The 141,424-nt window shown below is 46.7% G+C and overlaps 7 protein-coding genes and 1 long non-coding RNA gene across 10 annotated transcripts in view; 2 read left to right on the forward strand and 6 right to left on the reverse strand.

Annotated features, from left to right (window-relative positions):
• Positions 1–7,397, reverse strand: part of ZYX (zyxin) — a 9,022-nt gene extending 1,625 nt beyond the window's left edge. Inside the window, exons 1-8 of the mRNA XM_031455534.2 lie at positions 7,286–7,397; positions 6,942–7,155; positions 6,282–6,481; positions 6,040–6,132; positions 5,371–5,925; positions 1,129–1,249; positions 815–984; positions 502–680 (exon numbers count right to left, since the gene is read on the reverse strand). Coding sequence (XP_031311394.2) covers positions 502–680; positions 815–984; positions 1,129–1,249; positions 5,371–5,925; positions 6,040–6,132; positions 6,282–6,481; positions 6,942–7,143 — 1,520 coding nt within the window. The 5' untranslated portion in view covers positions 7,144–7,155; positions 7,286–7,397. The remainder of the gene's footprint in view (positions 1–501; positions 681–814; positions 985–1,128; positions 1,250–5,370; positions 5,926–6,039; positions 6,133–6,281; positions 6,482–6,941; positions 7,156–7,285) is intronic.
• A 17,666-nt stretch (positions 7,398–25,063) lies between these two features.
• FAM131B (family with sequence similarity 131 member B) lies at positions 25,064–31,370 on the forward strand. The gene is made up of 7 exons (XM_031455531.2): positions 25,064–25,230; positions 28,005–28,114; positions 28,426–28,461; positions 28,775–28,868; positions 29,147–29,344; positions 30,441–30,584; positions 30,797–31,370. Exons 1-7 carry the CDS (start codon positions 25,203–25,205, stop codon positions 31,267–31,269), a joined length of 1,083 nt encoding a protein of 360 aa, XP_031311391.2. The 5' UTR covers positions 25,064–25,202; the 3' UTR covers positions 31,270–31,370.
• Positions 31,371–35,491: 4,121 nt separating this feature from the next.
• CLCN1 (chloride voltage-gated channel 1) lies at positions 35,492–64,041 on the reverse strand. The gene is made up of 23 exons (XM_010999339.3): positions 63,784–64,041; positions 60,989–61,109; positions 60,461–60,592; positions 59,874–60,002; positions 59,485–59,618; positions 58,288–58,365; positions 57,172–57,250; positions 52,086–52,211; positions 51,689–51,773; positions 51,368–51,469; positions 50,983–51,067; positions 50,564–50,713; positions 45,760–45,829; positions 45,457–45,567; positions 43,661–43,874; positions 43,283–43,416; positions 41,083–41,327; positions 40,679–40,790; positions 40,260–40,339; positions 39,984–40,022; positions 36,769–36,873; positions 36,589–36,675; positions 35,492–35,984 (listed from the first exon to the last, which is right to left on the reverse strand). Exons 1-23 carry the CDS (start codon positions 63,961–63,963, stop codon positions 35,613–35,615), a joined length of 2,970 nt encoding a protein of 989 aa, XP_010997641.2. The 5' UTR covers positions 63,964–64,041; the 3' UTR covers positions 35,492–35,612.
• A 4,437-nt stretch (positions 64,042–68,478) lies between these two features.
• CASP2 (caspase 2) lies at positions 68,479–84,063 on the reverse strand. The gene is made up of 11 exons (XM_010999360.3): positions 83,896–84,063; positions 81,199–81,349; positions 80,726–80,893; positions 80,496–80,577; positions 79,821–79,915; positions 79,374–79,550; positions 74,437–74,565; positions 74,200–74,290; positions 71,133–71,282; positions 70,847–70,956; positions 68,479–70,707 (listed from the first exon to the last, which is right to left on the reverse strand). The coding sequence occupies exons 1-11, from the start codon at positions 83,967–83,969 to the stop codon at positions 70,576–70,578; spliced, it is 1,359 nt and encodes a 452-aa protein (XP_010997662.3). The 5' UTR covers positions 83,970–84,063; the 3' UTR covers positions 68,479–70,575.
• A 220-nt stretch (positions 84,064–84,283) lies between these two features.
• On the forward strand, positions 84,284–87,771 carry LOC116154099 (uncharacterized). Its single transcript, XR_004137960.2, has 3 exons — positions 84,284–84,379; positions 85,338–85,397; positions 86,307–87,771. It is a non-coding gene; the product is annotated as an uncharacterized LOC116154099 (long non-coding RNA).
• TMEM139 (transmembrane protein 139) lies at positions 84,329–87,513 on the reverse strand. 2 transcript variants are annotated; one of them, XM_031455528.2, is made up of 2 exons: positions 86,241–86,473; positions 84,329–86,020 (listed from the first exon to the last, which is right to left on the reverse strand). In XM_031455528.2, the coding sequence occupies exons 1-2, from the start codon at positions 86,471–86,473 to the stop codon at positions 85,627–85,629; spliced, it is 627 nt and encodes a 208-aa protein (XP_031311388.2). In that variant the 3' UTR covers positions 84,329–85,626. The 2 variants fall into 2 exon arrangements, 1 of the variants encoding a protein (XP_031311388.2); XR_010381554.1 differs by lacking the exon at positions 86,241–86,473 and adding an exon at positions 87,462–87,513 and having other exon boundaries at positions 85,956–86,020.
• Positions 87,772–105,249: 17,478 nt separating the features above from the next.
• On the reverse strand, positions 105,250–109,640 carry GSTK1 (glutathione S-transferase kappa 1). 2 transcript variants are annotated; one of them, NM_001319877.1, is given in 8 exon segments: positions 105,473–105,522; positions 105,803–105,896; positions 106,248–106,364; positions 107,953–107,988; positions 108,161–108,261; positions 108,553–108,681; positions 108,882–108,963; positions 109,489–109,560. In NM_001319877.1, coding segments are annotated over 8 exon segments (681 nt in total).
• Positions 109,641–129,359: 19,719 nt separating this feature from the next.
• On the reverse strand, positions 129,360–130,336 carry TAS2R40 (taste 2 receptor member 40). Its single transcript, XM_010998218.3, is given in 2 exon segments — positions 129,360–129,632; positions 129,635–130,336. Coding segments are annotated over 2 exon segments (975 nt in total).
• Between the last annotated feature and the right edge of the window lie 11,088 nt (positions 130,337–141,424).

Below are 141,424 nucleotides of genomic sequence, written 5' to 3' on the forward strand. Positions count from 1 at the left end.
GATATGACCTGAAAACACACCTCACACACACTCATGTGAGAGTCAGAGTCTGCAGCTTCCCTGCTGCCACCCTTTAGCTACATTATGGGGTTTTGCCGCTGGCCTGAGAAAGTAGCCACCTTATAAGCACTGTTTCTAAGGGGAAACCAGAGTTCCAAACAGCTGATCGCCAAAGGAGCTTTCAGAATCCAGCTGTGTGTGAAATGAAGTCACTCCAGAACACACTGCTGAATGCAAGACCACACCCAAAAGAAACCTTGGAGAGCCAAGGGCCAGGGGAGGGGGACAAGCCAGCAGCAAGACTGCTACCCAGGCCTAAGGCTGCTGGACAGCTAAGTCCAGAGGGACTGGTCTCTGCTGTCTATAGACAGGATGTGGGGACCAAGTCCAGGGATTTGCAGCTGTCTTGGGACCGGGGGGCAGGGGGACAGCCTGGCTCCCAGACAAACCATAGTAGGCACCCAGAGAAGAGCCCAGAAGGTGGGTGGGCAGGGTCCTCACTTGTGGTAGTCGGGGACGCAGTGGGGCCGGTTGGCCTGGTCCACGATGAAGGAGGTGCCCTCCAGGGGGCAGGCGCAGACCACACAGGTGAAGCACTGTGGGTGGTAGGCTTTGCCTGTGGCCCTTAGCATGCGGTCAGTGATGGGCTGCCCGCAGGTGTTGCATTTCTCCAGGGTGTCCTGAGGATGGAGCAGCAGGAGTTTGGCAGGGAACTGGCACCCGAGGGCCAGCTGCCAGGGCACATCTGTCTGCCCCATGCCGCCCCCTCCCCGTGGCTGAGCGCCAAGTGCCCCCAGCCCCAATCCCGACTCACAGTATAGCAGCCCTCACAGTACGGCGCCCCCTCCAGGCTGTAGAACTGCTGTCCTTGCAGCTGCTGCTCACACTGGTGGCAGGTAAAGCAGGTGATGTGGAACAGCTGCCCCAGAGCGCGAACTGCCGGCTGTGCACGTGCCAGGGGCTGGTGACACCGGCCACAGAACTCTGAGAAGGCCGGAGAAGACAGAAATGAATAGGAGGAAGGGGGTAAAGCTTGCAAGGGATCAGCGGGCTAGGACAGGGAGCGGAGCCACAGGCACCAGGCTGCACATTAACAGAGATGTCCCAATAGGTGGGCAGTGGGCTCACCATTGACAGCCACATTCTGCCTCTGAGGATGTTCCATGTCCTGCATCAGCTGTTGGGTCAGCTGCTCCAGCTCCTCCACCTCCTTCAGAGTCAGAGGTCCTGGGGCCCCAGAGGAGCGCACCTGAAACCCCAACACTTGCTTCATGCTCTCTCCAGGATGACCCCCTCCGAGAACCCTCCCCAGCTGGCTTATTGACTTTCTTCCAAAAAGGACTAACCCTGCTCCCGTTTCCCAGACACTCAGGCTGGACTCAAAAAGCGCCTCATTCTCCCTCCCGGATCCCTAGCACAACACAGATAAGGGTAGGGGGGAATGACCTTTCCTCCCGCTTTGCCCAGCCCCGCCCCGGGCAGTCACAGACAGGCCAGACTGACTAAGCGGACGGAGGCCACGCACACAGCAGCTCAGGTCACTGAAGCACTGAACACACTAGGCCACGCATCAACTCCACAGCGCATGCTGGGACACGGCCCCACGGAGAGGCTGGCACGCAATGGCGTGTGCACCCACACGCACACACACCTACCCGTCCCGCCGGCTGCCGAGCAGCCCCTGACAGCGTGAGGATACAACACAGGTGGGAGTCAGGTTAAATAAACCCCAGCGCCGTCTGCAGGAGGCCAGCCCGCAGCTTCCACGCAGCGGTCCCGGGGCCCCTCCTTAGATGGGGTCCTGGACGACCTGACCCCATTCCCTCTCCAGAAGGCTCCAGAGAAGGGCCACTCTCTAGGTCAGTCGACCCCTCCTGTTTAGGGGATCCTGAGGCTGGGGGTGGGGATAAGGTTAGGGGGACAGTGCCAGTAACCCAGAGAAACCCTGGGAGGAGGTCCCACAGGGACTATCTGACCTGCAACAGCATTTCCATGAGACAGTCCAACAGGAATGCAGAGTTGGTCACCCTGGACTGTGGCTCCCATCACTGAACGCCCTACTTGCCAATGCCTCCACTCTCTTAACATCTGGAACCTCAAGACCTCCCAGCTACCTCCTCCCAAGGCCACCTTCTCCTCAGCCCTGGCTCCACCCGCCCCCCAGTAGCCCTGTCTGCATCCAAAGCTGCATCCGCCTAGGGAAGCACAGATCCACAGATGCTCCAGCTCAGCCATTTTCCCCCCAGACCCCTGCTGCCCTTCACTGACTGACTGTGTGAGTCCCCTGTTCAGCCCCCTCTTCTATGTAAGCTTCACCTTTTCCTCTCTCAGGCATCTTGGGGATAGAGGAAGAGGATACAGCCAGCCCTTGCTCTCTGGTACTACTTAAACGTCTCTTCCATTCTTTGGAAGTATGAACTATTTGGACATCAGCTCCCCGTGGGTATCCAGGCTCCTTCAGGACACACTCAATCCAGCCACTGTTTTCCCTCTCAGCCTGCCAGCACCGATGTCCCCACTTCAAAATGCACGGCACTCAGACCTCTTCAACTCCAACTGTCCAAACATCCCTCCATCTCAGGCACCTTCCAACCAAGGAACACCTTGGACCTAAGGTTTTCTGGCCTCTACCTCCAAGACCCTGGGCTTCACCTCCCAACCATCACCTCCTCCGCCTTTCCCCAATCACACCTACTGAATGAACTTGCTCAGAAAGGCTTTAGTTCCTGACTCCCAACCCTCTCCATATGCCTTCTGCATCCAGCCCATCTGGCTTGCCTCCCCCTCAAGCCAGGCCCCTTGACCATCGATTTCTACAAGGCTCTCATGGCCACGCTTGCCACCTTCAGCCACCATCATTTATCTGGTCCAATCTCAACCCTGGGTCAAGCCGCCACCCGCTTCCTGTTTCTGCCTCCAAGCTGCAGAAAGTAGGTGGGGAGATCACTGAACACTGCAGAGAGAGTTCACAAAACACTGCAGCGCCCTCCATACCCTCCCGCCTCAGCTCGGCTGTCTGGTATCTGGCTCCCGTGGGTTCTCAGTCGCCTTCCCCACAGCAGCTGTTCCAAACCTTTCCATCTCAAGCCCCCAAATGCTTCACCCCCTCGCTCTCACAGATGACCTCACCTCCTCCGTGACCGAGGCGCTGGAAGCCAGCCAGCTCCAGCTCCCTCATGGCTCCTCTTCTCTACCGAGCCTGCGGCCACACCACCCAGTTCTCCGGGAATGCCTTGGGGGCAGGGTGGCCGCCAGCCCTCCTCCAGGACTGTCCCAGCAGTACCCCTAACCCCTCTTCCTTGGGCTTCTCTCTCTCTCTCTCTCTCTCTCTCTCTCTCTCTCTCTCACACACACACACACATACACACACAGAGTTCTTCCCTCAGTCTTTCCTCTCCCTGCCAAGCTGAGAACAGGCAACTCTTGGCAACTCCATTTTCTCACCACCTACTCACGGCTCAACTCACCACTCTGTCCCCACCACAGGACACAGCCATTTACAACTTCCAAATCGTCTGGTCCCTGGCGTTCTTTAGTCCTCAGACACCCACTGAAGAGCCCCATGGCCATCACTCTCTTCTCTGGGATCCCACCCTGACCTGTGACTCTCCTCCTCCTTCCTCCATTCTTGCCCCTCCCCCCTGCTCCACAGGAGCATCACCCAAGGGTCTTCCCAGGCCCTCGGCTCCCTGCCTGGGCTTCAGTATCACTGCACACCATCACCACGCAAATGCACACCCCGAGCCCAGGCTCTCTCCTGCCGCCTGTCCCCCACTTCTAACTGAACAACAGTTCCAGCTGAGAGAAGGTCCTCCTAGAACCTGTTGCTCAACATGCAGACAGCTGGACCCTCCTCTTCCCGTCCACACCATTTCCCCTTTTGGACTTCTCTATTTTGTCAGCAATACTGTCATTCCAATACACCCAGGCATTTTTTTGTTAGTTTGTTTGTTTTTTACTCCCCCTCCTCTTCCAAGCACTTTATTGGTTACCGAGACTGGAGGCTCTTCCTTTGTAAGAGCTCCCATATCTGGGCCGTATTTTTTCATTTCCACTAATGTTCCGCTAATATGAGGAAACCTCCACACGTGACTGACCTCCCACGTCTGCTGGAAAAACTTTCCCGAAAGCTTCCAAAAGCAATGCTGTCACTGGCCTCCAGACCCAGCCACACACCTACTCAAAATCCTTTATCGCCTCTCCAGGGCCCGCAAGCTTCCCGAGTGGTCTGTTTCATTTCCTCCTCCCCTGAGCCCCCACCTACCTCTCTAAGTATCGCTCTATAATTTCCCCACAGGTACCTTCCACTTGCTGTTCTCCAGAGACCCCTGGGTACATTCGTGCCCTTGAGTTTTGTTCATGCTATTCCCACTCGAGTGCCCTTCCCTCTCCTCTCTGGATTCTTAAGTCGCACCATCCTTCGAGGAACGCCAGCACCATTGATGACTTTTCCTAACTTGCCAGCCCCTACATTGGCTCCCAGTTCAGAGTTCCTGTGACGCAGGATTCTGCAAAACTCAGTGGCACTTGGCAACTCTTCCTACCCAGGGCCTGCACAGAAACCCAGCTGCCAGTTAACTCTATGGCTGGTTGGACTAGATGACTGGCAGGGTCCCTTAAACACAGATCTGTCTCCAGAACTGGAGGACAGGAACGGTCAGGCAGGAATGATAACTTTTCTACTTTGAGCATTCATGTGCTATATACAGATCCCAGCACTTTTGACGCATCAGCTCACTTAATCTTCACAACCATTGTAAGGGTATTTAGTGAATTGAGGCTCAAGGTTCACCTAACTTGCCTGGGGTCTTGTAAGCCAGGAATTCTACTCCAGGTCCACTGATTCCCTCAGGCTTAACCTCTTTGAGATCTCTTCCCACCCAAGCACAGAGCACAGTGCCTGGCACTGGGCAGATGTTGGCTGGCTCAGCCAGTATTTACAATGACTCTTATCACCAGATGGGCCCTCGGGTGGAGAAGGCAATCAGAGGAGCAGAGATTAACTCAAGAATCCAAGAAGGGGAAAGATCTGAAGTTGGACGGGTGATGATCTCATCCCTTCCCTTTAACATTCTGGGGCAGGGCGCAAGGGAGAGTCCACCAAATCCTCCTCCTAATTCAGAGCCTGTGCAGCTCCCCCAGCTCCCAGCCAGGCCCCTCCCAACCCCAGACCCTGCCTGGCTCTCTTCCAAAAGAGCCTTCTCTTACCGTGGTCGCACCAGTCCAACCCCAGAGACTGAAACTCCTATCCCACCGCCCCTACCCGACTCTCTGAGACCACCTTCCCCCTTATCCTCTGGCTCCTGACTTAGCCCTGCCCCCAGCCCCCTGGTCTCAACTTGGTCCTCCCACCCTCCCACCCTCCCTCACCTGGTTTTGGTTTTGAGCCGGTGGGGGCACTGGGTGCTGCTTCTCCTGCACCTGGGGCTTCTCCCTCTGCTGAGCATAGGTGAAGCTGGGGGGCTGAGGGGAGCTTGCACCAGTGGAAGAGGGAGCTTCAGGGGGCCCCAACTTCTGATTCGGCTGTGACCCGGGTCCACCTGGGGCTCCAGGGCTAAACTTGGAAGCCACAGGAGTAAATTTGGGAGTCACTGGAGAAAACTTAGGGGCTGGAGCTGGGGCTGGGGGACCTCGAGGCTGGGTGTTAGCCAAAGGCACAGGCTGGGGATGGGCCTGGGGCTGGGGCTGTGGCTGTGGCTGCGGCTGGACATGGAGCTGGACCTGAGGCTTGGCCTGGGCCTGGGGCTGGGCCTGGGACTGCACGTGGAAATGTGTCTGGCTCTGAGGCTGAGCCTGGGACAGAGGCTGGGAGCTAGAAGGGGACTTCCAGGGAGGCAAGGGTGCTGTGCCCCCAGCTGCAGGCTTAGTACTGGATTTAGAAATGAATGGAGTGGCGACCGGTGGGGGTACATATCCAGATGACACCTGCAAGGGGAGGCAGAGGGGAGAGAAGTGTGTCAGAGGAGGGTGCTGCCCTCCATAATTCTAACCCTACGCCCTTCCTCCCTGCCCTGCCTTTCCTACTCTCCTGTCCCTTACCCGGGCCTTGAAGGGATCATTCTTGGTCATGTCATCCAGCAGCGAGGACAGAGAGTCGATCTCCAGATCAATACTGCTCACCTTCTCCCTGGGCTAGAGGGTCAGGGGTCAGAGCACCCATCCCAGTTTTCCACTGCCGCCTCACCCCCATCAGGGCAGAGATGCAGGGAGGTCAGAGGAAAGGACCCGCCTCTCCTTCCCTTGGGGTGTCCAGCGTAGCTGCCCCTCCCAGGCCTCCATACCTGTGGTGGGAGCTGTATGGGGGTCTCAGGCCCTCCCTCATCCACTACTGGAGGCGGCGGGGAAGGGAAGATCTCCTCCTCCAAAGGCGCAGGGGGAAACGGTTCCTCGATCGGAGGAGGAGGAGGTGGGAAGGCACCTCCCAGAGCGCCTTCCGCGTCGTCTCCCTCCCCAAGCACGGGAGGGGGCGGTAAGGGAAAGTCTGGGGTTGGAAGGAGAGAGGGCAGTCAGCAAGGACCCCTCTACCCTTCCCCAAGTTCCCCCCCTTCTACAGTTCTAATCCCCTAAACGAAGAACTCTCTCGGGGGTCTGTATGGGAAGTAAAAGGGGGCGCAGGGCGTCCTGGGAGCACTGGGTCAGGAAAGGCCGGGGCTCAGCCAAGGAGTGGTACATCTCTCATTACACTTCGGAAAACGGACCCAGAGGGGAAGATTCGTGCCCCACATTCCCGCCTCCCACCCCCAGGCGGGGGCCTTGGAACAGTCCCAGGAGCCCTGGCTCCCAGCCATGAGCTCCACGATGAGGTAAGAACATCTGCTCGGGACTGGGTGGCTGCGCCCAGCCCCCTCCGCTGCAACCTTTCCAGACATCCCCAAATTTCCGAAACCACTGCCCCCAGCCCGGCGCCCGCCGAGGTCCAGCCCCCAAGCTCGGCCACATACCTTCTGGGGGCGGCGGTGGGATCTCGCCCACCCGGCCCATCTGTGCGCGTTGGGCCCCGGCGGCCGGGGGAGGCTCGCTGTCCCCGGGCCGAAAAGGATTTACTTTGGGCTTTGGGGCCACCACCGGGCCGAACTTCTTCTGCGGGGCGTAAAAGACCGGCGCCGAGACGGAGATCGCGCGAGGCGGGCGGGGGGCCGCCATGGCCGGGCCGGGCTGCGGGGGGTGGGTGGCCGGGTTACGCAGCGCCAAGCCCGGCGGAGGACCCGCTCTCGGGCCCGGCTCCCCTCAGCGCCCCCGCTCCCCCACCCCGTGGGCGCCCGCCGGGCGGCTCCCCGCGCCTCACCGCGGGCCGGAACGCGTGCGCTGCGTCTCGAGTGGCCGCCTCGCAGCTGAGTCCGCGGACTCTGCGTCCCGGTCCCGAGCTGCCTCCAGCCAGGCGGGGAGGGACGCAGGGAAGAGGGAGGGAGGGAGGGGGCGGGGAGAGAGCGGCGCCCAGACCATACAAGGAGCGGCCCGGAGAGGGGGCGGGGAGAGGCGGGGAGAGGCGGGGAGGGCGGACGCGCCAGGAAACTCCCCCAGGAAGAGGCCCTGATCTTGCCCGGGGCTGCAGGCTTCACCGAGGTCCTCCCAACCCCACTCCCGGCCGGCCCCGCCGCCCCCGCTGCCCCCGCCGCCCCGGCTGGGCATAGACCACCCCTCCCCAAACACAGGCCTCTGATGTCATTTCCTGACTTGCCCCCCTTCCCCGCCCGACCCGCGGGTGCCCGAGATCTGACTCACCGTCCCTACTCCGGGCTAAGCCGGCGGAGGTTGGGCTGGTGTCCCCGAGGTGGCCAGGCAGCCCAGTGGCGCCTCCGCCCTGGCCCAGCCCCGTCCTCTCCCGGCCTGCCGTTACCTGTCCCCGCCACCTCCAGCTGCTCCTTCGCCTCCCTACCCAGCCGCCAGCCCCGCGCCCCAAATCCCCTCCAAATCAGCCAGGACTGGCAGGACTGGGATGGAACTGGGCTCCTAGGTGGACTGGGATGGTGAGTGGGGCGTCCCCGCTGCCCACGGCTTCCTGGGCCCTTCTGTGACCTGAGGTAGGGGTGGGCGTGTGTGCATGAACCTCAAGGGTCCTTTAGGGGATTCTAACTTCAAATCCTGGGCAGCTGCTTAAGGCTTCTAGGAATTCGCATCACACGCGCCCCCGCCTGCGGATCAGTTAAACATTGCAGGAGCGAGAGTGGGGCGGACCCGGCTGGGCAATGGAGGTGAGAGGGCGGGGCGGAGGCGAGGGCGCACTTGGGGCCAGGAGGACGGATGTGGACGCGGGCGACACGTCTTCGCCAGTTCTTCGGCGCCCACCGTGATCTACCCCTCTGCGAGCCAGCGCGCGGCGGGGCGGCCCTCGAGGGATTCGGAGACTGCGCTCGGTGGAGCCCCCCATTGGTCCGACCGGATTCCTCAGCCTTCTTGTGCCCCAGGCTACAGGGAAGGGACAGACCTGGGTTCTTTCTTTTTTCTTGCTGTTTAGTTGAACGTGGAAACTTACCGAATTGCCTCCTGGATTCTTCCACACTCACTACCTACAAACTATGGATTCACAAGGCCTTTTGGCTTTTGAGTCTCATTCCCTCAGGCCCTTCCTTTTCGCGCTCTCTGTGCTGCCAGCCTTCACTGCCATCTAAGGCAGTCCCCTGGTGCACACTCTACTCGGTATTTCCAGCCCCTGGCCCTCCAGATCGGCTACACCCGACTGTCAACCAGCATCGTGGCTATGCTCCAGAGATTGTTCAGACTCACCCCTTACATTTACCATGAGAAAACAGGCTGGGAGCTTAAAAGGTAGGCCCAGGGTCATGCCTAGTAAGCGGCAGGGTCTAGACTAGAACTGGGTGTCTTTGAAGGCTCCGATGGCAGAGCTCTTTCCTCTCCACCCTGCTGTCAGGTGAAGCAACGCTGGGTCCAGGAGAGCGGAGTGAGGTCAGGGGGCAGAGACCCAGCGGGAGTGCCCAAACTCAGGGATAAGTCTTTTCATTCTCTCCACTTCAGTTTCTCCGTGTATAAAAGAGTGATGTTCTTTAATCCATGTACCTTATTGTATTATATAGAGAGATAAGTGAAATACAATATCTGAAACTGGTATATAATACTCAGTATTATTATTCAAGTCCCAGTTCTGACAGGTTAACCTAAGGCCATTTTCCCCTTGTGTCCCCTTCTGGGTTGCCAGGCAGATCTCTCCTGAGCCTTGGTATATGCCCTCTCCTTCCTTCAACTTTATCAAATATTTAATTATACCTAAGATCACATCCTCAGTCACCTTCTCAGACCGCACTCATCTTTCTTGTCTCTGGTGTCTTATTGTCTTTGTCACTGGTATCTCTCACAGCCACAAGCCTGTGTGGCCATGTATAATATAAAGCATGCAGTCCAGACCTTTGACACATATAAGCCAGTCCTGGGCCTGTCCCTGTGAAGATCTGCTAGAAATCTGATACTAGATTTCCTGTGAGACCGAAAGTCTCATCGCCAATCCTTCGAAATAGATCCACTTAGGAAAGTTAGGAAGATGGTTTCCAGATAGCATCACAAGAGTAAAAGCCATCTGCCCTCTGAATGTCTCCTTAAGGAATGTGCATGTGCAAAATATAGTATATTTAATTGTTAGGCAGCTGAGCCTATTTATAAATCAGAATAGAAGAGTGCGTAGGCAGGCTTAGTTTTACTGCATTTCGGAATGCAGAATATTAAAGCTAAGAATTTTAAGCCAGCCATTCTCAATACAGCTAGAAACACACAGGGTATCCCAGAAGGACAGACACTAGGCCAGGATGTCTCAAGTGGAGCTGCAGGGTCAATGCTTTTGAAATGCATAGGAGTGGCCCTAAGGATTTTTAGGTATTTTTCTAAAGTAAGCAATTGGAATTGATCTCAGGTAGTGTGAGTAAAGTGTAGCAAGTAGTTAGATGTTCGCACCTATTCACTTCCAGCAGCTTGTGTCCAGGCAAGAGAGAGGAAGCAAGAAAATGGACCAGGAGTTTTGCTACCTAAAACATCTCTACACATCTCTGAGGATTTATATCCACCAGGTGCCAGAAAGTTTTCCTCAAGGGCACACAACATAAAGTAAGAAGCTAGAAGCAGCGAAGAAAAAAAGGAAGGGAGGAACGAGAGCAGTGGCAAAAAAATAAATTCCAAAAGGAGAAGAGGGATGCCATCACGAGGGTCATCCCCTACGCTGGCTGCGGATGGCAGAGGGCCAATTGCGTGCCAGGTGCTGAGCTCGGCACACACACATCAGCAAGAACAGCAACCGTCATGACAATGACAATGACAGTAGCACACGCTTCAGCAATGCTCAGTACCTGGCGCCAGGCACAATACCAAGCACTCAAAGCCTATTCCCCCCACTTAATCTTCACAATAAACCTCTGAGGAGTGTATATTATCATCCTATTCTTCAGCTAAGGAAACTGAGGCCAACCGGATGTTGGATTTGGCACCTCCTAAATGGCAAGTATATTTTTGCCATGCAAACATTTTATTGTTTGAAGACACTTCTGCCCCCCACTTCTATCCTTGCAGTGTGTCACTTTCTCCCCTCGGGAGCCCCAGCCCGGTGCATCAACAGCCTCTTCAGGTCAGCCTCCAACTCCATTCCCCACTTTAAGTCCCTGGGTCACCGTTTTGTTTTTCCATCATGTGGCACCATCAAACTGTGTCTGTCTGTCTCTCTGTCCATCTGCATGTGTGTATACACATACGTTTTATGTATGAGATATATATGCATATAAAATATTTATTTGTATAATAGGACACTTCCAGAGCCTTCTCAAAGAGTTGTTAACAGTAGTTAGTGTTAGGGGACAGAATTGGGGGAAGACAGAAAGAAGGCTTTTATAACTGTCTTTTTCTCCACGAATGTGAATTACTTTTATAATTTATAAAAAGGAAAAGAAAGGAGAGAAATGACAGAGCATCACCTCTTTTCCCTTATGTCAGAGTTTTCTTGCACTGAATGCTGGGCGCACATGGTCTGCAGCTTTCCCACTTCCATCCAAATTTACCCCTCTCTTAGTCTTACAATGGAATCACTGGTGGGACTGCATGCACAATGGAGGCTTGGGTGAAAATGGGGGTGGGAGAGGGTGAAGCACCCAGGAACACCCGGGGATCTTCGTGGCAAAGCCAAGGAAGAGCAGCTTCCTGCTGGGGGTGGGGAAGGCAATCCTCTACGCCTGCAACAGAAGTGACGGACTTACAACCACAAATGCTCCCACTTCCCCCCTTCCTTCCTGACAGCAGAATATCATCCTCTGTGCATCTTTCTCTTCCATTCGCCAAACTCACTTCAAACAACGTTTACCAGTAACATCTATATTCTAGGCACCCCAGATATAAAGATACATAAACCCGGTACTTTCCTTCAGGGTACTCTTCATCTACAGGAAGAACACTTAAGTAAACATTTTAGTATCATAACGTAAGTGTTAAGATTAGATAAAAAGTTCTCACCCACCAGTAGTGCTTGCTTGGTGTGGCTGTGCTAATTACAGTAGCTGGTGGCCTTCTGACCAGCTAGCCCGCCATTTAGGAGGTGCAAAATCCAACATCCAGTTGGCCTCAGTTTCCTTGAAAAGTGGGATGATACTATACATTCCTCAGAGGTTTATTGTGAAGATTAAATATTGTTATTATTATCCCACCAGATCCGAAGCAGCAGTGAGGATTCCAGGACAGGGGAGCAAAGCCTGCATAGGGCATTTAGGGAACAGAGGTCAGAGGAGCCACAGAAGGCTCCATGCATCCCAAGGTCTGAGCCAGATGGGCACCCAGAGACACTGCGAGCATCAGCGAGGCAGAAATGCGTGGTGGTTGTGGGGGGCAGAGCAAGCCAGATGGTCAGATGGCGAAGAGTCAGCAGCCAAGGGAGCTGGGAAGGGCAGACAGGAAAAGAGACCCAGGGCACCAACAGCAGCACAGGCAGGTTGCTGGCACCAAGGCCGCCGCTAGTGGAGCATCTGCTGCCCTCCTTCCCCCAAAACCCAGGGGGAGCCAAAATCAGAGAAGCCAGGGCTAGAAGCTAGATTGTTTGTCACTGAAAATAGCCGCCTAAGTCCTTACAGAAAGTAAACATGTCAGGGAGTGGGGGGGTTAAACACAGAGAGATAACCTCAATGCTTGAGATGAGACGTACTTCCCTTCCTCTAGTTGCTCCTGCGCCCCACTCGCTTTAGTAAGGTGGGCCTATGTAAAGAAACCCACCATGGACACAGGAAGTGAGTGCTCCGGAGCAACCCTCAGAGCTTGCCCAGGTGCCTTCCTGCCACCCGCTTAGTTGTTAGTTACCTCACCACCACCCAGATATGCGGTGAATGTGGCAAATGAACACTCAGTCTCAGAAAGAGGAAAGGGGAGCCACCCAGAGCAGCAGGTGGCTTCCTACTTAGGCTTCTCAACATGCTTGAGAAAGCCAGGAGGCAGGCCCTTGTCCCCAAGGGTGAGATGCTACAGTGATGCCACAGAGCAGCCTACGTGGTCCCAGCAAAGTTATCATGCTGTGCTCAGTGGCAGCGCAGCAGAGGAGGCCTAGCACAGTGCCTGACACCAAGCCAGGGCCTTATATACATTTACTGACTGAAATAGAGTTCCAGAGCCATTGAAATCCCATACTAGATCAAGGGAGGTCCTGCATTTGGTAAAACTTATAACATCTTGGATCATTCATTCGTTTACTCAACAAGTTTTTATTGAGCACCTATTCTGGGCGGGACACTTTGTTAGGTGCTGGGATATAATATTGAGCAAAACCAGATGTGATCCCAAGCCCTCGTGAAGGTCCACGCCCTTGAGGAGCTGACCAGGGGAGACATTAATCAAGTAGTCACAAACGAAATGTAACCCTGCAACTCTTACAAGAATCTCAACAGAAAGAGAGCTGATGCAAGGCATAGAGCACATAATGGGAAGATGTGACCTGGCTGGAGAGCGCAAGGAGGGGAGGTCCAAGCTGAGATCTGAAAGGTAAGTAGGAGCTAAGCAGGCAAAGTCAGAGGGGAATGCATCCATGCAGAGGGAGCAGCATTTGCAAAGCCCTGTGACGGCTGTGAGCACAGCCTGCCCTGCGGGAGCACCAAGCACCTAGGGAGGGAGGCAGGCGTGGCCAGGGTGTGTGGGAGTGAGGTGCAGGCATGGACTGCGGAAAAGCTGGAGACGTGGCCATGCAGAGATGTGAATCATGTTAAAGGAGTTTGACTTTGTCCGGAGAACAGTGGGGAGCGGCTGCAGAGTTTCAGGTTGAAAAGAATGGCAGGAAAAGGCTTAAGAACTTAAGAAATCTCCCAAGATTTCCAACCGTGGGACAATGCGGAGCATAACAGGAGGGTCCAGTACAGACACAGACAGACTAGTTAAGAGGTTATGGTAGAGCTTTCAGTGCAAAGGGGAGGTTTGTGGTGATGGACAAAGTGGGTGGATTAGAGGGCTATTTAGGACATGACGTCATCAACAGAACCTTGTGACGGATGGAATTTGGGGCAGGGCGTTGGTGGAAGGGAGAAAGAGAAATCATGGACCTAGCGCAGCTTCTGGCTAGTACCTGCTCAGAATGCGATGCCTTGTGCTGAGGGGTGCAGGTCTGGTAGTAAGACTGCGTGTTTTGTTCTGGACGTGCTGAGAAAGAGGATGTGTGGGAGGCAGTGGGATATCCAGGTCTAGAGCAGAGAAAAGAGGACTGTGCGGAGGCTTCACATTTATGAGACATCTACCTCCAAGGAGCAATCTGAATCTATTATTGGATGAAAAAGTCACCTAGTGTGTATTACGTGGGAAGTTGAGAAAGCCTAGGATGCTTTGATGCATGATAGTATTTGGTGGACAGGTGGAAAAGAGAGTCCTGATCCTTAGAGTAAGATTCCATAGACTTCACTTTTCCAACCTCCATGTCTCTTCCAGCGGGAGTGAAGGAAGGACCCGTCTTCCCCCTAATCCATTTACACTCACCTCCTCACCTTCATTTGCCCTGCCTGGAGAACCAGAACGAATTTCACTAAGCCACTTAACCCCAATATGTCAGTCACCAGAAGAAGCCCCAAATTCCCAGCTCACCCCACATCTTGCTGCCTGCCCGACTCCTGAAAACCATTGAAGGTGCCCTCTGGAGCTCATAGACCTACTGCCCATCCTGGAAGAGCATCTATTGCCTGGATCATTCATCCTCACTCCTCACACATGGTTATGTCCTAGCTCAGTGACACTCTCTCCAAAATGCCTTTACTATTGATTCTTGGTGGTTTCAATACCATAGAGGTGATCGTCCCTATCCCCTGCCTCTCTGCCCTCTCTCCTCCCACAATACAGCTCTACCTCAACCACTATATTCATGGTTAACACCTCAACCAATGCTGACTGATTGAAATATGATGTGAGCCCCGTGTGTAATTTTAAAAGAAGTGAAAAAAGAAACTGGTGATTGTAATTTTAATAATACACTTTAACCCAAGATACCCCAAGTCTTATCATTTAATATGTAACCAAAAACATTGGTGAAATACATTACCTTTTTTGATGCTGTCTTGAGAATTCTGTATGAATTTTACCCCTTATAGCACATCTCAGTTCAGACTAGTCCCATTTCAGGTGTTCAGTGGTCACACATCGCTGGTGGTTACTGCACTGGACTACCCAGTCCTAGAAAGACCTTGTACCACCCCTTCACAATCTCCATTTTAAGTGACTTTCTCTCCAGCCAGCTCCTGCTAGCTTTCCAGCTCACTCCCTTCTTTTACTTTAACCCTAACAATCCCTGGACCCAATGGGACCTACACTTCACATCGCCCTCTCTCTCTCTCCCTTCCCCATCATGCTCTCCTTACCAGTTTAAATTCCTTGAGCAATCATGAGAGTCACTCCCATGAACCTGCTCTTGGGTCCCTTGTGCCTTGCTCACTCTGTGGTACTCACTGGGCAAAACCCAAACCTGAGTTCAACTTGACTCTACCAAGCTCACCCCTGTAGCCAGGCAGCTCAGTGGGGCTGGCGAAAAACACACAGCCCTTCTGACCAGTCTAATTTTAAATTCATGATGAGCTTCAGGTGCCACCCAGCAATTCGACTTCCGGTCAACATACCGATTTCTCTTGTCCAGTCACTTTCCACTCTTTTGAAAGACTTCTCTCTCTTCAACTTCTTCTTCCTCATCCTCACCCACAGCTGATGATCTCGCCTCCTGTTGCACTGGGAAAATTGAAGAACTGAAAAGACTGCCTGGGCTCTCCTATGTCCACCCTCCCACCTGAGCGTGCATCCCTGCCCTCTGCCTTCCTTCCTCTCACTACAGTAAAAGGAAGTACCCACAGTCCTGCTTAACGCCTGCTCCACCACTCGTGCAGTACATTCTGTTCCCTCTCACATGCTCCAGGATGTTGCCCCAGCAGTTAATGCACTCTCTTGAATTTCAGTCTTTCCCTCTCTACTAGATCATTCTCACCAGTATACTGATATGCTATAGTTTGCACCAACTTTAAAAAAAAAACAATAACCCCATTTTCCTCTCCAACTACTACTCCATTTTTCTGCTCCTTTTTGCAGCAAAACTTCTTGAGTATTCTATACTTACTTTCTCTGATTTCTCTTCTCCCATTTTATTTTCTCTTAATCTGCTGCAGTCATCCTTTATGCCCCCAGTGCTTCACCAAAATTAGTCTTCTCAAGGTTAGCAATGACCTCCATCTTGCTAAATTCAATGGACCGTCTCAGTTCCCACTCTTCTTGACACATCAACTATATTTGATTCAGCTTTGTGAAGCAGTTGTTGCTTCATTTTCTGCATATCACATTGTCCTATTTTTCCTTCAACTTCACTGGTCCATATTTCTCTGTCTCCTTGTTTGGCTCCTGCCCATCTGCTCAGCCTCTAAATGTTGGGGTACCCCAGGGATGAGTCCTTGAACCTCTTCTTCTCTGACTTTACCCACTTTTTGTTGATCATACCCAGTTGTAAGCCTCTGAATGCCATCTGTATGCTAGTAATTCCCAAGTTTATAGCTCTATCTTGGACCTTTCCTATGACCTAACACATATATCCAAACTCTTACACTTCCCACTTGATTATCTAATAGACATTTCAAATGAAAAGTGTCTGATATTTAATGCCTACACATAATCTTCCTCATGTCAGTTACTAGAAATTCTATTCTTTGGCTCAGACCAAAAACTTCAGAGTCATTAACATCTCTCTTTCTTTGGCACTCCAAATCCATCACACCCTGCTGACTCTCTTCCAAACAGTTCCAGAATCTGCCCACTTCTCACTGTCTCCAGCACTGTCTCTCTGGTCAAAGACTCCATCTTCTCTCCGGATTTCCTCCCTCCTGGTTTACTGCAATATCTCACCTCCCTACAATCTACTCTCAATACAGCAGCCAATGTTATCTTTTCATCTTATTTCAGATTGTTATATTCTGATCAAAACTCTCCTTCCCTATTTCAATCAGAATGGAAGCTAAAGGTCTTCTTTTTTTATAATGTGATATTTTATTTTCATTATTGTAGAAACAAATAATCGATGTTCATCAATGTTTTTATATATATTTTCTATAATATACCTATGTCATATACATTAGCATATATGTAGATATATATATGTGTATGTGTATATATATATATATGTATATAAAGTGAATATTTTGAATATGATTAAAATTTTCAATGTCTGCCTTAAATCAACTGCAATATTTTTCTTTACCTTTAACCTCCTTCACCCATTTCTCCCACACCCCACCCACTGCCTCTGGCAACCACTAATCAGTTCTCTGTATCTATGAGCTTGTTTTTTGTTTTTGTTTTTGTTTTTTTTAAAGATTCCACTTATAAGAGAGTTCACGTGGTATTTGTCTTTGTCTGACTTACTTCACTTTACATAATGCCCTCAAGATCTATCCGTGTTGTCACAAATGGCAAGATTTCATTCCTTTTTTTGGCTAAACAATATTCCATTATATATATATATATATATATATGTATAATATTACTTTATATATATAAATATATATAAATAAACTTTATATATATATAGAATCTCACAATGCTTTATCCATTTATCCACTGATGGGCACTTAGGTTGTTTCCATATCTTAGCTATCGCAAATAATGCTGCAGTGAACATAGGGGTGCAGATATCTTTCTGAGTTAATATTTTCATTGTCTTTGGGTAAATACCCAAAAGTGTAATTGCTGGATCATATGGTAGTTCTATTTTTAATTTTCTGAGGAACATCCATCTGTCTTCTACAGTGGTTGAGCCAATTTACACTCCCATGATCAGTGCTCAGGGGTTCCCTTTTCTTCACATCCTCACCAACACTTGTTATTTCTTCTCTTTTTGATAATAGCCATTCTAACAGGTGGGAGGTGATATTTCATTGTGGGCTTGACTTGCATTTCCCTGATAATTAGTACTGTTGAGCATCTTTTCATGTACCTGTCAGTCATCTGTATGTCTCCTTTCAAAAAAATCTCTATTCAGATCTTCTGCCCAGTTTTTAATCCAATTTTTCTTTGCTATTGAGTTGTATGAGTTCTTTGTATGTTCTGGATATTAGACCTTGTCAGCTATATGATTTTTAAATATTTTCTTCGATTCCGTAGGTTGCCTTTCATTTTGTTGCTTGTTTCCTTTGCTATGCAGAAGCTTTTTAGTTTAGTTTTTTTATTTTGATGTTGTCTCGCTTATTGTTTGCTTTTGTTGCTTTTGCTTTTGGTGTCAGATTAAAAAAAATCAACACCAGTATTTTTAAAGTTTTTCTAAAATGAGTACATATGACACGAGAAACATGTACACACCACCCGGAGTTCAAAATTTCCAGTCTCTTTTGAGCTTTCCCTTCTGGGCAGGTCCGCTGCCCAGTAGCGGGACAATCATGACTGACTCAGTGAATGAACAGCTTTCAAGTAGACTTTTACCCTCCCCACCACCCAAAACAGTAAAGCCTGGTTCCCCATCAGCTCATCATCATGAAAAAACCTTAACCAGTAATGACCAGAACATACCAGGGTCAGACATTCATTCTTCGACACAAAGAACAAGAGACCAGTTCGCTTTGGAACTCCCAACTTAGAACAATGTTTTTTTCTTTTCATTTTAAATTTGTTGTGATAAGAACATTTAACATGAAATCTACCCTCTTAGAACAATGTTCTTTCTCCCTCATTTTATCTGAAAGGAGTTGATCCATTTATGTGAGTGAAAAGAGTATGAGGAGTGAGTATATTTCAACAGTATTTAGGGTTATAATAAAAATCAGAAAAATAGTTTAACAGATTTAAGGAGGCATCATAGGATAGGAAAAGGAATGCATGTTCCTTGTCTGTGAAAGTGCAGCAACGAGTTTGATTTCTAAGATCTCGTCCAGTTCTAACACTCAAGGATCTGTACCCAATGCCCTGTACGTCCACTGCTCCTTCATCGTCAGGAAAATGCCTCTGCTGTCCTCTCTGGACTTGTCGGTTTGCTTAAAGGTGGCAGACTGGAAGGGCTGAGATCTGGAGCTACCCAGACAAATAATGTATTAAACATACCATGTGAATCAGGACCAGCTGCAGGAGAGGAGAAAAGGTTCCAGGCAGTTAGACTTTGCAGCAAAAATAGGTCCTTGTCCAAGAAAATATTTGGAGAAATTCAAGTGGAAGCTGCAGGATATTCCAAAAGCTCAGTTGGGAAACCGAGAATAGTTCTATCCAGGAATCCCAGAGGTGGGCTATCAGCTGTCACCTGGTGACAGAGAAGTCTGACAGGTAGTAACAGAGCATCACTTACCAGGCTGTGAGTCAGAGGCAGGACCAAGAGAGGAAGCATTATAAGCACAAGGTAGGCTGTCTCTCCTGGAGGAGCTGGGCATAAAGGTGGGGTCTGAGGGGTGCCAGCAGGGGAGGCAAGAGGGCTTCAGAGACATGATGTGACGTCAGCTGCTCCTCTTTCCTGAGTTCATAAACATGAGCCAGGCAGTTATCTGTGATGCTGAGAGCAAGCCTTCTGATTCCGGGTTCTCACTGGTCTTCTTGGAAGAAGGAGTATAAAGCTGGCAGGTGGGGTCACTAGGGCTGGAAGAAGCAACTGCCTGCTGCTAGGTATTTGACGCTTCTCTTTCTCTGTCGGTGGCTCTGGGATTTACAAGTGCTGAGAACTCATTTGGGCCCTGAAGATCCCATCTGCTCTGGCGCTCTGGAGTTAATTTTTATCTTTTGGGGGGGAGATGGGGAGGTAATTTGGTTTATTTTATTTATTTATTTATTTTAATGGAGGTATTGGGGATTGAACCCAGGACCTCATGCATGCTAAGCATGTGCGTTACCAATGAGCTCCACCCTCCCTCTCTGGGATTGATGAACTCCATTTTTGATTGTTCACTTGGCCTCTGACTCATAGTTGCCCAAACTCTAGGCCTGCTTCCATGGTCCTGGCATCCCGCCTGGTCTACTGCAGCCTGTAACCTGGACATGATGATGGTACCCCGAGCCCCTATGTATGCTTTGGGTCAGGAAGCAGGAATAAAGCACTGACACTGTCTTAGGACCTCTGGATCAAACCCTCCCTTTCTTTGAGAGAGTCACAGGAGCCCACCTGCCCAGAACTCCTGGCCTGGCCTTTCTAACAAGAATGTTTGGCTAGTACCCTCAAAATCTGAGCTGATTCTGTTCCAGACTTTCTCACTGTCCTGTTTTACAAAGAAAGGAAAGGGCAAATGCATTCCCTTGATAATCTAAAGAATAAATTATTAGAATCGTCAGGGAAACATTTGCTTGAGCATTCTTCTCTGCTGAATGGGAACCACAGGATCCTTCCTGTGAAATGTGGATTCAGTGATGCTGACCTGCCAGAGGCAGAAGCTTTGGCTCATGCACGGAGGGTTGTGTCTGGGGACTGCACCACGGTGGGCAGGGGTCCGGGGGGAGGTCACCACCATTGCCCCTGCTGCTAAGCTTCCTTATTCCACTACACATGGGAGTGAGTTCACATAGATCTCTAATATTTAGCAAAGGTTTCAAACCTCACCTAGAAGTAAAATGTGCAGTGACTTATGCTAGTGTAACAGGTTTTATCTTCCTCAGAGCCCAACAGAGCAGAAATTGGTCAAATGAGGCATTTAGGCTCATTTAAAGCCAGAGAACTGCTATGGCACGTGTCATTCTATATAACTCGCTGCCCTGAGAAGCCCTTCCTTCCTCAGCAAACTTGCTCTGCCCAGGAAACCTCCTGCCGCAGCACAGTGGCCAGGAATTCCATCTCCTGATTACTTTGGGGACCCAGCTGATGGCGGACATGGGGAAGAGAGCTCCACAGACCACTGGCACAGACCCTGTGGCCACCTCCTATGCTGTGGACATACAACTTACTACCTATGTCTCCCCATGGACCCATCCGTGACTTAGCTCTGAGTCTGTCTCAGTGTGTCAGCAACCCAACCCCCAAGCCCTGTCCTTTGTCTTCTGGTTCACTGGGTATGGAGGAAACAACTCCCTTTTAAAAGAATACAGACCTCCATCACCTTTCTCAGACTCTTCTGATGTCCACCCAGCCCCCATGCTATTCCAGGTAAGCCACTGCTGATCTACCTGCCAATCTACCTTTCCCTGAGGGTCTCCAGCTCAGCACGTCCGCTTCTGGTGCCTTAAGCAAAGAGGGCCTCCTGTGAGCCACTAAGGCCTTTCCCCAAGCTGACTCAGTTTGGAGATGCCTGAATCACCTGCTTGTCACCTGGAGATACAGACTCAGATATGATGCACAGACACTTGTAAGCAGGAACAGAGACACTCCTGTCGTCAGTACTTTGTGACAGCACCAAAGATCTGTAGCAGGACTGCAAGTTGCCCTGGGGACAAATCATTGCTTTTAAAGCTTTGGGAATGTAGGTGGATGTATCCCTTCCTTCAGCTAATGGTCCCACCTTAATAGAAGAAAGACAGGAGTGAGAGAATGTGTATCAAATAAAATTTCCCGAACCAAGTCACTCTACTGATTTGTTTTGTAAATGAGCAAACACATAAATCAAGTTTTTCTCTGCAGCATCCAGGATGAATTTTCCATCTGAGGGGCTACGTTTAAGCTCTTGCTCCTTCTCTTTCCAGCTGGGTGATCCTGGGGGAAAGAGTGAATCAGCCTCTAGCCCCAGTGTTCTCAACTGCCATGTAAAGGCAGTGGCTTCCTTATTGGGTTGTTGTAAGAGGAGACTGAAAACTCTGTCAACTATAAAGTGATATTTATATGTTAGGGATTATTATTTATCCTCTGTCTCCCCCATCCCTAGACTCTTAGTAGATGATCTCTCTTCCTGCTTCTCAAAGAAAATAGACTCCATCAGACAGGAAGCCCTGGTTTGCCAACATCAAACGTGCAACCCACCAGCATCTGCTCCAACCTTCCTTCCACTGGAACAGGAGTCGGACCCCTCCATTCGAGCCTAGTCCTCCTCCCTGAACTCTGCCCCCAGCCCTGTGGCTGCCTTAGGAATTCGCACTCAGTATCGATTCATCTTCCCCTCTTATACTTTGAACGTCCCCCTCCTCAGTCACATCTTTTCATAATCCCCTAACTGATCTAGTGTCTCCCATTATGACAAAAGAAGCACTTTCTTAGGCTGTTGTATTTTAGAACTGTCTCTCCATTTGTTGGGGGCAGGCATGCCTTTGGTGTGTCTCCTTCAGTCCTGCAGATAAAAGGGACGTATCTCTGTTCTTGGGGACCCAGGCTTCAAAATGGGATGTTAAGTGTCTTGCTTGGTCATTTAAGTTGGTACTATTAACAGGACTGCTAAGCTCCTGCAGAATTAGAGGTCCCACCACCGTCACCACCATCAAATATGTATTTAAAGGCCAGGGGTTCTTAAACTGTTTTGTGCCCTGGACCCCTTGGCAATCTGGAAAATCCATGGTTTCCCCCTCAGAATAATACTAAATGTGGAAACAAAAGACATAGAATTACAAAGGGAATCAATTATATAAAAATACAGTTATTATAAAATTATAACATAGTAATATATCTGCTTCTTTATAAAAGCATTAAATAAGAAAATGTTGAGGCAGCTTCAGTACTACCATAATTTCAAAATAGTGATGAACATAAGATATGTAAAAAATCTACAACTGTTATGTAATGGAAACATCTGCAATTTTTATGGATGATAAAGACACAGCACAATACCTCTAATACAGCTGTGGTTTGCTGCCTACGTGCATAGCTGAAGTGCGTGGGGAATTTCAGTTACAAGTTAGTGACCATGAAGATTTTTTTTTCCAATCCAAGGTTATGGACTCTGGATTCTGTCCATGGATCCTGGGACAAGAGTCCCTGTTTAAGACAGTACTATCTCTAAACTGGGTTTATTCCTTCTATCCAAGACCCATCCACAGGAGATTCGGAGCACGAAGCAGCAACCACAGAGAGGATGGAAGCATAATTTCACCTTGGGGCTGTGTTTCAAGGGACCAGTTAAGAACGTGCCAGTGTTATACTGGGGCATTCTGCCAAAGTCCTATATTTTTAGACCTTCAAAATGGACTTATTAATATTGTAATTTCATTGAGAGTCAAACTAACTAATAAGCAGAATTGGACATTTGTAAAACATAGGCTTTCCTCAAGGATTTCCATAAATTATTTGGGATGGAAGGCCTGACAAAAGGCAGGAGAAGAATCTACCTGTGTGTGTGATTTTTAAACAAAAGTTGATCTAATTCTCATAGCCTGTTTCTTTCTAAAGTCACAATACATCACGAATAATTTTCTGTCAACAAATACAGTTATAAGATAGTATTAATGGCTGTACAGTATTCTATTATAGGCCTGTAGCACAATTGATTTAATTAAATAAAGGTTTGAGCATGTGGGTTGTGTACAATCTTTCATTATTATATAAACTGTGCTCTGATGGGTGCTATGGATTTAATCTTTGTCCACATTCTATTTTTATTTTCTTAGAATATTTCTATAAATGGAATTGCTGTGTCACAATTTAGTTAACAATAGCAATGCATATTTTAAAGATTTTTTGATCAGTACTGTCAAATTGTCCTCCAGAGAGGTTGTTCCGGTTCATACCAGAACTGGCATCTTTGACCTTGGCTCAGAAGATGACAAAGAGATTGGGAGAATGTCTCTAAATGGTGAGAAGCAGGTCAGTGTTGTGCCTCTGGGATTCTACTTTTCACTGATGTTGGAAATACTTTTAAGACAGAACATGGGATGGAACTGAGTCTTAGACCTGGGATCCCTTGTATTGACTTGATTTAAATCATTTGGATAAATCCAGCCTTGTACAGCTGTGTTAAGGAGACAGGGGAAGGTTTGTATTCATGTTTGGACCAGAGTCATGGTGAGAATGGTGGAATCAGAGAGCACCCCAAGGGGAGAGCTGTTTCAGGTGAGAAGGTGTGAGCAGAACTGGCCACCGGAGTCAGTGCTTTCTCTCATCAAACAATAGGGATTTGGGAGCATTGCTATAGCAATGAAGGCTGTTGCTTCTTTTATCTCTTTTTTTTAAAAATCATCTTTCCATTTTCTTTCCCTTGCAGCTAGACAATATATTCCAGGAGGGCAGAAGCGACTTGATACTTCTTTTGTATAACCAACAAAAGCTGACATGGGGGAAAAATGCTTTCTAATCCTCTCCACTGTCAAAGTAAGACATCAGATCCTGCCACAAAGTAAACTGGACAAATAAAATCTCAGTACAACTGACCCTTCCCTCTTCTCTCTCGTGGTTTTGTAAATGTAGATTTCATTTATTTCTTCATGCACAGAAGCCAAAGATCAGTTCTCTCTCCATCATCCCATCTCCCAAATCTGCAGTTAAATTATTAGTATCTTCTCCCATATCTCTCATCTGGGATTCCACAGAATATAGTGGTGATCACCCTAAAGTTTAGCTTCCTATTCATAATCTAAAAATTTTTTAATTGCATCCATAGGACTTGGTCTCTTTCCCTGTTCCATGACCACACCAGGGTCCCCGGCCCCTGCCCTATTCCCTGTCCAACCTCAAGAGGACATAAAAGCAGGTGGGCACCAAATAGACCCTGAATTATTTTGGTACTCCCTCGGTGGGCTCTCTTACACTTGGGGGTACTGCTTAGATAGAAGGGTCTCGTTCTTTTCTCATGTGACTTTTATGGACTCCACTTCTTGCCTGCCTTAACTAAAGTGCCCACCTGACCCTTTCCACTTAGATCTCAGTCTCTCACAGAGGAGACCGTTGGTACCCACCCGACCCGATCCCACAGGCCAGAGGGCAATCCTCCTGTCTTTTGCCTGGTGTCCTGATGTCCAACCTCTCATCTGTCAGAGAAGACCGAGGCTCAGAAAAGTTACATTGGATATAAAACTGTCTTCTATCCAGCCTTGGGTCCTGACATTTTTATTTCTCCCGAGATATAATTGAATTGTCTTTTATTCTCCCTCCCCGATCAGGCCTGGAGTTAGATTATCCGCACCATCCCCACATCCATGCCCGATTTTTCCGCGAGCGCCGAGCACCAGGGAAGTCTAATACACTATCCACTTGCAAAGACTTCTCGTTCTGTTTGGGTGGACAAGACAGCGCATGGGAAACGCAGAGCAATCGGAGCTGTATCCAGTCACGCTCCCATTTGTGTCCCAGATGCAGCCCCAGGAAGAAAAGAAGTGTTTGCGGGATTTGGCGGCCAAGGACCTTCATCTAGGCTTTATTCTCACTCCCGCCCCACTTTTTCCCTAGGCATCCCCAACCATGATTCTCAGAATCAATCCCCTAGATCCGAAGGGTGGGCCCGGGGTTCTTCACCCAGTTCCTGAGACCCAAGGCGGGCATCCTCCAGCAGCCCCCGGGCGCGAGTCCAGCGGGGACCCCGCGAGAGGCTCCCGCGCGGGACTGGGGAAGGGCGAGGGAGGGAAGGGCGGCGAGGCTCCGCCGGCAGCCCGGCTCCCCGAGGGAGCGCCGCGGGGAGCGCGGGGAGCGGGGCGGCGGGGTCGGGGGCAGGGCGGGGAGGCGCCGGCACAGCCAATCCCCGGGCCGCCCCCTCCCCGCCGCCACGAGCCGAGCCGGGGCGGGGGAGCCAGGCGGCGGCGGCGGCGGCGGCGGCGGCGACGGAGGCTGCCGTGGGGAGGGATGGAGAGGGGAGGGGGGAGCGGAGCCGAGCGGAGACAGCCGCGGCGCTGCAGAGCGGCTGGGGCGGCGGCGGCGCGGCTCCCGGTGCTCCCCCCGGCGCCCGCCCCGCGTCGGTGAGGGCCCGGCCTGGAGGCCCGGAGCCATGGGCTGCATCGGCTCCCGGACCGTGGGTGGGTACCGCGGTGGCGCGGGCGCGGGCGGAGGCAGGGCTCCGCCGGGTCCGGTCCTCTGGCCCCCTCCCCCACCGCCCCCCGCGCCCCTCGGGGTCCCTCTCTCCGCACCCGCCCGGCCCGGCCTTGCTCCCTCACTTTCCCTGAGAGCTCTCGCGGTCCCTGCATTCTTCCCTCCTCCTTGCTCTCCTCTTGCGCCTCCGGGATTTGCATCCCTCTGGGCTCTTTCCGTTCTCTCCATCTCCCTCCTGCTTCCTTCCATTGCCCTCCCCCAGGCGCGGTCCCTCTCCATCATCTCTCCACCAACCTCCTCTCTTTCCTCCGTCGCTCTTCCCTACTCTCCCGTCCCCTCACCCTCTACCTCCAGGCCATCGGCCTCGACTCTGCCTTCCCCAGCGCCTCCTATCCTCCTCATCCATTTCTGGAGCAGCCCCCCTTCTAAGAACCCCCAGACTCAGTTCTCAGCCCCGAGTCCCCTTCGCATTCTTCACCCATCCGCCTCCATCTGGCTTTGATGTTTTGCCCCCATCTCTTTCCCTCTCTGTTGCCTTTTTCTGTCGTTTCTGCCTCCCCCGATTTGCTTTGTTCACGTGCATTTTCCCTCCGGGGCGGAGGCGGGATGAGCCTGATGCCTTGGGGAGGGGAATGGGTTCCACGCCCGAAGGGAATGGGGCTGGGCTGGGCTGGGGTGAGGGGAAGAGCCGAGGACGCCCGGAGAAGGCAGGGGTTCAGAGCGCGGGAGAGGGGTCGGGAGCCCGCTCCCAGGAGGGTGGGGCCGGCCGGCGAGAGATCCCGGGGACCTGACTGCACCTGTCAGCGGGGGCTGGCGGGGCGGGGCCGGCTCTTTATTTACCTTTGACTGAGCGAGGGAAGAGAGGCTCCTCCTAATTCTCCCCTCACCTCTGCCTTGCTACCACCCCCTTCTCCCCAACCCCATGCACCCACTCCGCTCTCACAGCTCAACAGATTGATTCAACCTTCTCCCAAACCCCTCAATTTTTCCCATTCCAACTCCAATTTCTCCCGCCTACATGCCCCAGTGACCTCAGGCTGAGAGAATAATTCGTATTATTATTACAAACAAACTCACTCTCCGGCAGCCTGATTTCTCTGAGCCCCGATTTATTTCCATGGATACCCCCCTTCTCCTCTGCTTTCACCTCTTCTCTGGGTTCTTTCCCTCCCCCTCCCTGCCCCCCATGGCTCTGACTCAGCTCTCCCTCTCCTACAAAGGCCACCCCCCCAGCCCTCTCCCACTCTGCCCTCCCCATCTCCCTTCTCCTCACAGACTGTTCCCCGCCTGCCCCGTTCCTACTCTGTACGGCCAGATATCCATCTTTTCTCTTCCCTCCCAGCCACAGCCTCTGGTCTGACCCAGGTCACCACTCCCCGTAGCCCCAGGGGAGAGCGTTCCCACTTTGGACGGGTCTTAGCTCTCTCAGACCTGGTAACCGCCATCCCTTCCTCTTGCACTAGCTATGTTACTGCATGCTGAATGCCTCCTGGTGCCCCAAGCCCCTTCAATTCACCCCTTCTCAAGAGTGGACCCCTAATCCTAAATTCACATTCATACAACTTAATGTGCAGAAAGGATCTAAAAGGTCAGATGGTTCTGGCAGCCATCTGGTGCTTGAATCCCGAGCATCCACCACCAAGTGCCTCTTCCCCAAGCCTTCCAGTAGGCACACCCTGCCCTCACACCAGCAGGCTCCCTTCACAAGGACCTCTGGCCTGGGCTGAACAATTACCGGCCTCCAGTTTCCCAGTAAGCCCTCAAGCCCTGTCCACCCTCTCCCACTGTCTTTTGTCTTCTCTTTGACTTGAGCTCCTATTCTTTTAGTTCCTGTATCAAAGAGTCCCCTGCTGCCCTCCTGCTGTCCCCCTTCACTCCCCTTTAATCCATCACTCATCTCCCCACAGTCAGGGAAAATGATTCCATCTCACTCGCTGCTTCCTCTGCTCCCACTGCTTCTAGGTGAACACACCCAGGTCTTACCTCTGTCCCCACCAAAACTCCCTCCTGTCACACAAATTCATCAACTCCTATGGAGGGTCCTCCAGGGAAGATACAGTTCTTCCACCTCACAAATAACAAAGCCAACACTTAGGGAAGCTTGTTCCTAGAAGAGTTCTGCCCTTACTTGTAGAAACATAACAGAGGACAAGTGTCATTCCCACATACTCCCCTACAGAAGCTCTCAGAGGTTCCCCTGGACAGAGTGGAACACTATTTTCCCGCTAAAACCTAGCCACTGCCTCTTCCATTTAAACAACAAATAAGGCCATAGAACACTTTTTCTGGGTGGGCTATGCCTTTTATTTTTTTAATTGAAGTGTAGTTGATTTACAATGATGTATTAGTTTCAGGTGTACAGCAAAGTGATTCAGATATATATATATATATATATATATATATATATATATATATATATATATATATATATATATATATTCTTTTCCAGATCCTTTTCCATTGTAAGTTATTACAAGATCTTGAGTATAGTTCCCTCTGCTATACAGTAGGTCCTTATTATGAATGTGCTGTTTTTGGTTGAGCTCAGCATCATCTCTCCTACCAAAACTCTGAGGAGAGCAGGGATGTGAAAGGAAATGGTCAATCAGAAGAGGAAGCAGTAGCTGGAGGGAAGGGAGGGGTTGGCAGGGGCTGGCCCCCATTTGTGGCCTCTGCATTCTGAAGGAAAAGAACGGAGAGGGGCTTTTGGGGTGGGCATAGGGAGATGAAAGGGGAGGAACTAACCATCTGTCCACCTTAGGAAATGAGGTGATCGCAGTCGACTGGAAGGGCCTGAAGGATGTGGACCAAATCAACATGGACAGCACCAGCTCGCTGCATGGGAGCAGCCTCCACCGGCCATCGACCGAGGTGAGGCCCTCCAAGCTCAGCTTTCCTCCCAAAGAACCTCTAAAAGTCCCCGGAACCACCATGCACAAAGCCTCATCCTTCCGTCATCGTCCTAAATTCCAGGACAACATCCCAAACATGCCTTCAGACTGAACCTTTCACAGAACATTTCTCCTTTCCTCCAACACAAGCCAAATGCTCCACCCTGAGACCCTAATTCCCTGCATTAATCTCAGGAAAGCCCTCCCTACTCCACACTCTTCTGGAAGGCGAGGTTACTTGCATTCCTGGAAGTGCCCGAGATACCCACTCCCTTTCCTCTCTCCTCACAGCAAACCCGGACGGATTTCTCCTGGGATGGCATCAATGTGAGTGCAGCTTCCCCCAGACCTCCCCAGTCCACCCTAACTCCTCTTCCTTGTGCTCTCCCTTAGACCTGCCCTAGGACATAGTGCTCCCTGGCTCCAGCAGGTACTGCGAGCCTTCACAGTCTTTACCTACCCCCAAAATTTCAAGGGTGCTTGGGGGATAGGCCTCCTTGGGACTCCTGGGTATAATGGTTTCCTTGTCACCTGCCCTAGCTCACATCCTTCCTCCTGGAAGCCATGGACTGTCCTCCACATATAAAGCACCCCACACCCTCTTATTCTTCTGCCCCTCCTCCCACATCCCCTACCCCAGCTCTCCATGGAGGACACCACTTCCATTCTTCCGAAGCTTAAGCGAAACTCTAACGCCTATGGCATTGGGGCCCTGGCCAAGTCATCGTTCTCAGGTGAGACTCCCGACCTGGGGATGCATCAGACAGGAGACTACCTGTAGGCTCCTGGTCTCAGTCTCCCTGTTCCTCCAGGCCTGAAGAAGACCTTCATCCCCATACCCCTGACCTATTTGCCCTTTCTATCAAGCCTCCCATCCTCCAGCCACCCCTCGGGTATGGAGCTTTGGGGCATCCCTGCCCCTTTTATGGGACTAGGGAGGGGATAATCAAAGGGGTCTGGTATGGGTATTGTGTGATGTTCTGGAGGATGTGGGGAATGTCTGGCCCCTCAGGGATTTCTCGAAGCATGAAGGACCATGTGACAAAGCCCACAGCCATGGGGCAGGGCCGGGTGGCCCACATGATTGAGTGGCAGGGCTGGGGGAAGGCACCAGCCATTCAGCCGCAACACAGCCACGAGGCCGTGCGCAGGGATACAGATGCCTACTCCGACCTCAGCGATGGTGAGAAGGAGGCACGTTTCCTAGCAGGTACTTATTCCCCAACTCCTTAATAGACACATTTTCAGTATGGCTGGAGACCGACCCTCCAACCCGCTCCCCTGTGGCAGGACTGGCTCTGTCCATGTGATGACCATCAGACAATTTCCCAGCTAGCTCTAATTTCAAGGACTCAGACTTGTTAATTCTGCTAAGAGCCCTCAACTTATTTACATTATTATCTCAGAAATTGAGGGGAATTAACATGGGATTATGGGTCCACTTGATGCCTTCTCTCCTATATGGTGGGACTACCCAACCCCCAAATTCCCTCAGACAGGAAAAAAAAGCTGGGGCTTTAGACTTCAGAAAGCTCTGCTTCTTCTTATGTTTCTTGATGAGAAGGAAAGAAAAGCCTTGAGGTTCTCTTCTAGCCTTTGCCCATCTGCATATTGCAGTCATGAATTCATGTACAGGGCTCATTATCGTGACAACCACCAGAAGATTGAGGGACCTGGGTGAGGAGAGGGGGCGTCCAGAAGAGCTTTGATTCAGTGCAGGTGTGAGGCAAGCGTATAGTCTACCTACAACTCTGGCCTAAAAACTTTCAAAGATAAAACTTCTGGAAATCCCCAATTTCAATCCCTTAGAATATCTCACCAGAAGGCCCCCAAATCTTGCCCCTAAGAATCTTAAATCTGACATTCTGGAGAGTCCCCCATGATTTTGCCTTGTTTTGGGACATATACAAAGGCTGCAGTGTCCAATACAGTAGCCACCGGCCACATACTGAGACCTTGAAACGTGGCTAGTCTGAGTGGAGATGTGTTATAAGGGTAAAATGTCGACTGGCTTTCGAAGACTTCATATGAATCAAAGAGTATAAAATATCTCAGTAATTTTTATATGGATTACATATCGAAATGATAATCTTTTATATATTTTAAATTAAATAAGATGTATTATTGAGATTAATTTCACCTGTTTCTTTTTAATTGTCTTTAATATCGTTACTAGAAAATTTTAAATTGCATAAGTGGCTTGCATTGTATTTCTACTGAAAAGAGCTACACTGATGTCCCCCGACCCCATGCACGTGTCTAGGCTTCCCAGAGGTAGCTTGTGCTAACTATATTTCTTCTTGCAGGTGTCATGGAACAGTTTGCTATCTCTGAGGCCACTCTCATGGCCTGGTCTTCTATGGACGGTGAGGACATGAGTGTTAACTCCACCCAGGAACCACTGGGCTGCAACTACAGTGACAACTACCAGGAGCTGATGGAGAGTCAGGGTGAGGGATGATGGTTCCAGAACCTGACCCCTGAGGCCTCAGAGGCCTCTTCAACCATCTAGACTACCTCCATTCACCTTTGTTCTAAGAATTCCTGTTCATATCAGCTTCCCTACTCCCCTCCCTCCTCCACGCCTCACCCTCAGTTCTCTGTGCTGTTGTTACTGCCTTTGAGAGTCTGACCCCACCGACATCCGTGATTCTCTTTACAGATGCCCTCGCTCAAGCCCCAATGGATGGATGGCCTCACTCCTATGTGTCCCAGGGCATGTACTGTCTGGGGTCATCAGATGCCTGGGAAGCAAGCGACCAGTCCCTCATTGCCTCTCCAGCCACAGGATCCTATCTTGGCCCTGCATTCGATGACTCACAGCCTAGCTTACATGAAATGGGGCCTTCCCAACCTGCTTCAGGTTACTCTGCTCAGGAGCCTCCACCTTTGCTGGGGGGAGACACTGACTGGGCTCCAGGGGTGGGCGGTGTGGACCTAGCAAGGGGCCCTGCTGAGGAGGAGAAGAGGCCGTTGGCCCCCGAGGAGGAAGAGGATGCGGGATGCCGGGACCTGGAGTCACTTTCCCCACGAGAAGACCCCGAGATGTCCACTGCTCTCAGCCGGAAGGTGTCTGATGTCACATCCTCAGGGGTGCAGTCCTTTGATGAGGAGGAGGGCGAGGCGAACAACTAGCTTCCTCCCACGCCACGCCCTGCCTTCCACTCCCACTCGAGGGGCATGGCTGCAGCAACATCCTCCCTCCCCCAGCAGTATAGCTGCAACTGGAGCAGAAGACCTAGAGGAGCCCAGGAGCTGCCAATCCTCGCCAGCAAAACGGAGGGCCAGGCTGGGATTTTATCCAGGCTTACGCTGCAGAACCCACAGGTCCAGGAACTAGATGGCTGTGAACTTCACTTGGCTGCCGGCTTCTGGGTCTGTGATTGTGTTCTGGGCACAGGTGCGCAGAACGGCTCATGGCCGTCCCCAGGATCTCAGTTCACTCCCTGCTCTCGTCTCCCTGTAGCCCTGACTGTGGCTGTCTGAAGGCCTCCTTTCTCCATGCCACTCTTGCTTTTCCCGACTCTTTTCTCTGGCTGTGGCCCAAGCTCATCTCTCATACGAGGAACAGACCTCAGGGGCTGTGAGACGTGGCTCAGTGGGCACAGGAGAAGCAACTTAAAGACCACGTCTCCTCAGAGGGTGGCGATCTGCCCTCAGAGGAAACTTGGCTTCTGGGACCAGGAGTCACGGAGGAGGTGGACGTGGCAGCCGGGGCACAAACATGGTTCCTTCTCTCAAGGGCTGCCCAAAGACCAGGCCATCACTGGTGAGACCGATAACAAACGTGGCCACTGGTTCTGGGATCTTGAATATCCTGTAGCCAAAAGAAGGACCCTAAGGATCTGGGAAGGGACCCCACCAGGGCTGGCTGCTCCAGCTCCTGCTTCCCTCTTCTGCCTTCTTCCATTCCCCCGCCTGGGAGCCCCGGGCTGAGCAGGTGACAGAATGCAGGTGTGCTGGCCAGACAGGGAAGCATGAAGCTGTGTCTCCCTCCATCCACCCCCTAATTCTCTGGAGCTGTTTACACTTTTCTCTTTGCCTTTTCTACATTTTTATAACTTCTTGGGGACTCAGGGTGGAGTAGGGTGGAGGGAGGAGTCCGGTGCTGTCAGATCCGGGCGGGACAGGGTGTTTGCCGAGGAGCGGCCCGCGTGGGCTCTCCGTGCTCCTCTTCGCCTCCTCCCAGGACTCCCAGGAGGGCCGCGCAGGTCCCCCTCCCTCCCTAGGCCTCCTGAGGAGGAAGAGAGGAGAATCAGGGTATTCTTCTTTCCAGGACGGGTTACACTGAGACATACACCCCTGAAACTGCTCGCCCTCCCGCACCCACTTTCCATTCTGGTGGGGACTTCCGCGCAGCACGTGAAGCCCCGGCGCTTCTGCAAGATGTCGGGACGCAGGGGCCAGGGTGGACGGGTTGACGGGAGAGGCAGCAGCAGCGCACTGCCCCTCCCCTCTGCAGTGGTGCCCCAGAACCTGGGCAGGAGAGACACACTGAGAGGATCCTTGTCCCACCTCCCTCCTTTCTCACGCCCAACTAAGGCTCCGGCTCCGAGGCCTCGTGTCCCACCCGAACTTTGTCAGGGGTCCTGCTACTTGTCTCCCCTGCCCGGAAGGGAGCACTGCGGCCCTCTCTCGGAACCTGGGCACACACCATCCTCACCCCCAGGCTCCAGACTTCTATTTCCACGGAATGAGGAAGCTGAAAGTTGGGGTGTTTCTGTCCATCTACGACCCCGCCCCTGCGCATCGCGTCCACACTCTCATGCACACGCGCACGCACCTGAAATGCAACCAAGGCCGGGTCCCACGTCATCGGGGGAGGGGAGGGTGACTGCCTGAGGTTGGTTCTTGGAGGAAACAGGAGCAGGCAAGGTGAGCACAGGTAGGTGAAGTCACCTCGTCTAAAGCTGTGGGTTGTGTGATCACGTGACCCGGCGTGGGCGGCCCTCGCCGCCGGCCCCGCCCCGCACGCCTGCCGCAGGTCCCTGGGGCTTTGCATGTCACAGTTCCCTCCTCTCACGGGGTCAACCCGCCCCCTCAGTGCATCATCCTTTCCTCTTAGTCTCACTCCCTTCGTGCCCCACATTCCGCCCCCAAACCGCAGTGGACATCCAGTCTGAGCGGGTTCATTCATCACAGTTCCTTTTTTGCTCAGGGCCCTGTGGGGTTAGGAAAGGTCACCTAAAGGAGCATTCTTTCCTCCCTCCTTCCCCGAGGAAGCCAAACGGTTCCCGCCGATCCCTGCCAAAACATGATTACAACTCTGAAGGGCTCTAGCAGAGTTGGGACGTTAGTGGGGCGGCATCCCCAGGGTGCTGGCATCGCTGCGGACCAGAGGTTGGGTGGAGGGGTCTGCATTTTGCAAGAAGCTCCCCCTCCACTCTGAAGAGGGAGAAGACCCGAGGAGCTGGCCTGGGACCCTCTTAGGACTCTTCTGGAGGGAGGAACTGCCTCTCTGGTGCTGGGGGCAGGGTGCATGGGGTTTGCTTATAGCCTATTTTCTGGGGAGGGGAGGGGCATGTGCAGGAAGAGGCTGTTGGGGGGTGGGGGAGGGCTGCTTTTCCTTTGGGGTTAAAGGCTGTGCAGCACGTTTTACAACAGCCCCAGAACAGGGCTGTTTTTATATCATTGTGAATGAAACTTCTCTTGCTAAGTGCTTTTCTTTTGGTGGGGGGTGCACTTTTATTTTCAATTCATTTTATTAAAGGAAAATCCAAATCTTCCATTGCTCCCCTCCCACTGTCCCCCACTCCCCCACATACATGTTCCTTCTTATCCTTGTGGTAAGGAGGCAACCTTGGTGAATGAGTTTATCACCTCTCCTCACCCCCACCTCTCATCCCACTCTCCGTCTTCCAGGTCTGGGGAATCCCCATTTTTATGGCCAGTCTTAGCATGTTTTCTTAATGTGACATTTCCTCCCCAGGCCCAAGAGAGATTCTATGACATATATTACAGAGAGAATTATATATAAATAGATATATTATAGATTATATATACACACGGGCATGGGCTCCAATGCCCACAGCCAGCCCCCTCCCCAGGCTGCAGCCTCTCTCTCTCTTGGCCTGGGGAGGGGGGAGGGATGTATTGTTGTTGGAGAGGGCTCCTGGCTGTGTTCAATGGCACTAAACAGAATGTGGTGGCACCTTTGACTATGAGTGTCTTATTTGGGGGGGTGATGGAAGCCGGGCATGGGGTGGGGAAGGAGGAGAATGCAGGGGATGGGGCACAACAGCAGAACTAAGGAAGGCATAAAAGGAGGGGAGGACAAAAGAGTTGGATGTGGGAGCAGGAGTTTCTGGCTGCTCAGAGCACCTGGGACCACTTGGAGAAAAGGCAGGGTGATGGCAGGCTCCCTGTTGCTGATTTGGGGTGACAGGGATATGACGTCCCAAGTGCGGGAAGCATCAGAGAAGTCTGCCATCTTGACATTGAACCCCTAGAAGAGGAACACAAATAACCAGTCCCTAAGAGGGGCTAGTATCTGGGTGAACCAGTGGCCCAGCTGCCCTGAGCCTTGGATCTTGGCAGGAGAAGCCCCAGCTAGAACAGCTGGAGGGCAGAGCTGACTCACAAGCAGAACAGAGCAACAACTACAGTGGGAGAGGGAGTGACCTGGAAACTGGAGGAAGCTGTGGTGTGAGATGGGGGAACTTCTGCCAGAGGGAGTTAAACAAATCCACTGGGGCCGCAGGACCATTTAGCCACAAGGCACCGCCCCTTCCCCACAGAGCCTTCCTGCGACCTTGCTCCTCGCAGGCTGTTCCCCCGATAGTCTCTTTATCCACATTTCACTGCTTAAATGGAGGACAAAGGAGGGCGAAACGGGATTGGCCTTCCACCACCCTGGTAATGACCCTGCCTGGGGGCAGACAGTGGGAGCCACATGGAGTCTGGAGGCCGACTTCAGGAAGTGGCTGTGGGCAAGTGAAGGACAGGGTGGGGGGCTCTGAGAGAAGGGGCTGTGGACAGTTTGTGAGTATATTCTGGGGCCATCAGTCCATAAGGCCATGAGGTGGTCCCATCTCCTCCTCCAAAATGGCACTGGCAGGCCACAGTCCCTCCACCCCTGCCTGGGGAAACTGATGGGCAGATGGGCAAGGCCAGAAAGATATCAGGACAAGAACACTGGGGAATTGTTGGGGAGTGAGGGGAGCCAGAGAGAGGCAGGTACTCCCCACACATGCACAGACAAACTCAGGGAGAACATGGAACATCAAGGGCCCTTCACAGGGGTCAGAACCACCTGCCTGTCTGGGGATGGGGGAACATGGCCCAAATCATTGACCAAGGCTACGCCCTGCCCAAATTCTGGCCCCTCCTCCAAAACTATCACTATCACAATTTAAAATTCCCAGCAGGGACCAGATATTGGTTCGATCTCTCCAACTTCAAGACATATCCTCTCCCACACAGAGCCACCCTCTGGCCCAGGTCTCTGGACAGTCTTTATGAGGAGGTCCAGGAAGTGGTCAAAGGATCAGTTCATCCTCATCCTCCTCATCGGTGGATCGCAGACTGGGGCCCTGCAAGATATCAGCCAGCTCCTCTTCCGGCCCCGGACTCTCCACCAGCTCCAACTCCTCAAGGTCACCCTCTGCCTTGGCTGGGGCCCGGGAGAGAGGGGGCTCTGGGGAGGGGGATGGCACCGGGGTCTCTGGGGAGGCAGGAGCCACATCCCCTGCCCCAGTGGCCCCAGTTTCATCCTCAGGCAGGCTCCAGGCATCTGCAGGAGGGAGCGGGCCCCCAGGATTCTTTCGAGTCGAAGTTGTACTCCGGAAGCTGGCGAGGGGAGGGCGGAGCTGCACCCCAGACTTGGTGTGCCCCTCAATGGCCTTCTGCAGCTGGGGAGCAGAAGGGAGGGGAGAGCACAAAATTGGGAAGAAAAGAGGATGGGAGTAGTGAGAGATACAGACACCAGACACAAGAGACGAACAGAGAACAGAAACAATAAAAGGAAAAGGAATGGGAAAGAAATTGAGTAGCAAGAAAGATGGACAGCAGGGAGGAATCAAAGGGAGAAGACAGAAAAGGGAAAAGAGGGCGTGATGGCTGAAGAGCCCCACCTGCAAAGCAGTGAATCTCAAGACCCCTGACCCAGGTCCTCCTTCGGCCCCTTCTTAGTGACCCTCAGGCCTCCTTCAGTCACTTCCTAGCTCTTCCCTCTATCCCCACCCCACATAGTGCACCCTTATGAAGCCACGACTCAGGCCCTGAACCTCCATCCTCAAACCCATGAGGTCCATGGAAGATCACAGGACCACACAGCCTTTGCCATCCTCTCTCCCTCCGGCTGGCTGCACCCCATCCCCCTCCAGTCTCTGCATGAGAAATAGGAGGAGAATCTGGGGGACCTCCCGGATGTTAAAACCATCCTCCCCACCTCACCTCCTTATCTGGCGCCCACCCCTTCCTCCTGCTGCTCCAATGGGACACATCCGCTCTTACCTCCTCCAAGGCCAGCACACCCCTGAGCTTCCCCATGCTGGTCACGTAAGCAAGGTGGAGGCCAAGAAGGGAGAACAGCGTGTGAGTCTGCGAGGAAAGAGCAGCAGGTCAGAGCGCAGGGCCGCATATCTCCCCGCCCCCTCAGCAGCCAGTGCGCGGTGGGCGTGGGCGAGGACTTGCCTTGTGCAGAGACGTCTGCTCCACCAGCTGGAAGGGAGACTGGTCAATACAGCAGCAGTCAAAACAGACAGGCTGGCTCAGCTGCTCCTGCTCCCAGGCCTCAATCTGCCGGCAGAGGAGGGCCGTCACCCAGTAGCAGAGCCCCGTTCAACCTCAGATCCACAGTCTTAATCCCAAACAGCCCTCCTAGCCCTGGCCCATGAGCCTGAAATCTGCAATGAACTATCACAGCTCCTCCAGATCAGGAGCCCTCCTCCCTTCCCCCCAGGGGACAGCACCCTCCTTCCGCCCCCATCAGGCCCCAAATCGACCTTCACCCTCAGGCACTCAGAACATGGTTCCTTCTTCCACCCTCTGGTGCTCCAAAGGCTTCTTCTTTCCTACCCATCTTTCCAGTCTTATTTCCCACTGCTCCAGTCAGACCAGACATGCTTCTGCTTCTGCAGCTGCTGGCCTGGGCTTCCCTAAGGGCCCCACCCTGACCCCACACCCCACTCCCGACACTCCCAGTCAGATGTGCCATGTTTCAGGTCCCCTAGCGCTCTGCGGGGCTGCTCTCCTTTTCAGTAATGGCACTGGCCTTGGCTCTGCCTACCAGACGGAGCTGCTGCGGAGTCTTGTGTGGCATCACTCGCTGTGTGTTGTGGAGAAAGCAGCACACCGGCCTTTTACACAGCGGATCACAGTGAAGATTTGTTGGATTTGAAGAGCTGGACTGGGTCGCATGGCACCTAGTTGGCTTGAACAAGCCGTTCTGTGTGTATGTGTGTTTGGTTTAAATTAGGTGTTTGGTTTTGTCTCTGATCAAAGCGTGAAGGCACAAAGTCCAACTCTCCTCTGGATTTTAGATTTGCAAGCCAAAATCCCCAAGATTCCAAACAAGCCAGTATCACTCTGGCTCTTGTAAGTGAATTTAACATTTTCTCTAATCTCTTTTCGGGCTGTCCCCTCTGAAGGACGGACTGCTTTCCTTTGCTTTTCCGTTTGTCCACATTTACATGTCCCAAGCTTCAGAGGACACCACCGAAGGCCATCCCCTAGTCCTCATGCCCAGTGTTTGCTCCACAGTGCTGACTCTCCATCTGGTCGGTCCTGATTTTCCTGGACTGCAATCACACCTCCTCTGAACTCTCACTTTCCCTGACTAAAGGTTCACACACAGCTGGGCACCTCTCACAGCACAGGATGGATGACCACTTAGCAGGTACATTGCAGAGAGAATTTACTTATAAGACAGGGAGGCAGGCCTTTGCCCACCCTGGATTGGTTGATCCTGTCCTCCTGGACCTTTCGGTGATCATCTCTGGCCTCCGTGGTTCCATTTATGCCTGCCTTTAAGGAACAACAGCAGCAGAACCACTTCCAGTGCACGTGTACCAAACACCTTCACTGAATGAAGCAGTATTCTAATCTCTTTACCTGTCTCCACTCACTTAATCCTCTTCAACAACTCTATCATTACTTCCATTTTACACATGGGAAAATAGAAGCACAGAGTGCTTAAGTGTTTGCCCAAGATGACACAGAGGTGGCCTTCTGACCTTGACTGCCATTCGATCATGTTCCAGGACCCCCAGCTTTTGTCTACTCCGGGTGTGGTGTCTTCCACGTGAAAAAGCTCAGCATCAGGTACAAACCGGGGCACTAGCCATGTGTGTTCCTAACAGAGCAGCAGAATTAAACAAGTCATAGCAAGGACTTCTGGTGACCTAGAATTGAATTATTTCACTGTTCCCAGAGGTACCATCTTGATATTGCCAAGGGTGTCATCTTGATCTAGTCTGAAAACCGTGTTCAAAACATCCTGAAGTTTGACTCCTGCTGAATCTTATTTCTCCAAAATGGCTCAGTGGGTCCCCTGGGAGTTGAGAGCTGCCTAACGTCTTCCTTGAGAAAGACATCAGCTAAAAACATGTGAGCTCTCTTCTTTTTATCCCCGATTGCCCTTTATTTCCAGCGGTCATTAAATAACCTCACTGATCAATGAGTCGGCTTTTTCTCTTTGATATATCCAAAAAAGTATTGTTGGTTTCAGTGTCTAGTGAGGTGCTCTTTAATTGTAGCCACGACCCATCTGATTCCTGTTTGTAGGCAGAAGGAAGAGTTGGATTTTTTTCCCCTCTGTGATCATCCATTTGATTTTTCAGGTCATTTATCGGAAATGTGTGTGTTTTGAGGGGTGTTATGGGGAGAAGGGGAAAACATCCTTTCCCTCTTGTCACGCACCACCCCTTCCTCCAGCCCTGAGTACTTTAAATTTTTAGCACGTATTTATGCTGGATATCCAAATAGATGTTTATTTAAAGATAATACGCATTGTGGTATTTCATCAGCTACATACTTTTAAAGTTCTACCTTTCAGCCTCTGCAGCAAGCGCGTATTCTTTTTTCACTAAACGGAATGGTTGCTAATGGATTTTTTTTCTTTTCTTTCTTTTTCTTCAAATTGAGGCATAGTCAATGGATTTTGTTGGTGTCTCTCCACACCCAAGAGCAGTTTTAGTCAGCACAGCTCAGCTGCCTGCTTCCAATCGCTGGGCCACATTCTGTTCACTGCTCACAACCAAACCCACTCAACGCTGGATTTTCTCTCTCATGGACTCCATAACTACTTCCTTTAGAAAGTAGGCATTTGTCCCCACAAGGCACCACTGTCAATATTTGCTCTCAGTTTGTGGTCCTTCCCAGTCTCGCTTCTTGAAATTTTCCAGTTGTCCACTATCTCCGGGCCCTGATCAATCCAGCGTTGAAACCTTACCAAGCACTGATTTCCCCATTTTAGTTTCCATGCTGTTCTTCCACATCAGTTTCAGCAAGTGCTGGCCGCCCAGTGAATGCTACAGCAGGTAAATCTCGTCCTTCCCTCATAGTCTCTGCCAGGTCCAGAATATCCCTAAGGTCTAAAAGGTCTAAGGCTCATTCTAGCACCATGGGGCCATCTACACATGGAAGCTCAAAATCTCCCTCCTCTGAAATGACATTGGTCCCCCTGAGAACACCACCAGCATGTGCCCCAACCTCCGAGCAGTGTGCCCAGAACCCTCTTCATAGTCATTTACAACCTCTCAAAATGCTCTCCTGAAAAAAAAAAAAACAAGACTCTCCTGCCTAGACTTGCATCTTACTCTTACAACAACACAATGAAGGTCAAAACAATGAGCAACGTCTTCATTTGACAAAGCAGTCCACCCCACATTGCTGTTCCCCTTACTTACCTCTTCAGGTGACATGTTATCCACTAAATCCGTTGAGTCCTAGAGAAAAAAGCATAGGTCCAAGTTCCTTCCCCTTTCCTTCCTATTGGAAACTTAGCCATCTCTCCGTGACCAGGACACGGATGTCTCTTTCCAACCCCTCGTCCCTTCCATACGAGGAAGGGTCTCCTCCTTGCTGGGACCTCTTCCCTCCCGACTTACGGATCACAGGTTTCTCACTCGTCAAAGACAAGTCCCCTTTCCCTCATCCCCCGACGTGGACACAGCTCCTCTCACCTGGGTCACTTTCTTCTTTGTGGGGCGAGCTCTGCCCAGCAAGCAGCTCAGCAGGGACCGAAAGATGGAGGGTCTCTGACCTGAGAGGAGTGGTGAGTGGACGGAAATGGAAACAAAGCAATATCCATCCTGGGAGGAAACGGTCAGGGGCCCCAAGGAGTCCCTGACATTTTGCTGCAAAAGGTCCTTCTCCCACACACCTCACCCCCACAGACACTCTTTCTTCGACCCTCCTCGTCCAGCCCTTGCCCCCATGCCTTGGGACAGTAACATGGAGACTCAATGAAAAGAATCCCCCCACCGCCACCATCCCCTGGCCTCACCCCCCCTCACAGTAGTAACCTGTAGGTTGAGGAGTGCCCAGAGATAACCCACAAGGCATGAGGCAAGGGTGAGGGGCATGATGGGAGAATCTTCACCTGCAGGCTCCGGTGCTTCCAGCTGCTGTTTGTGGCTGGGCAGGGGCCCATTAGGCTCTTCAGAAGGCAGTGGGGCAGTAGGAAAGGGGTGAGGAGAAGGAAGAGGAGGCAGCTGTAAAGAATAGTAAAAATTCTCAGTCCCAGAGAAGAAGCTGCCTAGTACTTTCCTGCCTTTACCAGCTGGTGTCCTGGGAAATCTATCTAATGCTATTCTTCCCCTGTCAGAAGTCCCCTATCCCTCTGAATTCTGCTACCATCATCTGCAACCTTATCTCCTTCAGTCCCTGGAACCAGGGGCACTAGTCTCTTTGACTTTGTCGGTGATCAGCATCTAACCCTCCCCTTTTCTACTTCCCATTTGTCTTGATCTGTCCTGTTCCCCTAGCCCTTCCCAGCCTGGTCACCTCCGGCTTCCCATAGAGGTCCTCATCTTCATCCTCATCCACAAAGGCGAAGGACTCAGGTCGACCCTGGGGCCCGATGCCACGGCGCCCCTGCCCAGCCAGCCGCACCTTCCCGTCGAAAGGCAGCTCAGACAACTTCCTCGCCATGTCCTGGGCTGCCCGCAGCCTCCGCTCAGGACACAGGTGACGCTGCAGGAGGGACTGCAGTTCTGACCGCTCCACAGAGCCCAGCAGGATCATTGACTCTGGGGGAGATCTGAGATCAGCCTGAGGGCCAGCTCAGCTCCCCCTCTCACCCTGCTCAGCAAGATGAACTCAGGGACAGAAGCCCAGCACCCCCGTCTTCAGATCCTACTCTCTCTTCCTAAAAATTCATTTCAAAAGTCTTTCAGGATTGACCTCACTCGATCCCTTTTATGTCACCCGTTTAGAACTTGTAGACCCAACTGACAGTACACTAATTGGTGCTAATTTGTATTTATTTTGATGCAGCCTTCACACAGACTGTTTGCAAATAGGCGAAATTGTTATTAAAATAGGCAAATCAACACTGTCTCCAAAAAAAGAAATATCAAAATCCATTCATAGACAGAGATGTGAATATACTTAGAAAGACGTCTACAAGGATAACTGATACTTCATCACTTAAAGATTCTGGCTCCTACTAGATGTCAATAAAATGCCCACATTTCCTGGGAAGGTCTTTTATATCTTTATCAGCATTCTGCTACTATAATTACCATTTTCATTAAGTTTTAAGGCCACAAGACTGTGGCAGTGTTACTGAGACAAACCTTACTATTAGGTCTTAGTCATTGTTATAAAAGCCCTCACCTCCTGGGCTGCACCTCTGTTCCAATGAGAAGCCACTGCTTTAGAGACCACTGAAAAGGTGTTTGGGGTTTGGGAAATTATTTGGAAAAATATTAAAACTAATCTAACTAATACACTGATGATCTGAAATCAGAACTAACCATTTAAATGGCTCCAAATGGTCCTACATGATTGTCTCTATTACATTCATTCAAACATTACACAAGTGTTTATCTGATATCTACTAACTACTGATAAGGAGGCGGTCTGAGGGAGACAGGCGTTATAGTGTCTGCCCTCAAGAACAACCAGCCTAGTGAGGGAGATAACACACAGTTATACAGACCACAGTAAGAAATAATACAAAGCAGGACCAAGTGCCAAAGGTGGGGAGAAAGGATCGTGAAAGAGGTGAAACCACTGCTCTTTAAAACTGTCCCCTCCTTCATATGGAACAATTTCATCTGTTCCTCAAATTGTAACGAACAGCTATCACTTAGTTAAGCAGCAAAGAGGACCACGTAAGAGGCTGTAAGACTGACAGCTGAGCCTCATTTGCAGATTCCCTATTTACAAATTCACCTACTGCCTAAGATATATTTGTATCCCAAAATAAGTCCTCGCGACGCTCACCCCCTCATTCACAGCATATGCAGAGTAGAAAAAAAATCTGAGCCACCCCCCTCCAAACAGATTTCCAGCTGAGTCTGAACAAAGTAATGCTGTGCCTTTTTTTTTTTTTTCCCAGCTTTCATATTATAAGCAAGTGTTCCTTTCCTGGTCTCATTGAATGCCAAGCTTTTTGCATTTTTGTGTTTTGTGTTGGTGATTTTGCTGTTTAAAATTGCCCCCTAGCAAGAAGGCTGCGATGTGACTTAAGGAGAAAATACTTGTGTCAGATAAATTTTGTTCAGCCATGAGCCATCGTGCTGTTGGTCGTGGCGAATTCAATGTTACTGAATTAACAACAGATAGTAAATAAGATGTCTTAAAGGAGAAACACACACATAAGACAAGTGTATGCTTTGATTACTTGAAAAAAATGTGGTGACCAGAAGTTTGCAGGAACCTAACCCTGTATTTCCCCTAGGAGCAATGGTTCAGTATAGTATCCCTAATTCAGTGTTAATGGTGACTTTATAGAACATAACTACAAGGAATAATGAGACTCAACTGTATTTCTTTAATTGGATCTTTGTCTTCTTGTGCTTGTGTTGTGGCCATGCTTTTCCTTCCTTGAAGATGACATGTTCCCTAAGGAGCACAAGCTGGGTGCTCCCTGTAGCAGACTGGGTGGCCCCTACAGACAGGGCCATACCATAGTGCCTCCTCCACTTCTGTGGAGCCTTAGCTCAGGTCATTAACTGCTTCCTTCCTTCCCACTGACCTTTTGAATCGACCAGTGGTAAAGTCTTGACCGTGGTGGTCTGGAGCAGGGTTTGCAACTCCCCATACGTGCAGGAAGCTGAAACAAACTTCACATCACGTACCATGATGTCCTCAACAAAGATTGTAAATTTGCTATGGAAGGAGAAAGCACGGGGGGTTAGCCCCACCATATGCCTGTCCCTTTGCTGTCCCTTCCATTCCTCCTGTGATGTTTGCCATGCATTTGATCACGTATAACATTTATTAAGTACATGGGAATATAAAAATAATTTTAAAAGTAGTGCTTCCAGATGTTGACCCTAACCTCACTCTCAGTCTTGGAACCTCCCACCCCAACCCCATCAAATCTGAACTAATTCCAGCTGGTGCCCCTGACCTGAGCTGGTTCCAGCCAAGGTCAGGCAAGTAGGGTAGCTTCTTGACCTGGATGATGCTGTCATAAAGGGAGGGCTGCAGGCTCTGAGCCACCATGTTGGCCAAGATAACAGCCACCATCATGGGTAGGATGTGAGCAATCTGACCCGTTAATTCGAAGCAAATCACGGCTGTGGAGACTGTGTGGGACACTGCGCCAGTCAGCGCTGCTGCTCCTAAAATGAGACACAGGACTGTGGGTTAGGGGGGCTGTTCTTGGCATGGAGGCTAAGTGGGGATGTAACGGGAGGGAGCTAGAATCGGGAGACATGACCCTGGTCAGTGCCAACAGTCACTGAGATAACCAGTTGTCAAGAGTGGGGGCCAGAATGCTGAACTGTTAGAAAATCATCATTTTGATCTCACTCTACGACCTTTGGCAATTTACAAAAATGTATGAGTGCCCAGTTTTTCATCTGTAAAATAAAGATAGTGATGCGCTATCTACTCCTTGCTTTTAAAAGTTTGGATCACTCTTAACTGAGCATTTAAAAACCCATTTACAGCATTTTGCTTTGGACCTCAGGTTTTGATGCCAACAATTTATGAGCAATGGAACCCTGATTCTACTGTTTCTCAACTGTACGAGTAGAACTTGATTCTTCTGGAACCCCACGCTCTCATCTCTAAGGTGAAAGGGGTCATTAAATCAGTTCTAAGGCCCTTGCAGATCTAAAACATGATTCCATAAGCTCTTTGAAGATAGACTCTGCCTTACTTGTTTTTGGTTATGTTTTCCCACCAACCCAAACAGGCCCTAGTGCATTAACTGTATTTCTTATTTAAATATTGGGGCGGGGATAGTCTATGAGAAAAGATGCTGGGGAAGCCATACATGAAAATGGACAAGAAAAAGTCACAAAAGGAAAATATCGGGGGTATGAGTCTACTGGATGGTGCACACAATATACTCCAGAACATGAACTGACACAGGAGATACGCATACTGGGAAATGTCCACCAGCAAGCTTGCGGGGATACCTGACAGGCATGAGGATGGGGAGTAAGAGCAGGGGACTCTTCCTGGGGAAAGAGGCTTTGGCAAAGAACTATGGTGGGCAAGTAAGGCTGCCTATAAAGCTGATATGCTCGTCTATATTAAAGGGAGGCACGGCTTTAGAGTCTATGAGATTTCAGTGAAGACAGGAGGGAGGCAGCAGGCATAATGATTCTGGGGAATATACTGGTCCCTCTTAGACATGGTTTTGGTTGGCTAGGACTATAGATTTCATGGAAAAGATCTCAGACTCTCAGAATATTAAGGCTGTAAGCTATCTCAGAAGTCATTTTAGAATAAAGAAACTAAGGTGCAGAAAGGCAGCTAACTTGCCCCATGGTCACCCAGGTGACAAGAGGCAAGGGTGGGTCCAGGGCCCATGTTTCCTAGCTCTGAGTCATGTGCTCTTAAGTCCCTGCAGATTAGGAGTGTTCAAGCCAGTCACCTGCACTGTTGCTTCCATGATTCTTTGGGAGAAAAAAAAAAAAAAAAAGCCTTTACCAAACATCCAGAGGCAATAGTAGGCGCCCTCATCCTTATCATCTTAGTTAATCCCCATAATCCCTTTTCTACGTGAAGAAACTAAGGCTCTAAGATGTTAAATAAGAGCTAATGAGAGTCAGAGCCAAGGCTTGATTATTTGAATAAAAGTTGAATTAAATAGCATTACATTAAAACATATTGTGTAGCCTGGGATGAAGATGTCATGGGAGAGTTCGAGTGTGGGTACGTGGGGTTACAGGAGGGTGGAGTGTGTCTCACCAATTACTGCGTAGCCCCCAGGCAGGATCTTGTAGATGATGCCGTCAAATAAGATACCATCAGGGAATAGTATGGCCATGATCTCTCCCACCAGCCTTCCAAACGCAGCTCCTGGGGAGAGACAAAGGAAGAAGGAAGGTGTTGAGAGATCCAAAGTCCTTATCCTCTGTTTTTTTCAGAGCCAATCCCTCCTCAGGCACTAAAACCGAATACAAGCCCCCAGCATTCCCGGTCTTTCCTTACTTTCCCAGGGCACTAGATTGCAGCCATCAGTAAGATCCCAGACTTCCCATCAGAACTTACCGAGCACAAACACAGGCATGAAGCCTCCGCAGGGTATGGGCATAGTGGTGGACATGATGGACATCCAGAACTGGGGTGAAAAGAGACATCAAGACACCCTCTCAACTCTGCCCAGAACACACATACACACTCAACCCCCTTCCCACTATCCTCCTCCTTCCTTCTTCAAGAGTTATAGAAATCCTGGGATAGCTTATCCTTCTGGTAGCCGTCTTGTCTGTCTCCCTCCCTTCCTCCAGAAAAACATGGGACGCTCAGGCTAAGAGATCACCAAAGACAGCACCGTAAGAACGTTCCTCCAGATGGTTAATCCCAATTGTTCCTACTTGCAGTAATAATATTTCCCTTTAGGCAGTCAAAACAAGGACTGGAGCCCTAGAGGACTCCTTTGTCACTGACCCAACAGGCCCTAGCCCACTGTATCCTCTTAGCCCAAAAAGGTCCTCTCAGCAGACCAGCCTGAAACTCTTGAACCTGGAGGATATCTTTTCCTGGCCAGATTATGTTTCTGAAAAAAGACCCCCTAGTTCTAAGTGGCAGACACCTTAAAGTCATCGTGACTTACTAGGTGACTGACTTAGCTTCAAGATGGTCATTTACGAGGCCATATATATGGCAAACCTCAAGAGGGAACCTGGAGTGAAGACTGTCCTGCCCGAGCCATTTCCTTTAACATCAAATCACCTTAGACAAAGGATCAGAAAACAGATCTGTCCTGACCCTACTGGAAGAGTACACTGAGAAAGCTGACAAAATCGGCCAGTATAATAGAAAAAAAAGCTCTCCAAGGCCAATGTTGCCAGGTAGTGGTCCTACAAAAATTGAGATGATTTCAGAAAAAGCAGTATGTACATTCTACGGCAAAGAACACACAAGAACTGAGAAATAGTGGGAAAAGGAGTAGTGGTTGAACTTTCGAAATTACTGTCAAAGAAATTAAAATATGAAACATGATACATAAATTAAGCAACAGGTTTACATATCACTTCCAAAATAAGTAAGCCAATCTTAGAAAAAGATCTCAAACTGATTTGGTGAAAGATGACGGCAGCTAAATTCAAAACAAATTGCCAGGATCAAAATGTTTACAATTTAAAAACTGCACCAACTTTAATGTAAACAAATGAGAAATAAATGTCTTAATTTTATGAAACTTACAAAGATTCCCTGGAGCCAGGGCTGACCTCAAGAGACAATGATAAAGGCTCTGAGAAGCTTCATCCCAGACAGTCTGAGATGAGGAAGATACATATGTCATCATGTCAGACTATGACTGTTGAAAACAGTTAAGAACTGCAAAGTCACACGTACAAATGAAGAGGATAAGGATGGAGAATTCCTCGAGTGTGTAGCTTGTCTCTGCCTTGTCTGAGCATCGGCACAATGCTCAGTAAATGCTCAGGTAGTATGTAGAAGGAAGGAAAGAAGGAAGAAAGGAAGGAAGGAAGTGAGGAAGGAGAGGGAGGGAGGGAAGGAGAGAGAAAGAAAGAGAGAAAGAAAGAATGAAAGGGAGAGAGATTGGTCAACAGTATTCATGCAAGGCAAAAAAGCTTCTCAGAGCTAATGTTTGCTTAAAATCTCCAACAGTCATGCTTGCGGGAGAACTTGTTTAAACTTGGATGACCAGACAGCACGGGGGGCTGCCCCATCAGACCGGACATGGAGTTCCAGGCACTTGTAGTTTAAGCTTCTTAAGAGATTCTGACATATAACATTTTGAGACCCCTTGAACTCTTCTCTCCTGTCTCTTTGGAATAAGTACATGAAAGCCACAGGGGATTTTGTAGGCTCAGTTTAATCTGAGAGCTCCAGTAATACAGATAATACGTGGCTGATCGATCTGCTTTAGAGGATGAACTTTAGATTATCCTCCAAGATATGTGTAAGAGCAGAATCAGGATCAGAGGACATTGAAGTCACCAGCTCCTAAAGCACAGAAAACGCCACTTGAGATTTGCAAACGTTTTAAGCTACTAGCACATGAAAGGGAAGATCCAGAAGCAGTATAAGTAGGTGATCTGGAACACAAATAGCCCCCAAGATTTTAAACACACAGTTCTAGAGAACTGGGAAACTAGAGACCCGTCCTCACAGATTTTCCTCTGTTTAGACCCTTCACAAGAAGGAACCACAGGAAGATCAGGCAAGAAGAATTCTACAGAGCCTCAGGCTGGGTGGAGAACTCGTGATACTAGGTAGAAACGGTAGACTTAGTAAAAGGGAAACTGAGAAGCTGTAATTATATTCATGCTTCCTGTAAAAGCGCCAGACTTACAACAAGATGGCACTTTCCATGTCTTAAGATTGAAGAAGATGGAAGCTCCCTTCATCAATGCTACCAAGGAGCTGGACTGAGACCCTGATCTGTGAGCACGGATAGTGCCAGAAGACCACGCAGGCTAAATTTCATATCAGACTGGAAAAACAGTTCTGGTCACTTTCAAAATTTTAGCTTGGCTTGCCCACGCTTTGGAAATAATAAGGGTACGCTTATATGTCTAATGATAGGACAGTGAAAATGCTGGAAGCAGTGATAACTAGGTAATATCATGGATTTAGAGCAATGAATGGTTTTATATTTAAAATATTATAGAATATTATAGGCCTACTGCAAACAGTTGGGCTTGAAATACAGCCCCAAAGGTGTGAGTTTCTTTTCTTGATTCACTTATGACGTAAACATGATCAAGGATATAATTCAGTGAGAAATTAATAATAGTGCCATATAGCTGAGTCCTTCTCTATAATCCTTGGTTTCTCAGAATAAACTTGAATCCGTGAAGTGGAATCCAGATATATACTCGGGAATCTGGGGAAGTGAGGTGAGGTGTGAAGGAAATGTTGAAAATATATACCGAATTCTGTTTCTCCAAAAATTTTCAAATGCCTAACATTTCAAAAGTATATATCATCCCAAAGTTACCATATAGCTTAGTCTATGATTCCATTTGTTTTTAATTTTGGGGGAGATGATCATATTTATTTGCTTAGTTATTTTTGATGGAGGTAGTGGGACTTGAACCCAAGACCTCATGCATGCTAAGCATGTGCTCTACCACTGAGCTATACTCTCCCCCCATATAGCTCAGTCTAGACAAGTATCAGAAACACAATTATTATCATTGAACAATAAATTCTGAGGTGCCATCAAAAAATTTGGATGTGGTTACCAGATGGGTCTGTGTACTCAAAACTCAATTATAGAATTTTAAAAAAATGCCTATAATGAAAAAGAATATGAAAAGGAATATGTACGTATGTGTAACTAAATCACCATGTTGCACACCAGAAATTAACATAATGTTGTGAACCAACTATACTTCAATAAAAAATTTTTTAAATTAAAAAATAAAAACCAATGAATTGCAGGACGTTGGGGTTTATAAATTAGAGAAGATTACTATCATGAAATTCCAAAAATCAAATTCCTAACAAGACACTGAGAACTTCTTTATGACAGAAATATCAAATCTTTTGAAGGGAGAAATCAAAATGATCTAATTAATAAAGTAGATGTTCCAAATTTTTGAGCTGTAGACTCAATTAACCCACCTGGAATGGGATGGGAAAGAGCAAACATAAATATAGCTTCCAGAGACCCACAGCAAATCCTGAGAATGTACGTGACAGAGTTGGAACCTGGTGTGTCAAGCACCTGGTAGCTCTAATCATAAGGTCATTGACAAGCACACTAAATGAACAGCAAAACACAAAGAAGGAAAATTTTAAATAATCAACCATAAGCATAAAATTTGCCAAAGCTCAACAATCAAGTATTATATATTTGGCACATACTAGGTACATAATAATATTTATTGAATAAATGAATAAATGACCCACTACAGCTCTTAAAATATGAGTATAACTTAGTGACTTATATCCTGGGGAAACACAGACTCACAATAAGTGTCAAGAATAAGTTAATGGCAAGGTATTAAAAAACATGAAAGTTCAATGTGGACAGACTTTCAAATGAGAGCCCTAATACGCAGAGGAAAATGCTGGATTATTCAGGCAAGACATACTTTAATAATAAGGTAATCATCCAAAAAGGGGAGCAGGGGAAGCAATCAGCATCTGAAACAGATGTCACAACCAAGGATGGAAATAAAAATATATTTGCAAAAGGCAGTAATGGAGAAGTTTGCAAACACCTGACAGGCAGGTAAGGGATAGAACGCATGCACGTGAGATAAGCTTTTGTTTCCTAGTTGAAGTTAGAAGAAACTGGTTTAAGAATAGCAAAATCTTCCCAGCCTCACTACCTAGATAGAGAATAATAACATTTATAAAAATTATTTATAGTCACTCATAAAATTGATTTAAATATTTTATCCCTTTTGTAATTCTAGAAAAGAGATTACCCACTAGACTGGGGGAAAAATGGATATGTAAATCATCTAAAAAATTGATAATCAGACACATGGGGAATGAAGCTCCTAATTATCTAATAGGCGGAGGGGTTTGGTTAATTTATTTGAGGTTTTTACAGTTATGTGTATTGCTAAACTCTATCTTGCCCTTATTTACTTGGCTGCCGTGACGTATCAACAATTTAGCAAGTGGAACCTTTAGAAGGGTTATAATAATTATGGCACCATCCCTAAGTTGACATGAATGGAACAATGAACCCAGAAATGGTTCACTTCTACAGATGAGCAACTTACTTATGCTCCGGTTTCCAAGCTATTTCTTTTCAGGTTGGACAAAGACCAAATGAAGTTTTAGCCTCCCCTCCCCTCCCCTGTGCAAACCCTGGTTCCTAGATTGGAAACAGAAGCTCGGGAGTCAGGAGTGTAGGTACCTTCATGATAAAGAAGAGGAGGATGATGACAACAACATTGACTTTGGGGTGGATCCACACAGCAGACCGGCCCAGGCTTTCCGGGTCCCCTACGTGTTTTACCCACGTATTGTTGTCAAACAGGGAACTGATGGCTTCACGAGGCATCAACTGTGAGAGGAGGAAGCAAAAGGGGGCAGTTCTCAGGGGTGTTCAGTACTTCCATTTTTGCAAGAGAACCGATTCCCCAACTCATTTTTCGTAGGATCCTTTTGCTTTTTTCTCAGGGAGAGACTCTATCCTCAGGCACAAGTACCCAAGTTCAGAAGCCTGAGGGACATCTGTGCTGTTTCCTCTTGTCTGTGTGGCCCAGCCCCAGCTTAGTCCCAGTCATGTGTTCAGTGACCTGACCCCCTGCCCCTGGCTCCCTTGGAGCTGACCTCTCCGGCCATGAATTGACCCATTCCTGGTGGAAAGGTGAAGGAGGCGATGACAAAGGTAACAATTCCAGGATACAGCAGGCGGCTGAAAAAGAAACAGAATGAAGCCTCATCCTGGTTTAGCATCACACTGGACTCTGGTCTAGGCCCAAGTTTCCTGTTGTCCACTGTAGTCTCAGGTCATTGCACACGGACCTTCTCTCCACCAACAAGCAGCCTTTAAAGGGGAAACCACGCCACTCTTCCCGAGTAGACTGTCAGGGCTTCCATATTTTATCACAAGCCACCTAGAGGCATTTAACGTCTTCCACAAAGATTAAAAGGGAGGAACTCTTGGAGAAACCAGAAAGTAAATGGGTAGGGCAGAAGAAGGGTGGTGACTCACTGCTTAGCAAGAAACTGGCTCAGTGCCTTGTTTTTTCGGACGCCGAGCATGACTTGGCGATGCAGATACACAAACACAGCTCCCAGGAACCCACAGCAAATCCTGAGGATGGAAGTTACACACAAACGAAGCCCTCGTCCCTCGGACTTAGCCACCGCAGGGAAACAGATACCAGGCACCCACCCTCCCCTTCTACCCACCTCCCCTCAACAGTTTACACTTTGTGCAAGCCTGCCCCCACTTCCCATCTTGGATCCCTTCCAATCCAAAGCCACACCCCACCCCTGGCTCACCAGTCCCAGGGCAGACAAACCCACTGACCCGATGACCGCAAAGGCTGGGAGTTCCTGCAGGTCGAAGGGGAAATCCATTCGGAAATTGGTTCTGAAGAGAGCGGTGATGGTGACTATAGGAGGGAAAGGCCAAGGATCATGGTGGGAGCATCACGAAACCCGCCAAAGGGGAACCAAGGTCATCAGGTTTCAGGATTAAAGCTTCCTCCAAGGCCAATGTCTCCTCTTCTGTTTAGATTCCTTTTTCTAATGCTACCAGCATAAACGCTGCTCCCCTATCCTCTTCCTATGCCCTTAGGCTTTGTTCCCACTTCCCAAATAATGCCATCCATTCCTTTTCTGCAACGGCCCTTAGAGCTCCCCTCCAAGCCCAGTTACCAGCCTCCACGTTTCACACTGTCCCCACCCTAGGGCTCCCCTGTTACCAGCATCCTTGTTCCACACGGCAAGCACTCGGAAAACAAAGGCACTGAATGTGGCTGCAAAGAACCCCCGCCAGTAGTTCCTCACAGCGAAGTAGGTAGAGGTGACCTCGATGCTAAACAGCACGCCTACAGGGACAAGGAAGTAGGGAAGGTCAGGTGCAGACAGAAGTATAAGGCTCTCTCCCAGCCTCCCACCCCGGGAGCTGAGGAGCTTTTGCTGAAACTTGAATCATGAGAAGCAGTGGCAGGAAGCGATGATCTCTCGGAGTGTCCCACACTCTTAACCATATACCTGCTCATGCTAGCAGGTTTTTGCAGGTCAGGGATGCGGTTCAGCAAGGTACAGAGATGATGGGAAATGAGGGGTTTTAACACACAGCACGTGAGGGTCAGGTGGTGATGCCCTCTCCATCCCTTAGAAAGCAGGGTAGGGTGGGATTCACAGTTGTCTGATATCCACGGGGATTTAAATGTTGCTGAAAACTTCCTGCAGAAAAGTTACGAGAGAGAAAGCTTCCAGAGCTGGAGCTCACCAGAGGGCCAAGCAGAGCTCAGGACTCACAGGGACTCTCCTTAACACCCACTTCAATCTCTCCTCCCTCCCCCTGGGCACCACGCACCCCATCGCAACTTCTTAAGGAAAAACAAGAAAAATGAATAGGAAAGGGTTTTGTAAGAGCTGACAATACTGAATATTGCAAGAAAAGAAAGAGGATTTGTCTTACTTAAAAAAAAAATATTAAAAACCCAGCCGAAAAGAAACAAAGCCAGGGGGAAAACCAACAGGCAAAAGAAGTTAAAAACAGTTATGTTTAAGAAAGGTGGGCGAGGCAGAAGGAAAGCTAAGTTGTACTGTTTCTGACAGTAGATCCTGGAGCAGAAAATGAGGAAGCAGACATATAAAGAGCACGAGTTGGTGGAGACAGAGCAAGGACGCTAATAAGGACATAAAAGACAGACTCAAGAGTTGCGAAGAAAATAATCCTTAAATATATTAAGAATAAGGGAGGGGATAAAATGATTATAAATCAATAAAAAATGTAAAAAAAAAAGTTAAAAAAAAAGAATAAGGGAGGGGACTGTGATTAGATGCCAAGTCAAAAATGAAGACAGAATCACCTATCACCTGGTTAAGCCTCATCTTTATCAAAAATGATGAAGGAAAACCAAGGAAATGCAGCCCATAGTTAGATGAACGGAGAAGCAGCCCAGCCCCAAGAGAGCCCGTGAACTTGGTAAGGTCCCTCTCCCCTTGTTCTCCCTGGGGCTCGGGCTGGCTGGCCCTACACCGCCACCTCCTTCCCTCTGCTGGTGACATCTCACATCTCTCTCTCCTCCCTGTTCTATATTACAAAGTCACATCCCTTGAGTCCCTCAGGAACCCACCCTCTCTTCCATAGGTGACAGTCACTGGTTATAGGAAGTCATTTATGCCTCGGGGAGGGTGGCCTCACGGTTACTCCCTCGTGGATAGCTGCTGCCTTTGGGGCAGAGGATTCCTGATGGTTAGCCCAGTGTCACTACCAGAGCGCTTGCCGCTTTCGGATACAGTTATTTATTTACATCGCTGAGTTCCCCCAGGACTGAAAGTTCCTTGGAACCCAACACCTAACACAGAGCCTGGTACAGGGCTCAACGCTTGTTCTACGTATGAACAGAGAGGAGGGGAGGGGAGGGGAAGGAAGAAAGCCAGCCGGAGAGAATAGATGGGACACAGAGCTTCGCCAATCAGCCCTCGGCCCTGTGCCTCCAGTCTCATCAGGTAAGGCCGCTGCCTCCTGGGCCTAAAAGGAGGATTTGACACAGCGGGGAGTCCGGTGGAGCAAGCCTCTCTTTCCCTTTAGCAGGAATAAAACCCAGGTTGGCTTTGGTTAAACTATGAAACGCATGAATATTTTACTACCCATTTTTGAAATCCGAGGCTAGATTTTCTTTTCCCACGGTGTGGTTCTGGGACACTCTCCCCAACAGTCTGTCACTGTGTACTTTGGAATGAGAGCTAATTTTAGTACCTGCCTGAGCCAAACAGAAAATGTGCTGCTCAGAGGAAACAAAGCACTAAAAACACAAACAGCATTTGGAAACTCTCAGAACTCTTTGGTTCCGTCATTTTGCTCTCTCCTCCCACCCCCCAGGTTCCTCTGTCTACTCCTCTGGCGCCTTTGTCTCTGCCCAGAGCCTTGTCCTTGTTCTCTGACTCCTGCTGCTCATAGGCCCCTTAGCTCAATTGCATCCACGCCCATGGCTTCAACTACCACCTCCGTGCTAACCTACTGGTTAACAACGTCCCGTATTCCGCTCATCTCCTGAACTGCAGACTCACTGACCCAGCAGCCTATTTGACATCACTTGGATCCACCACAGGAACTTCAAACTCAACATATTCAAAGCGAAATTTATCAACTCCCCCAGGCCTGTTTCACTTCCTGTATTCCCCTATCTTGCTCGCAGCACTGCTATCCACCCCATTTTCCTTGTTATAAAATTGGAAGTTAGTATAAATTGCCCCTCCTTTCTTATCTTTCATATCCTCACATAAATCAGCCACCAAGTGCCATCAACTTTATTTTCTGTCACCCACATATATCATGCTGTTCTCTGTCTCTTCTGCCTCTGCCCCGTTCCATCTCCCACCATCCAGCAACAGGACTATAACCATAACAAGAAGACTCTTGTTAATCTTGGATAAATCCTGTTAATCCACAGGCCAGTTCTATCTCGCACATATCTGCCAAAGCTGGCCACATCATTTCCTTGTTTGAAATTCTTCCATGGCTCCCCTTCACCCATCACAGCATTTCCCTAAGTCAAGCCCATGAGATAATGAATCCCGTAAGAAGATCCTTGCAAAAGATTCTGTGGGACATGCTGTATGCGAGCCATATTTGGGATATTCACAGTGCAGATCAGCACATCAAACGTTCTGATAACTTCTCCAGTTAAAAACACTGTCTGTTTAACACAGTATTTTCCAACGTATCTGGCCTTGGAACACTGTTTACATGTTAAATCTATTAACACCATGAAGAACTGTGTTTTGTAAAACACATTTGGGTAAATTCTAGCCTAAAGAATGAAATCTACATTCTTGTGCATTTCCTATGAGGATCAGCAGAATTCAGCCCCCAGATACCTGTTCAGACTCATGTCCTGTCAGTCCTTCCTCTGAATCTTCTAGCAATACTCATCTGTGGTAATGACAGTCCCTTACATCTTTGTAATGCTGTTTCTTCTGTCCAGAAGACGCTGCTCTCACGGTCTTCCTTGCACTTTGCCCACACTGCCATTGGGACGCTTCTCTGAGTAGGTTGTGAGGGTCTGTTTGCCTGCCTGTCTACTCTTTCAGCCATGGGTGCCTGAGAGCACAGGACTCAGCACAGTGTCCAGAGGGCTCACGGCAGAGGGCACATATAGAAGCAAAAAGATGTCTGTCATTTTAGCCAAATGTTGACATAGATTCCTTTCACTGGTATAAGGAATTAAGAGTTGACTACATAGTGAATAAATTATTTTAATACTAATTTTTGCTTTCAGAATTGGTCTATGTTCATAAAATAAAACCAATCAAGTAATGTTACCTGCAAGTCCATTTAATATTTGCCACTTAATACAGATATCCTGAAAATGGCATTTTAAATTTTCAATGCTTGATAATTTTCTTATGTCAAGAGCCATGTTTTGTCTGCAACTTTCCTATTTGCCTTTCCTATTTCCTTCACAGGATCATGACAAACCTTCCTCGTTCATCCCAGAAATTCCAGTTTTATGCAAAAAATTTATATGCTTATCACTTTAAAAAGAATCTGATTAAAAAGAAAAACAACAAAATTCTGCCTGTCTAAAAATGTTCTTCAGACTTTCTGGATTTGTAAGGCAAAAGACCAAATAAAGGCGAAAGTGGGTATAAACGTACGTGTGAACATTTAACGTGTGCAGAAATTCAAACACGCTACCCTTCACTGCTGGGGACTAAAGACTTTAATGACAAGAGCTGACGACGGAAGTGCAAACAGGACGCTAGCCGACACGTTCGCTGACCTGCTCTCCCTCCGCTGCGGGCACTGGTGTGGGGTCAGTACAAGTCAGCAGAGACATTTTCATTCACTTTAAATGTTTATCCATGTATCATTCCTGAGCCAAGTCATCTGAGCTTCATGAAGACTCTTCTACAGAAAGACTGATTACATTTTCATAATGTAATCAAAAGTGTCCTCTAACAGCTGGTGCGTTTAGAAGCACATGCCTTTCCTGCAATTTTGCCTCTCCAAATGTCAACATGGCGTGTCCTTTTTGTCACCCATGAATCAAATGAATGATCTATATCATCCCTGTTCTCTTAATCTGGTTACAACTGATATCTCTGAGTAAATAAACAGATACAGCTTTCTCTGACCAGGCCCACTGGTTAGTCATCCAGGGCAAGGAAAATAATCCGAAAGGTCACCCTTCGTCTAACACTTGTAGAAAGAGCTCAATGTAGTTTCAAGTTGCTGTCAAGGAATAATGACCCTTTAACTCCCATCTGTAGCCCTCATTTAAAGCTAACCATTAATCTAAATAAGATCCACCTAAACTCCTGTTCCTTAACAACATACAACCAAAGGTAAGTTTCCCTTGGAGAAGGAAGCACATAGAGATGTTTATTATACTTCAGTTAAAAACAACAACCACAAAAATGAATGACTAAAGAGAAAAAAAAAAGAGGAACATACATAGGAGTCCCCTATTAGAAGATGTAAGGAGTGAAAGGCAAAAATATCCAACAATACAGAAAGATTTTAGTAGAGATAGAGGAACCAGAGAGGCTGCCAGACTTTTCCTTCCTGGCTCCACCACTTACTAACAGGATGACCTTGCTCAAGTCACTCTCTTCTCTCTCTTCTTTAATATTGATCTCGTACAGCTTTGGGCAGAAATGGATGTGAAGTCCTTAGAACATTGGCTGCACATAGTAACTGCTCACTAAAAGCTCTTCTTGTTATAGTCTGGTCTTAACGGATAATACTCGTCCTTGGGGATGCTGACAAAAACTGTGTGGGGAGCAGACAGCCAAGAGGACTGCTGTAGGTGGGGGTAAATCACTTGCCTCCAAGTGGTGTCCCAAAACAACAGCCGACTCCTACCGCACAGCCCACCGTCAGCATGTCAGTGTAATAGTATGGCTGCTACTAGGGGAGAGACAGACACAGAGGCAGATGGGAGGGGTGGGGTGGGGGCAGAGAGGAAAGGAGAACAGGCAAGGGTGGGGAATAAGGCAGAAGGAGAGGCTTAAGTCACAGGGAATCCCAGTGGCCCCATCTCCCCTCAACCATCCCAGGCCAAGAGAAACTCAGTTCCTATGGCAAACAGGAAGTGACCTCATAGCGCAAGGCCAAAAATAGAAAATGAAATAAATGTTAGGCAAATATATGCAAGGAAGGTAAGCCAATAAATGGTCACCAGAGAGGGGCTAGAGATGTGGGCAATCAGGGCAAAAAGTGTCAATAGCCAGGGAGACAGGAAAGGACTGCAAACAGCACCAATAAAGTTGGCAAGAAACAGCCACCAGCCTCAAAGGAACACACAGCCAGCCCTCTGGTAATAAAAGCCTGGGTGGCTGGAGACCAGGGGCTGTGATCCAGCTCACTCCCTGAAGGCCCACCCACCAGTCCCTTAGCGAGCACCCCTCTCCGCCCCGAAGCTTGTGGCAGCCACCCCACCCCCCTTCCAAGGCGCGCTCAGGCCACCGGGGTAGGGAGGAAGTGGGACTTGCCTCCGACGGGCGCTGCAAAGCAGCACCCCACGCCCACCGCGCAGGCCGGCACCAGGAGATCAAGCCGCCCAGGCACTGTCTGCAACAGAGAAGCGCGCGGACCAGGCGGGTGGGGGACCGGGAACGACAAAGGGACAGGGGCGGCACGGGAGGGAAACGCGGAGGGGAATGGAAGCCGGGGCGGCAGAGGAGCGGGCCACGTGCAGACCCCGAGGCAGGGGCAAGGATGGGGAAGGGAGGGGCGTCCAGGGACCGGCACAGGCTGAACAGCGGCCTCGTGTGGCTGGAGTAGGCGGGTGGGGCGCGTGTGGGGCGCGTGTGTGGAGGGCGAGGGAGCGGCGGTTAGCGCAATGCCCGGCTCAGCGTCGCCCCCGCCAGCCCGGAGCCAAGGCAGCCGGTCCTCACACCCCGAGCGCGCAGCCCCGCCTCATTTTACCTTCTCAGCCTTACCTCGTACACCCCGCAGAACACCGACATGAATTTGCTGAGGACAGCAGCACAGATGCTGGCAATGTGGACAAAAGGGCCCTGGCAGAGAGGAGGCAGAAAGGGGGTCAGGGGCAAGGGGCCAGGAGGGGGCTTGGTGGCATTCATGGACTGACATCGGGCGCTCCAGGCACCTACTAGGGGCTGGAAATACAGATGTGGGTAGGAAAGAGGTTCTGCCTTCCCAGAGCTTCATCCCAGAGAGGAAGGGAGGGGACACCCCAGCAGATCATCATTTCAGAAAATGCCAAGGGCTACGAAGAAGCTGAGAGAGGGGAAGAAGACAGAGAGAGACAAGACAGAGGGTGGGGTGGGGTGGGGAGGGCACAAGTGAGTAGGGCCTTGATGGAAATGAGAGCGTGAGCTACTTGGGTGTCAGGAGGAAGAATGTTCCAGGCTGGAGGAACCGCAGATGCAGGAGCCCCCATACGGGGGCAAGCTTGCGTGGTGGCAGAACAGAAGTGCCTTGTCACCCAAGCACAAGGAAGGAGGGGCAGCCTGGGAGGACAGAAGGCTGGCAGAGAGGAGCCCCATCACTGCAGGCCCCCTAGGCCCTGGGAAGAAGCATGGACTTCCTTTTAAGAGGAATGGAGAGCCATTCACAGTTCCTGACCAGAGGTCAGACTTTCCTGATTCCATTTTGAAAAGATGACTCTGGCTGCAATGGGGCAAGAACTCCCACAAGCATGACCCTAAAAAAAGCACAGCCTCTTTTTGGTCTCAGTTTCCGCAGAATTTGTCTGGATTATCTCTAAGGCAGTGGTTGTCAACTGGGGGAAGATTCTGCCCCCAGGGGACACTTGGCAATGTCTGGAGAGATCCTGGTTGTCACAGGGTGGGCTGCTACTCGCATGGAGGGGGTAGAGGCCAGAGAGGCTGCTAATCGTCCTACAATGCACAGGAAGACCTCCCGGAACCAAGAATACCTCAGCCCCAAATGCCAACAGCGCCCAGGGTGCGAGATTCTGCTCAAAGGCCCTCCCAGCTCTGACGTTTTTGTCATTCTGCCCCCAGGACAAGGACCTTCCCATGTACCTCCCCTCTGGAATGTCACTTGGCCCTGGCTCATCCCTGTGCATGGTCCACGTCTACCCCCAGCGCTCCCTCCAGACTCAGGGCTGCCCTCTGCCTGAGCGCACACCTCAGTCACTGCTATCTTACCTCCTTCCCCACAGGAATGCCGCTGCCCAGCCCCGCAGTCAGGGCCACAACCTTGGCCACGAAGGCCTTGAGCGTGAGATATTCCTTCAGAACAACCCCTCGAAGTATTGTCTTCATTTCAGGGATTCCAGAGCCTAAAAGGGTTTTAAAAAATCGTTATATGCAGGTTCAAGCTGGAGGTTAAAGAGAGATGGACAGCCAGACAGTGGACACGGGGGTGGGGCAAGGGGGCTGTGGCAGGGAGGAGGGGCAGTGGCAAAGCAGTGAAAGGGCTGGGGGCTGGGAGGAGGCTGGGGGAGGAAAGAAGGGGAGTGGGAGTTCTCCAGGCCAATAGGATTCTGCTGGATTATGTTGATTGCTTGATGGGGTAGGATCCCAGAAGTTCTCACCAACAGCCTGGGGAGAGATGAGGTGGCAGAAGAGGGCGCTGAAGAGGATGAGGATGAGAGGGAAGGTGACCCAGACCAGGAACTGCAGAGGCAGGCTGGGCTGCACGTGGTAGTAGGTCCACTTGTAGGCTGCAGAGACAGGCGTCTGGGCTCAGTGACTCATGTCACTGCCACCCCCCCGCCCGCAGCATAGGACAGCGTGCTAGGAACGTGCTCCCGCCTGGCTCTCCTGTTTAACCTCAGAGATGCACACTCTGGGTGCATCGTTAGAGGCTGCGGGGTGCCCAGCCACCCTGGTTTACCTTGTACTGAGGGGTTCCTGGGACTCCAGATGTTTTCCAGTTGCCCAAAGTGGGAAGTCTTAGGAAAATTGGGACAAGTTGGTCACCTTATTAGAGGGGCCCCCACAGCTTGGCTGGTAGCAGGTGGAAGGGGCAGGAAAAATGGATCTGGGTCTCGGTCTGGTCTTGTCCTGGGTCAGAGTCACACCTCATCTCCTCTGTGTACCATCTCCCTCCCAAGCTTCCCCAGGTGAAACTCTAGAACAGTCGCAGTATGGGGAGGGCAAAGGACCAGGTTCAACTTACCCTGAAGGATTTTAGCACTGACATAATCCATGCACCAGCTAACCAGGGCCATAAGGAGCCCCAGAAGCACTAGAAAGATCCAGTCTTCCCCTAATTTTTTTCTTACCATGTGTCCCAGGCGGTGGATACAATCTAGGAAGGGAAAGTAGAGAGGGGCAGGTAACCAGTCACTTCTCGCGGTATGACTGAGGACGGGGGAGGTGTGGGGCCCTCAGTCTTGTCTGTATGTCTCATTCCCCGAGTTTCTCCTCACCTCCCTGCCCTTTGGAGGCCACCAAAGTCCAACTCCCCATTGGCTACTTGATTCTTTTCTAAACTCTGGTTTCTTGGGGCTGCATGGGAGGGACAGTAGGAAGGCAGAGGGAGAAGGAGGTGGGAGCCATGTCCTGTCCTTAACACTTGGAGGAGGGCTTGGTGTGCACGTGGGGGCAGTGGAGGCAGGAAGTATGCAGTGGGACTTCCAAGTTAGTGTCCTAAGCCCTGTACCTCCTTCCATTCCAGATTCCTTTATTCCTCAGTCCCCATCACCTTGACATTTAGAATAGTGATCCTCATCCTTGCTGTCCATGGAAGCACTGGGGCCCGTCTTCTTGGGCATCCCCATGTCCTCCTCCTTGTCTGAGAACTGCTCTTTGTGAAGGCCGTAGATCTGGACAGAGGGAGATGGGAAAGGTCTGTCTCGTTGAAGAGTCAAAAGAAATAGAAGGAAGCACATAGATCCGCAGGAAAAACGACCAAGCAGCCACTAAAAACCCTGGGAGTTGAGGGCCTCATCCAGGGTCACTTTGTGGTCCTTCCTGCCCTCCACTCCCCATTTTCCATCCCCACACTCCCCTCCTCACCCTTGTCTCTCCGGCCACAACCTCGCCCATCTGTACTCATCTTGGTTGATAGCAGTCTTCATCGAGGGGACCGATGCTACCAGAACGATGCTAACACTGGCGTTGGGGTCTTAGATGTTATGTGTCACTGCTTCCTGTGTCTCAGCCCCTCTCTCTCTCATTTCCCCAGACGCCCCACACTGAAGTGGGCAGGGTGAGGATGGACTAGAGGCGACTCTTGGTTGCACCTGGCCTTGGTGTGTCTAGCCTTACTTGAGGCCCCTCAGTTACGCTCAGGCTCAGAGAAACTCACCCACCTCCCCTCCTATGCACACACAGGACCCAGCCCAGAAAGGCAAGTCAGTCCACTTCTTCCTGGAGAAGGGTAATGAGGTGTTCACCAAAATGTGAAGAGGGCAGAGCAGTGCCCCTCAGATCTGGGAGCCTCCACTCGCATCCCAGAGTAGACCATGTGTGTTTGGGGGGGGGGTTGCGCACATGCGCGTGCATACGCATGTGTGTCTGTGTAAGGTCTCCAAAGGCTTTTAGCCTGCCCCACCCCCACTGCACTAACTCTGTCCTCAGGCCAGGGTCAGGCCAGGCCACATTGCTGGTTCTGGGAGAGCCTGGGTAGAAGGGATCTGATTTCACAATACGAGCGGTAGAGTTTGTGGCTGAGTCCTGGTTAGGCACGAACACCCTGCTCACGGCTCTTCCGTCTTCTGGGGTGAGGTTAGTGACCAAGGGAAGCCGGTTTTCCCTCCTGCCCTACCTGGGACCTAAGAGGACACACTACCCACAGGGGTCAGCTCACATCCCTCTACTGTCGCCTCAGCCCCCTTGGGTCCCAGGCTGGCGGAGATGAGAAGCGGGTGCTCTCTACCAAACATGGGATGGGAAACACTGAAACAGCCTAATCTGTGCCAGCTGGACCAGGGCTCACCAGCCGGCAGAGCTAGGAGGGGAGGGACAAGTCAAGCCTGAAAGGGGTGTGGTGTCTGGATTTGTTAACAAAAATGCCAGTGTGTGTAGGGGTGAGGCTGGGGATGGGAGGATGGATGAAACGATGCTGACAAAATATTGGTAACTGATCATTGGGCCAGGGTACCTGGGGACTCATTACATGGCTCCCTCTATTTGTGTGTATGTTTGACATTTCCATAATAAAATTTCAATAGAGAAAAACTTATGTCCAGGGCCCTGTGGACACCTGCCCAACCCGACTTCCCAAATTACTGTAGCATTCTTTTCTAGTAGGAAGCTTCCTCTAATTAGGTCCCTGGTTTTCTTGCTGTCACCAGACGGCACCATCATGGCACTTGTACCCACACTGTCGTCCCACCCATGTGTGACTGCACACATGGGTGACAGTGAGTTCAGGGCCACAAGGAGAGGTGTCTCTGTCCAATCCCACAGGGTTCCAAGGCCCCTCTTCTCCAGGGAGCCAGCTCTGACTCACCATTCAAGTCTTCCCGACTTCTGTGTCCCTGCCCCCACCTGATTCTCCAAGGCTGTCCTCAGCCACCAACCTCAGGATGATCAGGAGTGAGACCTGGACCCTCATGGCCCCCGATGCTGAGACCACCAGTCCAGGCCAGCCATCAGTTTCCCGGCTGTATCTAGACCCTCCCCCTAAACTAAAGGAACCAGTCTGCACCCTTGTTGGCTCAAACACTTTTAAATCCTGACTTCCTGGTCCTCCTGACGGGTTCCATCCTGTCGCTCTCTGAACGCACATTGCTCGCTAATCATAACCTGTGTACTTCTCTGTGACCGTCTCCCAACCTGTCCCTCAGTGGTGCCCATCCCATGGTCCTTTCCTAGATGCCCATTACCCACCAATCCCCGCTCCTGGGATGTTTATCCCTGGTCACCTCTAATGGGTTCACAAGCCCCTCCCGCTGGAATCATGCAATCGCAGTACCTCTCCAGGTGCCTACACTTCAGACGTTCTTACTGATTAATCTTCCCACCTGGACATTTGGTTACATTTCTTCTGCTCATTTGACACTGGACTATCTTTGATGACATGCAATTCAGTCTGTTCTCTCCACTCATCCTGACTCTTTTCTTCTGCCTTCTACAGAGTGTTTATTTGGGTGTGTTCTGCCGAGGGTGGGGGAGGGAGGAATCTGGGGGCGTCTGCAGGCGAGGGTGGGTGGAAGCGACAGCTCACACACGCGGAGGTGCGGGCTCCCCTGCCAAGCACCTCGCGTGGGTTATGTAAGCACGGGCTTGTCGGGCGTGTGTGGCTCTGCTCTTTCCCCGCAGGATTCGGGGGCTCTGTTAGTAACGCGTGTATTAAAGCCCAGTGCAGCTACAAGTGCACACTTCACTAAACCCAGACCTTTGAAGAGTGTTCATATTTTGAACACATTACCATGTTCTGTTCTAAACAAAAGAAGATCACACTGCTACCTCTTTTTAGCTAATTCCTCATTTCCCTCCATCGCTGGCACCACTGCACCCTCAAATCCACCGCCCCCCTCCCTAGGGCTTTACCTGCGTGGGGTGGACGTTGGGACGGGGGCCCGCATCCCTCCGGAGCCTGTGCTGCAGGACCCCATTCTCGGAGGGCAGTCCGTAGCTGGTGCAGTGTTCAAAGGGCATGTACTGGTACTGGGGAGCAGTACCCCACCAGCTCTGTTCGCCCCCATGCCGATGGGACTCAGGTGGCTCCATGCTCCCTGCCCCGGCCGGGCCCGAGCCTGCCTGCCCCTGCCCTCCCTCCAGAACAGCTCCTTAAGCCTGTCCTCCTGCCTGTCCCCAAGGCGTCTGGGGCAGCATGCCCACCCCCAGCTATTTATAGCCTTCTCTCCGTCACATGACCCCCCCACTGCCACATCTGATCTGCTTGGGGTCGAAGCAGGTGTGAGAGCCGTGCGGGGGAGGGGTTGGGACGAGAACCTACGGGGCATGGCCCGGCAGGGAATTCCCTGAGCAGGGCCAGCAGCTCTGTCCCCCTCCTTACTCACTAGAAGGCTTCCAGCCCCAAGCCATTGGTCCCTCTATAAATATCATCCCGACCAGGATGGAAAACTGGTTTGCCTGCTCTCAAACCTGCGTGCTCCCCTCTAAGCATCTCACCTCTTTTCTTCAGTACGTGAGGAGGTGAGGGCTGGGGAGCCGGATGCAGTGACTGCAGGGTCTGGAAAGCCTGGGGAGCGTCTTACCTGGGAGAGCAGCCGGTGCCCCTCAGTCATCCCTCCCTGCAGGGTTGCTCCCAGCTCCACATCTTCCTGAGGGTCAGTCCTCATCCGTCAGACCAGCTCTCCCAACCCAACCAATCTGCAGTTTTCTCCTCCAGCTCTGCCTTTTCTGTCTGCCAGAGGCTGCCAGTGATGCTTTGAGGCCATCTCCTTGACCCCACCTTTATCACTCACTGGGTGTGGGGCTCTGCTGGGAAGCAAGGGTAATAGTCTTGGGTTCTGGCCTTTATTCTGCTTCCCAGACTGATCTGTCAGCCACGTCAGCGGCCTGGATGTACAGGGAGGGACCGAGTGTCCATCTAGACTGTGGAGAACCCCCCAAGGTCTATCAAGGCAGGTGAGTCAACGGGAGAAGGGGAAGTGGGCCAGGGACACAGGGAGGCCAAGGGGGGAAGGGAGTGGGCACTTGTCGTGATGAGCCTGACAGTCATAAAAGATGACAGGGAAGTACTCTGAGATTCTTCCCTTTTCAGGCCAATAAATAATTTTTGGCCAAGGCCAAACTACTCTATCTGGCATCGCATTTTTAAAACCAATTTTCCTATGACAGTCCTTCCTCTCTGAACTCTTCATGATAGAAGAAAAGTTATAAACAGGAGCCAATGTGCGGTTTAGGACCCACCCCCAAGTGTGCTCTGTCCCAGGACAGTTCAAGTTCAGGGACCACAGGGTAGGGACACCAAACGCCTGGTACAATTAAATTTTGTTCTAAACAAGACAGTCCAAAGCAGGTGAGAAGACGAATACCATTAAAAGCCTTTTCTGACATAAATCCTACAAGCCTGAAGGCCTATAATCCAATAGCCAAGATTACAAATGTGTGATGGTTTGAGGGACTGAAGGTCTGTGATCTCTCCCTTCTCTGTAGGCAAAAGATAAGGAAAGAGATCTAAGGGGTTGGTGTGAGATGGAAGAAATACTTTCTCAGTAAAGAAAACGGAACCCCAAAGTGAAATTATGTTCTCTGGGGGCTTCAGAAACACAAAAGGTTTCACCTGTTTGTGAAGTATGGCTCCCCCGGAAGGTGGCCAGTTTCTGTAGGGGCTTGCTAACCCCAAGGAACAAATGTTGAACAATTACTATTTCTTTACTGTTCCTGAGAAAGTCAGGTCCTGGTTATGGATTCCAAAATTTGAAGGCAGAGGTCACTGGCACTGAGAAAACCCTCCCACTCTACCAAACTATCTAAGAACCAGACTGCAAAATTAGGAGGGTCAAGGAAGTCTACAGCTGTTAGGTCTGCAGTGTGAGGATTTGAGAGTAATGATCTCGAGTTGGAGATTAGAACTGGTTAAAATCTCGTGGGTTACCATTCTGCAAGAGAACAAGAAAATAAAATGTAAGATGTGCCGACGCCGCACCCAACACCCCATGGGCACAGTCCCTAGGTTCTTTATTTGGAAGGCCAAAGATGGGTTTCTGGGGAGTTTTGTTTTGTTTTTTTTTTTGAAAAACCCCTTGATTTGGAAACAAATTCATAAGCAAGCATTTATGCATGAGATTGTATGCTGTATGAAATATGTATTCTTTTGGGGTTTTAAATAGATTGTCTTGAGGTCCATGATACTAAAAGCTTAAATAGGCTTATGGAATTGCTATTTGAAGGAAGGCTGTCAAAAACGACCACACAGGACACAGGTGTAGGGGAAGCGCTTTGGGGTACAGGTGGTTGCGAACAAGCCAGCCTCTTGGCACCCCGTTATCAGTTTAAGCAGGAACGTTCTCCCTGGTTACACCTTGTTTTCAGACTCTCACCTCTTCAAGTCTGGCCTCTGTAACCACTGGACAATACACCATTATACTCTCTTTAAGGGGGCTTTTGGTTATGGCTTTCCCTCTGCACATCCAACCTAGCACAGAACCCATGACCACCTACTTTCCTGAAATTTCACCTAGGCAACCGCAACTTCCTCTGAACACACTTTCTCCTTGTAGTTGTCCTCACTGGTAGTCGTTCCTCCTGTTGCTTATTGGGCCTTGCCTTCCCATCCTTCAAAAATCCTTGGTCCCCTCCCATGCCCTGCACACGAGGCCTTCCCGACATCACTGGACGGGGCTCTTTCTCCCTCTTCTGGATTTTTGAACACGATGCACTTTTCCCCCATTCTCTGCCCAGCAGGGGCTAAGATGGGATAAAGTTTTTGGGTCTCAGGCTCCTCCTCACTTACCGGGAAAAAAAATCTATATAGGCCCAAACGAGTAGGGGGGTGGTTTCACACTAGAATTCACAGAAGCAGTATCGTTAGCTAAGGGCGTGCAGTCGAGCTGACAGATTGCCTCCCATCCGGCCTTCATCTCCTCAGAAAGGCAGTAACTTAGAGGGTTATGGAGGGAAAAGAATGCTCACAGAAGTTCCAGTGTCTGCCCCAAAGCAAGCTCTGAGTGTTAACTTGTGTCATTAAACTGAAGCTCATTCTGGGAGGCAGTTAAACAGCACCTGTAGTGCGTTAACCCCATGTGACCCACCACACGGCAGCTGGCTTCATCCTCAGAGGGACCTTTTAAGGCAGCAACAATCTCCCCATTTTTAGGTAAGGGAGACTGACGTTCAGTGAGGTTAGGTGCCTTAGCCAAGGTCTCCCTCTGCTATCTTAAAAGGCCAAGCCAGCATTTGCAATCTATTTAGTTCTAGAGTCTGGATCCTTCAAGCTGCCTCTCTTCCTTTTTCGTACAATTGAAGTCTCTGAGCCTCATTTTCTTCTTCTGAAAAGAAAATGGGGGAAATGATGACCTCCTGGCCTGTGGGAGGGTGGTGGAATGTCCAAGCACAGCGCCGGGGAGCTGCCCGAGCATCAGGCGGGTGTAGCTGTCGTCAGTGTCTTTGCCGCAGATACCTCCCCCCTTTGCTCAGATATCCCATTTGTTTCATTTCTTCCTGTTTCCCTCTTCCCCACTGCAGGAAACAGGAGGGGGAGGGCAGCAAAGAGCCGCCCCCAGCTCAGGGAGGGGGATAATTTTAGAAGAGAATCCCCTGGCAGAGGGGAGAAGGGGGAGGGAACAGGGCTGTGAAATTCAACCTGATCCCCTTACTCAAGGGCGGGGGTGGAAGGACATGGAACCCGCTGGCAGAGGCTGCCCTCTAATCCCCAAGCAGACCGCACCTCCAGAACGCCTTCCTTCCCTGAAACTGGGCCCTTACCGCCCTCCCCATCCCAGGACACCTCCCCTAGACTCCGTCCCTCCGCCCCTCCCCTGAGGACATCCCGGTTTTTCTTTCTGGTGTCACCACCCCGGTCCAGTCCATTTCTAGGGCCCCTCTGCCCCCAGTGTTCTGCAGCCAGTTCCCCTCCCCCGCCTGGTGATGCTTCAGCGCAGCTCCATCCCTTTTTGCTCTTCCTCTTGTGGATTCCTCAACCACCTTCTTTCCCCCAGGGTCTGAGACTGCTTCCTACCACAGTGCTCCCACAGAACTTCCCATCTCTTGCGAAACCCTCATAGCCCACCTGAGCGTGCACACATGCCTCCCCAGGCCTATACTTCATCCACACTGTACCCCGAGAGTCCCCCAGCTTACACACAGCCCGCTGCTTAGATCTCTTCCACGCCACCCCAGAATTCTCTTACAACCGGTGTCTACCCTAGAGAAACTTAAATCCAAATTGGACGACGTGAGACATGGAATTCCACGTTTCTCATCACCTTCCTAGTCCAGCTCAGTCTGCTTCTCCAGCCTCCATCCTATAATCTCAATAATCCAGACCAACACTGGCTGCCAATGACTCTTCCATCTCTCCTGACCATGAGGAATCCCAGAGCTGGTAGCCGTATTCCAGGCAGTTGCCTGCGGCCATGACGATGGACTTGGGCTCATCCCAGGTATGGACCGGGGTGTATAAAAAAGATCAGGCAGCAAAACCCGAAGGGGCGTTCAGCTCTGGGCAGGCCCTGTGAGGCGGTGAGGAACGCTGCAGGAAGCTAAGGGAGTGAAAATAAGTGGGCTTCATAACACCGATCGTCTACAGACACAGAGACACTAAGCACACAGTGGTAATAAATATGGGCATTTATTTGGCACCAATGGCAATACAAAATCCTGGCAGTGGGAAGTGGAAAGGTTCTGTCACCCAAATACTTCCATATGATACTGAGCCAAGGGCAGGACTCGGCAGCAAGTCTCCGACCCACGTGGCTCCCAGAGCAAGAGTTCACCAAGCACCTGGACCCCTGGGGGCCGAGCGCTGCGCCCGGCACCACGGGGGACGTAGAGGAAGCCGCCTCACACGTGACTTGTCTTCAGGAGCTAGTAATACCAGTGGACGAAACAAAGCACACGGGAGATACAGAGCACAAGCACTGCACTGTGCCTTCTGCTGAAAGGGAAATTTCGCCAAAAGTAGGATTCTACTTCGGGCTGCTTTCCTCCTTCCTTCAGCAAACATGTGCTGAAGGCCTACGAGGTGCCAGGCACTGGGTACACCTCAGTGAACAAGAGACAAGGCTTCCACCCTTGAGGAGCTGACAGCCTGGTTGGGGAGACAGGAGTGCACCAATGAGGCACGCAAACATACGATTATAGGTTGCGGTAAGTGCAATGCGGGGATTAAACAGGACGCAGTAAGAGAGAGACACCGGACAAGATTATTTAGAGGCAGAGTGGCCTGGAAAGGCCTCCACAAGAAGGTGGCATTTCCGCTGACGCTCAAAGAAGCAGCCATTCGAGCCAAGAGTGGTGAGGAGTGGCACTCAGCGGACCCCAGCAGAGCACCTGGGGTTGGGGGGGCAAGGAGCTCAGAATGTTTGAGAAAATGAGGAAGCCACTGGGGCTGTCCCTGACAGGGAAATCAGCACTTACTGAGGTTCAAGGGGGCAGGCAGGGGCCCTGCGGGCCAAGGTCAGGTGTTTGGATTTTATCTGAGGAGTGACAGGAAACCAAAGGATTCCAAACAGGGCAGTGATAAGATCAGATTTCTATTTAAAACCAAAACCAAAACCTGTCATACAGAGATTGGACTGAAGGAGGGAAGAACAGCAGGAAAAGAGAAGCCTTGAAAGAACAGGAAGGTTTCACACAAGCACAGATACAGACAGCTTCTAGGGTGAGTGAGTGACGGGCAGCAACGCAGCAATGGCCCCCCCAAGACGGGGAGGGAGAAAGGGAAGGGGAAACAGACCACCGAATCGAAAAGGGACTTAATACTGAAACACAAAGAGGAACCAGGTACTATCCTTGAGCAGCCAACTGGTCCAATTAAGCAGTATCTTAGACAGATTTGGCGGCAGCAGTGAACAGGATGAAACAAAGGTAAAGAGCCGAGAAACAGGAAGTAGGGAGGTAACAGCTAGGAAGCTTTTACAGAAAGGGACGTTTCCTAGGGAGAAGAGGAGGAGACAGATAACCAAGTATGACATAACCACGCTTATCTGCCCCCGCTGACACTCTCTGTGAGGCTCACTTCAGGAACAAAGCTCAGAGAAAGAACACCTAATTAAAAGACCTTTGAAACTTCCACGGGCCAAGATCAACAAGCTACAGAAACACGGCGTCCGAACTCTAACCTCTGCCCAAAGGCTGGATTCCTTGAGCGCCAAGAGCCAAGAGTGGAGAAGACTGTCTTCCGGCTGTGTGGCCTCTGGGAACTGAAGGAACGGCCCCACAGCTCAGGGCCGCACACACAGCAGCAGAGCGTGTCTCCAGTCCTGCTGGCCCTTTCGGAGCCAAATGAAAAATGTCTCCATTAAATCAGGACACCTTCCAAAGTCTGGGGTAGAAAGAAAACACAGGAGAGGACTACTGAGACATCTCAACTAACGTAATAAAAGCAAGTGCCAAAACGCTTCCTACAAAAGCCCGGGGGGCAGAAACTGGACACAAACACGGAGGAAACCCACATGCCCTCTCCCCACGGAGACGCTGCTGGAAACGTCGGTTGCGAAGCTCCTCACCGCAGGCCCAGCCAGAGCGGGTCCTACGGGGGGCTGGCCTGCAGGCCGGGCTCAAAGCGGAGATGACGGGTGTGTGAAACAAGCCTGGGAGACCCCCAGTCCCCGAGGGGGCGGAGCAGAAACCGTGCACCCTGAAGAGAAGGCTCTACACGCCTCCTGCGGTCCAGTGGCCTCAGTGTGGCCCGGTGACGGGGAGGCGGCGTCACGTGGGAGGGTGTCCTGGGAAGAGATAGAGGTGGCGGCACAGCGTGCTGCAGTACTCGGGCATCTCCTTGCACCGGTGGAACTCCGTGCCCGGGGCATAGCCCTCGCGCTCCTTGATGAGTGCGTTCACCTGCAAAGGCAGAGACCCACGTTCACGGTCCCAGCACAACAGGAGGGGCAGGGAGAAGACGAAACTCAGCACGAGGGAGGGCGAGGCAGAAGGCTGTGCAGATGCAAGAGGCTCAAGGAGCCAGGCTGAGCCAACTCACCTTCACGAGCATGTCAGCCACGTGCATGTCACAGGCCCTCTCAGAGAACACCTGCGTCAGGGCCTCAACGTACCAGGAGCCCCGCTTGGTGTTGCGCATGGCGGCCGTCCCTGCAACCGGGACGGCAGTGAGTGCAGCGTGCAGGCCGGGGGACGCCCTCCCACAGCGGCTCATCCCAAACTTGACCCCCGGGGCACCTGCACCCTCGCGGGTCAGAGCCCTGCGTGACAAAGCGCAAGTCTGAGCCGCGTCATCCTTCAGGTTACTGTTTTGGGGCTCACGGTACCTCGGAGGCAGGCATAGCCACAGATCATGTCCGAGCGAGTGGGCAGTCGCATCTTCAGCAGCTCCTCCTTACCCGCATCACTCTCCTCACACTCAGGGGACCCACCGTGGTTCTTTCCATCCTGCTGGTCAACCCCGCGATCCGTTTCATCTGTAGAGGCAGACAGGATGGACAGAGATGTTATTTACTCCCATCTCTCCCATGTCTGTGACAAGCCCAAATCCCTACAATCTTGACTGGGAAGAGTCATTTCCAGCTGTTGCCTCCAACCTATGGTTGCTGAATTAAAACACACACAAAATCCCATTACTCCCGTTCCTCTGCCAGCGTGCATCCACCAGGCAGAGGGTGACCGAGACAGGCCGGGCACATGCTCCAGCATGTGCACATACGCCTGGTCTGGGCTCTGTCCATTCTGTGTAAGACAGGGAAAGTGCTGAATCAAACACTCCCTGTGAAGAGAATTAAAAGCCATCTGTGTCCATGATTCACTTGTTCAGTTCTCAATATACCTGGAAGTCAAAGTGCTTTTTATTGTATTACACAATAAAATACCGATGTATTTAGTTTTACTGCATAAAAAACTTAATTAACCAAAAATGTGATTACTACATGTTTGCCATATGGAATTCTTAAGCTCAGATCTATATATCAATACACAAATTCTAAAATTAAGCATAAGCAGCTATTTCCAAGGTGGTTTTGGTACTTCTAAATCATGTACTACTTTATTAATTTCATAATTTATTTATTTCATAAGCCCAACTGTAGCGGGCATCCAAGATGAAAGAGAAATTTAAAAGAGAAGAAACAAAATTGGGGTAATTTGAGTATTTCCTCCTATGCAACGGAAAAAGAACACAATTATTCAATATTAGAAGCAGATTCTCAACATTCTTTGAGCACATGACCAACCCCTTGACCCAGACGTCTTCTTTTCCTGATGCTGTTTTGTTCTGGGGGCGCTAGGGGTGCTGCGGTAGGAAAGAGATGGAGAGGACACACAGCTTGTCACGCCAAAGGTAAAAGAGTGTGGATGCTTTTTACAGTATCTTCTGCTCCATGCAACATTCAAGAGAGCCTAAAAGGGAAGTGAAGCTTAAAGATCTGTGGGGAAAATGACCAAGATTGACTGATTAACAAAAATTTGTTGAGCAACAGCCAAGTGCCAGGCACTGTTTTTGAGCCCTAGGGGTGTAGTGAAAAAAAAAAGTCCCTGCCCTCATGGGCCGACGTTCCAATTTAGAAGCCAGTCACCTGAGGTGGGGCGGTCCTTTTTACAGGCATCAGTTATGTTAACTAAACAGAATAGAAGACAGGTGAGCTTAGACTTTGAAAGGAACAGCTAGCTCCTGGTCATCCGAAGAATTTAATTTAGAGAAGATTCAGATTACCCTAAAAGAGAGCCACTTTTCCCTGTCCAGGTCTAGTATTTGTATGTCTCTGAACACAGGAGACAATGATGACAAACATCTTTATTTCATTTTATCTTGCTAGTGGTAACTCCTAAAGGAAACAGGCCAAGCTGAATGTGTCCCTCAAGAGAAAGGAGACTGCTCTCTTGCCTTTGTGCCTCAGCTCTATTAATAAAGAAGTGTTATTGGTTCTTTTTCCATAATATCTTCCTAGCTGTTTTCTAGATTATTGCTACACTCTTTAGGCAGATAAATTTCCATCCATTCATTCAATATTTATTAAGTGCTATTAGGTATCAGGCAGTGCTCTGGGCTTGGGGATACAGCAGGTGCGTACAAAGCAAGCTCCTGCTGCACATACTCTTTTCTTAGCACTGCCCCCTGCCATGGTAATCACCTTCAAAAAAAATTCATCTCATTACTTCTTAAGTTGCCAATAGCTCTGTACTATTATCTGTTGAGGCCCAAAATCTCAGCTGTGACTAAAGGTTTATAATCAGCTGGATCTGCCTCACATGGTGAGCGGTGAGCCACATCTCACCACGCAATGACTTACATAGATGTTCAGTTTTTAAATTAGATCTAGGCATACTTCTGGCTCAGCAAACCTTTTTTTTGGGGGGGGGGGGTTGTCTTTTTAATCTTGGAATGCTTGATATATTGCATTTCCCCCCTTTCTCCTAAAAGGCTCTAACTGCTACTCTGTATCCAGGTAAAAAAAAATATTTGAATGTTTGGACAAAGTGACCTTTAAATAAAACTGTAAGTCCCTTAAGGGCACAGACCACGTTGTAACAGTCACAGCCGGCATTTCCTGTGAGTCTACCGTGAGCCAGGCTCTGGGCTGGGGAGCTCTTCCTATGTGCTATTTCACTTAAGCGTCATGAGAGCCTAACCTTATGAAGTAGGTCTGATGATTATCTACACTTTACATCAAGGAAGCGAAGGTGGAGGGACATCAGGTAACTTCTCTACCTTGACACAACTAGTCAGGGGCAGAGGCAGAATCTGACTCCACGGTTAGAGCTCTTCAGTATTACTGTTTTCCTCCAAGATGAGAAGCATGCCCGCGTGTCTTCTGCGCCTAGTCACAGAGTCCTGGCTCTTAAAGGGGTAAGAGACCGTGTGCAAGAAAGAAGAGGGATGGAAGTGGTTTGTGGAAGAAGAGGAGCTGGAGGCTGACACGGGGCTCCTGTGCTGCTCTCCGGCACGGCACGCGAGGGACACAGAGAAGAGAGGACGTGAGAGCGCAGTGTAGGTGAGAAGTAAAAGGAGAAGCGGAGAGATGCAGAAAGAGGCAGACAGAAAATCCTTAACTGAAATGGGCAACAAAAGAGCGCATCAGAGTTAATAAGCACAGGAAAAAAAGCGTTCTCAGCAAAGGCAAAGACACTGATAGCATCCTGTCCCTGAGAGCAGGATCTGGCGGTGCGCAGAGAGCTGTCCAACCTGAGAGCCATGGGCTGCCCAAGTCCCAGCACACCCCATGCATCGGGAGACACTTACAGAGCAAGAGAGGCGGTGGCAGCAGTGAACAGAAGGAGGTGCCCAGGGGATCCGAAAGCACCTGAGAGGAGCAAACAGCAAAGTGAGAGCTGGTGGGAGGCTGCCCAGGAGCCACCACCCAGGTGCTGGGCTGCCAGGGCACTCACCTCCACGGCAGGCCTGGATGAAGAACATTTTCGGCTTGTTCTGGAGGCTTGGGCAGTTGGCATTGTCAAAGAGCCGGAAAACCTCTTGCAGCTGCCAGAGAAGAAGGGAGAAGGGAGGTTGCTGGTCAGAGGGGCCTCCCAAGACCTACGCACACAACAGCAGCCGGTGCTGCAGACGGGCCAGCGAGAGGGGAGGCGACCCGGCCACCACAGCTCTGTCCTCAAGGCTGCACACACCTGAAGCAGTTTGCCATCCACACCGTAGACGCCACCCTCCACGCCGTGGGACAGGAGCGCCACTATGCAGGAGTCGGTGGCACGGTGAGCCGGCAACTGGGCAAAATTCTGGAGTTCCTCTTGCATTTCCTACAAGAAAGATACCTTTTAGCGCTGTTCACTACAGTCGGCACCGATGACAGCTTTTCTTTGGTGTCTGAAACCCTAAGCTGTTAGAAGATATGTGTTCAAGGATGAGTGAATTCAGAGACCCTGAGAGGCTAAAGAAAGCTATGGATGCACCAGAAAACTGCACCACTTCAGACAAACTTACAGATATAATTTTATAATTCACAGATTCACAGGTATGTTAAGAACTCCTGGACTAAAGCAAGTTACTAATGAAGGTGATCATGCAGGAGCTAGTTAACTTCCTCCGTTCTCCAATCATCCACCAGAACCTTCTTCAGAGTGCGCCTTGTATATAAATGGCACGAGGAGGACCACCAGGTAAACAGTGGGTGAACAAGTCCGTAACAGCTACAGGAACCGCTCTGTAGAGAACAGCAGTGCTTCTAGGCTGCTTTCTGAGCATTTAAGTTCCCAGAGACAGCAACGATGTCTGTGTAAGACGTTCTGTCCATGAAGAACACACTCTACGGAAGGTTCTGTACAGGGGCGTGACTGCATACGTGGTCTAGGGGGTCAGGCAGACCTAGGTTTAACGCCTGGGTTCCTAAGTTGGAACAGCTTACTCAGCCCCTCAGGGATCGGATATCCATTTTGTAGGAAGACAATTATGAGTAAATTTTCTCCAAGTTTGTGAAGATTAAATGAGATATTGCGTATAGAGAACTATGTCTGGCACGTATTACAAAGACCTGCCATTATAATGTTCCTGTCTAATGAAGGGTAACAATGCTATTTTTTCACAGGTAAGAATCTTGTAGACCTTGCACTACATTTGCCACACATGGATAACACTCCTCTCCATAATCGTTTTAACAATGTGATACCAGCTGTTAAACCTGTGTCTCCCTCCACAGCTCAAGATATCGGGGTCCTCTTTGAGATGAGCAGAGAGAAGATAATTTTATTCTAGTACAAATTTGAACAGAACGTAATGACGATTATGCTATCCAGGCAGAACAGTTACAGTTCACGTGTATCTGACGGTTGCCACACACAGCCCCCAATTAAGATGCACACTTACACAGTACACGGCAGTGCTTCTCCAAGTGTGGCCCCTAGAAGAGCAGCATCAGTATCACCTAAGAACTTGCCAGAATTACAGTCTTGGGCCCCAGCAAACTGTGGCTTCCCAAGCCCTCCAGGTGATCCCGATGGGATCACGTTTGAGAATGACTGATCTATTTGTTTGAAATACTTCTGTTTGCAGATAACTGAGACTTAATAAAAGAATTGAAAGTCTGCAACTTCACTGGAAATGGAGAAGTTGGCTGTGTTGAAAGAGTAGGTACATTTTCTGGGCAAACAGAAGCCACTCATAATATTGGAGGTCTTAAGCTAATAAAAGATATCCAAAATTCATTCATTTTTAAGAATAGGTTATCTCAAGAGAATACACAAGCATGGCCGCTCCCCTGGAGCTGACTACAATAGAATCTAACATGTAATAGTTGAAGTTAATTTTGCTCCAAGAAGAGAGGAAGAATAAATGCTTGGCACATACTCACAAGCATTTTGAACTTAAGTGAGATTATTAGGTCAGTACAGAGAGAACAACAAAGCCCAAAGTAAGAACACACAGACTTTGTCACTGAATTTGATAAGACTAAATCATTCAATAAATGGGGGTCAGTCATTTGGGGAATTTTTCCAGAAGTACCATAGCTTAAAATAGGATCTCTAGATCTATTTCTGATAAAATTACAGTACTTCTATAAATAGCAAGGTTCTTAACACTCACATGTGTTTCTCGCTGGGGGACACAGGAGAGGAAAGTAACCTGTGAACCTCCTGAAATTATACAGAAAACTCTACGGGCAACTGCATTTCCCAGAGATGACCCACAGCCTGTCTGACCCTCTCAAAGCCACCTGTGACCAAATGTAAGTTAATAACCAATACCACAAGATAAAAGGAAATTTGCCACTTTAAAGTGTATCACATTCCCTAATATATGATAAACTGTAATTCTAGAACTAGTAACCTCATGAGGTAGATACAAGGAGGAAAGACTGATGACAAGCAGAACCGATGACAAGCAGAACCGAACGCCTACGCGAGCAGTGAGAATTACCAGCGCGCCTGCCAGCACTGGCCAGCCAGGGCGACTCGAAGACTACGCCGTCTCAGACTTTTAAACCGAATTCTCTCTACAGCAAAAAAGTGTAATAGAGGGAGAAAAAGAGGATCTTAATTTTGGGGGGCTTCTGTCTCTTTGCTGGCCAGATAATTATATGATAAAAGACTTGAGCCTCTTGAGATGGTCTTTCGGGAAGAAGGTATTCTGTGCAGCTGGCCAATGTAAAAAATTACCACACCCATTGTAACTACCTGGTTTCAGCTGAATCCGACAGCTTGGCCACTGTCAGAACCTGATTCTGCGATGTCCTCCTCATGTTTCTGCATCTCCAGGGCTGAGGAGGAGGACACGCACACGGCTATATCCCCAAGGTTCAGTCCTAAGCCTGAAATTTCTTTCTCAAAGATCTCATATTCTCTCATGACTTAAAAGTCTTTTTCCTACGCAAGTAATTCCCAAATGTACATCTCTGGTCCTGACTTCCTCTGCGGCCCTCAATTCCCTACCTTTTCCATCTTCTTCCATATGCAGTCATTCAACCACAAAGCCCTGGCAGCCCTGACAGTACAATCATGCCACTACACTAGTTTTTACATATTTCTCTTCCCTCTGGTCCGCTACCCTGTCCAGGCCCCAGCACCTCGCACTGGCATTATGATATTAACTCCAAGATGGATTCCCTGCCACTCTCCGTTCTTTGTAATACTGTCACATAAATCTCCTTGAATCACCACTGTGACTGCATCACCTTTCTGTTTAAAAACTACCAACGATGTTCCGTTCCCCTGGGAAGACATTCAAGGCCCTGCACACTCTGGTCCTCTTACCTTCCATCTCATCTCTGGCACTCCTTTGCCCAAGACATTTGGTCTACACACAAGGTCCCTAACATCACACGTGTTTCTAATCTGTATGCTATTCTCCCTGCACAGGGCCCCTTCACCCGCCTCTCTGCCTCAGCAGCTTCTATCCTTCAAGGGCAGTTTAAGGCTAACCCTGTCCATTTACCCATCTGACCACATCTACCCAGGTGATTGCTTCTTTCTCTTCACTACTGTGGAAGACACTGTCTCTAATCTTGTGTGGTCCTTAGGAACATAAGTGGACACGCTTCTTTTTTTGCTGATGTCAAGACTCCCTCAACTGAGGTCCCTTGAACTCAAGGTCAACATTTCTTTGGTAGCTAACATAGTCCCCCCGTCCCCTCCAACCCCCTTATAAGGTGCTCAAAATTAAACTCTACTGCAATTCAAATTATAGAACAATGTAACCAAAGAACCAAAATCCAACAGGTCCTTGAATCTGCATCAGGTTTAGCATAAATGGGAACGGGATTTGTGCAGTGGGCTCACAGGCCCATCAAATCTACTGAATGTCTCTGAAAATCAGTAGTACAGAGCTGACTCGGTGATTCAGGATGTATCTTTAACTATCAAGCATATAAACTTGTCCCTTATCAACTACATAAAATTTGGAAACCCATGACATAATAAATTCCTAGTAAAAGGAATGACTAGACCAAAACCTGTGAAGAAGCTGAAACAGCCTTCACTCTGTGACATGAACTTCTAGTAGGAGCCCCTCTATAGACATTACAGCTGATGTCCCACCCTTACCCCGTCACGCCCAGACGACCGTCACTTGAACTCTTGATGATTAAAGAAGCTGTTCCTGCCATGGCTTTGAAGCAAGAGTGGGTTTACTTCTCTGCATGGGCTATTACTGGGAGGCTGGCAACAGCATATAAAGAACATTCAGGTACCTACCAATGAAACTGGCCTCACCAAAAGTGTAGCCGACACATGACTACTCTCACAGAAGCAAGACAGCTAAATAGAAATGAAGACAACAGACTACACTGAAGACAAAAGAGACCCCCTGCCCCCACCTCAACAGATCAAAGAGAATTTCCTAGAAACCTTAATTTTACCACGGCCATTCCCAAAGGCAAGTTTAGGAAAATTACTATCATTCTGGAATCAAAAGTAAGAATTAGCATAAATTTACCAATGGAGTATTTTTAATCTCAAAACAGAAATACCTAAAGGTAACGAGGTCAGCGTGCAGCCCCGTAATTGAGGTTAATGGGGACTAACTCATATTGAAAACGCTTACGACTTGCAGGAATCTGGTTCAGAAGTAATCTACCTCAGATCTGTCTTGTGGCCACACAACTGATAAGAATAAGTTACGTTAACTCATGAAACTGCCACAAAACAGTATTTACAAAGGTGATTCTAGCAAACTTTCATTCACGAGAATTTTATCTGCCAAAGTAAACCCGAGAACAATGACTGGACTCCTTAGGAGCAGAATCAACCAAGAAGTCCTGTGTAGCCTGGACTCACATATAAATATCTTTTCTGAGCTGGTAGGTTCTTCTCAGCGTCTCCTCCCCACCTGAGTGACTGGGAATCAAGCCACCCCTGGACTAGCATTACTCAGGGAGAGCACAGCCACCCTGAGAAATCAACACTGAAGCAGCTGGCTGGCCCTAATTCTCTTTTTTTCCCCTTTCTTTTTCCTTTACTAGACTGCAAGGTGAGAGGCAGAACACAGCAGGCAACAGGTAAGGAGAGAAAATAACCCTAGCAAGGCAGAGCCCAGCAGGCAGGGCAGAGCGGGTGTTCCCTGCCCCAAAGTGCAGCCCTTCTCTCATGTACACGTCAGCACGCCCTGCCTTGGGTACCTGTGCAGTCTGGTCGAGCAGAACGTGGACTTTGTAGCCCAGGAGCTTGAAGAGGGCAACCAGAGTGCTGCGGTCCACATCCCCTCCAGAGCGGAATTCCAGGTCTTTCTCTCCAGTGAAGTGCACATTGCTCAGCACCAGTGCCAGGCCCCGGGGCCGAGACCGCAACCTATAGGCCTGGGGAGGGGAGGCCAATGAGACAGTGAGCCTCGAGGCCAGAAATCAAACTTTCCCCACGAGAGGAGATATTTCAAAAAAAACAAAGACATCACATTCTTCTACTTAACCCTCCCAAGTCGTAACAGAGGAATGCCCACAGAAGACACTCCATCAGCAATGACTTCCTAATAAATCAGGAAGGAAATGTATACACAGTCTAAGTTCAGACGCCCAGAAACGGTTTCTCATTTCCCAACCCTTTTCCTCTTACCATTTTGCCAGACTCACCAGCTGATAGTGTGCCTGATAAAACTCGGGAGTGCAAGGCTTCACCTGAAGGCAGGCAGGACCATCCCCGTTGTCTAGGGAGTATTCCACCGTATCTGCAGCAGAGAGCCAAAAAACTAGCACACAACCCACTTGTCAATCCGAGCACTTTACTGTAACTTCAGGCACCCTTTTAATAATTACTGGTCTTGCTCACTTCCCTGGCTTGTAAGATCTATGAGGGCAGGGGACCTGCTCGCTTTCGCTCACCACTGGGCCCTCTGCACTTAGCCTGCGTATCATAGTAGGTGCTCAACCCAGAGAATGACTAAATGGAAGATGAGAAGAGCCTTATTCTCATTGCTAGGCTGCTCAATCAGCAGGTGACAGGCCCACCATGTAGTCTTTCCTCGATGTAAAACAGCTTTATAGAGGAGATGGGCCAATCATGTGCAGGCATTTTCTATCCGCAGAAGTTGCTCAAAGGGCAATTACCATTAAAAAATCACCTGTGATGAAAAGAAAACAGGCCCCACCAACACCCCATCTAAACTGTCCTGCTGGCCCCTAACAAGTTCACTCAGGGAACCGCTCCCACTATGAACGAAAGTAGGTATCACACTAGGGCAAAGTCGGGTACCAGCCAAGAAAAGGGAGATCACCCTGCGGGACGCACTTCACGCCACCAATGCTCACCTGCAGACAGGCGGAGCTGCTTGTGAGGAGGGCAGGACTCACATGCCGGGAAAGGGAGACTCAAGTCGTAGTCGCAGCTCAACTGTAAGAAATCAGGGCCCACCAGGCCAGGCCTTAGGGAGCTGGTCCAGTCCAAGTAAAACACATCTAGTCTCCCCCCGCACTGTCTCAAAAACTCCTTTCCCACCAAACTAACCCTTCTCAACACATCGCATGTCTAGGCTCCATACCGGTGGGAGTACACGTGGAAGACCAGACAGGGTTCTGAGCAACAGTTCCTCCAGGTGACTCTGCTTGGTGTCCCTCAGGGCTACACAGAAGGCATCAAAAGCCTGGGGGCCCCTCTTGGGCAACAAGTTGAGGAGTTCCACATTCTGGTTGAAGCTGCCCACCTTGGCCTACGATACAAGAACAAAACATGAAATTGTATTTACGTATCTAGCTGTAATTCTAACTCTCCAGGTGAGCTTCCTAGTAATTCCATCATCCATCTCAAGAATTCCTCTTACAGGAAAAAGATGTACGTGTGAAGTCCTTCCCGTCACCCCTGAATTATACGTCTTCTGTGTTAAATGCTCTAGAGCAGAAGGTCATTTTCATTTCCTTAGTAAAGCACTACATCTTTTTCACACTTTACTGTGCTCTATTCCTAGTCCTACAACTAGTAATATTTACTTGGCCTTTCTCTTTTGCCTTCAGATACCTGAATGTGCTCCCTCATTTCCATGGTGATAATGTCTTTCTCCAGGAGGTGTTCTAATAGTTCGCTCAGCAACAGCTGTTTGGCCAGCACCACTCGGTTCTTTTTCAGGGCTTCCTGATGGTCGGGGTGCATGCCACACACTCCTAATATCCTACAGACAAAAGGCAGACAGAAAGACTGTCAAGTAAAGATCTGGCACAGAGAAGTAGAGCAGAAGAGGTGTGGGGAGGAAAAACATAAAGAACAGGACCTATGGTAAGATTACACACATTTTATTGAATCCAGTTAAAATCAAAGGATTATTAAACAGTAACAGATTGACCATAAAGAAATGATATATAATCCTTTATGGAGAACGTTCAACTGAGACCATCTTCTGAGATGAATGGTCTGGCAAGGGGAAATATCCACCTTGACAAAAATAATACATACGTAAGTACACGTATTCGTGAGAAGGCACGTTCCTCTTTCTGACAGACCAATTTTAATTAAGGATTATTCCAGAAAACACTTCACATTATTTGTCTAAGCTGCTGAAAGTAATATGAGTTTAAAACAATCATTGGTGAGGAATAAAATAATTTAATACAATGGCACAAACTCAAGCCAATGGACAGCTTAAAAAAAATAAATCAGGCAGACACACACGTACACACAGTCTCTTGCCTACTTATCCTAGTTATGACTATGGTTTTTTAAAACTGTAAGTTCCTGTGATAAAATGACACTAAAAATGGCCAGAATCCTGTAAGAACTGAGTAAGTAGAAAGTATGACAAAAAGTCACAGAAGATAAATGCCAATGATAAAAACAATGTCATATGAAATCACTTAAGGAGTTAAAGCCTGTAAAGGATAAATTATTTCAGTAATTTAGTTTACTAAAGACGTCTTATTTCAGGGATTCCTTGGTTTTGCTACGGGTTTGGAAAAGAGATCAGCTTCTGTTTATGCGCTAAAAGAATGCTATTTTCAATTTATAAAATCTATGTGCCTAGGGATCACCAACCTGCTTAGTCACAGTTTCCAAATACATGACAATGTGAGGACTTGATGGAGGTGAGAAAGGAATATGGTAACAGCGTCAGTTTATAACTTAAAACCCTATTTTAAAATGTATCCTGATTTCAAAGATGTTAAAATACGTGTGTGGAGAAACATGCATCTTAGAATCAATGAAATACCACGCATTTATAGCATGTACTTGGCTCAACTCTAGGTTGGTTAGAGGAGGGAAAGGCAGAATCTTGTTAGAGCTGAGACCCAAGAAGATAGAACATGGACTCCAAAGGCAGGGAAAATGGTCAGTAAAACATTCCCAGGGTTATAAGCAACCAAGTCTGGTTAACTTTTGGGTTTGGGACAGTGCTGCTGGAAACTCCATTTTCATTTCTCGTTTCTATTCGATTGTAATACTCCTGCTACCCCAAACCTTCAGTGAAAACATGCCACAACACAATCCAGAGAAATCAAAAACCTCATTTAAGAATCCCCTTAGAACACGCCAGAGCAGTAACAATAATGACATACATGAACTCTGGTAAAAAGAAGTATTACTGCAAGATAACATGGCAGCTGGATACTGGGTATTTTCTCAGGATACATACCAATGGTGGAGCAGGTTTACTCAGCTTTCTTCCTTTAATTTACCAGCAGCATTTTCTCCTTGACTTTCTTCTCCCTCGGTTTCCATGACATCATTCTCTCCATTTTCCCTCTCTACCTATGCAGTCCCTGTTTCCTTCACAGGACCTTTGGCCAGCCCTTAAATGTTGGTACTACATTAGCAACTCCCCCTCTCAAAAGCCTCCTCCTATTCAATCTCATCCAAACTCACAATTCAATAGTGAGTAACTCCCAGTTCTTAATTCTTTGTAAGTTCTAGACTTAAATTTTCAATCAGTAACTCATTAGATTTAATCTGAATCATTATCATATTCTCCGCACTCTTGCTCTGCCTGTATACCATGAGGAGAGTGTCCAATGTGGACCCTCCAAAAGTAACCACAATCACCTAGAACTCTAGGATACATCTGGAAGGGGAGGAGGGGGTGGAGAAACGGACACAAAGGGAATTCTTTAGTCTTGATTCTGGTTCCAAAGTCCTCAATTAATTTTCTGGGACTGGACCAGAAGATATTAAAATGTTATCCTGGGTGATGTTTGCCATGAAATGATATAATTGGGGCAGAGGCGGTGTCACATTTTGAGCCTCGGGAACCTCTTTGTCTCAAAGTACTCAAACTCCAAAGCCTGTGTTGACTGTTTTGAAAATCCGGTCGTTACACCCAATGCAAGATGGGTCGTGATATATTCAGTACAAAACAAATGCACATCAGGCACAATTCCAATCTTTGCAAGTCTCACCATATTTTAAGAAAACAGAGTTTAATTGCTCATAAGGGGACCAGGGGAAAGAAAGAATGTAGAATCTTGCAAAGAACCGTGATTTGGCAAGACTGCAAAGAGCTTCCCCGGTTCAGAGACCCCTGGTTTGGAGGAATCGAGGCTGGACGGTCTTTGCTCACGAAGAGCAAGGCCGAGAAGGAACCTGCCAGCTCGCCCGCGCACTTGGGGGGCTCAGCCGGGCCTCCCACCCTTGGCAGGCAGCGCGGACACGGCTGCTTCCAGGGGCTCCGAGAGGAGAAGGCCTCTCCCTTGGCCCCACTAAGGACCCCCGAGACCCTCCCCCACTCACCTGCGCCTCCTATCAGCAGCCATCAGCCCCTTTTGCTGGAGGGCGGACCTGGAGCCCGGGCCCGGCGCCGCCATTTCCCGCTTTTCCCGGGCTGCGAGCACACCGCCCACAACCCAAACAAACCACGACCCGCCGCTTCCGCCGCATCCCTCCCCCGTCCGCGAGCGCGCCCGGCGCCTGCGCGCTGCCTCCTCTAGCCCCACCCCTACGCGAGGCCGGCCGCGCCGCCGCCGGAGCGCGCGCAGGCGCAGAGCCCCCGCGGTGCACGCGCCGTCCAATGGGGTGAGAGAGCGAGCTCGGCGGAAAGGGAAGCGAGGCACCGCCCCGCCATACGTGGGCATCCGATTGGCCGTCGGTTCCCGCGGAAATCACGGCGCCCTTCCCGGCACCGCCCACCTCTCCTCACCCGCCTATTGCAAGAACTCTAAGGAGATGAGTGTGGCCGGCCTTTTCACTTTATTGAAGTTGAACTCTAGGGGCCCGGGTAAGGAGTGCAAGGGAGCCTAGAAGGCGCTAGACGCGCAGAGTGACGGCCTGAGTGGTGGCGCCCCCCTGAGGAGCGTAGGGCGGCGTTGGGTGAGCAGCTCCCAGTGGCTAAAACCTACATCACAGGTGTAGCACAGGATTCCAGAAAATCTGGTCTTTTGTTTAGATCTGAGGAAGCAGGGCAGGAGGCTTGGGGTAAAACCCTAGCGGTCAGAGCGCAGGGGTGAGGTTGAAGCGATTGGAGACACGGTGCAAGTGTTTCCAGTGCTTCATAATAGATGATTCAAGAGGGATCCTTAGAAAGATAACGAAAAAATTCAAACAAGCGTTTTAAAATTTAAAATAAAAAAAAAAGGGGGGGATCCTTAGATACTCTGCCATCCCTCGCCAAGCTCACGTTTTATCTTTTCTGACCCTCATATCCACCTCTTCTCAAAATCAGAGTCCCTCCTCCTGGGGCAGTTTACTCCACTGCTTCCTGCTAGGATGGGGACTGCTCTCCTGCCCGGGAGCAGGAACTGCTCCCCATCAGCGACAGAAGCTATCACAGTTCTGATTCAGTTTGCTCCTCAAGGAGGCTGGTCACATCCCCGGTCACACTCAGCCCTGTCCAGACACAACTGGTCCTCCAGTCTGTCTATATGAAGTCTTTCACCTCTCTTAGCAGTTGTCCAAGACAGAAAGAGATGTGCGGATAACCTGGCTTCTGTTGCCTCGTATTGAAAACACAGTGGGCTTTGGGATCAGAAGAGCAGAGTTAAAGGAATTTTTTTGTGCTGTTTACTAGCAGTGTTCCCCTGTGCAAATTATCAAAATTTTCTGACCCTTAGAATCCCCATTTTTCAAATGAAGGGTAGTTAATACCTCATTTTTGTGATATAGTAAGAGGCAAAGCCCCTGGAACAGAAGCAGCATAGGCAGTCACTCAGATGTTGTTTCTTTTCTTCCTTCACTAGATTCTCTGGATCACCTTCTCATCTCACCCTCCGTCTAACTCTGGAAATACTGGATATGGGGTAGGTCACTGAATATCTCCTTAAGTCTCAAGTTGTACCACCTACATCTATAGGATGTGCCACCTCAAAACTGGGAAGGGCTCACCATAGCCTCACTCCCCTCTGGGTTAAAGTCCTCATTTGTGATGTCCAGGTGGAAACACAGTTCCTAACACATAACAGGCAGTGGGAAGCATCACTCAAACGAGTGAGTCTGGTACAGAAAGATGATATATCCTGGGAAAGTCCTTTAGGGAGGTGTCCAGTTGTTTCCATAGAAAACATCATCATCAAGGTGACCAAAGCTGACCTCATAGGCAGGGGGTGGAGTAAGAGGTTCCAGTGTGGCGGGCGTCCACAGGCTCTGCAGATCAGGAACGGTGGACACAACCCGTGGTCCCCGAAGCCGAAGGCTGACTGGAGGTCTTCTGGGGTTTCCCGAGATTGCAGACCCCTCTGAGCCCACTCGCCTATCCAGTCGGGGTCTCCTGGGCTCCTCTGGTTGGCTAGGCTGTCCCTCCTCAAGTCCTGGTGGGATCACAACACTGCTGTAGGAGGGTGGTTGATCCAGCTCTTGGGGTTGGCACTGTGATTCCAACACCGTGGCCTCTTCATACGTTGGCACCTCAAAGGCTTCATTGTCCCTGAGGGAGGAGAAATAAGGTCACTGTTGGCTTCTTGAAAGGAGTCTTTTTTCCCTTTTCTATGTCCTACCAGCAAAAGACCCCTCCACTTGCCCCTGACCCCTCCACTCCCTGGTAACAGTGATGGGAGAAAGCAGAGGCTGTGTGCCTAGAGACTAGAGGGAGACAGGGAGAATGAGTCCGTGTGTATTCCTCCAATCCTGCCCACCCCTTAACTCACCGTGCACTGCCTGATGCCCCTGGGCTCTCGGTCTGCACTGATTGAAACCCCCATTCCAAAACACAGGCCAGGAGGCAGGCCAACAAGAAGAGGCCACCCAAGGTGAGAAAGAAATAAGCAACAGGGGCGATGTCCGGCCGTATCCCCAGCAAAGCCAGCCCCAGGAAGAAGGAGGCGCAGCACAGGAAGAGAAGCGGCTTCTCCAGTCGCCCCCACAACTGGCTTGGCACCATGGCCCCTCCCCAGGCTCCTGCAAAAAGACACACAGCTTTTGTGTCTAAACTAGCAATTGGCATTGCGACTGGGTCAGATTTCAAAATAACCATATTAGACACCCTTGTTTGGGTTTCAGGTTCTTCTGTCTCAAATCAAATAAATGCCCCCAAATAAATGATCTGCAGGGTCCCCTCCAGCTCTCGAATTCTCTCTAGGATCACACTGTTGTCCCAGGGTATCAATATGTGTGGAATAGCCAGGAAACCAGCCCAGGAGTTCTGACTCCCAGCCCTCAAGCGAGTTTACTATGTTAAGGCCCCGAGTTCCTTCCTTTTTCCTTCTTCCCTGTGATCTGTATCTTCCAGCTCCATTATTTCTTTCCCTTCCAAGACCCAGTCTTGGGCAGGCCCTGGGGCCTCAGTGCTCACCGGCATGTCTGGAATCCAGGTGGTGATGCAGGCCTTGCCCTTTGTTACTGCTTGCAGTGACCCTCCGCCTCCCCCATCCCCCCACCTTCCCAGTCGGAGGCCCTCAGTCTGACCCTGAAGAGCAGAGAGCACCGCTTACCCTGCCTGACCCTGGCTTCCTGCTTTCTCCAGCCAGAGGGAGAAAGTGCACGTAGACACCACAAAGCCACAGGGACACGACTACCTGAGAATCTTACAGACAAAGCTCTAGGGCAATGGACAGAAGCCCAGAGAATCCTTGACCTTTCTTCACCCCATATCAATCCAGGGCCCTCACCTTCTACCAGGCCTAACTCCGTAAACTCAGATTTTAAGTTTCTGCCTGGAGTTATTACCACAGGGCCTGGGAGGTTGGTGGGGAGAATCCTCTTCTTTTCTCGGTGGGGAGAAGCCTCTTCTTTTCTCGGCAGGGCAGCAGCCACGCCTGGGCAGCCCCTACCCTCAAGCCAGCCTGTCAGGAGTTCCCTGATTCTACAAAGGGGCCAGATCCCCTCCTTACACCCCAGCCCCAGTGCCATGACCAGCCTGCCCTTCTTACCGCGCTCGGAGTTCCTCCCTCACCTGTGCACGGGGCTCCGGAGAAAGCAGGTTGTGGGGAGTGGGAGGAGGGCAGGGGGTGGAGCCCACCGGTTCCGCCCACTTTTCTGTCCCAACCCCTGCGTTCCTGCCCAGGCTTCCTCCTCCTCTTTTTTGCTTAAGGCTGAACTCCTACTACTGCCCCACCTTGATTTGTCTGGCTCCTTGATTTACTCCGCCACCACCTACAGAGCCTTCGAGAGAGCCCTCCTCAATCTCAGCCCCAAAGATCTTTGTACTTTGGACCAGAATTAAATTTGCTTTTCCTTCTCCCTTCTCAGTGCACTTGGTGTTCTGGGCAGTTTGCATTATATTTAGGTAGTACGATCTGTGCCTGGGAGCAGAAACCATGGGTTATTTCATCTCTGGAGACCACATAGTGCTTTCCATCACTACTCTGGGCATGAATGATGGATTCTGCTTCCGCGGCCAAAGTACCGTTTCTATACATTCCTTGCTTTCTGCAGACCCGTAAGTCATGTTTGTGTGTATGTTTCATGGCCCAGTTAACTCGTCATTCTTCAGAAGCCACCTCCGAGGTGATGGCTGCTATGGAGACTGTCTCCATCAAGTATACACAGCACTCCTTCCTAGCCCTGCCCCAGCCTTTGCCTGTATAACCACTCTATGTAGTACTTTTCTGTTATATACCTTCCTTTTGAACCCAAGCAGGACCCTGTGGGGTCCTCTTTGGTACAAAAGCCTTTCTGCGTCACCTGTTCCTTGTTTGTAGGGAAAAGACTTCAGCCTCCTAGACATTTCCTGAGTTCCAAAGGGCAGATTCAAATAGTTTCTAATAAGGGAAGGGAGGGAATGCAGAAACAAAGGAGGAGCAGTCGAGAAACAACAATGCAGCAATTAAGCAGAATCCTGGTTCCTTGTCAAGGGTTATGGTAACAATATACCCTTGAGTTCTTCCACAGCAACTCAGGTCCCCACCTAGCTGTAGGATCGTAACTTCAGGCTGAACACAAAGTTCCTGGACCACCACCCTGTTATCTCACCACCAACCAGAGGAAAGTCACACACCTTGTAGCCCTCACCCCAAATTTTGCCTTTAAAAACTTCCCCCTAAATCATCGAGGAGTTTGGGTCTTTGGAGCACAAGCCACCCTTTTGCCTTGCATGATCCTTGCTGTAAACCTTTCTCAGTTCTAAACTCCAAGGTTTTGCTTTGTTTAGCCTCACTGTGTGTCCAGCACATGTACTTGTGTTGGGTAACCCTTCCACTGTGTGCATCCCAAGGTGAGTGATTATTTCAGGCATCTCTGAATCTTTGAAATGAACAGAGTTCCTGACACATGGTAGGTGCCCACTAAACCTAGTTGAATGCTTCCATTAGAAGACTACCGTTTTACCTGGCCTCACCACAGACTGGAGAGCCGGGACCCACTCTTTTCGGTTGTGGGTCTGGCAGGAAGTCTGGGTGAGGCAAGTGCTGGGAGGTGCAGAGTGGCCAGAGGCATACTGTGGTCTTGAGACAAGGCTGGGCTCCATGCTGTCAGGGTGTTAATGTACAAACCAAACCGAGGCGGGGAGCAGATAATGGTAGCAAATCTAATCCCAAGAACAGTCCTGGGGCACTGCCAGGGCTCCTGCAGAAGAGGATGTGTGGAGTTTGTTGGGGTTAGGGTGTAGGGGAGTGAGAGGAGAATGAAGATGAGGATATGGATGAGAATGAGTGTGCTGGGGGTAGCTGTGTGTGTAGTGATGGGATGTCAGTGAGGATTCTCTGTCCCAGATCAGCAAAGAGGAGAGGCGGGTAATAGATGTCACAGGAGGGCTGTGGTGGGCTAAATGAGCCTTGTCTCTCGAGAAAGTGGGACTGGAGAGTGGGAAGAGAGCTGGTTGGTAAATTCGGCTCTCTATTCACAGGTTACCTCCGATTCAACCAACCTTGCCTTGAAAATACTCAGAAAAAATGTCTAGAAAGTTTGAAAAGGCAAAACTTGAATTTATTGAGTGCTGGCAACTATTCACATTGTATTTACAATTATTTACATTGTATCGGGTATTATAAGTAATGTAGAAATGATTTAAAGTGTACTGGAGGATATGCTAGGTCATATACAAATACTGCATCATTTTATATAATGGACTTGAGCATCCTTAGATTTTGGTGTTGAGGTGGGAAGCCCCATGAAAAAGACCAGCAGGACCTCCAGGCAGGGCCATTACTCTCCTGCCAGCACCATCCGGTTCCCTGGCCCAGTGGCATTATCTCGCTTTTTGCCTCTGGAACGGCTTCTAGGAAAGTGGAACTTACCCCTAAGATTCTATTGGTTCCCTGAGCTAACTCCTGATTGGTCCATTTGTAGCACCTCACTTGCATGGAGTTCACTCCTGACTGGTCCATTTCTGTCTTTCCTGATTGGTCCATTTCTACAAAGCTCGTTCCTAAATAGTCAACTTTGTTACACCTTATTTGCATATGATGTTGCAACGTCTAGACTGGCAGCCTATAAAAGCCTGTGTAAACCTACAGATGGGATCCAGAGCTTGGAATGTTAACTCTCCTGGGCCTGCTGGCATAAAAAACCTGAGTTCTTTAACCCTTGGAGTGCTGCTTGGTCTCTATCCCAGAGCCAGGTTGCTGTCACAGCTGAGCTGTAACACACTTTGCTGCAACAGTATCTGGGGTCCTGGAACCAATGCCCTGCCAATACTGAGGGATGACTATATTTTGTTTCCACCAATTTTCTTACTATTCAGCTTATAAGGAGAACGTATGGCTGGGATCAGAAGGACTTGGACATACAGTGACTTTATTAATAGAAAGAAATTGGCCAACAGTCATTGATATGCATGATAACAAAGAGGGCTTTGTTAAGGAGTGAGTCCTGTATTGAAGGGGCATGGGGAGTGTAGGCTGAGAGGCGAAGAGTCCAAAGGGTGAGGGCCTGAATGACTATAGCAGGAAAGGTCACCCAGTCTGGGAAAGGTGGGACCTTTGTAGCTTAAGGCTCTTGGGTACCGGAAGGAGCCTGCACTAGAGAGACTTAACTGAAGTAAGAACTGGATCCAAGACACAGAGGCTGGGATGCTGGCTGGCTGTGCCCTGCAATATATTCCCTATTCCAATAATTTTAAATAGATTTTCTAAAAATTCCATTTGTTAAAAACTATAAAGTGTTACAAAATATTTAAAGGCTAAAGAAAAAAATTATCCACAATCTCATTATCCTGACATGACCATTAAAATTTCTACACATTTCTTCCAGTCTGTTCACACGGAAACCAGAAGATACCCTGGCTGCGATCAGAATATGTTCACCATTTTGTTTTCTTTGAAAAAAAACTTTAAGCTTTCTAACATAGCAAGTTCGCCTTTTGGTACAGTCTTTATTGTAGTAATGTCCAATAGCCACACAACAGCCATATGATATTTTATTGAATTGATATACTATACTCTCACATACCTTTACATTATGTTATTCAGTAACAGTGAGTTTATTTTATTCAATTTTTCTTTTTTTCCCCTTTTGGTCATGAAAAACAATACTTTAAGAGAGAAAAAGGTAGATTAGTGGTTGCTCGGGGTTGGAGAGAGGGAAGAATGGAGAATAACTGTAAATGGGTTAATGAAAATGTTTTAAAATTAGGTAGTACTGACGCTTGCACAACTCTGTGAACATACTAATAATAAAAACAAACCCACCGAATTATGCACTTTAAAAGAGTGACTTGTACCTCTAAAAAGCTGTTTTAAAAAATAATGCTACAATGAACATCTTCTGAGGTATAGTTTTTTCCTTATTTTTGGATTATGTCCTCCAGTTGAATTCTAAGGAATGTCATTACTGAGCCAAGAAATATGAAATTTTTATTGCCCTGAATGCATATGGCCAAACTGCTTTTCCCCAAAGGTTTTACTTTCCTTTTTTCTTCATCAGCTTAGTATCCTTTGCAGACTATGAATTCTCCACTTGATTCAATCGTCTTTCCACTTCCTACTTGCCTGCTTGCCACAAACTACCTTGCTAGAGGTTGGAGCACCCCGCTTGGCTGGTCCCCTACACTTCCTCATTTTGGAGGATGACAGTGAAGGGAGGTGAATGATCAGGGGATAAGGGAGAAGTGGAGCTAATCGACAGAATTCCAGGGAAGGATAGCGGATGTCTACCACTGTGTGCTTCTGTGTCTCCACATTTCTGTGGTTTTGTGTTTCTGAATCTGGGTCTGCTTTATACTTACAGCCAACTGTGTGGGGAGTGTTTTGTGTGTACTGCTCACTCTGCTAAATACTTTACACAAATTAAGTAATTTAAAATATAATGTAAGAGGAGGTAGTTACTATTATCACATCATTTTATAGGTGAGGTCAGAAACTTGAAAATATATAGCTAGTCAAAGGTGAGGTCAAGATTTGAACCTGCAGTCCTAGTCCAGAACCCTGGCTCTTAGCCACTGTATCATCTGACTCTAAACACTTTTTTTGGCTGCCTAATAATGATAATTTAACAAAACACCTATGACATTCTAAGATCATTACGCTGGTCTTCCCTGGAAGAGTGGTGAGATGCTGTTTTCCCCATTATTTGGCATCTTAAGCCTGATCTTCAGACAGCAAAGGCAGCAAAAGAGAATATCAGAAAATAAAATAAGGTTATTGGCTTCTAAAGCAAGATTGGGAAATTAAGACTGCAGATTCAGTATCAGGATGCTCATCTTTATGAGATAATTAAGACTGATTATAAAAAGTTAAGATTTTAACTGAGCAGCTGTAGAAGCCAGGTGTGCAGGTGACTTCTAAAAAAGAAAGAGTTTGGCCCACATCCACAGTTTCACTTGATCCTTAATAACAATCACGTGGGGTAAGTTTGATTATCATTTTCATGTTACAGAGGAGGAAACCAGCTCAGAGAAAGTACGTGATTTTTTTTCATTAGAATCAAACCCATAATCTTGACCTTTTCACTCTGTTGAGAGTTAGTTGCCTTACAGCTCCTCCAAATGTGTAGGGAAGGTGGACAAATGATTTGACAGGAAATAAATCAGAAACATTGATATTTGGGGGATGGAAATGCTTTCAAAGAATCGTAAATCCTCAGGTATGTAAGGAGAAATATCACCCTCACCAACTAGTGGTAAGCTTGTACAAAGCTAACTGGGAATGAATTGAGTGAACAACAGGGTTCAGGCTGTCACTCTTGCTCAGATATTCAGCACTAAGTCACAGAAAGCAATCCTGGAACTTGAGAAGTTGAATGTGATTGTTGCCGGGTGACCAAAAAAGCATTGCGTTTATTAGAAATGGCTACAGATAGTGGCAACAGTGTCCCACATGAATATGTTCCTAAACATGAGAAAACAGGGAGGTATTGTGGTTAATCACATATTTTTTTGGAGATGGCCAAACCAGCTTTCAGATCTCAGTTCTACGACTTACTAACTGTGTGACCTTGGGTAAGTACTTAACCTTTCTGGCCTTCAGTTTCTCATTTGTAAATTGGTGAAAATAAGCCGAAGCCTATCACCCCTTTCCCGCCCTGCTCCTCCAGCCTGGTTGTGACCCATGAGCTGCAGCCAAAGTCAAAGGGAAAGGTCTGAGTGTGATGGGCACACCAGGGACCCACCAGCAGGGCCTCCATCCCATCACAGGGACTTGAGTTCACTGTGGAGCATTTGTAGTTTACATTGTACATCACCCTGTGCTAGCCCAGGGAGTGTAACACTTGATCTTGGTCTCTAGGATTTTCTGAGATGGATGGAGGGATGACACTTGTATGAAAGAATTAAATAATGATTAAAGCTAGTATCTGAGAAAGTATCAATATGTGAAAGTATCAAACTGTGAATATTACCAACGTGTGGACAAATTTTTAAAAACAAAAAGATACAGATTACTAAAAATAATTCTTTTAGTTGATTAAAAAATAATCTATACTCATGGTATAAATGTCAATAGTTAAAAAGGATTGTAGTAAAAAGTAAATCTTTATACCCTAAAATCTCAGTCTCTCAGTCCCCTTCCCTAGAGACAACTACAGGTTCCCAGCTTTTTCTGGGTTTCCCCCAGAGAGACCTTGACAAAGCAAATGTAACAGAATCAAGCTCTTTTTATATACGTGGGAGCATGCCATAGATATAACTTTATATTTTGCTTTTCTACCTAACAACATATGTTGGAGATTGTTCCTTAATGATACGTATAGTTCAGCATGTATAGACCATTTTATTATGAATTCTTAAAAACACAGAAAAAAATTTTACCGTGAACACTCATGTACACACCACCTATAGTCTACAATTACTGTTTCACTATACTTGCTTTATGACATAGCTATCCATCGCTTTATCCATCCATCAGTATATCTTATTTTTTGATACATTTCAAAGTAAGCTGCAGATATCAAATACACTTCCACCCAATTACTTCAGCATACATGAAAGTAACTTGAGTTAAATATTAGTTTGCAGTTAACTTTTTTTTGGAAGTAAATCTTGGCATGCAATGAATTGTACAGATTTTAAGTGGACCATTCCATGAGTTTTGATAAAGACTTACAGTGGACTTACCCGAACTCCAGTCAAGATAAGAAACATTACTACCACCCAGAGTGTTCCATCATTCCTTTTCCCAGTCAGCCCCATAGACAGCTATTGTTTTGATTTCTTTCCATCTATTATACTCTTTTTTTTAAAAGATGGCTTCTATTTTATGAAATAATTGTTAATTTATTTAATGATTTTCCAGCTGATAACCATTTAGACTATTTCTAGGATTTTGCAATTAATATTTTTCTATATATGTTCTTATTCACATGTATAAATTGGAAAAATTCCTAACAATTAAGTTTTTTTAAAAAATTGAATTATCGGCCCCTTTTCACTCCCTCCCCTTCGGAGATGGCCTGCACTCTGTCTATGGAGTGTGTACCTACTTTTACTTAAACCTGAGCACCCAAATCCCACACCTCTTTCATTGCCTTTCTCTTGCCTCACACTCTATGTGGTATGTACCTCTCCAAATAAATCTACCTTTACTCAAAAAAATATTGAATTATCATTGTTTTACAATATTGTGTTAGGGTATTGTGTTCAGGTGTACAAAACAATGATTCAGTTATATATATATATATATTCAGTTTTATATGTATATATATATTCTTTTTCACTATAAGTTATTATAGGCTATTGAATATAGTTCCCTGTGCTAGACCGAAGGACTTTGTAGTTTATCTATTTTATATGTAGTAGTTTGTATCTGCTAATCCCAAACTCCTAATTTATCCTCCCTTACCCCGTTTGGTGACTTTAAGTTTGTTTTCTATGTCTGTGTGTCTGTTTCTGTTTTGTAAATAAGATCATTTGTGTCATTTTTTAGATTCTATATGTTAGTGATATTATGTGATATTTCTCTTTCTCTGTCTGACTTACTTCACTTAGTATGATAGTCTCTAGATAGATCCATCCATGTTGCTGCAAATGGCATTATTTCATTCTTTTTATGGCTAAGCAATATTCCATATTTATATATGTGTGTGTGTGTATATATACTGCTTAGCCATAAAAATATGTATATACGTGTGTGATATATATATATACACACACACATACACATACACACACTACCACTTCTTTATCAATCATCTGTTGATGGACATTTAGATTGCTTCCATGTCTTGGCTATTGTAAATAGTGCTGCTTTGAACATTAGGATGCATGTGTCCTTTCGAATTGGAGTTTTCTCTGGATATAGTCCCAGGAGTGGGGCTACTAGAGCATGAGTTAGTCTGGTTTTAGTGTTTTAAAGAATCTTCACTGTTTTCCATAGTGGCTTACTCGATTACATTCCCACCAGCAGTGTAGGAGGGTTCCCTTTTCCCCACACCCTCTCTAGCATTTATTGTTTGTGGATTTTTTAATGATGGCCATTCTGACTGGTGTGAGGTGATACCTCATTGTAGTTTTGATTTGCGTTTATCTGATTATTAGCAATATTGAGCATTTTCTTCATGTGCTTTTGGCCATTCGTATGTCTTCATTGGAGAAATATTTGTTTATTTCTTCTGGTCTTCTGCCCATTTTTGGATTGGGTTGTTTGGGTTTTCTTTCTTTTTCTTTTTCTTTCTTTTTTTTCTTTTCTTTTCTTTCCTTTTTTGTTTTTTTGTTTTTTTGTTTTGTTATTGAGGTGTATGAACTGTTTGCATAGTCTGGAAATTAAGCCCTTGTCAGTAGCATCATTTACAAATATTTTCTCCCATTCCATAGGTTGTCTTTTCAATTTGTTTATGGTTTCCTTTGCTATGCAAAAGATTATATATTTAATTAGGTCTCATTTGTTTATTTTTGTTTTTATTTCTATTTTCTTGGTAGACTGACCTAGGAAAACATTGCTACAATTTATGTAAGAGAATGTTTTGCCTATGTTCTCTTCTAGGAGGTTTATTGTGTCCTGTCTTATGTTTAGGTCTTTAAGCCATTTTGAGTTTCTTTTTGTGTATGGTGTGAGGGAGTGTTCTAACTTCATTGATTTATATGTGCCTGTCCAGCTTTTCCAACACCACCTACCGAAGAGACTATGTTTTCTCCATTGTAGATTCTTGCCTCTTTTGTCGAAGATTAATTGACTGTAAGTGTGTGGGGTTATTTCTGGGCTCTCTATTCTGTTCCATTGATCTATATGTCTGTTTTTTTGTACCAATTAGGCTGTTTTATTTACTGTAGCTCTGTAGTATTGTCTGAAGTCTGGGAGGGTTATTCCTCCAGCTGCATTCTTTTTCTTCAGTACTGCTTTGGCAATTCTGGGTCTTCTGTGATTGTGTATAAATTTTAGGATTATTTGTTCTAGTTCTGTGAAAAATGTCTTGGGTTAATTTAATAAGGATCGTGTTAAATCTGTAGATTGCTTTGGATATTACAGTCATTTTAACAATATTAATTCTTCCAATCCAAGAGCATGGGATATATTTCCATTTCTTTAAATCATCTTTAATTTCCTTAATCAATGTTTTATAGTTCTCAGCATGTAAGTCTTTAACCTCCTTGGTCAGGTGTATTCCTCAGTATTTTATTTATTTTTTGATGCGATTTTAAAAGGGATTTTTTTTCTTTCCTTTTCTGACATTTCATTTAGTGTAAAGAAACACAACAGATTTCTGTATGTTAATCTTGTATGCTGCTACCTTGCTGAATTGTTTATCAGCTCTAGTAGTTTTTGTGTGGAGTTTTTAGGTTTTCTGTATATAGTATCATGTCATCTGCATATAGTGACGATTTTACCTCCTCTTCCAGTTTGGATCCCTTTTATTTCTTTTTCTTGTCTGATGCAACAGTGAAGTTTTTGATAGACATTGCCAAATTCCTCTTGAAAGAAGGGGTGAAAGTTCACGCCCCCACTCACACAGCAGGAGTGCCTGTTTTGTCATACCTGATCAACAGTGAATTTCCAAACTTGGATCCAATAAATTTTTTATTGTTCACTTGCTATGCAGGACACTCTAAGGTGTATACCGTAGAGCTTACTCTGAAGGAGCTCATTGTCCAGGAGAGAAGAGACATGTACATAACTAACTGCAAGACAAGGTACAAAGTGACAAATGCTGTGAGCGAGGTACAAAGTGCTACTGGGACTCAGGAGAAAAACTTGGTGCTGCGAAGGGTGGGGACCAGAATGTGTCATGGGTGGGGAGGGTAGAGCTGAGTGCTTAGCATGCACGAGGTCCTGGATTCAATGCCCAGTATCTGTTAAAAAATAAATAAAAATGAATAAACCTAATCACCCCCCCCCCAAATAAAACAATGCATCATGGATAAGGGTGGGTTTGTTAACACTCTTTTTACATCCATCTCATTGTTAGGCATGGAGTAGATAATAAATACCTGTATCATATGTTGGTCATTAGTGAATACTTACTGATTTAACAATTCATGTTCTTTTGATCCCCTGATCCTCCCTCAATTCCTGCCCTCACCCAGATGCCCTTATCCAGTCTTTCCCAGTCTATTATCAGCAAGAGCCAGCCATAGCCTTGAACATGGCCTTGGCTGAGGAGGGTGTTGGCCTGTTCCAAGCCAAGGGTTTTAGTTTTCTACACTCTGCTGAAAAGACAGTGGAGGAACTCTCCAGGCTGGGATTAAAGTCCTAAGACTGGCAAGGGGCAGTGGTCCAGTTGGTCTCTAAGCCTCTAATCCTCTCTTTCACTGGGGTACACTCTTCCTGCTTCCACTTTTGGCTTATACCTGGGAATTGTAGTAAAATGAAGAGCCGTGATTCCTCTGGGAAGGAGAATGATGAATAATGGGCCCCAGACCTGGACTTCTAATTTCTCTCTGAACCTCCCTGTCTCCCGAGTAGCATCATTTCCTGGAATTACCCGTAATTTTTCTACTTTGTGACTTTATTCATCTCTCCTCTGACCTTGTTTGCTCCTTCTCCTTTTTGCTACCCCATCTCATTTTCCCCTTCGTCACTCACTTTCTTCTCTTTTCTTTCTTCTGTTCATTTGATAAGCATTTACCTGGTATGTATTATGTGCTAACAGGATCAGCTACAACTACATAATTTGCATGGTCCAGTGCAGAATGAAAATGCAGGACTCTTTGTTCAAAACTATTAAGAATTTCAAGGCCAGCAGAGCATTAAAGCAGGCGCGAGGCCCTGTGTGAGTGCACAGGTGGCAGGTTCGTGAAGCCGGCCTTGTATGCCTAGCACTGTGGGGCATCTGGGGAAAACATGTAATATCATAGAATCGCATTTCCATTACCTTCTCTTTTTAAAACATCCTTATTCTGGAAATATCCCAACACACATAAATGAGGAAAGGGTAGTATACTGTACCCATCATACAACTTCAATAATTTTCCACATTTTGCCACTCTTGTTTCATCTTTTCCTTCTATCTCTCCCACCTTTTAAAAGGCATCGTGCTACTTCTACTCTAAATATTTCAGAGTGCAGTTCCAACTGATGAGAACTTTTTGTGTACAACCACCCTGCCATTATCACACTTAACAAAATGACCATTAATTCCATCATCTTACCTAATACTCAGTCCATGTTATTTTTCCCCAATTGTCTCAAAAAATGTATTCTTACAGTTTGTATACTCTTTTAAGATCTATGATTAAAAATAATATAGAAATTTTTAAAAAATTATTTTTTTGTTCCAGTCTTATTAAGATATAACTGAGATACAGCACTGTATAAGTTTAAGATGTACACACCTCATGAAATGGTTATCACAATAAGTTTAGTCAACATTTGTCATCTCGTATAGACACAAAATTGAAGAAATAGAAAAAATATTTTTCCTTGTGATATGAACTCTTAGGATTTACTCTCTTAACAACTTACATATATAATGTACAGCAGGGCTAATTATATTTCTTCTGTTGTACATTACGTTAGTATTTATTTATTTTATTACTGGAAGTTTGTACGTTTTGACTGCCTTCATACAGTTCCCCCTCCTCCATCCCTGTGTCTGATAAGCACAAATCTGATCTCTTTTTCTGAGTTTCTTTGTTTATTTTTGAAATATAATTGATCTACAATACTTGTTAGTTCCTATTGTACAACATAGTAATTCGTTATTTCTATACATTTCAAAATGATCACAAGATTAGTCTAGTTACAATATGTTACCATTCGAAGGTATTACACAGTTATTAACTATTTTCCCCATGTTGTACACTTCATACCTGTGACGCATTTATTTTGCAACTGGTAGTTTGTATCTCTTAATCTCCTTCATCTATTTCTACCCTCCCCGCCAGCAACTACCTGTTTGTTCTCTGTATCTATAACTCTCTTTCTCTTTTGTTATGTTTGTTTATTTTTTCTTAGAAGTAAAATCATATAGTATTTGTCCTTTTCTGTTTGACTTATTTCACTCAGCATAATACTGTCTAGGTCCATCCATGTTTTTGCAAATGGCAAGATTTCATTATTTTTTATGACTAATACTCCATTGTGTATATATGCTGCATCTTTTTATCTATTCATCTATTGATGGGCACTTAGTTTGCTTCCATATCTTGGCAGTTGTAAATAGTGTTGCAATGAACAAGGGGTGCCTTTATCTTTTTAAATTAGTGTTTGTTTTTTTTTTTTTGATAGATATTCAGGAACGGGATTGCTGGATCATGTAGTAGTTCTACTTTGAATTTTTTGAGGTACCTCCATACTGTTTTCCATTGTGGCAGCATCAGTTTACATTCCCATCAACAGTGCATGAGGATTTCCCTCTCTCCACATCCTCATCAATACTCATTATTTGTTGGGGTTTTTGTTTTTGTTTTTGTTTTTGATAATAGCCATTCTGACAGGTGTGAGGTGATATCTCCTTGTGGTTTTGATTTGCATTTCCCTGTTAATGAGTGATGTTGAGCATCTTATCATGTGCCTATTGGCCATCTTTATGTCTTCTTTGGAAATATGTCTCTTCAGATATTCTGCCCAGTTTTTAATTAGGGTTGTTTGTTTTTTTGATGTTGACTTTTATGAGTTCTTTGTATATCTTGGATATTAACTCTTTATTGGAAAAATAATTTGCAATTACCTTCTCCCATTTGGTTAGGTGACCTTTTCATTTTGCTGATAGTTTCCCTCACTATCAAAACTTTTCAGTCTGATGTAGTCTCACTTATTTATTTTTGTTTTGTTTCCCTTGACTGAGGAGATAGATACAAAAAATACTAAGATTGATATCAAGGAGCTTACTTTTTAATGCTTTCCTCTAGGAGTTTTATGGCTTCATGTCTTACATTTAAGTCTTTTGTCTATTTTGAATTTATTTTTGTGCATGGGGTGAGAGAGTAGTCCAGTTTGACTTTTTTATATGTGGCTGTTCAGTTTTCCCAGCATAACTTACTGAAGAGGCTCCCTTTTCTTCATTGTATAGCCTTGCCTCCTTTGTCATAGATTAATTTCCCATATAAATGTGGGTTTATTTTTGGGCTCTCTATTCTGTTCCATTAATCCATATGTCTATTTTTGTGCCAGTACCCTACTGTTTTGATTAGTGTAGCTTCATAGTGTAGTTAGAAGTCAGGGAGCTTAACACCTCCAGCTGTATTTGTTCTCAAGATTGTTTTGGCTATTCAGGGCCTTTTGTATTTCTACACACATTTTAGAATTATTTGTTCTAGTTCTGTGAAAAATGCCATTGGTATTTTGGTAGGGATTGCATTAAGTCTGTAGATTATTGCCATGGTAGGATGGTCATTTAAACAATATTAATTCTTCCAATCCACAAACACAGTCTATCTTTCCATCTTGTTTTTCATCTTCAATTTCCTTCATCAGTGTCTTATAGTTTTCTGAGTATAAAATGGACATTTATTGAAACAATCCAATTAGAAAATGAGCAAAGACATGAACGGATATTTCACTGAAGAAGAGGTACAGATGGCAAATAAGCACACAAATAGATGTTCAACATTATTAGCTCTTAGGGAAACATAAAATCACGATGAGATACCACTCCACACCATTTAGAAAAGGTAATAACACCAAATATTGGTGAGAATGTGGAGAAACTGGATCACTCATGAACTGCTGGTGGGAAGGTAAAATTGTATGGCCATTCTGGAAGAGTATAGCAGCTTCTTTACAAAACTAAACATGCACTTACTACATGACCCAGCAATTGTACTCCTGGGTATTTACCCTAGAGAAACAAAAATTTATGTGCACACAAAAACCTGTACATGTATATTCACAGCAGCTTTACTTGTAATAGCCCCCATGATATAGTGATTGATATATTCAGATGATCAAAATATATTTCTCATATATATGTGGTTTTTGTCCATGGTTCCTGGCTCACAATTCCCAAAGCCTTGGAATTTCCCAATTGGTGAGTGTGATAAAGGTGTCCTTTGTTATGCAAATGAAGTAACTTTTAGTAGCACCTAAACGTGGGGGGCCTGGTTGCTGGAGAACCAGCCAATTGATTAGAGGGCTGGAATTTTCAGTCCCACCCCCTGATTTCTGGGGAGGAGAGTGGGGCTTGAGGTTGAATCAGTTGCCATTGGCCAGAGATTTAGTCAGTCATGACTGTGTGATGAAGCCCTCCATAAAAACCCCAAAAGAAGGGCTTCTTGGCCCTTTTCAGAGAGCGTCCACGTGCTGTGCTGCCCGTCCCCAAGCTCCAGGAGGACAGAAGCTCCTTTGATCAGGACCTTGCCCCATGTATCTCTTCATCTGGCTGTTGATTTGTATCCTCTAATATCCTCTTATAATAAATCAGTAACCTAGTGAGTAAACAAGTTTTCCTGAGTTCTGTGAGCCCTTCTAGCAAAGTAATCAAATCCAAGAACGGGATCACAGGAACCTCTGATTTGTAGCCGGTCTGCAGAAGCACAGCCTGGACTTGCAACTGGCCTCTGATGTGGAGGGTGGTCTTCCCTGTGGAATCCAATACTGTCTCTGGGTAGATAGTGTCAGAATTGAGTTGAATTCTTGGACGTCCTGCTGGCATCTGAGACTTGCTTCTTGGTGTGAGGAAGCCTCCATACACACACACACACACACACACACACACACACATACACACACAGACACACAGACACACACACACACACACACACACGTTGGAATTTGATCCGGGAACTGTTTTTTCAGCCCCAAACTGGAAACTACTGAAATGTCCTTCAACAGGTTAAGTAAACCAGCACATCCATGCCTCGGAACAAGACTCAGCAATAAAAACAACAAACTACAGACACATGCAGCAATGTGGGTGGACCTCACAGGGTTATGTTGTTTGAAAACAAGCCTATCTGATCGCATTCATACAGCCCTTGGAAAATGACAACTATGTGAACAGATCAGTGTCTGCCAGGGGGAGGGAAGGGGAGAGGGAAGGGGGGAGGGAGCTGTAGCTACGAAATGGGCAGCATGAGGGATCCTTATGCTGGAAGCGTTCTGTATCAAGACTGTGGTTGTGGTCACATGAGTCTACAGGTGGTAAAATTATATGGAACTAAATAAACACAGACACATAATGAGTGCATGTAAAACTGGTGAAACCTGAGTAAGACTGATTTTATCTGTGTAAATTTTCTGGTTGTGTTATTGTAGTAGTTATGCAAGATGTTACCATTGGGGAAACTGGATGAAGGGTACGTGGAATCTCTGTTATGATGCCTGACATTTGTGTTTGAGAGAACATGGACATTTCTGGAAGCACACACAAGACTGGAGAGTGGGAAGGGGAGGACTCTTCACTGCAGACCTTGCTGGGTTTTGTTTTTGTTTTGTTTGTTTCACCACATACATGCAATGCTTTGCTGTTTTTAATTACTACTTGCGTTTTGGTTCTGTAAAAAAAAATCACTTCTAAGAATTTTACCTAAGAAAGTTGTGTTTTGGAAGCATAACATTCGGTAAGCTTGGAATTTGATTCACAACACAAGGAAGTGGTGCAGTATTGAATTCTGAGCATTGACGTAACTGCAAATTTTGTATTACATTAGAACTGTTGATCAGAAGGGGAGGAGAGGAAGAAACTAAGAGTAAGTATCAAACTGTTTAAATTAGAAGAGTGTTTATTAAAAAAAAAATACAGCTGCATTTGGGGGCTTTTCTTTTTCTCACTGTGATGGTTAACTTTATGTATGTGCCACCTTGACTGAGCTAACGGTTACCCAGAGAGCTGATGGAACATAATTTCTGGGTGTTTCTGTGAGGGCGTTTTCAGAAGAGATTAGCATTTGGATCGGTAGACCAAGTAAAGGAGGTGGTTCTCTCCATTGTGGGTTTTCATCATCCAAACCATTGAAGGTTTGACTAGAACAAAAAGGCAGAGGAAGGGAGAATTTGCTCTGCTTGAACTGAGAGCTGTTTTCTCCTTTCTTCAGACATTGGTGCTTCTGGTTCTCAGGCCTTTGGACTCGGACTGGAACCATCCCGCTGGCTTTCCGGGCCTCTAGTCTGCAGATGGCAGGTGGGGCTTCTCAGCCTCCGTAATCATGTGAGCCAACATCTCACAGTAGATCATTCTATATATTTATAAGTATCTTATTGATTCTGTTTCTTTGCAGAACCCTAATACAATCATTTTTGTTCTATATGGCAAAAGTTCAGACATTATAGTCTAGATTATGTGTGTAAGGATTAGCCTAGAAATTGTCTCATGCCTCCAGAGAAGATTAAATTCTGCTATTGGATTAGAAAAATAGGATGAGAGAGTCTTTGGAGGAAGAGCGGCCAGGGCTGGGAAATATGCAATTACTAGAAGAGATTACCCGACGTTAGTTTGGGATAAGATTTAGGATTAAGTTAAGCAACTGATAAATTTAGTAAACAATGAGAAATTTAGACCAATGTACCCAAATGTGAATCCACAATTCTTGTATTTTTTTACTTAAATGTTTTGTTTACCAAAATAATCATTTAAAAAACTATACAAAAAAGTGAACATTTTGATATATTTTATTCCAGGATTAATACATTAATGCCCTCTGTAATGTATTTTTATACATCAAGACATAATTGAGATCATACTGTATCTTTTCATTTTTTTCAAACAATATTGTATCCTAAGATTTCCAAAGTTCTTAAAAGTTCTTCACAAATATGATTTTTGATTGCTATGAAACATTACATCCAGGATGTACCATAACTTAGTCAAAAATTCTCCTTTAGATATTTATGTTATTTGATATAGTGTTAAGATAAGCATCTTTATTCAAAAACTTTGTCTCTATTTATGGTACTCTCAGCATATATGAAAACTTCAATATAATTGAGTATATTTAACTTCAATATATGAGAAGTCCCATTTTGTTTTAAATGGCCCTTGTTTCCTTGTATTTTTATTTTACTGAGCTGTGCATGTCACGCCTCTCCTTTGGAGGAGGGAGTGCTCATTTGGAGATGTCCTTCTGGTATTACTTCCCAGGTGAGCCTGGTCCGGATGATTTGAAATCCTGGGGTACACTGGAATGATGAAAAAGGGGAGAGAGGAGGAAGACAGAAAGTGATGGGGGGACCACAGTGGAAAATGGGGTATGACAGGAGACAGTCAGAGGGAAGCAGCAAAGGGAGGATGGCATCTACTCTTAAGCCCCTTGAATCACTGAAGTCTTCACACCTGGTTCCCAACAGGTGTCCAAAGGTGGTTTCAGCTTCTAAAGAGTATTCTCCAGGAAGACCAGATACTATGGCAACACAAAGCATTCTGATGATTGCACGGCAGGCACAGATACAGCAGGGACTTTGGATCAATACTTGGAGTGGGGGTGGGAAAGCTATAGGTTTGTGTGGGAGGGGACAGGGGTCATAATAGGCCAGGGAGAGAGGCTGGGGTGTTCTAGGGATCTACTTTGTGGGTGAGGGGAAGGAACCATGGGCGGATGAGCAACTTCTTCAGGCCATGGCAACTCTGGCCAGTCTCCCTGAGTGGCCTTGTCTTGATTCTGCTGGTCAGAGCAGCTGGATGCCATTTAAACATCTGGATGTGAACTCAGTCATGCTCTGGTTCCCTCCAGCCTTCACTCCCACTGGGCTTCTGGCCCCAGCCCTATCTCTGGCTGGTCAGAAGACAGTGCCCAACAAGTTAGTTACAAAATCCACCTGGCTTAGTCTTCCGTCTTCGACAGAGAGACTTAGGGAGCTTCTGTGGAAGAGAAAGAGGGACTGTTTCCTGCTCCTTCCACATAAGCTGCCCCAAGGTGGGCAGGGGGCTGGGAGTACACAGTGAGCTGTTCTTCTCAAACACCCAGAATGGACAGGCTGTGACTGCAGGAACAAGAACACACAAACATCAGGGAAGACACAGACCCAGAAACACAATGACTAATGTCATTAGGTTTATTTTGTGGAAAGCAGAGTTTGGGGCTCTGGAAAGGCATTTGTGAGGCACAGAGGAGCAGCCACAAGACTAAAGGCAGAAGATGAATCCCCCAGGGCCATAGGGGAACCTCTGTCTACTAGGAAATCAGAGTCCCAGGGCCCCACAGTGGAGGGTAAGCAGATGGTCTGTTTTTTTATACCAAGAGTTTTGCATCCTCGGAGCTTCCTTAAAGTCTGGCATTTACAGCTGGAGGCACAGGGCCCATCCACTTCTCTCCTGAATGGAGAAAATCACCGATGTCAAAGGCTGGCCCCACAACCCCCCAGGCGTTTTCTAGGAGAGCTCTGTCTGGCTTCAAAGTATAGAAGGCTTCCTCCTCTCCCATGAGAGAAAGTGACCCCTTCCCATTCTACCTGGAGCACACCTGTGTCTGTAGGCAGCTTCATTGCTGGAGGTGCCTAGAACACTTTAAAATTCTGAATCTATCCTTCTGGGTAACTGATATAATGCAGGTGGGGTGGGGTCAAGGGTTGCTCAACATGAACCCATAACTTACCCAGCAGGTGTGCCAGCAACTCCATCCTATCAGAGCCGAACAGCATGTGTGCTTGGTCATCCAGGTGGGCCACGGTGACGGGTAGCCCAAAGGCCTGGCAAAAGCAGTTACAGGGCAGGGAGGAGGGTGATGGAGTGGGTGTTTATGGGGCTGCCGTTGATGGCTGCAAGTCAATACTGGTCCAAGGTCATAAAAACCAAGCAGCCAGAGGTGTCTGAGGAAAGGCTCAATGGCTTTAAGGAGACTTTTCCGTTTCTAACTCCCAGATTCTCTCTCTTCTCTAGCCATCTCTCTCCCTCCCTTCCTTTCCCTGGGCTCAGGGTGGTTCGGGAGAGCCAGGAAGACTCTTGTTTGGGAGCAGCTTCTGGACAAGAGTGCGGCGAATCTAGCTGAGATTCCACTCTGTCTCAGAGGTGGGGCTGGGGACACACAGGGAGTTGCTCACCCCATATTTGCAGGCTGCCTCAGTGGTCTCCCTGAGTTGGTCCTTCACCTGTGGTGTTGAGATCCTTTCCAGAAGACCCTGGACTTGTCCGGTGGACATGCCAGCCTTCTCTGCAGCCTGAAGGGATGTGATGTGGTAGGGAACACAACTGTGTCTGCATTAGCCGGGGCAGGGATCAGGAGAAACCCCTGATCTTTTTATTTCCTAACCCAGGTTATTCTGGCAATGCCTTTACCCACCCATGAGTGGAAGTCCATTCTTGCCGAGAGACTATGTTAAGTTTTTTCCCCTCAAAATCTTGAGACTGGTGGAAAGAGCGGGTGGCAAAGAGTCATAGTTGCAGAAATCAACGCCAGACGGCATCTTAAGAGACCAGCTCCCCACCGTCTTCCTTAACAGATGCGGGGCCTGAAGTCCAGTATCTCGGTCAGTGTTAAAGAGCTTGTTGGTAGGAGAGCCAGTGCCAGAATCCGAGTCCCCTGACAGTAAGTCTGGGGTTCTTGCTTTCCTACTTCTCAGAATTCCTGAGTCAAGGGCTGGGCTCTAATTCCCGTAGAATTTCCCGAGGACTTCTGAGCAGGGCACCCAACTGCAGCCACCTGCCTAGCTTCAAGAGAATGTTAAAGGCTTCAGTTTAGGGTTTGTTGGGATCAGCGGTTCTCAACTTTGGCTGCACATCTTAAAGTCTCCTGGAGGAGCTTTTGAAAATCCTAGCTTGAACGTCATCTCCTAGAACAATAACATCGGAATTGCTGGGTGGTGGTGTCTAGGTGCTCCAGGTGATTTTAATATTCAGCCAAGGTTGACAACCACTGCAACCTGACCTCCAGTAATGAGAAACACGGGAAATGTGAAGTCAAGGAGTGCACTCTGACATGACACTGTTTGAGACTTGGCTGCATGAGAGAACTGTGTCCTGACCAAGTATTCAACAGTAGGGGAGCAGCTAAATAAACAATAAACAGAATGGAATGCTATGTAGAAACTCACGATTATACTCTCCAGGAGTTTTAAATGGCACGAAAAATGATTGTTAAATAATTAGGTGAAAAAGCATATACTTTGCAGAAATAAAAACCCTGCAGGATATATTGGGCATGCTTGGTACATTTAACTTTTTTTTTGACTTGTCATTTCATATATGAAATTTGCCTATGCCTCAACTATCTTTTGTAAACTTAAGGGGAAAAAAATATGGTGTTGAATTTCCTGATTTAATCCTGAAGGAAAACTGACTTTTTATACCCCCATCCACGGCCGGCACACATTTTAACATTTGGAGCTATTTCCATTTTTCTCACTCAGGCTTCTGAATAATTCTAGCTTGAGTCAGTTGTCTCTTTTCGTCTTTTTAAAGTCTGTTTTTAAACGCTCTTGCTTTCTACTCTGGATGTGTTGGTGAGGTTTGGGGCCAAGACTTGCCAACACTTCATCTCTCTTCATCTGCAGATGCCAACATTTATTGTCTCTCCCGCAGACTTCTTTCGTCAAGTACATTCTACCCATGGAGAATTTTGCACTTCCTCTTTCAATCATGAGATATTCTTTTGAGATCCTTAGTCCCAACGCTTTAGCACTTGGCCCCTCCAACATTCTTTCTCCTCAAACAACTGACCTGAACCAGCCAATAAAAAAAACTATGTCCTCTCTGCCCCCAAAGGTCAACTGTTCTCAGATTCCCAATGAGAGGAGTGGGGACACTCACGGCCAGGATGCTCTGGGGCTGTGTGATGTCTTCATCCTGGAAAGAAGAGGACACTCAGCACAAGGGGATGGTGAGGTGAGGGGTGTGATGGAGGACAGTAGATCAGTGAACAATAGGGAAGGCTGGACCTGGACTCTGGGACTTAGGGGAGGGTCACTAAGTCATCCAGGGTCCCCTTCCAAGTGGGTTCCCAGGGCCCTGCCCTCACCCGTGACCAGACACGCATCCAAAGCTCCCTGGACACTTTCTCCAGCATCTCCGGTTGTTCCATTTTCAGAGCAGTGAGGAAGCGCATGGCTGTCAAACTTCCTGGAGGGCAGAGGCATTCAGAGGCAGGGCTTCTCTGGCTTGTTTCCCCATGGCAGATCAGCTCTTTCCTGCTTCTGACATCCCCCAGTGCTCCACTGCCCTCAGCCTCCCACTCTAGTTTCTGAGAACTGATTTTTCCTGCTCTTCCTCCCCTTACATCCCCACAACCTGCTCCCTCAACTCTTAGCCTGAGTTTCCCCAAGGTTTGTTTCACTTAATGCAGTCACCCTAGCCCCTCCTTCCTGGCCCTGCAAATCCACTGCTCTCCACTTTATATCCCATTCTCCTCACCTTTTCCAAGGATCACTGAGAAAAAATCCTTAGGAAAGTGGATGGGAACCTGGAGATGCTGTCCCAGGAGCCTAATGTCATTTTTCAAGTATGTAGCTTTGCGGGGAAGCATAGCTGGTGGCTGGTTTCCTGCAAGTGGAAAAGTTGGGCTCACTGGCGAGAGACGACCTAAGGATCTCAGGCCTGGGGGACCCCCTCCTCCGGTTTGGAGCAGAGGGCATATTACTAGCTGCTGCTGCAAATATGAAGACCCAGTAGAAGGCCCTCCCCTGGACCTTTGAGATCAGTCCTCCCTCAAGTCTCTGACCCAAACGCTGCTGCTTTCATACCACTGTCTTTCATGATCCCTGCAATTAAGGTGGGCCGCAGCTGCAGGCTGACGTTCCAGATATTCTTATACCGGCACAGGACCTGCAGGAGTGGAAGCGAAGATGGTTAGTAGGGCTGAAGAAAGGGAAGAGTGTTTCAAAGGAATGATCAGCCAGAGACTAGAAGCGCAGAGTAAGGGTTACAAGGACGCCCTAAATTGTTTGGTTTTAAATGGCAAAACTCACTCCATGCCTAGAATTTGATCCCAGAATATTTCCCCTTAAGGGCTGTTCTTTTGTGTTCTGCACTCCACCCCCGCAAAACTGACATGGGAAAGCTAGAAGGTGGCCGTGCCATGGATTTCTCCTGGATTCTTTGGAGTTCCTTCTCTTCTTCCAAACCACTGTGGAAAACCCCTGTCTAGGATATAAAGGCTCGACGTGGAGCCAACGACCGTATCCTGTTTACTAACAAAGTGACCTTCAGCCCTGGCTGTTCTGCTTGTCCTGAACTGTGTGGTCGGGCAGCGCCAGGAATTTCACGAGACCGCTGCCCCTGCGCCCTACGCACGGCCTTCCCTATGCCCTCGTCCTCCAAGCCTCGGCCGAAGCGGCTCCCCGGCGTCACCTCGAAGGCCAGCCAGGAGTAGGGGGACAGCACATCGTAGAAGAAGTCGAGAGTCCGCGGCAGGGGCCCCATGCTGCCCTGGAGCGACAGCGAAACGCTCGCGGCTCAGGAAGCTCGGCGGCGCGCGTTTCCGGCTGGCGGCGGCCCCGCCCCGATCCCGGGCCTGCCCGGAGGACACGCCCCGTTCCCGGCCGCGCCCTCGCCCCTCCCCGCCCCGTCCCGGCCGCGCCGCCTCCCAAAGAGGCCGCCCCCGGGCAGAGTCCGGCGGCCGCTCCGGGTGCGCGGTGCGGGGGTGATGGGGGCTCCTCTGGGGAGCGGGCGGGTGTGGGGACCCGCGCACCTCGCGATCACCGCCCTGCCCTCAGGTGGCGTCTGCGGCAAAAGGGCGTGGTTTGAGACGGATGCGTGCCTGTCACTTAGCTGTGTGCCTCTAGCAAGCTTGTTGACCTCTCTGAACTCATCCCTCATCCATCATAAAAATAGGCTATACGTAATAACCCTGTCTCATACAGACTTGTGAGGAATGAAAGAGTCCCATTCACGTTACTTATTAGTGTTACTTGGCAGTTGCGAGAACCTTCTGGGACTGGCGCAGTGTAAGAAGTGCCCCCATGATACATACTTTATGTATTTCTCAAGAATTTAGCACAATGTCTGGAATATATTTGATAATCAATACTTATTGTGAGTGAGTGAAGGAGAGAAGACCTTACTGCAACGATCACTGGAGGGGTTATGGGGAATGGTCCGCCCTATTTATCTTTGTAAATACGTCATATTGGCTTGTACTGGGATTATATTTACTTCAAAGAACCAGAATTTTTTAAAGTTCCATTTAATTTTATTGAAATTATTCTTTAATATTACAAATTTTATGAATTGGAAAACAGTAAGTACTCCACTTCTCATTTGTATTCATTGGAAAAGCAACCCTAGGGCATCAGAGTACAAAGACACAGTGTAAGCCTTTACATAGAGTAGAACTTATAAAATGGAATGAGAAATGGTACCATCCTCACCCAGTTGCATGTTAAACTAATTGCTTAACGGTCACCGAAACCAAAAATTTAGAGTTTGTTTTTCTCCAATAATATGACTTTAAAAGAATCCAAAAGCTAGTTTAGCTCGGTAGTAAGATTTTATTTTAAAAGTAGATCAACGTTTATTTTTAAAACCTTTATATTTGAAAATAATTTTAGATTTTAGAAGAGTTGCGAAGGAAGTACAAAGAGTTTCTGCATATCCCTCATCCAAGCTCCTCCGAATGTGAAATCTTACATAATCATGGTATAACGATCAAAACTGAGAAATTAACATTGGTACATCACTGTTAACAGGCTTCATTCGGATTTCACCAGTCTTCCCATTGATGTCCTTTTCTGTTCCCAGGAACCAGTCCAGGATACCACACATCATTTAAATGTCTTGTCTCTTTAGTCTCTTCCTATCTATGGAAGTTTCTTGGCTTTCTCTTGTGTTTCATGACCTTGACACTTTTGAAAAGTATCGGGCAAGTATTTTGTTAATTGTCCCTCAGTTTGAGTTTGATGTTTTCTCATGCCTAGTCTGGGGTTATGGATTTTGGGGAAGTATGCCGCAGAGGTGAAGCGCCGTTCCCCTCCACTCCAGCAGGGGTTTCCTGACATCAGCATGACTTATTACCAGTGATGTTAACCTTGATCACTTGCTTGCTGTTGATCACTATTTCCCCCTTTCCATTGTCTATTCTTTGGAAGGGAGTCATTAAGTGGAGCCCACTCTGATGGTAGGGGCAGGGATTGGTAGATTAAACCCACCTCCTCAAGGGAAGAGCATCAAAGAATTTGTGGATATGTTAAAACCATCATAGTAATTAAGACGTATCTGTGGGGAGACACTTTGAGATACTGTGCATGAGTCCCGTTCCTCCTTAAACTTTCATCTACCAGTTTCATCATTTATCAGTGGATCTTGCCTGTAGCAATTATTACTGTGGTGTTCTCAAGGTGATTTTCTATTTTCTTCATTTTTTCTCTACATTTGTTAATTAGAATTATTCTGAAAGGAGAATTTTCCTATTTATTTACTTATTTATTCCTTCAGTCATTTGTTTATATCACTACGGACTCATGGATATTTATTTAAGTCATGGAATGTTAAGCATTGATCTGAGTCTCTACATCCTACCTCCAAATGTCACCATCATCATTATTATTATTAGATTGGGACCTGTTGTGGATGACATGGAGTGGGAACAACAACAAAAAATACGCACACTTCTATGCACAGTTATCTCCACTTTACTAAGAGGAATGTCTAGATACTGATTAGACTTGTTGAAAACTAGAAATCGTGGGGTAAGTCAACTATTTAAAGCAGCAAAAGTAACTAATAGAGGAACTAAACATGATGTGATCATCGAACTTTGGGGGAGGGTGAGAAGGGGTGGTATATGTAACCTAAATCCTCATCTTTTCACCGATAGGTCAATGATATCGGTGAACATCACTAGAGCTTTGATCATGTGATTTGGAATGACATATTTGAAACCAGAAATGCTTTAAACAGATTGCCTTTTTAAATCAGTCAAACTTGGATTAGTCTATAAATGGTATGGACAGCTGGGAGGTTTAAACAAATGTAATTGGGCCCATAGCTCACACCTTGATCTCTAGACAGATCAAATATGTAGCTATGTTAAAGAAAGAAACCAATAAAGTACCTGTAGGACTTAAGGAAAAAAGTTCAAAAGGTGGGAGTAAAAACAGCCTTGTTAACCAAAAGCAGAAACCTTAGAAGGAAAGACTTACACATTCAATGACATAAAATTTTTAAAAAATCTGTTTGGAAAATTTCAGTAAGTCAAAAATTAACTGGGAAAAATATTTGGGTTCATTTCACAGTCAAAAAGCTAATTGTCCTAGTGTAGAAAGAGTTAAAAAATCAATAAAGTAAAAGGACAGAAGCCCAATGGAAACATGAGCAAATGATCCAAGCAGAACGTTCGCAGAAGTGGCCAAATAGCTGCTCTCAAACACAAAACCGCTTGTGTACACTTACAAAAATTGTGAGTTAAAATCACACAGTGAAATGTTTTCATCCATCAAGTTGGCAGAGATCAAAAAATTCTGTGACTCCGGGAGTTGGCAGGGATTCATCGAAAGTCACTGTCTCATGTAAGGGGTGGGAGTGTATACCAGTACGACCTCTAAGGAGGGCAGTTTAGCAATATCTTTCTGCGTTAAAAATGCACACACCCTTTGACCTAGCAAGTCCATTTTAAGACTTTACACTTGAAACATGTTTGCCTACATGCAATATGATGTGCTATGAGGTTATTTATTACTGCATTGTTTGTAATAGCCAAAGATTGGAAAACTACCTAAATGTTCATCCATGTGGGACAAACTGAATACAGCAATATTTATAATATTTTCAACTTTAAAAAGAATTTGAAAGCTCTTTATATATTAATATTTGATGATATCCTATCTTCTAGAAAGTAAAAAATAAGATGTAAAACAGTTCATACAATTTGCTATCTTTTTTTTAAGGGTTGAAATATTCCTTAAGTGTGTGGGTATATTTTGATAGATGGAGAGACAAAAAAACTGATAAAACTGGTTGCTTTTGAGGAGAGAAGCTAGATGACTCGGGGCAGGGCAGCAGGGACAGTTTTTGCTATATATAATGTTTAACACTTTTTGATTTTTGGTCCATGTGAGTATACTTTCTACCAATCAAAAAAGAAAAAAAAAACACAGGAAGGAAGAACAGAGAGGAAGGAAGGGAGAAAAAGGAAAAAAGGAAGGAAGTTGCCTTTAGGAACTTGTACTGGCTGCAGGTGGGGGTGTTGCAAGGAAAGTTATATATATGATTTATTAGCATTTGTATATTTTACTTTGATTTAAGGAAAATGTCAGTTATGAAGGCAATATAGTGGCACACATGACAGTTTTAAGATACAATATTTGCCAAGATACAGCTAGGTATTTACATCACTGGTTCTCAACGCCTGACCTTTTCCTAAGGATTTGCCAAGGGTTATGTGAAATTCTGTGCGCTAGCTTTTGCACTTAAGAAACCATACAAGATGCAAGAGAGTCAAGTTGACATTATTATGGTTCTAATCTTAGATCTGCTGTGCTGTATTAAAAGAGATAAACCTTGGCAAACCAGGTATTTTAAATATGTTAATAACAAATTTAGTTGGAACAGCTTGCAGTTCATCAGGACATAACCAGTGTGACAACTTCACAGCTGTGAACAGCTCAGATATGTCTCATTATACTCTTCTAAAATATGTACATATTGGACATGTGAACAAAAGCAAAAAAAATGGAAAAAATGAAAATAGCTGTACTGGGGATTCTACATAATTTTTCTCAGTTTCTCAGACTCCTTTCCAGGCTTTGATAATTTTTTTTCCTTTTCTTTTTTTATAAAAGAGCTTTATTGAGGTAACTGACATACGATAAACTGCACATATTTAAAGTGTAAACTTTGATAAGTTTTGACATATGCAAACACCTGTGAAAAACCATCACCACAATCAAGACAGTGAATGTGCCTGTCACCCCAAAGTTTCCTGTGTCCCTTGGCTATGCCTCCCTCCCATCCCTCCCTGCCCTCCTTCCCCAAGCAACCAGTGACCTGCTCTCTGTCACTAGAGATTAGTTTGCATGAATCGTTTTGTCACTATTAGATTCTTTTTATACATTAAAAATCTTCATGTTCCAAAATAAAGTTTAGAAGCCAGAGCCATTGTTTCCTGTTGTCACAGCTGGGAGTTTGACTCCTGGCTATTAGAGAGGAGCTTTCTTAGGGATTGATTTTACGAGCAATAAAATCACCTGTGGGAGGGACGTGCTGAGAAGGAGAGGAGAGGGAAGGAAACAGTGGGGGTGCTGAGTGAGGGAGACGCTGGGCTGTGATGCTGTCTCAACAAAGGCCTCAGCCAGTCCCCATGGAATTCTGAAGCTGAGATGGCCCTTCAGAGTTGCCCCAAGTTGGGTGAGTTGGCTGGGCCTTCACACCCCGCCTCTCCTGAGATGGGGGTCATGGCTGGAAGGGGATCTGTGCTGTGTATCCCAGGACCCCTGATATACTCATTCTGACATTTCTCTCATCCTGGAGACTTCTTTGAAAATAATATTATTAGAGAAACACATTTTAAATTGTGGAAAGGGAAGGGGTGTTGAAATAGTTTTAGAGGGTTTTTTTTGTTTGTTTTTTTTATTTTAGAATTTGAAAGGACAATGAGAAAAATTATTAAACTGAGGTCTGAAAAAATGATTCATTTGTTCATAGATTCACATTTTCATTCCACTAGTGCAGACTTTCTCAACCTCAGCGCTATTGACACATTGGACTGGATGATTCTTTGTTGTGCAGGGGCCGTCCTGTGCATTGTAGGCTGTTTAGCAGCATTTCTGGCCTCTACCCGCTAGATGGCGGTAGCATGCTCCAACCGCCGTTGTGACAATAAGTGAAAGAAAACAAAGGGCAAAAGACTCCCTGTTACATGATTCCATTTATATGAAATTTCCAGAGAAGACGGAAGGCAGATCGGTGGTTTCTGCTGGGAGTCGGAGTGGGAGTGGGGATTGACTGAAAATTGGCAGGAGGGAGCTTTTTGAGATAATGGAATTACTAGATGTGTCCTGAGCGGTTAGACTCACCCCATTGATTGGATGTACCACATTTTATTTATCCATTCACCAGTTGATGGGCCTTTGGATTATTTACAGTTGTTGGCCATTATGAACAATGCTGCCATGAATACAAGTCTTGATGTGAACAAATTTTCCTTTCTCTTGGATAGATACCTGGCAGTGGAATGAGTGAGTCTATCAGTAAGGTTGTGTTAAACTTTTTAAGAAACAAACTTCTCCACAATGGCTGTCCAGGTACTATTATCACCATGGTTCCTGTTTTATTGTTGGGGAGACTGAGGCATGGAGCAATTCATAAGCTTGCACAAAGTCATAAAACCTGTAAGTGGTGGAGGTGGGAACTGCACCTATGCAATCTGGAGCTGGCCTCTGGGAACTTGCCACTAGACTTTGGTGGCCAGTTCCTGGGTTGGAAATTGTCCTCGGTTTCAAAGAATACACCTTGTCTATTTTCCCTTACCAGATTTTGATTCCAACTTCTAGACAACATGTTATTCAGCTCTGTCCATGGGAACTGAGCCCAAAGGAATGTCTGTGATATCCTTTTCCTTCTTGACTTCCAAGGTCATTCGCTAAGCAAATTTCAGGCCACTTAAGTATTTTTATTTTCGTGTTCCTTCCGTGAGAAAAACGAACAAACCTCATGAGTATTTTGCAGCTGGGATTTGTAAACTCTCCAGTGACCAAGTCTTTTTCTTGGACGAAGAACCGCCTCCTTAGGACAAAATAACACTCTTGTTACTGAGTCAATGTGTGTACCTGGTGGATTTGTTTTTTTTTTTTTTTTAATGCAGCAGCTGGTAGCCTACAGTGCAGGTGCCAATGATGGCACGTGGGCCAACTTTCAGCCATTCACGGGTCAGTTGCTCAAAAGACCCTTTGCATCTGACTGGTTATTACTTCTTGATTTTAAAGACCAGCACAGACATCACTCCCTTCTGCTTCCAAAATCTGAAATGGTCACCACTGTCTGCACCCTTCCTTTGCTGAGGATTACAAAAAAAACTCCCCAACATGCTCTAAACAAACCAGTGAGGAGATGCATTTTTATGCCTTTGTGTTAACGAACACAAGGTTGACAATATGCAATTTGGGGGATTGTTCCTAAGGAGATATGAACTCTCTTGAGAGAGGCTTGATCAGAGTTAAGGTTATGGCGTGGTTCTGCTGGGGTCTTAGGGTTCTAATAACAGACTCTTAGGGATGGGTGTTCTCTAGGTGTCACCATTCTGCAAGTGTAACTTGCCCAAAGTCATACAGGCTGTTAAGAGGGACAACTGTGGTCCTAACTCAGATCCCAAATTTTAGACCCCAAACCACTGTGCCCCAAGATTCCTATCCTCCAGAATCCCTTTGTGAACCCGCAGGCTAAGCTCTATGTCTCTCTTCTGGGTTCTCACATGGCCCTCTGCGTTCTCTTACCATGCCCAAGTCACAGCTCACTATGATCATACATACAAATCCCCACCCTTATTTTTCTAATTTTATTTTTCTCCCCCACTCTGGATCCCCTACTCATATCATTATGGATAATAATCACGCCACCATCACTTAGCGAGCACTTACTGACAGGCATTCAGTACTTTTTATTAGCTCTGTTAATCCTCACAAAAACCCCATTAAGTAGCTACTCCTATTATCTCCCACTCTTCAGATGAAGAAACTGGTTAAACAGAGAGGTTAAGAGACTCGCCCAAGGTGACAGCCAGCAAGCAGCAGAGCTCGGATATGAACCCAGATGCTCCAGCTCTGGAAACTGTGGGCTTAACTGCCCATTACACACCTTTCCCAGAACCACTGCTGTGGCCAGTGATGTCCATGGACATCCCAAATAAGCATATTACTGTTCTGTGTGTGAGGTGTTTTCCATAAACATAGGAGGTATTGATCTGGTTCTGCTTCTTTGTCTCGACACCCGCTCCATGGGCTGTTTGTATATCTAGCTCACCACTCCTGACTGTCTCATGCTGTCCCGCACTGGGCATCCACTGTACCTTGCTCACCTGCTCTCCTCTCTTGGGGTGCCATCAGCTCCTACGTCCACAAACCACACTGTGGGGAGCATCCTCATCTATGTCCCCTCATGAACTTGTGCTAGAGTTTCTCTTAGGAAGTTCCCCAGGAGTGGGTCTCTGAGTCAAAGCATATGGGAATCTATTATTTCACCACATACTGGCAGATTGCTCTCCAGAATGACGCACCATTTCACACCTCTGCCGGCAGCACCAAGCTTTTCCTTTCTTCACATCCTCGCCAACATTTGGTAATTTTTGGCTATTCTGATGACTGTGAAATAGTATCTTTTTTTTCTTTTCTCTTGCCCTCTCTTAGTTTTTTTGTTTGTTTGTTTGTTTGTTTTCAAATTGAAGAATAGTCAGTTTACAATATTGTGTTAACTTCTGATGTACAGCATAGTGATTTAATTATACATATTAAGTACCTTGGTTTAATTTGGATATTTCTGGTTACAAGTGAGGATGAGCATCTCTCCTGTTGTCAGGTTTTTTTTTTAACTTTTTTTTTATTGATTTATAATCATTTTACAATGTTGTGTCAAATTCCAGTGTAGAGCACAATTTTTCAGTTATACATGAACATATATATATTCATTGTCACATTTTTTTCTCTGTGAGCTACCATAAGATCTTGTGTATATTTCCCTGTGCTGTACAGTATAATCTTGTTTATCTATTCTACAATTTTGAAATCCCGTCTGTCCCTTCCCACCCCCGGCCCCCCTGGCAACCACAAGTTTGTATTCTATGTCTATGAGTCTATTTCTGTTTTGTATTTATGCTTTGCTTTTTTATTTTTTATTTTTTTAGATTCCACATATTTTTCTTTCTCTTTCTGGCTTACTTCACTTAGAATGACATTCTCCAGGAGCATTCATGTTGCTGCAAATGGCATTATGTTGTCAGTTTTTATGGCTGAGTAGTATTCCATTGTATAAATATACCACCTCTTCTTTATCCAGTCAGCTGTTGATGGACATTTAGGCTGTTTCCATGTCTTGGCTATTGTAAATAGTGCTGCTATGAACATTGGGGTGCAGGTGTCATCCCGAAGTAGGGTTCCTTCTGGATATATACCAAGGAGTGGGATTCCTGGGTCATATGGTAAGTCTATTCCTAGTCTTTTGAGGAATCTCCATACTGTTTTCCAGTGGCTGCACCAAACTGCATTCCTACCAGCAGTGTATGAGGGTTCCCCTTTCTCCACAGCCTCTCCAGCATTTGTCACTTGTGGATTTTTGAATGATGGCCATTCTGACCAGTGTGAGGTGATACCTCATTGTAGTTTTGATTTGCATTTCTCTGATAATTAATGATATGGAGCATTTTTTCATGTGCCTATTGATCATTTGTATGCTTGTTTAGGTCTTTTGCCCATTTTTGGATTGGGTTGTTTGGTTGGTTCTTATTAAGTCGTATGAGCTGCTTATATATTCTGGAGATCAAGCCTTTGACGGTTTCATTTGCAAAAATTTTCTCCCATTCCGTAGGAAGAATCAATATTGTTAAAATGGCCACACTGCCCAAGGCAATCTACAGATTTAATTCAATCCCTATCAAATTACCCAGGACATATTTCACAGAACTCGAACAAATCATAATAAAATTTATATGGAACCATCAAAGACCTAGAATTGCCAAAGCATTGCTGAAGAGAAAGAAAGAGGCTGGAGGAATAACTCTCCCAGACTTCAGACAATCCTGTTGTCCGTTTGAGTCTCCTCTGCACATTTGTGTGTGCGTGAGTGTTTTCCTAGCTAGTGGTCTCCTGCTTCTTTTAGATGTTGTAAATGTCTTCTCCCAGACTGTTATCTGTGCCTTTCATTGAATGAAACTCCAATCAATTTTTGAGCTTTTGGGATCTTGTTTAATAAACCATTCCCTACCCTTTGCTCACAAATTTATCCTATATTTTTTCTGTTAATTAAAAAAATTTGCCTCCCACATTTAGATCTTTTAGCCATTTGGATTTACCTTTGTGTCAAGGAAGAGTAAGGGATCCAACTTTATTTGCCTCCAAACAGTGAGCCTCATTCCCAGCCACTTAATGAATAATCTGTCCTTTGCTGATTTATATGTGGTTCACATTTTATCATATTTTAAGTTCCCATGGATAAATGAATCCATTTTAATGCTCATTTTCCTGTTCTATTAGTTTAACTATAACTTAGTAGTCTGCCTTAATATCTGGTAGATGTTAGTATGCCTTACTATCTAGTAGATGCCTTTATTCTTCTATATAAGTTTTAAAAGTCAGATGTTGAGTTCATTAAAAAAGTTAATATTTTATTCTGAAAAGATCTAGTAGATTTGTTGATAGATAAGTTCCTTGCTTCTATATGATTCTTATTTACCTTTGTATCCTTCCTGCCTGGCACAGTATCTCACATTTACAGTAGCTCAGTAAATATTTATGGAACTGAACTATTATTCAACTGATTTCTGGTCTCCTTTCTGGGCAGGGACATCAGTGATGTGATAATGGAGGTCATGTTTGAATCTACCTTGTCTTCTTTTGAGTGAGAGGAGAGAGATGTGGAGAGCAAATACCAGGGAGCTGACCAACACATTTATGCCAGTTTGAAGGTGACAAACAGACAGTTGTGGCTTTGGTTTGATTTCTTATAATTACTAAACAAGATTAGCAACTCAATTGAAAATAGCTTCTTCATAGAGTTTTAGAGGTGGCTACACTCAAGGGTCAATTCCTCATGGATTTTCAAAGGAATATATGAAGCTTAAACTGGGAGATGAAAGAGGAGAAACATTTTGTCAGTTAATTCCTGTGATGAAATTAATGACTTGGTGAATGCGGAATCGCAGATACCTCTACGGGAAGGGTTTGTGCTTCAGAAATGAGGAGGGTGTCATCTAGTGGCAATAAATCAGTATAACACTATTTGATTTTCTGTCCCAAGTAGTAACAGGAAATGCATTGTGTCTGCAGTAGGCTAGCCACTAGTCTAAGAATTTTGCACATTACAGCAGTAACTCCATGAGATAGAGATATTTATTACTCCTATTTAGAGATGAGGAAATTGAGGCTCAGAGGAGTCAGGTAACTTGCCGAAGGTCACAGAGTGTTGAATGTGTTGAAATCCGGACTGTAAGGCTCTGGAATTGGTGTGTTCAATCTTTTTGCTGTTTTGCCTGAAAGGAAGAGGGTGTGGTGTGTTGGAGTTGGTGCCTACTGGCGAGAGGGTACGGACGGTGTGCCTTTCTTCCCAAGGGCCTATCCAGCGATACCTCATTGGTAGTTTGAATTTCATCATGGTGGGAGTGTTTACGCAATGGAAATCAGAAAATTATGCACATCAGGGCTTCTCCCTCCCTCCCTCCCTCCTTTCTCTCTCTCTCCTTTTCCTTCTATCTCTTCTAGGAAGCCAATTTGCCAACACACCCTGGGTAAGAAGGATTGAGAATACAGAGATACAACCCTAAGCTTTCTTTAGGAAAGCTGGAAAAGAAATTTGGAAAGTAATTAAAACCTAGTTTGTGGGGGAAAAAAAGGATAAAGAGATCTTAAGACTTTTCTTCTTGATTTTTGTATGGGAACAAAAACAGGTAGTTTACGACTAATGTGGAACTCCTTAAAATGAGGAAAGGCTTACTAAAGAGTAATGTGAAATTGTTCAACTGCTTTGTAAGAAAAGAAAAGAAAAAAAAATAGTTGCAGGGTCTGTGTTGCAGAGCACACATTAAAAATGGCCAAAGAATAATAATCACTCTAAAAGAGCTATTTCAAGCAATAATTACCTACTCAGGAAATGATGGGGAATTTCTAATGGCTGTTAATGTAAGAATCACTTACCATGTGGCAAGAAAAGCCTGCTGTTTCTCCAAGCTTCAAATGGAAACATTCTTTAACGGGAAAACAATGTCTTAATTCACTCTCTTAAAAATTTTTAAATAGGTTAATAAAATACAAAAAAAAAAAAAAAGGCCAAAGAGACTGAAGAGTCAGGAAAAACAAGCAGAATTAATTTTAGAGGAACTTAAGCTAAATACAGCAGGACCCACTTACCCACTGTTGAAATGGGGAGAATAGGATTGAAAGAGCTAAAATCGGAGAACAAACACATTTATGCCAATCAGATCACAGGCTGAGAATGGCCGTGGCATTTAGAGGAAATGACAAAGTTGCTATAATCTCCTACTTTAGAACCCACAAAATCTGTCGAGCTGAAGTTACTAGAAATATTTAAATCATAGAATAACCCTTCTCAAAAGTTTTCAACAGACAGTGCTGGCAAAATGTCGATGGTCCTTGAGGCTGAGATACATAGAGGGTCTTTGTACTGTTTCTCTACTTTTCTGTATGTTGGAAATTTTCTTTCTTTTTCTTTTTTTTTAAATTGAAGTATAGTCAGTTTACAATGTTGAGTCCATTTCTGGTGTACAGCATAATAGCTTACACATTCATATAAATATGTATATTCGTTTTCATATTCTTTTTCATTATAGGTTACTACAAGATATTGAATATAGTTCACTGTGCTCTACAGTATAAACTTATCATTTATCTATTTTATATATAGAAGTTAGGAAATTTTCCATAATTAAAATTTAGAAAGAGAACCAAGCCATTAAGCTCTGTAAATGACTATATTCAGTAGAGTTAATAAAATAAAGCATAAATATCTATCAGAAAAGGTCGGCCTGAGGTGCAGTGCTGAGGGCTTTGTGTGCCAGTTCGAGGATCTATGGGTAACAGAAAGCCCCTGAAGGGTTTTAAGCAGGTGGCATGTGTGCGCACGTGCGAAATTCATGTGCATAAATTTGCTTGTAAAGGAATGGAACTGGAGAGAGCGTCATGGCTGCAGTTGAAAGGTAATAATTGAAATCTGAACATGGCCTCAGTCATCTGGGTGGTGCTAGGGTGACCTACTGCTCTGGTTTGCCCAGATCTGAGGGTTTTCCTGAGATGCAGGACTTTCCGTTTTGAACCTGGATGATTGGTACCTGAGCGGTGGCAGCAGATGAAGTGTACAAATTGTGAGTGAGTTCTGTTTGAAGAGTGTTGATGGATAAGGAAAAAAACAAAACAAAACAAAACAAAAAAAACAGGCAGCTGAACAGATCCTAAAGTCAAAAGTGGAGAGTTTTAAAAGAGGGAGTGGTCATAATGTCCCCCATGCCATGGGGGACCAGAGAGGATGGACACTCAGGCTGTGGGGTCCGACTTTTTAGAATAACTTCTTCAGCTCAGGACTTGCCAGACACGTTCTTCAGTTACTCAGCCTTTGGAAACAAAAAACAAAACAAAAATTTCTGCCATCAGGTACAATGAACATAATCAGTGCCAGAAAATTAAATCGTATAAGTATTTTTAGACATAAGAATACAAATAAAGGAATTAATTAGTTAAGTAATTTATCACGATACAGTAAAATGCCAAGGGAAAGGCACTTAGTCATTTAACAATTTGATTGTTCACACAAAGGTTAAAGCCATCTCTTGCAGTATTTGGAGATACTTAAGTTTTTGTACCTTAAGATAAACCTCATGTTAAATTGAACAAATCTTAGTCAAAAATATAAATATAAAACATAAACACATAGCTAACTTAGTACTCTCCAGAGCAAATTATTTCACCCTCCTTGCTCATCATAATTAATTGATGGATTGAGTGCAATTAGCCTTTGTCCCACTGCATTATGAAGGAGGTCCTGGGCCAAGGTTTCCAGAAGAGAAAGATGAGTTAGTCTTCCAATGTGATAATGGCCATATTTCTTTTGTCAGAAGGCTGCCCCAGGCAGCGTGGAGAGCAGACTTCAGGCTATATTTTCTTTTAGGTTTACAGCTTGGACTTTGGGGCTTATTCACTGAGGTTGTCTGGGCACTGACTCCCTGGAGTGTCTGCTCAGACACACCTCAACCAGAGACCCACAAAGTCACACGGCCTTTCCTTTCTGGTACCTCCATCCCTTTGTGGCCAGAGCTTACCTACTTTATCTCCTCCCTGTTGCTGTCTCCACGTACTCCGTGGGTGCAGAGAGAGCTTCACCCACTTCTACTTCCTGATGACGCTCACTGCCTGTTAGGACCGGCTCAGGTTAGGCTGGGACCCTGAGATAGAATGCTCACTGCTAGGGCAGGGAATCGGGAGGTGGCAGGCAGGGAGTGAGGGGGTGGGGTAGGAGTTAAGCTGAGGTTCCTCCTGTCTCCACCCTCGACAAAGGATACAAACCCAGCTTCTGTCTTCCATGCCCCCCCCCCCCCCACTGGTCTCCTGACAGGTACTCCATCATTCCTTGGGGAGCCAGGTCGTGGCTAGGAGGAAATGTTGGAAGGTGCCTTCCAAGTGGCTAGTCTGAGTTTTCCAGGACATTTTTTCTGGACCTTGAATCCATAGGCAGGCACATTTTTCTCCCTGTATCTATGAGTAGAATGTGAATTGAGGTTCTATTCCATTGAGAAATGAGATGAGATTAGAAACCAGACTGGGATTCTACGAGGCCTCCTGTCTTTTCCTGGAGCCTAATCACCACCCTCTCTCTGCTAAGCGTATCTATCACTCGTGGTCCCAGGTGCACTCAGGGCCACCAGCCATGGTATATTATCTAGCATCTGGTTTGAATAAACCATGGATTTATTTGCAGTCTCTGAGGGCTCTGGGCAGGACATGCAAACAGCAGCTTTCCCTGGAGAGCGCTGGATGTAATAGGACCCCTTTCTCTTTTGCATCCTTGGGCACTGATGGGATCTCTAAGGATGCTCGGGGGAACATTTCTTCTCTTGGTGCTGATCTTTCCTAACTGACCAGTGAGACTGAGAGATAAGAGTTCTGTCCTAAGTTCTTCTCTCCCCAACCCAGAAGGAGATAAAGCAGGAAGATCAGGATTTACACTATTTTGTGAAGAATGGGTTTTAATTGTGAACATGTGAGGTTGGAGGCACATTCCTGACCCCACGGTACCCAGACCTCCACTAAAGTATTTCCCACAGTGAAATGTAATGAGTTGTTCTTTCCCAGCCTCTGAGCTCAGGGAACGTGAAAGTTTTGTAGCATTGACCTCTGAGCTCTCAGCACCTAGTTCCGTGAACAGCCCCTACGCTCAGTTCACTTTTGTTGAATGAATAAATGCACTCATCTTTGTACGGAGGTTTATGGTTTAGTATGCACATATACATTATTTCCTTTAAACCTCAAAACAACCCCTTAAAGTGGATATTACGATTCTCTCTGTTTTCTGGATGGGGAAACTGAGGCTCAGAGAGGTTTGGTGACTTTCCAGAGATCATCTGCGTGGAAACTCAAATCCAAGTCTTTGACACCACAGATCTTCCGGGTTCTTCCCACGTGCCGTGCTGACTCTAGGCCTTTCTCCACCATCATCTAATAAACCAGCGGGTACTCACCATTGGAAAGGCTGCAGAAATATAAACACTGCCCCGCTGGATGAGATCCACGAGGAGAGCTGCAGCTTGGTGCCCAGTCTGACAGCGGGGGTTTGTAAGAGTGTGATCATTTTGGAGCCAGGGACACAGCCTTCAAAACATTCCCCAAGACCCTGCAGGAACCTGTTTGCCATTTTTTACTCCTTATTATCGACTGAATAGCTTCAGGGTTGTATATTTCAAAGCTTTAGATAAAAACTCATTTGGAGCCTCTGTGTCTGTCCTGAACAGCATCTTGGCAGTGGGAGAGAGGGGACTAGAGCATTAGCTGTCTGTTTTGCACAAAGAACTAAAGGGTTGCATTTTAGGAATTGCCAAGGGGTGGACGAAAGTGGGAGAAATTGAAAGTGGCAAAAATATTCGGAAAGTTGCTATGTTCAAACTATGGCAAAAGTTGCCATGATAAGTGTCTCTGGTTTACAGTGAAAATAAGTAGGGTTTGGTGGTGGGTTCTGGTGCCCCCTTGGGTTGGGGAAAGTACCATGTGCAGGGTTAGCCAACTGTGGGGGATCAAATCCACCCCACTGTCTGTTTTTGTAGTGCTCATGAGCTAAGGATGCTTTTTGCATGTTTAAAGGGTTGAAAAAAAAACCCAAAAGAATACTTCATGACATGTAAACATGATATGAAATTCACATTTCAGTGTCCGTAAATGACATTTTATGGGAGCACAGCCACGCCCATTCACTTACAGGTTGCCTCTGGTGGCTTTTGTGTTACAAAAAAAAGAATTGAGTCCTTGTGACAGGGACAGTAACAACAGTAACCATGTGGCCCTTGACAGAAAGTTTGCTGACCCCTGACCTAGTGCCCTGCTTTGTTCAAAATAGGCACTTGAATAATTGCTGAGGGTCTAAACCCTGGAATGCTGGATGTCATTCTGGCATTATTAGGAGTGGGTGCAGGAGTTGAAGACTTCAGGGCACCCTTTCCTCTCTCCCTCCCCCTGGAATGATTGAGCTGCTAAGTTCTGCCCTGAGTCCCTGGTACCGGCTTCGCCCTCTCTGTGCATCCGGCCCCATCTGGGCTTTGGCTTTTTCACATAGGGTCTGCTTTGAGTATTCTCCTCCAGACACCCTGCCTCTCAGCCTCACATCCCTTCCCTTTAGACTACAAACACGTACATTTACAGAGAGCTTCCTCTGGGCCAGGGAGTGTGGTTTATCTCACTCATTTCCCAGGATGAGAAAGAAAAATCCCTGGAGGTAGATATGATTATTGTTATTCCCATTTTACAGATACAGAAACTGAGGTCCGGAGACATGCAGTAACATGTCTGTGTCACATAGCAGTAAGCAGCAGAGCAGGACCCCAAGCTTAAGTCACCTCGACTCCAGGGACGGCATGGTGACAGGGGTGGGGTTGGGAGTCGGAAATGGCACAGCTGCCGAGGTGAGACTTTTCCATGAATGTTCCACCTCGGAATTCTTTCTTCCGACCCCTCTCTCCCTGCTGCTGCCACCCCTGAACCCAGTGCAACCCGGGGGATTATTGATTCTTCTTCTCTTTGGACGGCCTTCAAAAGCACTTTTCTCTTACTTTCTCCTGATGCAACTAGAACATTCATGAGAAACTTTACTAAAAAAACAAGGGAAACCAAATGAGAGATAAACCAGAAACTTAAAAAAAAAATCCACTTTCCCTGCAGTCAGGCTGGTTGTCAGGCCAGCTTTGTGGACACAAGCCACCTCGGCAATACCTCACCTTGAACTGGGAAGGGCCCCACGGGAAGGGTGCCCCCCAGAAACGGGCCTCTGGAAAGCTCCTGGAAGACCTTGGTTCTGTTGCCTGCGGGGATAATCCTCGGAGGCCAGCAGGAGCGGTGCGCAGAGCGCTTCCCCGAGGAGACCGGCCAAGTTTGTCCCCAGCGCTCAGCAGCCCCGCAGCCTCCGCTTCCCAGTCCACGCTGCTCCGCTCAGCATCGCACACCGCTGGTGCCGTCTGCTGCTGTCCTCTGCCCGGGGCCTGCCCTGCCGGGGCCATGTCCCAGCCTCCAGAAAGCTTCCAGCCTCCCTCCACAGACAGAAACTTTGAACTGCCTGTGACATGTTACCTCCCGGCAGAGGACACCAGAGATGAGCGCGTCCCTCCAGCTTTCCCCTCTCCCGTCGTAGGCAACGTTGTTACCCAATGTGGACCATCTGCCCACTGATCTTTAAATCAATAGGCAAAAGAGTCAATGTTGATAGAAAGGAAACTTGCTTTAATTCAGAATGCCGGCAGTCTGGGGAGGTGGTGGGTTTATGTCCCTGAGGACCCTCTCCGAAGATTCTGCTCAGCCATGGAAGTATTAAAGGAAAAAGGGAGGTGGTCACTGAGACAGGGGTCAGAGTTGGTACCACCCCGCAGCCCTCCCCCCACACCCTGCTGCATGCGGGACTGTCAATTCTCTGTGAATTTTCTTTAGATGCTTTTTTTTTTTCATAATTAATGCTTTTAATTTTATTAATTTTATTTTTTATTGAAGTGTAGTTGATTTTACAATGTTAGTTTCAAGTGTACAGCAAAACAATTCAGTTATACATATACATACACATATATATGTTTCTTTTCAGATTCTTCTCCATTATATGTTATTACATAAGCCATTGAATATAGTTCCTGCGCTATAAGTAGAAATGGAGAATAAGTAATTAACAGATGACCAGACCTCTTCCTCAGCTTCCCCTTCGGTAATCTCACAAACAAATTGTGTGAACAAAATAGAGTTTTTAGATTGGAATCCTGTGGCCACCCAGATCCCCTTAGCTGCTCCATGTGGTGGATAAGGTCCGGGGTGACTTTGTGGGTAAAGAAATCCTTCACCCCATCACTGTCAACCTCTCTCAGCGGACAGGGGTGTTGGGTAGAGTTTGCAAAGTGGATCCCTTAGGAATTCTGATTTCTGTCTAAAGCCACCCAATTTGAAGATAGGATATTCTGGCTCATTCTGGAAGTTTAGGTGTGTTTTACAGAAAAAAAGAGGAAAAAAAAGGGAGTTAGGGAGTGAGGGAGGGAGTGGTGGAAAGAACTCAATCTCGTTAAAGTCGTGCAACTTACAGTCTTGATAAGCGTGTCATCATCCTTGAAGCTCTGGACTGCTCTCTGCTGCCTTCGGCTTTTGCAAACAATGAGATAATATTTCTTCATAATAAGCACAGAAAGGGACTATACAGTTTGTTTTCTTGGCATGATTCACGTTAATAACATGACTTTAAATCAACTTTCTGTTTTTCTCTGTTTTTCAGTGGGTATGTATGCATGTATTATTTGGGGAAAATGTATATTTCTGTATTATTTAGGAACTGGAATGAAACCTCAAAATCTAATTTGTCCTACTGTAACAGCTATACCAACTTTAGTCACGTGAAGAAATAACACTTAGGAAAACTATGAAAATGGTGTGTTTTTGTAAACATTTTGCTCTCCAGCTGAGTAAGTCCCAAGCTATCTGAACGATAATGGGACAAATGTGAGTGTGTGTGTGCATGCATGCATGTGTGTGATTTTTTTTTTGCCATTTAGAAGGTGAGGGACTCTGAAATACGTGCTCGAGGGCCCAGGAATGAACTCAGCATTTAGTCTTTGCTAGTGATCTTCCATTTTCATTTGGGAGCCTCTTAAGCTTGGTGTGACCAGTAGGTTCCTCAGTAATTCTGATTTTAAAAGTACCAAATACAAGAAAATCCAACTCTCTAGTTCCAAGATATCTGGGAGGCAGGGAGCCCTCTGAGGCAGTGCTGACGGTATCATTCTGACGATTGACAGCGAACTCTAATTCTTCCTTCTCCAACAGCCTCTCCCAGGTGCCCTGCCCCAGCCCCACTAGCTACTGCGAGATGACCCAGAACCGGTAAAGCCAGTATCACAGGGATGACGTGCATGATCTCAGATTCAGGAGGGAAGCAAGACAGACGATCCTCTGGTCTGGCCTCTTTCTATCTCCTTTCTCTTTCCTGCACATGCACCTCTTTTACTTCATTCTTCCTTCCCTTTATTCCCACTTTGCTCCTTATTACTAGGGAAAATAAAGGAAAACAAAGCATTCAGTTGACCATCCAGCACGTTGCCACCCCGCCACCCTCTATTTCTTCTTTACCTCCAAACAACCTCCTGAAACTATTGGTTGTGACACAATCCCTCATTGTTTTCATCATGTTCTCTGGAAACCCCTGGGATCTGAGTGCCACCCTGCTTCCCACTGACAGTATGCATGGCCTCCTTTTAGTCAAATCCAGTGCCTTTTTCTCCCCTCTTCATTTTCCTTGAAACCTCTGCACCACTTGATAGTTTTTTTCCACTTTTCTTTCTTGAATCCCTTTCCTTTGTAGGTCTCAGGTTTCCCTTCTACCCTTGGGAGGCACACGGTGCTTGTCACTAGCCCTTCTGTTTCTTGGCTGTGGGTTAGTACAGTGCCTTAAGTAGGGTGACTGTATAATTTTTCATCCAGACCAAGATGTCCTTGAGAATTAAAGGGTGAAAAATGACAGCAAGTACAGACAGAGGTCATCCCAGGCCAACGGAGATGTCTGTTCACCCTCTCCTTAAAGCTTGGAGGTGGGGGGATGTGGAGGGGAGCTCAGAGCAGGATACAAATGACCAGAGATTAAGGAGCTTTCATAAATCCGTCTTAGAGATGCTTAGCTACTTCTACTTAGAATCTCAAATTAAAAAATCAGCTTCACATTCATGAAAGTATCCAGTTACCTGAGGAGAAGTGTCAGAGCAGATGAGGGAAGAAAAGATGGGTGAGGAGACAGGTCTCAGTGAGGGAAAGGCAGAGCTGTTTGGGTCAGGTCCTGTGGTACCCTGTGGGTTACAGTCACAGAGTCTGTCCCTACAGGCAAAGATGAACTGGGTGCTGAAACTGCTTCCACACTCTTTTCAGCCCAGGGTTGCCCAAGGTCAATAGCACTGAGTGGCTGGATGGGTAGGCAGCCATGACGGTTTTGCACAAAATGCTCCAGGAACTTTTGACATCAAAGATGTTGGACATGGAAAGAAATAGAGCAACGGCACTGAAAATGTAGAAAATGAGAAAAGAGCTGATAGCTTTGAGGGCTCCCATGTGAGCCTCCATGCTGGGGTCGGTCCCTGGAGCCCTGTGGAATTGCTGGCCATGTGTAGGGTGTGTCTCTTGAGAGAGATGATCAGTAGGGTGGCTGCAAGGATGAACATGATCAGAGGAATGAAGACCCCCAGGTAAGGGGTGAGAACCAAGTTGACCACGTTGGTCTTGGACATGTACACCTTCTCAGGGAAGCTGGAGGAAGGAATAGGAAAGGAACTATTCACAGACACACTGAGGATATCTACAGAGAAGGGGAAGCTGGAGCATAAGGAGATTAACAGTGAGAGCCTCACAAGTCAGGGTATCAGCACCATGATTTTCCTCTTCATCACGGAGAACAAAGGGTGGGTGAAGTTTGTGATTCTAAGACAATGGAAGATATTGAGCCATGTGGCAAGCCAATGGTTGGAATAGTTCAGAAACATGATGATGGCTTTGAAAAGTGTATGCACTGCATTTTGGTTATAAGTGACCGGGCAGAGTAGACTGTAAGTGTTCTCTGGCATCATCCAAACCCATAGCAAGAGCCTGGAAAAGATCAGCATCAACAGAATGCAGTCACCAGCAGGCAGTCCTTTGCCGCTGACCCACTTGGCCCCATGGATGGCCGTGATGAAGCCGTTCCCAGCGATGCCAGTGATGCACTCTGTTCTGGAGACCGCCAAGATGAAGATGATTTTAAATGTGGTTGTGTCTTTATCCGTGGCATCTGTGTTCACTGTGGCCATCCTCTTTGGCCCTGACGTTCAGGTGTCCTCACCAAGAACTGGTACCTTCTCTGCAATCTTCTTTCTGATCCTTACTCAATGTTATCATTTCTGCTGCGCCACGGTTATTGGTTATTTCGAATTTTTCTTCATTTGCTTGTCACATGACCACAAGTTAGAGGCTTGAAATGCAAACGATGAGAAGATCCTGTTACTGGCTGTCTCCAGTTTTCATTAAGACCCATTTGTCCTGGGCTTTCAGGAGCTCATTGGAAACAAAATTGAGACGAGCTCCCATCACAGTACCTTCCTACCTTATTTAAGTCCATATTATATTCACCTGACCCGGCAGGAGCCCCAGGTTAGGAGTCTTAGTGCTCCTATGCCTTTTTTACTAGCCTCACAAATCTTGTTACATGCTAATTTGTCCATAAGAATGCATACAGAGTCTTTGATCTGTCTTCTCCTGCTTCTTTATTGTCCCCCTTTTTGGGGGAGAAGTTTTTATCCTATGGCCAGCATGTTTATGAATAAGAAGTTCCCATCAGCTCATATCTGGGCATCTTTACTTGGAATCAAATTTCTTTCAGAAAGGTCAGCTATTGTAATGTCCTCAGTGCACAGAAAAGCCAAAAGTGGATGTCATCTGGGTTAATTAGAGACAAAAACTCCCTCACAATAGTTTTCATTCTTTGTGTGTTTATCACCAATTAAATTTACCGACATCCACATCACTGTTTGTGCCCAGAGTCAGGGAGAGTTAGCCTGGGAAGGCTTCAGGGAGTTTCGAACACAGTGTTGAAGCTGGAAAATGTGACAAAACACTGTTCCTTGAAATTTAATTCCCTACTTCTTCGTCCTGGCTGTGAAACAGAATGAACTCTGGCGCTTTGAAAAATGGATAAAGGTGCCCACAGCTCATTCCTGATCTCATAAATCAGAATTTGAGACACAGGGCCCAGGCGTGCTGTATTTTTAAAAACCTGAAAATTCTCCTAGCCAGTACTGGGAGCCAAAGTCTTAGCTGGAGACCAATGAGTCTTGGGCCAAATCTGGCCTGCAGTTGTGTTTTATCTGGTACTGCCTGATACTGGGCAGCATTAGCCCACTGGTGCTTAATTTTTATCTCATTGGCCAACATTTACATTTAGGAGATATGCACACACAAAAAATCTGTCTTCTCTTGAAAAACTAGAAGATTTGGCAATATTGGGTCCGTGCAGTGAATCGTGTGAGGTGGAATAGTGGCCGCTCCTTTACACAGGTGTATGCACTTTTCTGTTTGTCACCGTATCCAGCAAGTCCCTAACGTCTCCTTGACCCTGAGGCTTCATGCCAGAGTGCTTGCCCTATTATAATTTTTATGTTAGAAATGGAAAGATAATAAAATGGATTTCCTCAACCCCAAATTAATTTTATTTCAAATAAAATCATAGATTTATTTTTTATTATAAAATTGTATTATGAAATCGTATTTGTATAAAAATAGCCCCAGACAAAGCAGTATATTGCAAAACTAAGAAAGCATTGTTTAGAGAGATGAAAATTCATGTCAACACAAAGACATGCTTGAGAATAACTTTATTCATGGTAGCCAGAAATGGGAAACAAGATTCTGTGACAAGATCTGCATCTTCAGTAAGAAAATTGTTAACTGATGCTCCCTCTACAAAGAGAGAAGAATAGTGTTTGTCAGCAGGGTTCTCATATTCCAAAGCAGCAAATGCATCTTTTTGTTTATTTTTTCAATTTATACAAGTTTGTAATAAATAATATCTTCCCAAATTTCTTGCACATCATTGTTGATTTCCACTGTTCTGGTAGCATCTTCTGTTGGTGTTCATTCATGATTTTCTCTGATTTTAGGAGGTGAGGACAGTGGGGGCTGGTGGGCAGGCACCCTATTTAAAGGGACATGGGGCCAATCTGCTTTTTATTGTGTGATCATTTCTCAGTTGGGGACCTAGAATGGAGGCACCTTTGTTTTAGGGAGACTCTCATGGGGGAGCCAAACACTTAAAGTTTCAAATTCTTGGCTATTAAGTTCAAAAGCTTTGGTCAAGGTTTAGAACAGATTTGGAAGAATATGTAATTAGGGGAACCATTCTCCTTTCACTTCTCTCTCAAGCACAACCATGCAGAATAGAAAATGCTTTTCCAAGTTCAGGAAGAAGGAGAGAAGTGCAGGGAAGAGTGAGAGAGGGTTGAACATCTCCCTGAAATGGGCCCTACATCTTGGCCCACCACTCATGGCTGCGTGGGGATGTCGAAGGCAGAGGAGGTGCTGCAAGCTTGCTCCTGAGTCTCCCACAGCCCATCCACCCTTGGGAGGGTTGCTAAACCTTCCTTGTGTTCACAAAAAGGGTTTGGAAATTTGCTGAGGGAGTTAGTAGATTCCAAAGGGGGCTGGTGGTCGTACTGAGTTGCTTTGCAAGCTTGGGTTCAGATGAAGCCAATGCGAGAACAGAGGAATGGCCGTGGGAGAGACTCCCCACCTCCTGCCCCCACCTCTGACCTCTGTTTGATCCCCAAACAACATACTTGTCACCTTAGGGAGGACAGGAAGGAGAAATCCTGAGAAAATCTTGTAATCAGAGTGTTTAAGCCTAGTATGCCTGAGAAAATGCTAAAGTATGATTCGTTTATGCTGGAGCAGTGTCAGCTCAGTGAGGGGGCTAAATAGGAAGAAGAATTTCCCTTCAGTCATAGTGCTCAACCCTATGCTGTTGAATCCATTCCCACCTTGTTGCAGAACCCGAGTTCATGTGCCCCCCACACATGAGGCCACACAAACCGAAACGTCCGGGTTTGGATCACAGAAAGGTTTATCAATTGAGGAGGTGCCAGCCTGGACGATGGAGAACAAGACTCATCTCCAATCCACCTGGCTGGCTGGGGTGCGAGACTTTTCAAGGCAAAAAAGGCGAAGGGGAGGGGGTCTCTGTGATTTCACCTTCCTGAGAAGACCTCAGTTGCAGACTTTCCAGCACCGCCTTGTGGCTCGAGGTGTCACTGGTGATTGAGATTGGGCTATGTGTGCCTGCAAGCTAGTAAGTCGTGGCCTTGTTACCCCTTACGTTCTTTCTAGGAGAGACCAAAAGTCATGGTTGAAGTATTTTACTATTTACTGAGAGATTTTGTGATGTTTCAGAAGTTTCAGTTCTTAACTGACCCTCTCGGTGTCATTTTCAGTCTGCTTGGGGCCAGCTGGTTGAAGCCACAGGACATTATCTCAGCAGTTTGGGGTCATAAATCAAGGCATAGTCTAAGCTAACAATCACGGAAGATTTTGTTGGGCTTGCTTTTCTATCCCGACTTCCCTAATTAGTAACTGCTTGAATCTGCTCTTTGGAACTCAGGGGAGGTCTTGGAAACTAAAACCTTTTTCTACAGACAAGAAACAGGGAACACGGACAAGCTTTTGTACCCCCGGGAGGGCTCCACAAGGTCCTGCTCCATTTCAATCCCATAGTGACACCTTGGGCAGGTTTCATTTTTTCTAGTTTTTTTGGTTGTTACTACTTAATTCAGTTTAGTTTCATATTTGGCTTACACCTTGCCTTCTCCCTTCTCCCCAAGCACAGTTTGAGCTGAGACCCCATCTGCTTGGACTGGTACACCGGTCTCCCCTTCTTCTTCCTCCAGGGTGCTGGTGTGGGCGAGAGGGGACAGGTGATGTCTCATTGTTTTACTGGCTACAGGGGTAAACATGCTCTCTTGCGGCCCCTGCTGCTTCCCCTACACCATCTGCCTTTGTGCTTCTGGGGGCCAGGCATCCGGGTACTATCTCCTGAGGAGCACGCGTGAGGCCTTGAGAGGGCTCTGCGGTAACTCTCCAGGGTGCCCATGACTCACGCCGCCCTCCCCTTCTCTCCCTCCCCTCCCCAGCCCTAGGTAGAGGGTTGCTGTTGGGATCGTGGCCCATTACACAAGGGGTGGTGTTTCCACCTTTTGGTAAACTTTGCAGGGAGATATGTAGCCCTAGTTTTTGGCTACTTTCTTTATTCTGTCCTTTGCAACCCTGTCTATATACCAGGATTGCTTGAATTACCTGAAAGGCTCAAAAAAATTTCCGTAGCCAGGTCCTGCCCTCAAAAATTCTGAGCAGTTGTTCTGGAGAAGAGCTAAGCACTGGCCTCTCCAGAGCTCCCCATTGCGTCTGATACGGAGCCGGGCGGGGGAGCGGTTGAGAACCACGACAGGTAAGGGGTACTTTCCTGTGTGGTTTGTAGTGTGGGCTTCAGGGTCAGTTCTGGGGCAACAGGAACGAGCCACTCAACATCTTTGTGAAACTGACTGACTTTCTCGAGGGGAAAGATTAAGAGGACATTTTCTTCCATCAAGTAGAGGGATACCAGGTCCAGAGGTTGAAATATAGAAAATTATAATGTTTTTTAAAAAGGAGTTTTGGACTTATGAAAATCACTTCTATGATACGGTGTCAGATAAGCAAAAATATTTCTCATAGCTCTATGAAAAAGAGGAAAAAGAAGATAGACCTAGAGGATCAAATGTTCTTGGCAAACTGAAAACCATTCCTATGGGCTTACTTGGCAAAGAAGTGTGGACAAAAACGTGTCGACTGCCCTTTCAGTAAACAAAGAATGTTGCCTACCATTCCAGTAAACAAAGAATTATGCCCACCCACAAGCCATCAGCCACGGCAGCCACTCCCAGTGGTGCGCCCTGAGGGGAATTCAGGATGGAGAAAAACAAGATGCTGGCCCTAGACAGCTAATATGCATAACAAAGGAATAATTTCCATGAGCCCAGGCTCTTGCATCTTCCCATACAAAAGCACTAACATCATTAACCTGAGATGTCTGTGGATTTTTTTTGTGTGTGTGATTAGCAGTAATCTTTTGATGTTCGACTATACATTTTTTCCCCTCAAAGAAAACTCCTCTATATCCTGACCCTTCCCTTACCTCTTTGGAGCAGTTCCTCAGAGCTATCTGAGAGGCTGCTTCCCAGACTATTGCCTTCAGTAATGTCCCCAAAGAAAACAAAACTCACAATGTTTAGATTGTGTGTGTGTGTGTATTTCAGTCAATGGATGTAATGAAAGAAAACAGCCTAAAAGTCCTATGAAATAAACCATTGTAAGAACAAAGACTGGGATGTGGAAGAGATGTGTAATTAAAACCTAATGGAGGGGGGGGAAGGTATAGCCCTGTGCTTAGCATGCTCAGCATACCTGAGGTCCTCAGTTCAATCCCTAGTACCTCCATTAAAATAAATACATAAATAAATAAACCTAATTATCTCCCCCTCCCAAAAAATAAAAATTAAAAACAAAACAAAACAAAAACAAAGCAAACCAAAAACCTAATGGGCTGCCAAGACAACTGAACTGTCAACAAAGTTTGTTTTGGTTGTTCATAAAATAAGCAGTTATGTATTTAAGTGAAAAATCTGTCCGAGATATCAAATTTCTTCACAGAGGGCAAATTGGAGAAAAGTGTCTTTTGAATGTAGCGGAGATTGTGTGTCCTGAAAAGATACATTTGCACATGCAAGTGTAAGTGTAACTGGAAATACTGTTACTCAGCATCCTGGAAATCTGGCTAGGAAATGAAAAGATAAATTGTGTGGAAAAGTTTTAAACACTGTGACAGTGTGCTATTGCAGCTGATGAGGGTACATATTTAGTAATACTTAGATATAATAATTAGCTCTATTTATTCACTGTGGGTTTGAGAATTTTTATGATTGAAGATATTTTGGACAGTGTGCCTGTGACAGGCACAACGCTAGGAAGTAATTAAGAAATTCATTTTTGTAATAGAGGAAACTTTCAAACAATTTAATGCAGCTGATGTTCCTGGGATAGATGGTGCTAATATTGGACTTGCAATAAAACTTAAGTTTCATGTCGAAAAGTGATGTAAGGATATAGTCTTTCCATCTAGTCATTTGCATTATTCAGCAGAAATTGCTTCCTGCTAGAAGTTAAAAGTGGAGCATGTCGCAGACACAGAGCCTACCACCTGTAAGCTGGATCGCTTCCTAGGGCCAGGGTCATAGAGTGTTCCAGGTGCTGTTTGATGAATTGGACTCGTAACACAGCAGTCTGCTCAATGCACGTAGGTTGGGAGGCTTAATCATGGCTGAAGCCAAGGAGAATAGTTGAACTGTTGAAGCGAACTCTTTCCCATCATCTGAGAAAAAAAATCTTTGCTTATGATAAGCAGAAAAGATCGTTATCACGTAAGTAGCCTTTTGGCTTGACAAACACCTTGACTATTTTCCTGCAAAGGCGTCCACAGTAATTATGAAACATGGAGACGGTCATCTGGCACAGTGTTATCTGGTCCTCTTTTCTGTGATAGAATTAGTTTCTAGAACTGTAACTGATGGCCTGAATTTTGTGATGGATGCACTGACAACTGACTTCCCAAAGTCACTTACTGATCGCAAACTCTGAAGATAATCTCCCACTGCTCTGTGCTCCTGTATTAATCCTTACCTATAGCGTGAAAGAGGATCCACAGTGTCATACCTGATGGAAGATTTAGTACAATGTCACTGCAAAGTCAAACTCCTGCAAATACCTTAGCAATTGTGCACAGATTTTTGAACATCTTTGCAAATGCCTACGTTTTTCAGCAGCTCTTTCCCAATCTTAAACATTACTCCTAGTCAAGACTACTTGTCAAGGCTGAATTCTGTGTTCATATCAAACTTGATACAAAATTGAACAATGACATGTTGGTGCCAGAGAAAAAGTTGCAGATCTCTGATTCCAAAACAAAAGTTAACAAGTTGTGAAAGCAAATGTTGAAAATAAAATATTTCTATTTTTATCTTGTTTTTTTTTTCAATTTTGAATTTGAGATATAATTGTTAATATCATACATGTGCACGTGATGTGGTATGGTTGCAATCATAGTTCAGAAAAGTACAGTTTGATTATTTTCCTAGAAATTGGTTCATTTTCTTACCAGGAACATACAGCTTTAGGTTCCTGGCTTCTGTAGACCCTGGAGTTTTCAATGATCTCTTCGATTTATGTCTCCTGCAGGCAATGAATTATGTGATGGTCTAAAGCTTAGCTAACAGTTTTCACCATAAGATGGAGCCTGTGAATCCTTCTTGGAAAGTCAAGCAGTTGCTTAATTCTTCCACTAGTGGGAGGGCACGCTCTTCTCTTTCCAAATAACAGCCTCGGGAAAACCTTTGAAAACCTTTTCTGTTTCAGGCGGTTGGCTCAGAGTTTTAAGTACCCACTCTTAGGGAGAGCTCTGAATCTTTCTACTCATGGCCAGAGTTATTCAGAAAGTTTTTATGAGAAAATTCATATCTTCTCTGAATAAAGTATCTTTGAAATTAACATATTGGTTAGTATTTATTTTTGAAAGACATATGGCAAATAAAAACTATATTCCTTAAATAGACTAACTTTAGATGACTACAGAGCCTGTTTCTAAAAAAAATCCAAGACGGCAGAATACTGGAATACTAGTATATGCTGCCCTTGACCTGAGAGCTGGCGTGGTCCATCCAGCTCCCCACTGGGGTATGAGTGGGCGTTGTTAGCAGATGAGGACATCGTAGTGCATCTCAGATGGTCCCTTTGCATTTGCCTTTGGATTTCTACTAGAGTTCCCTGAAGGCTTTCTCATTCCCAATGGGTAGTTACTTGCCTAATTAGGCTCTTCTCATCCAATTCAAGAAATGCTTATGAAATCTCATTTAGGCACATTGCTCAACAATCTTTTTTTTTTTTTTGCCCTAAATTAAATGATTTCCCGCATTCAGGAAGTATAGATACATACAATGGCCATCGTTTCTAAAAAGAAAATAAGGAATCTCCTTTATTCATTCATTCAAGAAATACTTATTAATTGCCGACTATGTCCTGGGCACTGGAGATCAACAGTAAGTAAAACAAGTTTGTCTGCATGAAACTCAGTTTAGCTTATGTGTGGGGGTTGGGGGAGGGGAGGTGGGAGGAGAGGAATGAGGGTGTTTGAGAGGAGCAAATATAACAATTTCAGATGCTGTTAAGTGCCATAAAGAAAGTAAAGTATTGATTTTCAACAAGGGTGCCAAAATTATTTAATGGGGGGAGAATAGTCTGAATAGTCTTCAAAAATGATGGAACAACTGAATATCCTCATGCAAAAGAATGAAGTTGGACTTCTAAGTCATACCACGTACAAAAATTAACTGAAAATGGGTCAAAGACTTAAGTATAAGAGCCAAAACTATTGAACTCTTAGAGAAAAATATAAGTGTAAATCTTTGTGACTTTGGATTACACAAAGGTTTCCTAGATATAACACTTCAAGCACAAGCCATGAAAGAAAAATTAAAAATATCAGACTGTCAAAATTTAAAGCCTTGTGTTTCAAAGGGCACCAGCAAGAAAGTGAAAAGAAAACCCATATAATGGGAAGAAGTATTTGCAAATCATATATATGATAAGAGTCTAATATCTAAAATAGATAAAGAACTCTTACAGCCCAGCGATTAAAAGATGGCTCAATTAAAAATGGGCAAAAGATTTGAAGACATTTTTCTCAAAGAAAATATACAAGTGGCCAATAAGCACATGAAAAAAAGCACTTGGCCCTATTAGTTATTAGGGAAATGCAAATTAAGACCACAACGAGCTACATTTCACACCCACTAGGATGGCAAAAAGAAAAGACAATTACAAGTGTTGGTAAGGATGTGGGGAAACCGAAACCCTCATACATTGCTGGTGTGAATGCAAAATGGCGCAGCCACTTTGGAAAACAGTTAGGCAGTTCTTCAAAAAGTTAAACATAGAGTTACCATGTGATGCAGAAATTGTACTCCTAGGTAGGACAAGACAATTGAAAACATATGTCCACTCAAAAACCTGAACATGAATGTTCTTAACAGCATTATTCATGATAGTCAAGAGGAGAAAACAACCCCAATGTCTGATGAATGAATTTTAAAAAGGTAGTGTATCCTTACAATGAAATATTATTCAGCCATGAAAAAAGAATGGAGTACAGATATTTACTACAACAGGGATAAACCTTGAAAACAACATGCTAAGAAGCCAGACACACATCACATGATTCCATTCATATGAGATGCCCAGAAAAGACAAATTCACAGAGATAGAAAATATATTGGTGGTTGACAGGGCCTAAGGAGTGGGGAAATGGGGAATAAGTGCTAAAGAACTGGGGTTTCCTTTTGGGGTGATGAAAATGTTCCAGAATTAGGCATTAGTGATGACTGCACAGATCTTGTACATAAACCAAAACCCACTGAATTATACACTTCAAAAGAGTGAATTTTATGGCATGGGGTTACATCTCAATTTAAAAAATAAAGAAAAAGGATGAGAGGATGGAAAGTGAGCCTGGAGTGGTAGTGGGTTATTTCAAATACTGGTCAGGGACGGTTTTGATGGGAAGGTCATTTTCAAGTAGAATATTTGTTGAATTCATGAGTGACCAGAGGAAGCACACAAACCCTGCATTTCTCTCTTCCTTTCTTTCTACATATCCTTTCTTTGATACATAATAATAGTAGAGTGTGTCTCTACTCAGTCCAATTCTACAAATTTGTGTGACACACATATTCAGGAAGTGAAAGTCATCATCATTTTTCATGGAAATGCCTGCTTACCATGCCTTCCTGCCCTGCAGAATTAGTTACCAGGGAAATGTCCAAGCCCTAACAATGCCTCACCTGTCTTAAGTGTGTGACAGGATGTCAAATGAGGCTCTCGAGTGGAATACAATTGGTGATCAGCAGCCATGTAATCCAGAGAGAGAATTCCTAATTCATCTCTGTTGGAGGACAGAGGGAACAAAAAGTGCCCACCAAACTGAGATGGTATCTTGAGACCGAAAAGCCAAGGCAGGCAGCTCCTCTGGATCAGTTTATAACACGGTGACTTACTCCCAGGGTGGGATCAGGTGGACAATGATCTGGAAGCACTCACAGCTCACTCTAACCCCAAGGGGCCACCAGGACAATTGTATAGTTAACCTGGGGTATGGGGTGGGGGTGGTACATGCTTGGAAAGAAACAGGACGTGCATTTCTAAGTCAGGATTCATCAATGGGCAACTAGTCCTACGGATGTTGGCAGCACATCAGCGAAGGTCTTCATCATTGTTTGGGGGATATCAGAGCACAGAGACCACTTGTTCCTAATAATTATTAAAACAATTATCTATTAACTACAAAGCCCTTGACGACAGAGAAGTGATTTACCACACAGTACAGTCCTGGGTCGGGTCAGCGTAAGGATGGGAGGAACTGTATGGGCCCAAGATGGCGTCAGGTATGCTAACAGCCCTACCGTCTCCCACCTCCAACCGACGAAAGAGAGGATCCTTCTGTAGGGACTGCCTGAATTGGGAGTGTTTGGTGGAGCAAAGAAGGGTAACGCTCTCCCCTCAGGCAGACACTGTAGAAGTCAACCAATCTCAACTTATTTTGAAAGGACATCTTAAAGGGCGACTGTCTGTTGGACAGGAGAGAGATTTCTAAGGGGCCAAAGAGTTCACTGCTTGCTTTAGACCAGAATTTTTCAGCCTTGACACTACTGACATTTTGGACCTAATAGTTCCTTGTTGTAGGAGCCTGTCCTGTGCATTGTAGGTCAGCGGCATCTCTGGCCTCCATGCACTGGAATCCACTGGCAGTTCCCCTCAGGTATGATTCCTCCAGATATTAGAAAATACCCTCTGGGGAGAGGGACAAAAATTGCCCCTGCTTGAGAAGCACTGCTTTCGAAAAAGATACGTGCCAAGAATCCCACTGTGAAAGTCTGGAAATTTCCCTGTGAGTCAGCATATTCGTTACTTATTGCTGCTACAACAGATGACCCAAAACTTAGTCGTTTAAAACAATGCCCTGATTTCACAGTTCTGGAGTTCAGAATGCCAACATGGGTCTCGCTGGGCTAAAACCGGGGTGTTGGCCAGCCTGTGTGCCTTCTGGAAGCCTGAGTGGAGAATTCCTGTCTTTGACCTTTCCAGCTATCTGAGGCTCCTTTCATTCCTTGGCTCGCAGCTCCTAACCAGCAGCTCTGACCTCTGCTTCTATCCATCACACCTACTCCTCTGACTCTGACCCTCCTGCCTCCCTGTTATAAAGACCTTTGGGA

The sequence above is a fragment of the Camelus dromedarius genome, chromosome 7 (assembly GCF_036321535.1).
Source record: "Camelus dromedarius isolate mCamDro1 chromosome 7, mCamDro1.pat, whole genome shotgun sequence".
Classification (NCBI taxonomy): Eukaryota; Metazoa; Chordata; class Mammalia; order Artiodactyla; family Camelidae; genus Camelus; species Camelus dromedarius.

What these genes read in the sequence shown, in the direction of transcription:
- GSTK1 (XM_064487134.1), bottom strand. Translation starts at nt 109,560, where the DNA reads ATGGGGCCCCTGCCGCGGACTCTCGACTTCTTCTACGATGTGCTGTCC. An exon ending in GGATGCGTGTCTGGTCACGG is followed by an intron (nt 107,989 to 108,160) that starts GTGAGGGCAGGG and finishes TCTTCTTTCCAG; the next exon opens with GATGAAGACATCACACAGCC. An exon ending in GTTGCTGGCACACCTGCTGG is followed by an intron (nt 105,523 to 105,802) that starts GTAAGTTATGGG and finishes TTCTCCATTCAG; the next exon opens with GAGAGAAGTGGATGGGCCCT.
- CASP2 (XM_010999360.3), bottom strand. Translation starts at nt 83,969, where the DNA reads ATGGCGGCGCCGGGCCCGGGCTCCAGGTCCGCCCTCCAGCAAAAGGGG. An exon ending in AAATGAGGGAGCACATTCAG is followed by an intron (nt 80,894 to 81,198) that starts GTATCTGAAGGC and finishes CTTGTATCGTAG; the next exon opens with GCCAAGGTGGGCAGCTTCAA. An exon ending in TTCCACGTGTACTCCCACCG is followed by an intron (nt 80,578 to 80,725) that starts GTATGGAGCCTA and finishes GATTTCTTACAG; the next exon opens with TTGAGCTGCGACTACGACTT.
- TMEM139 (XM_031455528.2), bottom strand. Translation starts at nt 86,473, where the DNA reads ATGGTGCCAAGCCAGTTGTGGGGGCGACTGGAGAAGCCGCTTCTCTTC. An exon ending in GGGGCATCAGGCAGTGCACG is followed by an intron (nt 86,021 to 86,240) that starts GTGAGTTAAGGG and finishes CTCCTCCCTCAG; the next exon opens with GGACAATGAAGCCTTTGAGG.
- CLCN1 (XM_010999339.3), bottom strand. Translation starts at nt 63,963, where the DNA reads ATGGAGCCACCTGAGTCCCATCGGCATGGGGGCGAACAGAGCTGGTGG. An exon ending in TGGGGGCTACGCAGTAATTG is followed by an intron (nt 43,875 to 45,456) that starts GTGAGACACACT and finishes GTCTCATTTTAG; the next exon opens with GAGCAGCAGCGCTGACTGGC. An exon ending in CTTGGCTGGAACCAGCTCAG is followed by an intron (nt 43,417 to 43,660) that starts GTCAGGGGCACC and finishes CTCCTTCCATAG; the next exon opens with CAAATTTACAATCTTTGTTG.
- FAM131B (XM_031455531.2), top strand. Translation starts at nt 25,203, where the DNA reads ATGGGCTGCATCGGCTCCCGGACCGTGG. An exon ending in TCTCCTGGGATGGCATCAAT is followed by an intron (nt 28,462 to 28,774) that starts GTGAGTGCAGCT and finishes CCCCTACCCCAG; the next exon opens with CTCTCCATGGAGGACACCAC. An exon ending in GGAGCTGATGGAGAGTCAGG is followed by an intron (nt 30,585 to 30,796) that starts GTGAGGGATGAT and finishes TTCTCTTTACAG; the next exon opens with ATGCCCTCGCTCAAGCCCCA.